The 144,179-nt window shown below is 35.9% G+C and overlaps 2 protein-coding genes, 3 long non-coding RNA genes and 1 pseudogene across 10 annotated transcripts; 4 read left to right on the forward strand and 2 right to left on the reverse strand.

Moving 5' to 3' along the window:
- Positions 1-9,400: 9,400 nt before the first annotated feature.
- LOC149145998 (uncharacterized) lies at positions 9,401-10,208 on the reverse strand. Its single transcript, XR_016264216.1, has 2 exons — positions 10,106-10,208; positions 9,401-9,891 (listed from the first exon to the last, which is right to left on the reverse strand). It is a non-coding gene; the product is annotated as an uncharacterized LOC149145998 (long non-coding RNA).
- LOC149145999 (uncharacterized) lies at positions 9,456-10,183 on the forward strand. Its single transcript, XR_016264215.1, has 3 exons — positions 9,456-9,530; positions 9,735-9,903; positions 10,034-10,183. It is a non-coding gene; the product is annotated as an uncharacterized LOC149145999 (long non-coding RNA).
- A 9,457-nt stretch (positions 10,209-19,665) lies between the features above and the next one.
- On the forward strand, positions 19,666-73,816 carry LOC149146000 (FRIGIDA-like protein 3; annotated as a pseudogene).
- Positions 73,817-76,978: 3,162 nt separating this feature from the next.
- Positions 76,979-87,194, reverse strand: LOC149146001 (uncharacterized). 6 transcript variants are annotated; one of them, XM_089450203.1, is made up of 4 exons: positions 85,806-86,498; positions 85,069-85,423; positions 84,670-84,769; positions 76,979-77,241 (listed from the first exon to the last, which is right to left on the reverse strand). In XM_089450203.1, the coding sequence occupies exons 2-4, from the start codon at positions 85,379-85,381 to the stop codon at positions 77,130-77,132; spliced, it is 525 nt and encodes a 174-aa protein (XP_089306329.1). In that variant the 5' UTR covers positions 85,382-85,423; positions 85,806-86,498; the 3' UTR covers positions 76,979-77,129. The 6 variants fall into 6 exon arrangements, with proteins under 6 accessions (XP_089306329.1, XP_089306328.1, XP_089306331.1 ...); XM_089450202.1 differs by lacking the exon at positions 76,979-77,241 and adding an exon at positions 81,219-81,609; XM_089450205.1 differs by lacking the exon at positions 76,979-77,241 and adding an exon at positions 83,461-83,494.
- LOC149146002 (uncharacterized) lies at positions 78,836-79,823 on the forward strand. Its single transcript, XR_016265031.1, has 2 exons — positions 78,836-79,624; positions 79,729-79,823. It is a non-coding gene; the product is annotated as an uncharacterized LOC149146002 (long non-coding RNA).
- Positions 87,195-87,337: 143 nt separating the features above from the next.
- On the forward strand, positions 87,338-88,039 carry LOC149146003 (pentatricopeptide repeat-containing protein At4g08210-like). The gene has a single exon (XM_089452626.1). It carries the CDS (start codon positions 87,338-87,340, stop codon positions 88,037-88,039), a length of 702 nt encoding a protein of 233 aa, XP_089308752.1.
- Positions 88,040-144,179: the final 56,140 nt, after the last annotated feature.

Consider the following 144,179-nt stretch of genomic DNA (forward strand, 5'->3'; position numbering starts at 1 on the left):
TTGATTCCTGCTCCCTCTACCTCCTCCTCCACCGTTCCTTCCTCGACCCCACTGTTTCCCACGTCCTCTCGCTCATCGGCTTCTTCCACGCCTTCCACCGGCATCCTCGTCAGTACCCTCCTGATCCTCAAGCTTCTCTTCCGAATCCTCCGTTTCATTACTCCGACACCTCCACTTACCTACCTTCCCTCCTGTTGTCCGACGCGGTTCCTCCTCTACCAAATAGTCTCTTATATCAAACTCCTTCTCTGATTCATCCGTAATATCCAGATAAATCCGCGGTAAAGATTCCTCTGCAACACTCTTTCCTTTTATATCTACCTCTGCCAGACCCTTTCCTTTCTGATCTACAGGCCTCCCCTTGCTCCGTGTCCAGCGACCTTCTCCCTGCTCTTGACTCACAGCCATGCTTGGCATTGTAGACTGCTGCATACTCATATCTCGCTTCCTCTGTTTACAGCAATTGACCCCGAATTTCTCCCTTCTCTCCGCTCGATCGCATGCAAAACATAATAACTCCCTAATCCGCCACCCTTTCTTCTTAAAGCTTCGTGTCCGCCTGTCGCCTTCATTAACACTTGCCTCATCTGCTGGGTCATGATGTGAGATGTACCCAATCTCTCTGACGCAGCTACCTCTCGTCCTCGAAAGCGTACCCATATTCGTCCTTGGGATGAACATTCCGCTCGTTTCTTGATTAATCTCGCCGCCCCTAAGGTTAATTCCATCCACGCGCTTCGTAATCCCCTGTCCAGCATTAATTATCCTGTCATATCCCCTCCTATCCATAATAAGGAAGCAATTAATCATTTCCGTGTGATGCAATCGCCTCATCATAATCCTGTCGAAGTATGGTTTGTAGTGCGTTCCACCTTGGGTCATCCTGATATGATACCCAGCTCCCATCAATTACTCTGTTCGACGCTTCGCTGCCCCAATTGGCTAATAAATCCGCTGCCTGGTTGCCATTCCGTAGGACATGATTTATCATTGTATACTCTATCCTACTGAGCAGCCCTTCTATGTCTTGTATGATCACTGCTGTCCGCCAACTCGTCGCCACGTGATCCCACCGTTTGCCATTTCGTAGTTTTCTAAGCATATCAATCGTAATCTTGGAGTCGCCTTCAATTTCAAGAGTCCGGTATCCATTTCGTACTGCAATTCGAAGTCCGTTATACACTCCCCATAATTCTGCTTCATTATTTGTCATGTCTCCTCCCCATTCCGCATATACCCATCGTGTACTCCCTGTATTATCTCGAAAAATGCCTCCCCAACCTGCTTGTCCAGGATTACCCTTTGATGCCCCATCGAAATTCAGTTTGATTCGCATGTCACCTGGAAATCTGAAATGGTTTGGACTTTGCACATGATATCTATTACGCCTGTCAAGATTGGGGAAGATCATTGTATAATCTATATTCAACTTTGAGACTATTCGTTGTTCCTCCGGGGTCAGTTTCCAATCATCCTCATCCCATGCTTCAGACAAAACCGTTTCCTTTATCGACTTACATATTGCTTCCCAAATTCTTGATTCTTGGGAGCTTTTATCCCTAAAGATCCTTCGATTGCGCTCCTTCCAAACTTCCCATATTGCGAAACCAACCACCAAATTCCATAGTCTCCTTACAACTTTACTCTGAAAATTCCCCTTGCCCCAGTGAAATAAGGTATTCCGAAGACTAGTTGGGTCCCTATTCGTTTGACCAAAGAGTACCCGAATTTCTTCCCATATACTCTGAGCGTAGAGACATCGATTGAGTAAGTGCTCCTGATTCTCTGCCTCTTTACTACACAAATAACATCGTGAAGGTCCATGCATACCTCGTTTCTGAATATTTTCCCAAGTCAAGATCCGTCCTCTGCAAACCAACCACGCAAAATATGTTATTTTAGGCCACCATTTTCCTTCCCAAATCTTTTTCCAGTCCATTATATCATCGACCCTTTCCTCTTTCGATTTCCAATAATATGCTTCTTTGACTGTAAACATTCCCTTCATCGTTTTACCCCATCTGAGAATGTCCTTACCATCTCTGATCTTAATTTTCCGCGATTCAATTTCCTGGGAATATCGTTGCCCTGTCTCCAAGCTGATTCGATCTGCCCATTCCTGAGGCCGTTTCCACACTCGCCATATATCATTTACAGCCCCTCTGTGCCAATAATCTCTCACATATTCCATTCCTGCTCTTTGCGCTAACACTTGAACCTCATGAAGAGATTGATTCCCATTGAGCTTATCACGTTGCTGCCACCCCTCTTCCCAAAATCTTGTTGTACTACCCTCACGGATTTCCCAGAATGCTAGGTTCCCAACTATATCTTTATTACTTCTTGCAAAGTCCCATATTTGTGATCCTCGAGGAGTTTCTGCTATTCGTAGGCGTTCTTCAATTGTACCTGGCATGTTATATTTTTGGTTCCAGATTCTTTTCCACAGATCAGTACCCCCCTGCACCCATCGCCACCATAATTTCGCCCCTAAAACCTGATTTATGACTTCCGGATCTCGAACTCCTAAACCTCCTTCCTCTTTCCGTTGGGTTACCTTCTTCCATGAAACTAGAGTCCATTTTTTCTGTTGTTGAGGACCTCCCCAAAGAAATTTTCCAAATAGTTCCCTCAGTTTAGAGAGAACGCCTTTGGGAGCAGCCATAATAGACAATGAATAGATGGGAATAGACAGTAATACCGATTTTAAGAGGACAACACGACTGGCTAAATTCAACAACCTGAACGACCAATTAGCCAATCGTTTTCTAATCCTTTCCAACAAGCTCTGCCAATTCTTTATGCGGTGTGAGTTTATATCCAATTGAATGCCCAGATATTTAGTCGGTAATTCACCCTGTCTAAAGCCTAATACTCTGGTTAAATGAGCTTTGACAATTGCAGGTGTATTAAAAATAAAAGTACAAGACTTATCACTATTTATCGCCATACCTGAAGCATTCATAAAAAATGCTAGAGTATGCTTGAAACTTCTCACCTCTCTAAGCGACGCTTCTCCGAATAGCATCAAATCATCAACAAACTGTTGATGTGTGATGACTAAATTATCCCCCCACAATCTAATACCTTTGATTCTTCTTTCGCGTACTTCCATCAAAATTTAAACTAATCAAAATTTTTAATAATTTTGAAACTTTTAAAATATTAATATTTTAGGACATTTCAAAATTTTGAATATAACCATTTTGGATGAGCTAAAAATCAATGTTTTTGTTTCTTATTCAAATGAAATTTAAACTTTATTTAGGAATATTTTCTTCTCTTTGGAAATAGATGAGTTTCTTTATAACCTAAAAATATTTCTCAATTCCAAATGCTATTTCCACTTTTCTATATAAATTTTAACTTTCAATAAAAAAAAATTACTAACTTTTCTTCAATTTTGAAATATTTCTACTCAGTAGCAAACTATCGCTACACAAAATATTTAGTTTCATCCAATGTCAAAATTAATGTTTAATCTACACGTGCTTTTTTCAAACAAATAATCTCATCCACAACCAATTTTCTTTAAATATAAAGGAATTAAAAATAAAAAGGATAAAAAAAATAAAATATAAAATCAACCCAAAAAGTAGAAAAATGAAAAATATACCAATGAAAAATCATCCAAAATAAGATTTAAATCAACCCAAAAATATAAAAGAGATAAAATATACAAAAGGATATCTGTCACATATGCAATTGAAAAAATTTCAAGTATTTTTTGGATTTAGGAATGATGGACAATAACTTCATTAAATCTTTATGGCATTAAGGAAAATTTTTCACTTGATATGTATCATTACACAAAATTGTTGATTGATTAAAGAAAACAATATTGCATTCTACATGGATTTATAGTTAACTAACATATAAATTTGAAGTCTTATATATGTTCTTAATTAATACTTTGAACTATGTAAATTTCTGAATTGCTCTTGTAAACGCGAATTATTTTTTACTTTTGTTAAGATGAAAATTGAATGTGAATAGGAAAATTGAGTGTGAATATTCTACCAGGATTGAAGTAATCATTTTAGATACAAAGATTAAAGATACTAATGTAAAAATATACCCGGATTGAAGTAATGATTTTAGATACAAAAATTTAAGATTCTAATGTAAAAAAACTAAAAATAAAAGTTTTAAAACTTGTAATAAATATCTCAAATCCCCAACTTATTTTTGGAGATAAAAGAGAACCAATTTTCAAATGACGAAGCTTTACTTAAACAAAGTGAAATATCTAGAAAAATTAAGGAGGAAGATTAACCCGAAATTATTAAGAAGGAAGATTAACTATACATTGTGTCACTATGTAATCTTGATAGAAAATTCTCTTATGACTGAGATTATCCAAACATTAGAAAGTCAGGGTTTCGTTATGTAGCAATGAAGTTACTTCTCTGTCCATGCTTTGAAGCCATTGGTTGGCTTATTTACCATGTTTATAAAGATGGAATGTTTATTAAGAATGAAAAGAGAGAAGTTATAGCCTCATTCAAGGTTGTAGCACTAGAAACATGTCATGAGTTTCTTGAATTTGTGTGAGCTCAAATAAGTATTTTGTATATTTTGTAAATGTTAAGTTAGTGGATTAAAAAAATGTCTATTTATAAGAATGGTGTATTTATATCATGATGAGTGTTAGATAACTATACATATATGTCATGCATTTCATGTGTACATTTTATTAAAGAGGAAATTGTATGCATTTTAAGGATGATTGGATATTAAAGGAACATGGAATGGTTACTAAAGGAACATGGAATGGTTACTAAAGGAGGAGTTATTTTTGCACAAACTTTGAAGAATGTTATTGAAAAAAAATACTCAGTCAAAAAGTAAAGGTTTTACTTTTCAAATGGTTTCATATTTATTAGATAGTTTGTGTGCACATAATACATTTTATAAAATAGGATGTCAATTGAATAGTGAAATTTTTTATCTACCTGAATACTATCAAGAATTATATGAAATAAAGTATTAAAAATTGTATTTTATTATTTATAGTGATTTCTTAGTTTCATCGTTCAAGCTCATCTTACAAATAAAATACCCTACAATTACATATAAGGAAAAATAAGTGTTCAAATATAATGGGAACTAGTATATTTAAGAAAATTGCACCTATTTGGGGATATATGGATGCTTTGAATTTCCTTGTTTATTGCCTATATATGTGCCAAATAAGTTAATTTTGTCTCAAAATTTCATATCAAACCATTTTGTTTGTGATTTAACTCTTCGCTCGTCAAAGAGCTAACAAAAGCTGATAAACCAAAGAAACTCAACTAAATTATATGTACGTGGGCAATGTAAGACTTTGCTGAAGATGGGTTGTAGAGCAAGTCCAAAACGAAACTAAGAAAAAATTTTGGAAAATGATTGTAATCACCACAACACCCTCTTCAAAAAATGTTACAACATATAGAATATTCCACATCATTATCCATCAAATATATAATCATCAAAGTGATGCATATAGCTCACTAGAAATAAATATCAAGAAAGAAACTATATTAAGTATGATAGCCAAAATTCTAATCTCCTAATAATCATCCAAATGGTATACAGTGTCTATTAAAAAAGAAAAAGCTGAGAATGAGTATTAGTTACAGTCCATAACAAAAATAAAGGATAATCTTAGAGCACTTCGGTGTATTTCGTTGTATTATTATAATAAAATAATCATCCAAATGTTATAAAATGTTTATTAAAAAAGCTAAATCTTACTATGAGTATTAGTTATACTTCAGAACCAGAATAAAGGATAATATTAGAGCACTTTGGTGTATTTTGTTGTATTATAATAATATAGAGTATTTTCTTTATTCATCAAAAATAAATATGATATAATTATTTATCAAATTTGTTTTAGTGGTTTAGTTATTTGTGTTAAAAAAGAATTTGGTCTAACTCTTTTTCGGTATAACGATCTTGATCTCAAAAGAAAGAAGTTGGCCGATTTCATAAATATATTCAATGAAAGGGAAACTTTTGAAATCAATGGTAATATAGAGATTAAGATTTTATATAATTAAAGTGATTCGTACATAATTAAAATAAAAGTGTAATTATTAGATTATTATTGAATGTGTTGGTTTAATAGTGATATTAATTGCAATTTTCTACTTCTTGTAATATAATTGGGAATAGTAATAGTGATATTAATTGCAATTTTCTACTTCTTGTAATATAATTGGGAATAGTAAGGATATGATAGACATCTATTTTATTTTGAAGAAGTTAGTATAGTGTTTTTTTTTTGGAACTTGATTAAGAGATTTTGAACTTTGAATTTTATCGTTTAAATAATACTTTATAACCAAGGAAATCACCAATTCAATTGCCCCAAGTGGGCTAACTCAATTGAGTTAATAAATGTGTAAACTCAATTTTTATTTTTATTTTTAAATTTGATAAGTCTTTTGGCCTCTGTTATTATTCAACTTGATTGACAAAGAGTTTTGACAATAAAACTTCACATATAAATGTTTTGATCCAATATAATCATTTTTAATGACTAAACTTAATTATTGTATATTTTTTTTACTAAAAAGATAAATGCATTTCTTAAAACATAAAAGCATTCAAAACCCCAAACAATTATTTTTCAACACTAAATCTATTTAAAAACTCAAATTTACAATTCTAACTATCTTTTTCCAAATTTTAAATAAAACTCATGAAAAATATATATAAAAAATAAAAATTAAAACATTTTAACTACACTATTTTTTATCATTAAAAATAATTAATAAATAAAGCAAGATATAACTATACACTTTCTCTTTTTTTTTTCAAAAAGTATTTTAACCTATTCACTTTTTAAGTTAGTTCGTCTCCTATTACTATACCATAACCTTCAAACACTTCCGCCATTGTTCTGTGCGTTTGCAAAATTCATGACTTGGAAGCTTAACATTCCTTGTTAACCCATAAATATTATATAACATGTCTCTTACTTTTGTAGGCCTTTCATTATTGCGGGAAAGAAAACACACATAAATATTATATAACATGTCTCTTATTTTTGTTGAGTTTTTCATATTGCATGAAAAGAAAACATAAATATGTGTGAGCTAATCAATCTACATAAAACACAGTGTCATTAATCAGTGTCATTAATGGACTTTTATGTCGAACTCCTTCCTTGACATAGACTTTGTTAATAATTAATTCGCACCTTCTCATCACTTGCCTCGCTGGGCGGATGGACAAGTAATTTTTGGAATATTTAGAGACAAGGGGGATTGTTACGCGCAGGGGAACCATGAAATTATTAACAAAATCATGGTAACAGTCTATACCATATAATTAAATTCCATATTTAACAAGGGAGGCTGCGAAGCAGCGAGTCCCTGCACTAAGTTCACCCTGCATAATACTTGATGTGTCGAGTTTGCATAATACTTGACGTGTCGAGTTTGAGTGAGCTTCCCTACTAATGGTAGTAGAATAGTAGAATCTTGTTGGCATTATCTGTAAGAGAGAAACTAATCAATAAAAAAATTAATACATGTCCATGGGTTGCTAAAAGGGAGAAGTTGATGAAACTCGTCATTTCCCATAGCTAAAAAACAAAAACCCTTGGAAGAGCATAAATAAATATGCGAATCTGAAGCAACTTACTAATCATAAAGTAAATTAAAAATTGTATAATAAGATAAGGATCACAGATTAATAATTAAACATTGGTTAATCATTGCGATTTAGCCACTTTGAGATTGCTATAAAGAGTCTCTTTTCCATTACTAGCAGGAGTCTAGTAAATAAATAAATTTGTGCATATGTGGTAATAGGAATGTTGGACGCTACTAGTAGTTTAGAATCACATTTTAAGTAAATCCTTCAGGAAATTACTAGCAAAACAAGGAGCACAACACAAGCATAACGCAGTACCATGAAACTAGAGAGAGAGCGTGAGCAAAAAGAAAGTACATCAATGATATTATCATTTAACTGACAGGCACATATGAAAAATAGGGAATTGTGTATATAATGTTTTTAAAGTAAATATAGAGCCAAAAGAAAACTTGTACGTGTCCTCTTGAGAAAAATTGTTTTACAAAATGAAATAAATTACAGAGTAGATCATAGAGTATAAAAGTTACAGTGCTAAGCTACTATAAAAGGTCGGCCATAAACCACCATTTAAATGGAAAAATAAAAATGTAGATTGGGGTAACTTCCGCCATTTAGGAGGCAGGTTGCGCGTGCTCGTAAGGGTTATCAACAAGAGAGTTGAAGACAACTACAAGAAGCTAACAAAACAAAAATATAATTCATAGTTATCCTCAGCATCCATATTCCATTGTAATACAATACAAGATCTGTCCATGTTCATTATATTCAATAAAATAAGTCCGTGCCCTCCTGAGGCAGTGCGAGAACCGTAAACCTCCGGAAATGCGACGACTCTAAAAGTATTAGAGCACGAAGGGTTCGCTCCAACACACAAGTATTACCTTTTGCATGGATTTTACGTGTCAGTAGCAGGCGCACAGTTTTAGGCGATGTCATAAATCTTCATGCTGCTGCTACCGATTGCTTGTCAGCAGCAGGGGGCCAAAAATGGAAGTCCCCCAAGAAGGCCTCGGCCGATTCTTCTTACATAAAGAATTCATCCTCATCAACTACAAAGCATAACGCAAGAAAATCGTCCCTGAGCAGGCGGTGTATGAGCCTTGTGAAGGAACAGCGCGCGAGGCTTTATATCATTCGTCACTGTGTTACTATGCTGCTCTGTTGGCACAAGTATGGAGATGTCTAGGTTCGAATCTCGTCCGCCGCTGATTTCTTTCGGTGTTTTTTACCTCAGAAGACTTGAATGCAGTAGCACCTGGTATCCTGACCCATTTATTGAAGTGTACATGGAGTTTTGAGCTGTTCTATTACTAGAATAGCCACAGATGAATTGCAGCTAAAGCTGGAACTCTTGTATATGGGAAATTTCCCTTTTCACAGAGCTTGATTTTGAGGTTTTCTGTATGTTTCTCTTGCTTATTCTGACGGATAAGTATTAGTAGTTTCTGGGATCTGTTTTTACTGGACAGTGAGAGCCATGGGCTCTTTCAGTTTAGTTTTTTAGTTTTTTTGAGTGGCCACTGTTCTGGAATCGAGTATCTGACAAATGAGATGTAATTTTCTTTTCTATGAGCTTCGACAGAGCTTCAAATTATCTCAAGAATTCCAAACTACATGGCACACTGTACAATTTTTTCTTAGTAGCTGGTTTTTGTATTTTATTTGATAAGTAAATGATATTTTTGAGGATTTAGTGGATTGATTGATGCACAGGTATAGATGGGCATTCCTTTAGTTAGTGTAAAATCAGGATGTGAGCTTTTGCCAGCAGATTATGGGAGATGAGTCTGGGTCATGATTTTCAATCTATGTCTATAGCTTCAAGTACCAGATAGATACAGTATACCGTATGGGCACTAACTGTGAAATGTGGAAGTGCAGCTCAAGCTTCCTCTACATCCCAGTTTTTATGGACTTTTTTTCCTTTCTAAGAATAGGTAGGAAGTTATCATAATAATCTCTTTTGTCTTGAATTTCCTTGCACCATTTGATATTTGATAACAATTCAATTTAGTAGACAAAAATGACAATAGATTCAAGTACATGTGAGAATGGATTAATAGAATTAGCTTTCGCTGGATCTAATTGAGAAAAGAAAAGGGGCATTTGTCGACTGACACTTTTATGGATACTTCTTTCAGTTGAAGAATAGGCCTTCGGCAAATTTCATGGAGACTGTACAGAATGATATCACCCCAAATATGCGAGGAATTGCAATGGAGTTCATTGAAGCAACCATTGACGTCACTTTTGAGGATGCGGAAGTAGCTGATGGAGCCGCATTCAATGCTAATGGAGCTGTAAAATTCAGTAAGTACCAGTAACCCCAAAAAAATTAAGATGTTGTCTTTACGGTTTTGAAATTTTGATTTACAGTTTTGAAATTTTGATGCTTTTAGCAATTATGTAAACTTATAAATGGAAATTGATCATTCTGCAGAAAATTAGAATTCAAAATGTTGCGAATTAATATTCTGAAAAAATGAGAGATATTACATGTAGAAGGTCATACCCTTTTGAAGATGGGGCCGATTCTGGTTAATTCGGCTCCTGAGCAGGTCCAGGTCCAGGTCCAGGTCCAGGGTATGTAGCGTCGAATGATGAGGCTGTAGCGTCGAATGATGAGGCTGGTTTGGTTGAGAACAGTCTCAAATTGATTAAGGGGCCAGACTCAGTGGACAATAAGTATAAGCATAAGCTGATGGAGCTTACCAAGCAGGTCCAGGCATGGCGGAAGAGGGCAGCCATCAACTTCCAGCATCTAGCATCTGGGAAGGTTTATGGGCATAATACTAGTATGCATCTGGGAAGCGGTCTATGGGTGGTCTATGGGTGTAATACTAGTACTTATAGCTGTAGCTCTGCTCGCCGAGTCAATATGTAGGCAGCGCAAAAGCTAGCAGCTGTGCCGCCGCAAATGCTGGCAGCTGTGGCAGCACATGGCAAGTAGTTCAATGCACAACGCAAGTAGTTCAATGCACAAGAACAATTGGAACATGGAAATTTGGTTACGAAGAAGATAACATTAAATGTTGGCAAATTAATGCTAATGCAAACATAGCATTACTTCTGAACTTGTTGTAATTACCTGTACTCCTCCGATTTTTTTCCTAACTTTTGAGTTGTATGCCTCGATTTGAGGCCAAATAAGATGGCAGTCCTTCGGCATCCTGGCGGGGAGGGCAGACAGCCTTGAAACTTTGATCTAACCTTCATCTAACCGCCGTATAACAGAGAAAGAAAGGGGTGAAGTAATGCTAAGTAGGGGTCATATCGATTACTATAGTCCCTGCCGGATGCCAGATGGCAGGGACTAATAATGCACTTTCCAGTGAAGTACATGTCTGGTCTCTCTGTTGAACAATATTCATTTGTCATGGAATATGAAATTAACAAACTAAACCACCACTTAAATACTAACTAAAACTTCTACAAATTTGATCCCTTTCACTACATATAATAACGTTCAATGTCACTCTAAAACGAACGAAAAAACAGAAGTATAATGGAGTTTATGAAATATTTGATTGATCTCGAAAGTGTTCTTTGAGATTCCATATTCTCAATCTCAATATGTGCTTAAATTTAAAGTGTATTTATTTGTATTTCATCTTTTTAACAGTTCTTTATTAAGATTTTATTTATTAATATTTTTAAAATTTATATATTATTAATGATATCTAATTAATTTTTTAAAAGGTGAAGTTAACTAATATTTAAAATTTATTATATATATCTAGTTTATTGAGTTTTTCATAAAGAAATATTTTTTTTTATTTTTCAATAAAATAGTAAGTAGTTTTAATAATAAGTTTAGAGATTTTGATTTTTTACATAGCTAGTTTTGTCTATTAGAGATGTAATGCATTGTTAAGAGTTGAGAATAATTAATATTATTTTGATATTAATGGAGAAAATAGTTACATTGTTATAACTTTCTCCCTAGTTTAGGATTAGTTCCTATAGTTATGGGGTTTGGGTGCAACTTCCTATTTCCTAGTATTGTATTTAATGATGTAATCTTTGATTGATTGAGGAATAGAGTGGACGAGAGTGATTTCTCAAGTTTTGTGAGTGTAGTCCCCAGGTGCAAGCCACACCTGAGAGCTACATGTCTTTCTTTTCAATTTTGTTCACATTTTATCTTGGTATCAGAGCTCAGATTGAGTGAGCCTGATCTTTTATCACCTGAGTGGCGGTATTGCCTGTATGGCTGGAATAGCCTGTGTGGCTTGAAGTGCCTTTGGGGTTGTGTGTACACGAGAGCTCTGTGCTCAATTGAGCAGGTGGACTGCAGAACACCTGGCTCGGACTCGGAATTTTTTTTATTTTTTCTAAGTGGAAAGGCCGATTAGCGCGGATTTTGCGCTGACAGTCGCGCCAGAAGCCCGATTAGCGCTGATTTTAAGGGATAAATCGCGCCAAAGCGCCAGAAAACCTGATTAGCGCGGGATTTTACCAGGAAAATTGTGCCAATTAAAATATTCGCACCGATTTTTTAGCGCGGATTTTTCACTCGGGGTAGCGCCAAGGGGATCTGTGATAGTGTGAACTTCGTTTGGCGGTTTGCAAACAGTGCAGATCGACGGAGTTACAGATCCGTCCGGGAGAGACAGATCGGGAAAGCGCCAGAGGAGATCTGCGGGAAACCTCGACTTCGTTTGGCGATCTGCAGGGAGAGCAGCATTGGCGAAGTGGCAGATCAATCCGGGAGAGGTGGATCGGATCAATTGTGATCAGATCATTGTTTCGGCTGTGTTGAAAACGCCGAATTTGCTCATTGGAGTGGGAGTGCCAGACACTGTAGATCGGTGACAGAGGTGACAAATCCATCTGACAGGTATTGTTTTTTCTTATTGTTAAGTAGATTCACAATGAGTAATACGATGGAATCTTACCTTAACGAATCTGGTAAACTCAACGGGTCTAACTTCACGAATTGGAAGTTTAAGATCTAGACCCTGCTCGAAGGTGCGAATGCTTGGACTATAGTGACAGGTGATGAGGAGAAGTCGACTGCAACCACACAGAAGGAAGACAGGGAAAAACGAGAAAACAAGGCCAAAGTCTTGTTGAAGATGTCTGTGAAAGACAATGTCATTGCACACATCAGAGACTGTAAAACGTCCGCAGAGATTTGGACGAAAATGAAAAGTCTGTATGAGACCCAGAATGCAAACAGAGTTTTGGCTCTGAAAAACAAGCTATTTTCAATGAGGATGGACGAAAGGGAGTCTGCTACTGCATTTGTCGCATGAATTAAGGATGTTAAAGACAGATTGGGGGCCATTGGAGTGGCGGTGGCTGATGAAGATCTTGTTGCAATTACAATGAATTGGATGTGTGATGATTTCCAAACCTTCATCACTGGAGTCTCAGCAAGGGAGAAAACACCCACGTTTGATGATCTCACTGCGATCTTGCAGCAAGAGGAAGAGCGACGACAGAACCTGAATCTGAACCCCCAAAGTGACGATCTCGCGCTGATGGCAAATGACGACTATCTAAAGGGAAGCAGTCACAACAGCAATCAGTCCAGAAAGGAGGAACAACACATAAACATCATTTTCATAAAGGTATGCTTGCAAATCATTCTGAAAAGAAATGCTTTTATTGTGGAAAGAAGGGTCATATACAGAGAGATTGTTATTATAAGAAGTAGGCTGATGAGGAAAGGAGGAGACAGGTAAATCCAAAACACAGAGGATATTTTGTTGAAGAAGAAGACTTCAGTCATGAATTTCGACTTTTCACAGTCGACTGTGCCCTTTCAGCAGCGAATGAAGATGACATCTGGTATGTCGATTCCGGAGCATCCTCTCACATGACAGGTAATAAGGAATTTTTTTATAGTCTTGAAGAAATTATAAATGGATCAAAAATATATCTAGGGGATGATAATGGATATCAGATTAAAGGTCATGGGGTGATTTCAGTCACGTTACCAAATGGAAAGATTAGTCACCTTTCAAATGTTTTATATGTACCTAGACTAAAGAAAAACTTGATATCTATATCCATGATGGTTGATCAAGATATGCATGTCAAATTCTTCAAGACTCACTGTGTGATAAAGGATTGCAGGAATGAAATTGTTGCAACATGCATGCGAGTTGGAAGCCTATACAGATTGGATGCAAAAAGTATATCAAAGCAAGCCATGGTTGCAGGAGAGTCGACAGCTGAACAACTCTGGCATCAGAGGTTTGGTCATCTGAATCTGCAGGATCTCATGTTATTACAAAAGAAAGGTATGGTCGAAGGTCTCCCCATCTTTCATAACATTCAATTAAACTGTGATGGTTGTGCCTTAGGAAAGATGCACAGAGAACAGTTCCCTGTGCATGATAGGAGGAGGCAAACAAAAATCTTAGAGCTAGTGCACACTGATGTATGTGGTCCCATGCAGACAAGGTCGCTAGGGGGAGCATACTATTTCTTGTTGTTTACTGATGACTGCACTAGGTACTCATGGGTTTATTTTTTAAACAAGAAAAGTCAGACTTTCCAATGTTTTATAAATTTCAAAACCCTGGTGGAAAAACAGTTTGGAAAAAGTATTAAAATTCTCCGATCTGATCAAGGAGGAGAATACAAATAAAAGGAATTCATGAAATACTGAAAATCTCATGAGATTGTTCAGCAGTATACAGTACCGCACACGCCACAACAAAACGGAGTTGCAGAGCGTAAAAATAGAACCTTGGTAGAGTGCGCAAGGAGCATGCTGCAAGGTAAAGGCCTATCTAATATTTTTTGGGCAGAAGCGATAAATACTGCTGTATATTTGAAAAATAGAAGTCCTACTAGGTTTCTTGGCTTCAAAACCCCTTTTGAAGCCTTATATGGATTTAAACCAGCAGTAAACCACTTAAGAGTCTTTGGGTCAAAGGCATTTGCACATGTACCCAAAGCTGATAGAAAGAAACTAGACCCTAAGGCAATGAAATGCATCTTTGTTGGTTATGGTACAAAGTTTAAAGTATACAAACTGTTCGATCCTGAGTCTCGTAAGACATTTGCAAGTAGAGATGTAGTCTTTCATGAACAGGTACAAGAAAGGAAAGCTGATGTTGGAGATGATTGGCACATTCCGTTGATGTTGGAGGAAAGCAGCGAGGATGAAAGGGAGCAGGAACAGGAGCAGAAAGAAGAGAATGAAGAAGAACAGCAAGAAGCTGAAAAAGCAGGCTTAGTTATTTCAGAGGAAAACAAATTTGAGGTAAGTCCCCTACCAAGGAGGTCAGGTAGGAAGACTCAATTACCATTGAAGTTGAGAAACTATGCGATGTCAAAGTTTTTGAACATTATAGAGCCCTCTAATTATAAAGAAGCTAGTCAATTTGAGGTAGGGAGAGCTGCAATGAATGAGGAGATGGAATCAATTCATAGAAATAATACTTGGGAATTAGTAGAGCTGCCTAAAAACAAAACACCTATAGGAAGTAAATGGCTGTTTAAACCCAAAATTAATGCAGATGGAAGTATAGATAAGTTAAAAGCTAGGTTGGTTGAAAAAGGATATTCACAGCAGGAAGGTATTGATTTTGATGATACTTTGCACCTGTAGCAAAGCTAAATACAATCAGATTACTTATTTCTTTAGCTACTAAATGTAATTGGGAATTACACCAACTAGATGTTAAATCTGCATTTTTAAATGGTGATTTAAAAGAAGAAATTTACTTAGTACAGCCAGAAGGATTTGTAAAGCAGGGGCAGGAATAGCTTGTTTGTAGGTTGAAAAAGGCTTTATATGGTTTAAAGCAAGCTCCCAGGTCTTGGTATGAAAAGGTTGATTCTTTCTTTATAGAGCATGGTTTCCATAGAAGCTTAAATGACCCAAATTTGTATACCAAGTACAATGATCAGGGGCAGATTATTTTGATTTCTCTATATGTGGATGATATGATTCTAACAGGAAATGCAGATGACTTAATCAGAGGAATCAAAAGGCTCATGACACAAGTCTTTGAGATGAAAAATCTCGGAAGCCTTAACTATTGTCTGGGATTAGAAGTATTCAGAGATATTGGGCAAACTTTTCTTACCCAAGGGAGGTATGCTAGAAATCTATTGGAAAAGTTTGGGATGGAGCGGTGTAGATCAGCAGCGACACCTTTGCAACAAAATCTGAAATTGAGTAGTGACGATGGCACTAAGGAGGTAGATGCCACAATGTACAGACAGCTAGTTGGCAGCCTGATATATCTTACAACAACTAGACCTGACTTGGCATACTCAGTTAGTGTGTTGAGCCAATTCATGTCGAAATCGCGTGAAAGTCACTGGATAACAGCAAAAAGCGTGTTGAGGTAACTTGTGGTACTGTTCATTTTGGTATTTTATACACTGATGCATCTGATGTTACTCTAGCAGGTTTTTCAGACTCAGACTGGGCAGGTAACCTGGATGATCGGAGGTCCATCACAGGTTATGCATTCAACATAGGTTCTGGGGTCATATCATGGAGCAGCAAGAAACATAGTATTGTAGCTTTGTCGTCATGTGAAGCTGAGTATCAAGCATTGTGTGCAGCAACATGTGAAGCGATCTGGTTGAGGAGACTTCTCAAAGATGCAGGAAAAGAACAGAAGCAACCCACTTCTATCAAAAGCGACAACCAGAGCACCATCAAATTAGCATACAATCCAGTGTTTCACAAAAACACCAAACATATAGACACTCAGTTCCATTTTGTTAGAGAGAAAATACAGTCAAAAGAAATTGCTGTTGAATATTGTAAAACTTGTGACAATGTGGCTGATATTTTTACAAAGCCTCTTGCACGAGTGAAATTTGAATTGTTTAGAAAGATGCTAGGAGTCCAGGAGAATCCTTTCTCCATTAAGGGGGGGAGTTGAGAATAATTAATATTATTTTGATATTAATGGAGAAAATAGTTACATTGTTGTAACTTTCTCCCTAGTTTAGGATTAGTTCCTATAGTTATGGGGTTTGGGTGCAACTTCCTATTTCCTAGTATTGTATTTAATGATGTAATCTTTGATTGATTGAGGAATAGAGTGGACGAGAGTGATCTCTCAAGTTTTGTGAGTGTAATCCCCAGGTGCAGGCCACACCTGAGAGCTACATCTCTTTCTTTTCAATTCTGTTCACATTTTATCTTTAAGTTATGTTATGTAAACATTTTTTTTTGTAAGCTCCGGTAGTGCCTTTCTTTTTCTAATTATATAAAAAAAAGTTGAACCATATACATCGTTTTGGTGGCCTCAACCTGGCCAGATGGGAAACCAAATCTGTTGGCCACTTCAAGTTATTATAGGCCATCCAGTAGCAAAAATTAATAAGTTTATCGATCCACGCTAAATAAACCTCGCAACAACAAATACTAAACATGTTCCAAACTGTCATGAAACTATTGAAAAGAAAAAAAAATACTATCCTCAAAAATGAACAAATTAGGCAACTACACGAACTAATCTTTTCGGTCTTCCACGTTCTCAGGTGTTGTTGCCACGTCCCCCGTTGCTGGAGTTAACTTCTTCAGCTATTGTTGGATTTCCTCCAGCTTGTTGTCCTGCATAATCATTATGATTTGCATGTTTTTCATATCTTTCTTAATATTTGGCATGCCCTAGGCAAGTTTTACCATTTCGCCTGCTACTTGTTCGAGCGCGTTCGCAAGTAAACATTTCAACACCTAGTATATGTGCAAGGCTTGCTTGTAGAGAATCATTCTTGCCTTGGTGTTTCCCAGGTCAAGGATGAGATCTCCCCATTCCTCCATCTCAAGCTCTGAGTCTCCTTCCATGACACTGTCTTCCATTTCCTAAATAAGCTGACGAATGTCAGCATCAGTTCCTTCTCTGTATGCCTGTGCAACCTCTTGCACTGTTTTCCTCATGGTTTTCCTGCTATGCCTCTGATATGCAGGCGTGGAGGTCATTGGGTCGTTTCGGCCTGGCTGGCTTTGCCGTCCTCTTCCTCCACGACCCCTTCCTCGACCTGGGTGTGCCATCTTTCTCTCTACAGCCGCCTGTTTACCATGACCAACAACAAAAGTTAGATTATCAGAAGTTATTCTTATCCCCATCACTTGTATATCCCTTTCCCTGATTTTTCCCTCCCCACTCCAGGTTCTCTCGATGGTCTGGCTGCTCCCAGGTCTCCCTCCCCTTGGGCAAGACATGTGTATGCCCTCAATTGTCCTATTTGCCTCCCAGACTGCTTGTTTAACTTCCTCAGGCTGCCCCTATGCCCAACACCTACAGAACCCCGGCAGGCCATTATGTTGGTCCTCGCAATTCTTTACCATGCTAAACTCTTCCTCTGCATTCCTCATCTTGCTGCCTTCCGTTTTCTTACTGTGTGCTGCAGGGAGGATTGCGGACTCATGCAGACTTCTCCTTCCCTCAACAATTCCTAGCTTCCCCCCCGCCCTCCTCCATCATATTACAAAATGTCGAAAGGGATGCAAGAATTCGCACTGAGAAAACATACCCGGACCTTCGCTCAGTCGCTGAAGTATCCAATTCTCACTCATCTTCGGTCTTCTCCTTCCTTCGCTGCGTACTGGTCTCTCTTCCACCCTTAGCCACCTTCATTAACACTCTCCCACATCTCCTGCATCCCATCACCCTTCCGTCATCATTTCCTACTACCTCTTCCCCCACTCCCCTATCACCTTGATGCCTTGGTATTCCCTCAGGCCTGCATGATGCCCCCCGCGTCCCATTGAATTATTATGAAAATGATTGGTGGCCGGCCTTGCCAACCTCTCCCCTCCGTTGTTCTATTGAACATACTTTCCCCTTCTCTCACCCTGATCACGGGATGTTATGTAAACATTTTCACTAAAATAAAATAACAAATTAAGAATTTAACATTCATTGTGGTATTTCGTATTAATAACAAAATAAAATTAATAATTTAATATTGATTGTGGTATTTGTTATGATTAAGCCTATTTAAAAGCTTGATTAAATTTATTATGGAATGTAAGAGCAATGTAATCCATTCTTATATATCAATCTAGTCATGCACAACACACCCACTTGATGCAAAATATGTAATTCTTAATCTTTTTTAATAGTTTAAAGTTTTAGAATTACTATAAGACAATTTTGTTTTCTTAAGGATTCATTTATTTTGATTTGAATTGATAATCATGAACTTTATTTAATGAATGCAGGCTGTTCATGATTATGAAGTTACAAATTTGTTGAATGACAAAGTTGTAGCCCAAGGAGAGGAGGGGTGTGAAGAAAAGCACTATAAATCATACTTTTGAGTTAATTTGAATTTATTTATTTCTAAAGTCACGTTTATAGTTGTGTAAGAAGAAAGTATATTTTAAAATGATAGTAAATAAGGTAATAAGATAAACATTATTATTCAATAATCAAATATTTTTCTTGAATATAGTGAAGAAATTTTTCTTGCCTTGAGGAAAAAAACAATAGAAGTGAATCCCTGACAATTCATAAAATTAAATACAGTAAAAAACAACTTTCTATAATAAAAATTAACCTTTTTGATATTTTTAAAATAATATAAATCATAAACATATCATCAAATAACTAAAAAATTTACTAAAACAAAATTTATAATAACAAAAAATTATTTTTATAATCAACCAAAAAAAATTAAAAAAAACTTGTAATACATGATAATTAAATAATAAGTAAAATTAAAAATCAAACCTAAAGAATTAAAAAGAAAACCATTATTAAAAAAAAAATAAAAAATTATTACGTTCAAATTTATCACATGTTCTCAATGATCTTCTTTTTTCGAAGTATATATAGATTGCAGATTCCATAAATGTCTCAAAATCTGATAGTGAAGACACGTCAAACAATTAATCCTTCCCCTGAAATTTTAGATTCAGGGTATATCCGAAACCTACAGTAGAACTCACGCCCTCACGACGATGGAGATTGCTTATTTTTTAATTAGATTCAGAGTATTCCCAAAACCTACAACCTAACAAAAATGGAGATTGTTTATTTATTTATTAGTGTCACTGTATAATGTTGGTCGACACACGTGAGCAATCTACGTAGCGTAAGTAGTGGGCAACTATATTTTGACGAAATTGTTATAATAATGGCCGCGAAGGTGATGAGTTTGTTGAAACAAGGGGCAAAATAATACAAATTATATCTTGATCGACGTATGTTGACTTTCTTATGTTTGTATTCATTAAATTAAACTATAATAATGGCCACGAAGGTGATGAGTTTGTTGAAACAATGGGCAAAATAATGCATATTATATCTTGATCGACGTATGATGACTTTCTTACGTTTTTATTCTTTAAATTAAACTATAATCTCAGAGCTCATTCTAGAGTTTATAATTGTTTGGAGAGCATTCCCACCAAAGTTTATAATTCTCTAGTTGAAAATTTGAGGTAGGTAGTCCTCCTAAAAAATTTACTTGGTGGCGGATTCGAGATAGGCTTGGTGCGCTACAAAATTTAACCCCAAAATGAAAGAATTGAAGATCTAGATCGATACGCACGCATGAGTCATCCAATCGAAGGCCTCTCTCATCTTAGATCCTGAACCCAACCCTAGATACTTTGTTCTGAAAATCATAATATTTTGTAAGTAGATGGGGAGCTTTAAAGCTTGTCCACGAAAAACATGCGTCCAGATTTCACTGCAATATTTTATAAGTAGATTGAGAGTTTTAAAGCTTACCCACGACAAACATGTGTCTAGATTTCTGTATTGAAGATTTTAAGGTTATTGTGAAGATTGATTTTTTTCAGTATAGGAAACTGAAAAATGCCACTGAAATTAAGAAGCAAGCCAAAATAGAAACAATGGTTAAAAACTAAGCAAAAATGGAATTCATACTCTCTTTTTTTATATGGTTTGTTTTTCAAATATTATTTTTATTTTTATTTATTTGTTTATTTATTTATTTATTTTTGAAAAATTATAATAAATTTTATATATGCTATTTTAAACCTATTAATAATATTTCTTTTAATAGGATGCGAACGTGGCCTATCAATGTTCGCATCTTGATAGACCACCTTTCTGTACTTCATTTACCATCTGGATAGGTCCGATAGGTCTTGCCCTTCATAGGCCACTGTGAAGTATGGAAATGACCAGTTTCAAGCCTCTCTTCAACTCTTCAATTGAAAAAGAGTAAGTCAGTAGTCAAAATAATAATTATTATTAATTATTTTAATAATTTCAGATAATTAAATTATAGTAGTTCAAAACTTAATCCATTAATGTTAATTTTGATTGAATATAACTTAATATTAATAATTTAATACGTTTTTATTAAATAATATTGTTGGCTTAACTCCTAATTCTCGCCTGAACATGAATCTCATTGGGAGGTTAAAAACTTTTAGTAGAAAATATTTCATGTGATCAATCTTAAAAATAGTCTCCAAAAAAATTAATCTCTCATATATATAGAGTTATTGATATATTTACTTTATATGTTAAGTAGATTTTAAAGTTGTTAGTCTTTGTCACAAGGAAAAAAGTTTGCCCTTAATTAAGAATGTGATGTTTTTATTGAGAAGAGAAGGGAAATTTTGACATGCTTTGATAAAATTTGGTTGAATTTTTTGGAAATATGACTTTTAGTTGTGGAGTTTAGGATTTTGAGTGTTGAGAGGTTTTTGATGGTGCTAAATCTATTTCCACCATAAGAAAAAAAAAAAAACCAACAACAATACAAAATTGTCACCTCAATAAAGAAAGCCAGCAATTTGTATCGCTATTATTATTTTTATTTGAATACTTATAAATTTAACATCTACCTTCTTGCAAATAGAATCAGTAGCATCATTTAATTACTTCTTTTTATTAGAATATCTATTACACATTATGATCAATATTAGAGCTGGGTAAGGCACCGAGTTTGAGAAGTATTTGCATACATTGTTTAAATGCATTAACGTAATTATTCATTAGTTGCTAAATAGGTTAAATAGAGTAGTTTTAAATAGAAAGATATAGTAATTTTATTTCAATTATTGAGCCATGAGGCTCATTCTACCCGAGTGATGTTTGGAGTAGACAACTACCCCTTTAAAATAAAAACTAATTATGATATAAATAGAAAATAATGTTAGCTATAATAGAAAAAAATGAAAATGTTGTAATGTAATTAGAAGTAAAAACAAATGTTTCATTAAGATGTTTAAACCTTATACTACTCAAAATTATTTCAACAAATGATTTAAATAAAATATTTGCAAATATTTGAAAATCTATGTTAACTAATTTATGTTGATGTCAACTTCATATATATCTATCTATTGGAAAAAACTTGTTAAAATAAAATATTAATAATAAAAAACCATTTTAATTTGCATAATGTCTCCATGTATAAAATATTTTAAGGCGGAATATATATATATATATATATATATATATATATATATATATATATATAATAAAAAAAAATATGTCATCTTTATGGTCAAAACCTTTGTTTGGTCCTATATATACTCTGTGTAACATTCAAAAATGCAATTCAAACAATGAAAAAATACACATTGTATTTTGTATTCTAAAGAAATTTGCATGTTAAATAATTTGATGCCTTTGTGCTCTGTTAGATCCTTACTGAAGATAGATTTATAATAGTTATTTAAATGTCTGTGTTTCTTCTAGCTTTATATTCAAGCCAAAACCACCTAAGGCTCAAACAACCATGGTATAAAGACACGAGGGCTTGGTTAAACTATTGAGAGATCAACAAGAATGATGCATTGCAAAACATTAATAACATTCAAAGATATTGTTACTTCTAAGTTCAAAGAAAAAAATTGGTGTGAGAAAGATTTAGGGGCTAAAAGAAAATTAAGTTATTATAAGAAGGTCATCAACCCCACCCTAGAAGATCAAAAGTATCTCTCTATTTTAGCTAGATCAAAGAAGAAAATTAATATAGCAAAGATTAGAACGAATTCTCATGAACTCCATAGTGAAAGAGGTTGTTGGGCAGTTCGTGAAACATCATGGATGGAAAGGATCTACCATCTATGTGAAAATAGGAACATCGAGGATGAAAACCACTTCCTCTTAGAGTGTGGTACAACCACATTAGATCTCATTTTCATAATCTTTGTTGCAACACTAATCTTCCTAGCCCTTTACAATGTCAAAATTAGCTTCTCTCCAAGCTTTTTGAGCATAGGAATAAAATCTTAAATCAAATTAAATAATTTGTTTCTTTAGGTCCCATAGACCAGTCTTAGCTGACGTTAAACACCATCCTCATCATCATCATAAAATTAATATTAATACATTTGTTTATTAGATAATCATTTTTTTTATATAGATATTTTTTTATTATTAATTTTTTTTAAATATTATTTAATCTAATTTAATTAATTTTATTGATTTTATTTTTTACTTATTTAATGATTTTTAATATACTAAAAATATTATTAAACCAACAATATTTTAATTTAATTAGATCAAAGAAAGCCTATTCTCATCAAAATAATAGTGGATAAAGGATTGAAAGCCATTGTTATTGTATACAATATGATAATATAGGACATGAAGAAGTCGAGGCTTTTGGTAATTGAGAAGACCTTGGAGTGGCCATTGGATTTATATCCAATGAACTTTTTGCAAGGTATGTGCTCATTTTAGCTTGGGATGAAAACGGTTGTTTACATTCTCTACGCTTGGGGAAGTGCTTTCAAAGTTGCAAAATTATAAAGTGAGGGTTTTTCATTACCAATAAAGTTAGTGATTATCCCATCGTAACTCTAACACCTCAATTTTAACTTTTGGCATGTACTATATTAAATTATGTGTAAAACGTAAATTTATGTTTATAATAATGGTATTCAAGCTATGAGAGTTTAATTTTATTTTTTCCTTGGAAATGTAAGTTTGTTTGATTTTATTTTTATAAAAACATATTTTTGAAAATTTACGTTAATTATGGCTTTCAATAATTTTGAAATTTCTATTCAAATGAAATTTAGACTTTATTTGGGAGTATTTTCTTCTTTCACGATAAAGGATTTTTCAATTTCAAATGCTATTTCCAACTTTTCAGATAAATTTTAAATTCAATAAAAAAAATTACAACGTTTCTTCACTTTTAATGTTTTTTTAATATTTCTAGTCGCTAATAAAACTTTCACTACTAGAAAGCTTTCACTACACAAAAGAATTAGTTTGATCCCAAATCGGAGTTAATGTTTAATCCACATGTGCTTTTTTCAAACCAATAATCTCATCCAAACCAATTTTATCTAAAGGGAAAAGAAATAAAGATGAGAAATCATCCCAAACAAGATTTGAATCAACCCTAGGAAAAATAAAAGAGATAAAATATACAAAAGCATACCCGTCAAATATGCAATTAAAATTTTTTCAAACGTTTGTTGGATGTAGGAATGATGGATAATAAGTTCATTAAATCTTTATGGCATTAAACAAAATCCTCAGCGTCATATATATCAATAGCCAAAATTGTTGTGGGTGGATTAAAGAAAACAATGTTGCAATTTATATGGAGTTATAGTTAACTAACATATAAATCTGAAGTCTTATATATGTTTTTAATCGATGCTTTGAACCGGTTAAATTTTTAAATTAATTTTGTAAACGTGAATTTTATTTTTATTTTTTATTTTTAATGAAAAATCAATAAAAAATAATCCATAAATTGTTGTGGATATTTAAGTAGATAGTTCGTTATAACAGATCTCGTGATATTATATGAAAAATATGAGATTCTACACTATCAAAATTTTATTTAATTTCTAGATCTGTAAAATTAACTGTAATTAATGCATGCTTGTAAAAGTAAATGAAGCAAAAAAATAAAAATTGATAAAATAAGATCACACACACATAATATACAATATATTCTCTCTAGGAAACCCTTTTGGGAGAAAACCTCGCTGGAAGATGAGGCCACTTTGCTCTCTTTCTCTCTTTGGAAATATGGCTACAGATACAAAGAAGTAATGTCTACGGCCCGTGGGCTCCTACAGTGCACATATCCTCTTTGTGTGCTCTACCTCCTATCTCTCCTTGTTATCTTTGCTCAACTATGGAACAAAATGTTGTCGAAAGAATGGAATGTCTATTCCTCCTAGTGGCCCAGTTATAACACAACCCAATAGTCTACTAGTGGTTAAGTTTGACTACATCAAGTCTTAAATAGAGTTAGAAAATATACTCTTCTAGAGTATTTAACATCATAAACATGTGGCTAGCCCATTTTCCATGAATAATGGGGCTGACGCGACTTCCTCTCGAATTGTAGGTGTGAAAACAAGAAGGTAAACTTTTGAGTGGCATAACTTTTGCACACAGACTCTGATTGATGATTCTTGTGCCGTTGAAAAGCCCTCTGTGTGTAGAATAGCAAGAAATGTTGACACACTTAAGGGGAAAATTTTTACCCCCAAAAAATGTTGTTTGATGCCTCAAAATGTACCCAAAAGGTTTTAGATCCCATTTTAACAAATTGTGTCCCGTCGGCAAAAACGTTCCAGTGAGCTAATTCCTACACTTTGTCCACTCTAAATGCATTGATATTGATGTCAAACAATATAAAGATCCAATTCAGATCAATAAAGATAGAATCCTTTACATAGTATTGCTTATAAGTGGTTTTCATTAAATTATTAACCATGCCTGCAAAGAAAACTTCCCCAATAACATGTATAACTTCTTATAGAAAGCTTAAGAGGAAAATTAAATGTGAATCTTCTAAAAGGTTTGACGTAATCATTTTAGATACAAAGATTTAAGATATTAATGTAAAAATAAAGATTCTAAAAATAAAGGTTTTAGAACAAGTGATAAATATCTCAAACTCCCAATCTATTTTGAGGGATAAAAGAAAACCAATTCTCAAATGATGGACCTTTATCTAAATAGAGAGAAATATCTAGAAAAATTGAGGAAGATTAACTGGACATTATTAAGGAGGAAGACTAAGCAGACATTTTGTCACTATGTAATCTTGATAGAACAAATTTGTGTGACTTATTTTATCCAAACGTTAGAAAGTTAGGGTTTGATTATGTAGCAATCAGGTTACCACTCTTTTCATGCTTTGAATCCATTGGTTGGCTTACTGACCATGTTTATAAAGATGAAAAGTTTATTAAGAATGAACAGAGAGAATTTATAGCCTCATTCAAGTTTGTAGTACTAGAAAAATGTCATGAGTTTCTTGAACTTGTGCAAAGCCTAAATGTATATTTTGTAAATACCTATTTTTTATATTTGTAAATGTCAAGCTAGTGGATGAAAAAAATGTCCATTTATAAGAATGGGGTATTTATAACATGATGAGTCTTAGAGAACCATACATATATGTCATGTATTTCATGTGTAGCCTTTATCAAAGAGTAAATTGTATACATTTTGAGGAAGATTGGATACTAATGGAACATGGAATGGTTATCAAAGGAATTTTGTTTAATGAGGGGTCATTTTCACACAAGCTTTGACGAAGGATATTGAAAATGAATGTTGTTTGTCAAAAAGAAAAGGTATTACTTTTCAAATGGTCCTATACTTATTAGATAGTTTTTGTGCACATAATACATTTTAGAAAATGGGATATCAATTGAGTAGTGCAATGTTTCCTGTAATTGAATATTATCAAGACTTATGGGAAATAAATTATTGAAAATTGTATTCTACTATTTATGGTGATTTTTTAGTTCCACTGTTCAAACTGATCTTTCAGATAAAATGCCCTACGATTACAGATAAGGAAAAGTAGGTGTTCAAATATAATGGGAACTAGTATATTTTTGAAAATTGCACCTATTTGGGGATATGTATCGATCCTTTGAGTTCCCTTTTTTATTCCCTATATATGTGAAAAATAAGTTAATTTTGTCTGAAATTTCATACCAAATCATGTTTTTTTGGGATTTAAATCTTCTATTGTCAAATATGTCTTTCTTTTAAACCAAAACAAGTATGATTTTTCATTAAAACTGTGCCTATTCACACAAAACCGATGAGGTTTATATATTTGTCCATTTGATCATATAACGTGTCCCATTGTACAATAACTCCTAATAAATAGCAAGGACTAAGTGGTGTTACAAAATTCTCTACATGTTTGCAGGAGTACATCCTACAAATTTTTCGAGCAGGAGGAACTCATCAAAAAATGTCAAGTAGCCATTGATGAAGTGAAACAATTGCTTAAATATAAACCAAGTGAGGCTACTGATATGATCAAAGTTCTTTATTCAAAGAGCAGGACAAAATTGGAGAAAATACAGATTTTAGACAGAACATAAACCATTTTGGAGATCAAGAAGGTTCTCCAGAAGAAGAACTTCATGACACAACTAGAAACAAAATGTCAAGAATGAAGGACCTCTATTGAAAGGTTTCACTTTAAGTTTAACGTACTTAAGCAGAGAGGATTGTGAGGATTAGTAGCTCCAAATGATAGGCCTATCAATTTCGAGGAATATTGTCAGAAACTTTATAGCATATCAACTGATATATCATGTTTTGCAGGCATAAAAGGGCACATTATAGGGAAGAAAGCATTGGAAGCTTTAGAGTTTGATTTGACCATTAAGCATGAAATAAAACATATTTTTATAAATAAGCCCATTTTTTAGAAATACGCAGAAGTAGATGAAGTTGTCAGGAAGTTGGTAAATCTCAGCATACCAAGGGAACAAAAATGGAATCACTTCTACGAAGTAATTGAGTAACTTTCATGTTCAACTCACAGATAATTGGGCAACACTATTTGCGGATGAGTCATCAACGGATTCCTAAAGAATAGTGCCACTGATTAGTAATTTTCCATTTTTTATTATTTTATACTATTTTTGTAAGATTTTGTTGGAAATATCTCTAGCAGATATTTAGTTTTGTATAAATAACTCCTCATTCGAGTTATTATGTCTTGAACCCTTGTATGAACTTTGGAGCAGAATTGTAATCAAGCTGGAGATTTGCTTAAATTAATAAAAGGATTTTGAATTTGCCTTCTATAGCTTGTTCTTCCTGTGAGTTTTTCTTTGTGACATTTCATAATTTTTTCTTCATATATTTAATTCTTTATGCAAATACCTTTGTAAGATCAAACTCAGTTGCAGCTAGTCTTATATCCCCTGTGGAGTTATAAATCAGGGACTAGTTTATGAAGCTATCTGTTATTGTAAACTCCCATTTATCTATTAGTTGCCATACCCTTTGCCTTTGCTTAAATACATTTTGTTGTGTAAGTAAACATTCGCTACTTATATTCATCTTATGGCCAATTAAATATTTTGTCTGAATATTTAACAAGTTATGCTTCAATAAATTCTACTAATCATACACTTTAAATCAAATTGCTATTTTGGACAAATAAACAACCCTTTTAATTAATTGTGGAAGTGAATAGGTTCAAGCATCTATTTCCAAATCATTCATAACTAAGTTCATCAAAAAACTTTTGGAAACAATCAAAATATTTTAGATGCTCTGGCATGACTAATTCACCTAGAGCTATGTCATAGGTTGTTGGGTCCCTATAATACTAGTGATTACCCCATTACTATTGTAGTTGTACCCCTTATTAATATTGTTGTGCCCCTATTATCCCCATATTATTATTACTGTGCCCCATATAATCCCTCTATTGTTATTTTTGTGGCTTTATATTATTATTGTTAGGTCGGCTGGGTTATATTGTGACTCCTTAGACTCCTATATATAGAAAGGAGGTTTTGTCATTTGAATCATTCAAGAATTGTTCATTTATGTAATGTAAAGGAGGTTTCCTCCCGAAGAGGCTGAATTATAAGGTGTTGATCTATCTTTTCTATCTTTTTCTTGAGTTGGTTTCATAACATTTGGTATCAGAGCTTTGGATTCTAGGGTTTTGCTGCTCCAAATAGGTCATCGTGGAATTTTCGCTATAACTTTTTTTCTACGACGTTTCAGAAGTTGCAAAAAAAACCCATTTGAGAAGAAATCACTTTGAACCTCGGGTCCGAATTTCAGAGTTTCTCGCGCCATATTTGTGGAGATATGATCTGAGGAAGTTGGTCTTTTTGTAGACTCCTGAATTACATTCCAAACAGGTGACCTGGGGAAAAGCATCTTAACTTTCTCTCTGGGGATGGAATTGAAATTTCATAAGAAGGTATAGAAATAGGACGGACCGTAGTTTCTTTTATGCATTTTCAGATTCAGAGGTCGAAACAGTGACTTGTGGCACGTCGTACAAGTTCGCTCTACGAAACTAGTCTATAATCAAGTCACTATGGGAGATTTCGCATAACTCTTCCTTGGAGAATCCAATTTTTGACAGACTTGTGGCATTGGAAGGAGGACACAGAGGGTTACTACAGGTCAAAAATTCAGATCTAGATGATTGGAAAGTACATAGATACATCAGAGGCAATATCGAGCTCCTACAAAGTGAAAAATGGTGTGTAGATTTTCTTAAATTTTTGCTTAAGCTTGGTTTGAAAATTTATTTTGAAGGAATTCAAAGGGAATAGTAGAGCATTATTATCGGTAACGGATGCCCTGAGGAAAGAAAATGCAAACACCTAGTAAAGAACCTGAAAGCTCTAGCATGACTCATGAAGAAGAGGAAGAAATCCAACATGATATATCAAAATTACAAGACCAAGTGCAACAATTGTCCCTTGCACAAAAAGGAATAGAATCTAAGATGGATGGTTTAAAGAAAGGCATAGAAGTTGCTTCAATAGCCCCTGAACAACTGGATCACTCTCATGTTGACCACCTTTGTTTGGCCATCTCTTTGTGGATGAAATGTTGTCCTCTTTTTCAATCTGGTGTCCATCAAATCCCATAGACTTGACCAAAACTTCGCAACAAATCGGGAATCTCGATCAGATACAATAGAAGTGGGTAACCCAAAATGAACCCATACATGGTGAAAGGACAACTTCATTGCTTGTTCAGTTGTAATATGCTTGTTACAAGGTATTAAAATACACATTTTGCTGAACCTGTCCACAATAACATATAAATAATCATTCCCTTTTCTTGATTTTCGCAATACCCCAACAAAGTCCATGGAAACACTTTCCCAAGGATTACAAGGAACAGGAAGTGGAGTGTACAAGCCTAATTTTCTATTACTAGGCTTGCTTGTAGCACACATGGTACACCCTTTAATATATATAGACATTGTTTCATGCATTCTTGGCCAATAACATAACCTTTGCAACTGTGCAACTGTTTTACTTACACAAAAATGACCTGATATTAGAAGTATGTGCTTCTTGGATTATGTTAACTCTTTTAGTTTGAGGAATGTGTAACTTTCCAAAATGATATAAGAGTTGGTCCTTAACATGATAATCCAATTCTTCTACTTGTTTGCCCTGACTTAAAGTTGCATATACATATTTAAAATCTACATCTTGAGAATATTGTTCAATGCAGCTTTCATGCAATACTAAGTTATGTTTAAGTATAGTGGATGCATTTGTAATTGGTATTGATAACATATCTGCAACTTTATTGTGTATGCCCTTCTTATATTTGATGACAAGATGAAGCTGTTGTAGAAAACCCATCCCCCTATAGTGTCTTGATTGCTGCAATTTACTTTATGAGTGTAAATATTGAAGTGGTTCATGATCTGTATGTATAATTGTTTCTATGCCCATTAGGTAATGTTTCAACTTTTCCACACTCTGTACTAATGCATACAATTCTTTATCATATGTGGGATAATTAACTATTGTAGAAGTAAATGTCCCAGAATGATAACATATGGGTTTACTGTGTTGCATAAACACTACTCCCATGGCATAGTAACTGGCATTTGTTTCAATCTCAAATTGTCTTTGAAGATCTGGCAATGCTAGTACTGGTGTTGTACTGATTTTTTTTTTGAAGGTTTCAAAGGCTTTCTACTGTTTGCCTCCCCACTGAAACACCTTGTCCAATCTTATCAAAGCATGTAAGGGAGCTGCAATCAAGGAAAAGTTAGCAATAAAATTTCTCCAATATTGTGTTGCTCCTAGGAAATTCCTAACTTCTGTAGTAGATTTGGGTTTAGACTAGTTCACAATGAATTCAACCTTAGAGGGGTCTATCTTCAATTCACCACCCCGTACAATATGACCCAAATAATTTAAAGATGTTTTGCGAAATTCACATTTTGATAACTTTACATAGATATTTTCTCTTTTCAAAAGATCTAAAGTTTGCTTTACATGCTTCAAATGTTCTTCCCATGTTTTACTGAAAACAAGAATTTCATCTAAATATACAATTACAAAATCATCAATAAAAGGTCTAAGTACATCATTCATAACTCTCGTGAAATTGGTAGGAGCATTATTTAAGCCAAAAGGCATAACTAGCCATTCATACAGCCCTGGCTTTGTTTTGAAAGTAGTGTTTCATGCATCTTGTTATGTAACTCTGACATGATGATAGCGACTACAGAATTTCAACTTGGAAAAGTAAGCTGCTTCTTTCAACTGATCTAATAGATCATCTATGTGAGGAAGAGGATAATGATTCTTGATCTTTATTTTATTCATTACTCTGTAATCAATGCACATCCTCCACGAACCATCTTTCTTTCTCACCAACACAATTGGAGATCCACATGGTGATGTGCTTGGTCTTATGTACCCTTTATCGAGCAACTCTTGTACTTGCTTCTTGATCTCCGCATTCTCTAAAGAGGATAACCTTTTATACCTGTGGTTGTGACTATTGTTTCATCACCTGAGTCTGAACCTAAATATTTCTTAATAGCAGCAATAGTCTTCTTCTTTTCACCACCGAACTTCTTGGGTTTTAGCTCCAGATGCAAAGACCAATAGTGCTCATGATTGTGTCCATTCTTCTTGCAGTGAGTGCATGAAGGTTTGTCTTTCTGTAGATTGTTTGCCTTCCTCTCCTTCCATTTCTACTTCTTCTTTTCCTTATTGTTTCTTGCATATGGTTTTGATGATCCCCCAATATTTGGGTTCACATTCTTGCCTCTGTCCTCTAGATGTGTAGCCTGAACTGATACATCATCTAGGCTAGTGGGATTAAACATGACAATGGTGTGCCTCAAATAGATATGCAGACCACCTATATACTCAACAAATTTTCAAATGAGTCTAGAGAAATGCCTAAATTTAAAGCTCTTTTTCTAAATTCCTAGGTATAGCTTTGTACACTTTTCCCCTTTAATTGGCGAAGAGATTGCCAACTCATCATTGCTTGCTGCATATAAGCTAGTGGATAGAATTGTTTTTTAATGGCAGAAACAAATTCATTCTAGGTAGAAAGAATTCTACCAGGCTTCTTTAAATTAGCTTGTGTCCTATCTTCCCACCACACTAGGGCAGTTCCTCCAAGGTGAAGGCTAGCTAGCTGAATCTTTCTCCTCTCTGAATCAATGTTATGCACCCCACAATATACATCAATCTGTCTAATCCAGTTATCTAGCTTTTCTGCATTTAATTTTCCATCATAGATTGGCAAATCAAATTTCACATCTAATTTAATCACAAATGTTTTCTTCTTCTTCTTTTAAGGGCTAGGAGATGAGGATGATGGAGGTCATGGTGGAGGAGATGATGGAGAAAGATTTTCCTATTTCCCTTTGCCCTCTGGGGCATCTAGAGAAGGTTCCTCTGCTCCTTTGTCTTGTTTGGAGGTTGAAGTACTTTCACCTCTACCTTTCTTAAATTCTCGATACATCTCTTCCACCATGGCTCTCATGGTCATGAAACTGTCCATGAATTGAGATTATTATTCCAATGGGGCTTGTTCTACCATTCTCCTCCTAGGATAGACTCTTCCAATTTATGGATTAACCTTGACAAGTTCTCCTTCTCCTAGTTTGAGCTTTGAGCTAGTTAGCATTCAACAATCCAGTGCAAGCTTGTCTAACCTTAGCAAACCTAAAGCTCTGATACCACTTGATCTAAGAATGAGATCTTAGACTAATATTAAGGTGTTATAGACTCATGTGCATGGATTTTCCTACATTACATAGTGCAATGGATCGATAATATTGCGAAGAATATAGGCAATGAAGCAGTTAAAGAAAGATAATAGACAAACACACATAACACAACAAATTTAGTATGGATTTCACCCAAAACTCTTGGGCTACGTCTCTAGGTCCAGCCTTCAGTCGTGACCTCTCTATTATGTCTTCAAGAGCAGAGTTTGCAAAATGTCAGCTCAAATTGAGTCTCAACACAACCGAGACAAAACAATAGGAGTTTTGATTGAATCCCTCAAGCCCCTTTGAGTTCACAGACTCTTTCTCTACATCGTTGGCTGTGTTTTCTCTCTGTCTCAGCACTGCTTGTCTCTGTCTTTTGTCTTCTGTGGCTTTTAAGTCAATCGACAATATCTATTCATTTCCTCTTCTAGGCTCTCTAGCTAGCAATCGTTGCTAAACGTCTTTAGGGATGTGGCCACCTATTTTGTAATGGAAGGACCATCAATGCATTCAAAATCCCCGGAATAGTAATTGTCTATTTACATAGAGAAATACACTAAAACACTAGAAAGTCCACCAATCTATCATTTATCAGACCTGAAATATCATTAAATCCACCGTAGACTCCTATTGGGTCTGCCTTTATATCGCTATCACATATCCACCGTTGATCTGAGTGATCTTGATCTAACGGTTGAGATTCATTTCGGGCAGCGTATGAGTACGAGGATTAATTGCCCAAAAATGGTGGTTTTCTCTCTCCGGCGCTTGGCAATGTGGCGGCCAGTGTATGGTATCGAGCGGAACCCCTCCAATAACACTTACCGCCTAAGGCCCGCCTGGAATCACGCTCATTGTGGAACTCAAAATATATATATCTACATGCATAATCCATTTTGGGTCCGTTTTATTGCTTTATTCGTATTTCCTTTGTTTTCTGTTTATTAAATGAAAATGCGATTTTGCATAGAAAAAGCCTTGTTTCCAGATCTCAAAATATATCAAATATCATCCATAATATTATCGGGTCTATCTATCACAGTCGTATTTGTTATCAGCCCCACTCTCTTACATTGGTACGATGTGATATTGCAATATCCCAATTGCACATCGCATAGTCCCTGTGCCTTTGTATAAGTGATCCTCTCTGTTATGCCGATGTGCTATTACGAGTTAACTTGGGTTGTCAATCTGCGCGCTTGATCGATGGTCCTCGTTGGCTCGCACTGATCGCTGTCGCAACAGTCATATGATAGCCTCCACCTGCCTTCATCAATCGCGATACACCGATCGGATCTAGACCATTGATTGGCCAGATCCGACAACTCCTATTCATTGCTGTCCAAGCATTCGATAACTCTGTTTTTGGCCATTTCTTCATGTTTCTCGCTCCAAATAGTGTTTTCCACCTTTTGTAAGGTTTTCCTTTATGCGATATTTTTTTTTATTTTGAAGACTTAGAGGGTGTTTTGGATCCATTTTGGATCATCTCTGGCTCAGACAAAACCCCATTATGCTTCAACTCACTAATAGGTAAACAATTAAACCAAAATTACTTATTAAGGATAGTGATATTTGTAAACTAATGGGAATATTTGATGGCATTCAGTATTGCAAGAATAATGTTGCAACTCCCAAGGATCTCAAATTTAAACATCAACTTGGTGCTTGTATATACTTAAGAGGGGTTAGCATTGTATGTGCAGTAAGCACTATCTCTTATGAGTCTGGTCCAATTTCCATCAACATATCGACCTTTTCTTATGTAGTGGTTTCAATTGATTTCTATTAGGTCCTAGTGGCTTGATATTCCACTGGAAATATTCTACTAGCTGGGGTTCTGACCCAAGCCACCAAACCTCCTTCGTTGCAATTTGTTAGTTCTATTCTATGCTCGATATGCCATTATGGGTGGGATAGATTGGGACTAGAAATCAGTCTTCACCATACTATTTTATAACATATTTTCTACCTAGTCCAATTAGACTAGAGTCTAGGTGTCAGTTTCTTGGGACTGAACTCACTCATATGCAATGCAAAAATCCACCATACTCAATTGGTTTTGCGATTGATGGGATATTCCCTAAATCTTTGATTTTTCTCAATATGACCCAAAAACTAAATATGTGATCCTTAGTCTTTGTCTTGGTAATCAATGTAGGGAACTAGGCATCCATATTTTCTGAGTTAATAGCTATTGACATAAAAACAGGGGGAGAAATCCCAAAGCCAAATTTCACGTAACATATCCATGTTTCTTATGGAAATGTTGCACTATCCAACCCAATTTTACTAGTTTTAATACAAGCCATTTAAACCCATCTAAGGAGATGTACACCACCAATTGGTCTAAACAAGAAACTCACAAATAACATGGCTTCTAAAAGGTTAACTACAACCTAACAATCAACCATCCCACAATAATCTTGAGTAAGATAAGTTATGGTTTATAAGTTATGATTCTTAGATATATATATATATATATAGATATATATATATATATATATATATATATATATATATATATAGAGAGAGAGAGAGAGAGAGAGAGAGAGAGAGAGAGAGAGAGAGAGAGAGAGTATATGGTTCATTATTTTCATCATATCATTAACTAGTACAACCATAATCCATAAATCTATAAAGTAGCTTTTCACTTCTTGAAATAAAATAAAATTTAGTCAATGAAGTGTGATATCTGGGATATCCTACAATTCATGAATAGGACACAAGCTTTGTAATTCAAAGTACAAAATATGTACAATAGAACCTAGTCATTTATTTATCATTCAGCTTATGACATAATCTGTAGGTCTTGAATTCCATAGTTGGATTAATAATACTAGTCACTGAAATAGACAGGAACATCCCAAGGAATTGCCCATCATGAATATGTAAAGATTCAAGCATCTATTCATGAATCACACATAAATATATAAAATATTTCCGTCACAATTAAGAATAATTCAATATTCATAAATGAAATGAGCATAGTCTTGTCTGCTTATCTAAATGAGCTGAATTCATCTAGAAACTTGAGAAGGGACTCCCACTCTCCACCCAATTGTAGGCCAACTACACTTAAATATGTGTTGTGGTTTGCCACCCCTCAGAAAAATCCATAGTTGTAGGAGTTGATTACACAAGGGTAGCACACCAATGGATTTTCAGGCTCTTAAGAGCTTCAAAACAAGGGGCTTCACCCAAATTTTAAAGGAGTGTGCTTTAATTAGGTTTATGTGATTGATTTCACTTTGCAAGTGGAGTAAAAGTAAATTAAAAAGCATAAGAGGTTTCATAGCCAATAGTAAGAACCTGGTATCAAGTGGTTTAATAGAAAGTTAACAAGCTTCATTGTTTTCACAGCCAATAGCAAGCACCCGTAATTCGTTGTATGGGTCAGTTAACAACAAATAGGAAAGAACTAGTGGTTGTACAACCTGTAGTAAGCACACAACAATCTATTGGTTTAAAAATAATGTATAAGCACCAGTTGTTTCATAGACAATAAAAAGATCCTAATGGTTCACTGTATGGGTGGTTTAATAAAATTTAGGCAAGCACGAGTGTTTTCAAAGCCAACAACAAGAACCTTATAATTTGAGTTCGATCTCTACTTCCATGTTGCTAACATTGGTTCAAGTGAAAGTGAAAATTAGTGGTTCTAACATAGGCAAATAAATCCAACGAATTCAATTTCACTAATAAAAAAACTTTAACAGGAAATTCCCAATGATGGTAGAACCAAAAATTCATTGATGGGTTTTGTATATTTGGGTCACCCTTCTACATCCCATGGCACAGCTGAGAGGACACCACTTGGCTCCATGCTTAGTCACCGTGTTTACCAAAAAAATATTCTAGGTTCAAAGTTTGTCAAACTTAACTCATACAGATTTGTGCAAGAATGAAATTAAATATGCATTCAAACAAAAACTAACTGTTATAGTGAAAATTGAACTTCAATTACTTGATAACAGATACTTAAAATTGTTTATATGCAGGACGAAAACAAACTAGCTCGAGCGGTGGTAGCTTATCTTTGAGAAGACATCAAAAAGATACATGACTTCTAAACTATGTTACAATGAGCATCAAAGGTCTTTCCATTATTGAGAACCAATGGAAATCCTAAAAATCCAAAAACCTAACCTTAGGAAATGAAAGCCAAATTTTTGTGGGACCCATTGGGATTATTTGGAATGCCAACTAACCCTCGTCATAATTTGGGCATATGATCTTCACTTGGCACTCATGATACCTCATTATAAATATTTATTCAAGAAAAAAAAAATCATGGAAATCCCCTACCATATAGGCTATGGACTTGACTCATTTTCCAAAAAACATCATTTAGAGCTTAAAAAAAGCTCAGGAATTTCAGAACCCAAAAAGATGCCGAAAATAGAATGTTGTGCTAGAATTAAGGAAGTTGAAAGGAAACATCGTTGGCGATCCAAGTGGAATATGCATGTGGCCACCAATATCCACTTGGGTCAATCTTCTTCCATTAGGAAGCAATGGTCCCCACAGTGTTGAGTGCCTCCATGACATTAGAAAAGTTTTGAATTCTAAAATGGGCCTCCTAAGAAATAATATAAAATAATAATGGAAATATTAAAATAGGATTAGATTACATCGTCGTATTTTAGAGGGAAAAAAAGAAATACTACTTTTTCAACTCATATTTTCAACTTATATCCCTATAATTTTACTCAAATTTTGAGTAGGAGCACACATAAGAGGCATAATTTAATTCCTTATCCAAGGAGTACCCATGTTGCATACGTTCGATGGACCCTACTAAATGAGAAATTCATGAAAAAATGTGATTGCAATCATGTTTTTCATTTATTTCTCATTTTTCCAATAACAGGATCCGTTGAAAGTATGAAAGATTAGTACTCCTTGGATGAGGAATTAAATTTTTCATCTAATGAATGCTCGCACTCAAAATTTGAGTAAAACCATAGGGAGATAACACGAAAAAGTAGTCTTTTTTATTTTTTTTTATCTTTTTACTCCAAAAATGGTGAATCATTCCCCATGGTTGACATCATCATCTTGAATCCTATTGGTTCTTATAAACTTGATTTTGGTTGTACGTTTTTGTTTTCAGCCACATTTTAGAGGTCAAAATTTCTCTAATGGATGGGTAAACTTTTGTTGAACTTGATCCCTGATGAGCCACTTCCATTGGTGTAGGAGCTTGATAGCTTTGAAAACCCTATATAGTTGGATCCTCTATTGGTGAGTGTTCTTGATTTGTGTTTCCATGAACCAATCAGTTGTGGCTTGTTCAATGCAATATGATTTGAGATTTATTGGTGTCAGCTACTTAGTGATGTATGATGTGTCCAACAGTGTTGGAAAGTATGGTCGAAGTTGGTCCACATTGAATACTAGGTGCAAGCCAAGGAATGGGGATATACTGAGCTTGAAAGAATTATCTCCCATAAGTTTGGTGATGGTGTAAGGCCCACATCAAAGTGGTTGAAGATTTTTATGGGCTCTTACAAGGACTTCTTTCTACAGATGCAAGCAAACTTTGTCGCCCACCTAAAACTTATGTGGAACACAATATTGATCATGTCATTCTTTGTACTTGTAATTAAGTTTATCCAATATGTCATGAATCTGCCAGTACATGTATTGAATCTGCTCAATAAATGTGGCGGCTTTATTAGCTTCCAACTGAACATGTGTAGAGTCTTCTTGTGTAGTGGCAAGAGAAAATGCAACATCAATGGTACATAATGGTTGAAATCCGAGGCCCACTTGAAAAGGGTTATGGCGAGTCGAGCTATTGAGAGCTTTGTTATAGTTATGTTGCACATAGGGAAGACTCTCATTCCATGATTATGGATTCTTATAGTTGTGCATTTGTAGTATGTGCACTAGAATCCTATTGAAAACCTTTATCTGGCAATAAGTCTGGGGCTAGAATTCAGTCGACTTGGTGAGCTTGGTGTCCAACAATGACCACAAGATCGACCAAAATGCACTTAGGAAATTGTTATCATAATTAAATATAATGTTCTGTGGGATTCTGAGATGTACCCACATTTGTTCAAAGAAGATTTTGGCAGTGGAATATGTTGTGATACTCTTCTTGTTGGCAACCAATATGGTCATCTTAGAAAATCTATCAACGACCACAAATACACAATTGTCGTGACGCTGGGTAGAAGGAAGGAAAAACATATATTCCATTGAAATAGATTCCCAAGGGTAGCTAGGAGTAGTAAGAGGAGTATACAGGCCTAGCTTCTTAATTTTTGGCATGGAAATGGTAAAGGAAGTGTAGGATATGATTTAGTTTCCAACATCCATTTTGAGATTTGACCAGTAAAAATACTTTTGAAGGACTGCAACTATCTTCTCTACCCGAAAGTGTAATGTGACCTGACCGTAGTGTGAATCCAAAATCATCTTGGAACACTCTCTTAAAGGAAGACAGAGGTGTCTTAGGTGGCCTAATACCACGTCCTGGAGGAGGAATTCTGGAAATTTCTTGTCATCCATTAACATCTATTATGTGGTGGTGAATTTTGGATCATTTTTGTAAAATTACGGCCGTCGAAAAGTATGGTGGCCAAAAGAGTTGAGCATAGTCGAAAACACCACAACTGGTGGCTGACTAATTCAATCTGCAATATTCTTGGTGTTTCACTTCTTGTACTTAATGTTCAGATGAAACTATTGGATATATGTCAACCATTTCTGATGGTGATCATTTTGCAACTTCCCTTGTGTTTGTATGAATTAAAGAGGTTGGTGATTTGTGTGTATCACCATCTCCTTCTACAGAATGGAATTTCCCCACTGTTGGAAATCCTACATGATGGAATATATGTCTTTATCATAGGTGGGGTATTTCCAAATTTTATTACAGATTGTCTCCCTATGATAGACCACTAGATTACCTTTTTGGGTGATAATTGCACCAATAGCATAGTCGAAGGCATTTGTCCTCAAATGGTTGTTGTAAGTGTAGCAATGTGAGTACTGGTGTAGAGAAAAGGTAGTGATTCAACTCAATGGACTCCCTTTATTGGGAATTAGACCATAATTTCTTTTAATTTTTCTCCACCCTTGTTAACTTGACTTAAAGGCCAAGTGATATGACAGAATCCCAACACAAACCTTCAATAGAAATTGCCAAGTCCCAAATAGTTGTAAGCTCTATTAGAGAGGTCGAGGCTAGCCAATCCCAAATGACTCAGATCTTAATTGAATCCATATGCATTCCTTTCTCATCAATTATGTAACCCATATATTTGACCTCGCACATGCCAAAGGTGCATTTATCCAAGTTCGAACATAGTTTCTATTGTTGTAGGGTTTTAAGGACCTATCGAATATGTTGCAAGTGCTCTTCCAAAGTCTTGCTACAGATGAATTTCATATAGATATACAACATGAATGAGTTGGTTAATGGATGCAATATTTCATTCATCAGCCTCATAAAAATTGCAGGGGATATTTTCTATGTGAAGGACATGACCAACCACTCAAAAAGGCCCTCCTTAGATTTGAAGGTGGTCTTCTTGATATTTGTGGGTTCTATTGGATCCTAGTGATAACTAGACTCCAAATCAGTGTTACTAAAGTACTTGGCCTAATCCAAGTGGATATTGGTGGCCAGTTGTCTATTCCACTGCAACCCCTACCATTGTTTTTTCTGGTTCCCTTAATTATCACACAATTTACTATTTTTGATAGTTTTTTGGGTCTTGAACTTATGGAGTTCTTTTGATGTCCTAAACAACATTTTTTTTCAGAAAACTAGCAAACAAAATACCTACGGTAGGGAGTTGTAGTAAAACAATTGTAGTCTTTGAAAATAAATATCTAACAAGGTATCATACAGATCAAACAGAGATTGTATTCCAAATATACAACCCCGGGAAGATGATGTACCAATGTACCCCAACAGGGCCCACAAAATTTTGGCGCTTCATCTCCTAGGCTTAGGGTTCTAGATGTTTATGGATTTCCACTTTTTATTATTAATAAATAGGCCTCTAAGCCTCATTATAACATAGTTTAGAAGCCATGTAGCCACCAAATTGCTTCTTAGAGGTAAGCTATTATTGCGTGAGCTAGTTTATTTCCATTCTGCATGTAAAAAAATTTCACGACTTTGTTATTAATGAATTGAAGCTATGTTTTTGTCGTATCTTTGTGTTTCTATTTATATATTTATTTCATTTTGTCCCTTCAGAAATCTGGATCAGTAGTATCGCAGTGGTATGATCTTTCTCTATTTTTATGTGCCTGTCCCCAACGAGGTCGAGGTTCAAGGAGTTAGGACTTGAACTCATTTGGCCTTTGCAAGACCATCCCCATAGACATCCACAACCTTCCATGGTAGATGAAAATAAAGATGAGGAAGCAGGACCAGAGCATATCAAATTATTGCTCGAACAAGTCCTTGAGCAACGAAGGAACAAGATAATGGAAAATGTTTCTTGGACTCTTTGGCAGATGCCCATCGATGACACATATTCATCCCACAGTCAATTCAGAGGCACCACCCCATTCAAGGTACAGGTTAACTTCGATATCCCTAAATTCAAAGGTCATATATATATGTAGATGTTGTAGACAATTGCTTGAATCTATTAAAAGATTATTTTTTTATCCATAGTTTCTCCGATAGGGAAAAGATTACTTTTTCACTACTTAAGGCCACCCTCCATGTCAAGTACTTGTGGGAAAGTTACTGTGAGAAGATACTTGAGGAACCATCTCTATTATAGCCAACCCCTCTTGGAACTCTTTTTGACAAGTTGTCAACAACTAGTACTAGCTTGTGGGGAGCTATGAGGATAAGTACATATAGTAGACCACGCTACAACAACAAAGGGACTATGAAGTGCATGAGTTCACAAATATTTTTCTTACTCTATGCATAAAGTTAGGTATCAAAGCCTCTAAGTGACATCTAGTGCTTATGTACTGTAAACGTCTACAAAAATATATTCAGGAAGTAATGGAGTTCCTGGACATCTCCTCATTTGGTGCAACATACCAATATGTTGCCAAGATTGAATAAAAATTTAAAGAAAAGAAGCAAGACTTTGGAGCAACCCAGGACAACCCATAGAAGTTGTTATCAAATAATGGCACCACAAAGATGAAGGTCACAGGAAAGTGTTGTGAGTTCCACAAGAGCCCCACTCACAACAAAAATGAATGTAGTGCAAATCAATCATTAGTGGCTAAGATGAAAGCTTAAAAGTCTTATGCATGTTTTGATTATGATCTAGAACATGTCAAGGGTACTCGTAAGGGGAAGTATTTTATTTATGTAGAACCCACCACCATTGTTATCACCACAAAGCCCAAAGGTCCATAGGAGGGGTTTAGCGTCTCCTTTATTAATAGATGTGGGTGAAGGGTTCTCTACTGTAGTTCATTGTCAACAACAAGAGCCAAAATAACCTCATTTCAGCGGATGTTTTCAAGTGACTGGGTCTACTGACCAGACCACACCTGTAGTTGTACAACATCAGGTGGGTTCACCAAGGAAAAGATCTCTGCATCAACCAACACTGTCATCTTCCCTACAATAGCAATCCCTTCATGGATGAGGTATTGTGTCATGCTTCTCCTCTTGAAGTTTGTAATGTGTTATTAGGCCAAACATATTTTTCGAAGTATTGTGCTGCGTATGAGTCCAAGGCTTGCACTATTATTATTACTTTGTGAAATAAGTTATACATGATGCCTACCACCATCTCTTTGATCTTTTTCTAAGAAATGCAGTAAGATCATCTCCCATACTAGGAAATTTGTTTTCTTTTTTATTCACTCTCAAAGCAAGAGGAAGATGGTGGCCACATCCATGGTCCCCAAGAAGGGTTCCCCCACATGGAAAAAGAAGGTGGATAAGGTCATGGAAGAATACAAGGAGATATTTTCCTTACCCACAATGGTACCTTTTCATTGTCAGGTCAAGCATTCAATTAATCTAACTCCTAGAGAACCTCTACCTAATGGGCTAATATACCACCACTCTGTTATGGAAAATGAAGAAATAAAGAGGCAGATCCAGGAGGTGTTGAAAAAAGGGAAAATCTAACCAATTTTATCACTTTGTGGTATCTTGATTGTACTTTTACATAAGAAAGATGGAACTTGGAGGCTCTGCATTGATTCTTGGGCACAAAATCACTGTTAAGAACAGGTATCCAATCCCACGAATTGATGACCTTCTTGACTAGAGCTCAAGGGAGAAAAGTATTTCAACAATGTCAATTTGAAGTCTCACTATCACTAGGTGCCAATAAAAGCCATATATGTATGGAAGACCACAATCAAATCCAAGGAGGGCCTTCTACGAGTGGTAGATCATGCCTTTCAGGTTGAAAAATGCCCCTACAACGTTTTTGAGGTTGATGGATGACATATAGCATCCCTTCATAAACTTATTCATGGTTGTATACCTAGAGGACATCCTCATCTTCAAAAAGGGTTGAGAAGAGCACTTGCAAAACATTCGACAAATCCTTCAAACCCTGCAACAACACAAAATATGTGCTAAGTTAGTTAAATGCACCTTTGACATGAGTCGAGTCAAATATCTTGGCTAAATAATTGATCAGAAAGGTGTGTATGTGGATCCAACTAAGATTCAAACCATTTTGGATTGGCCAACTCAAACCACTCTAAAAAAGCTTCATAGATTGTTGGGCCTTGTAATTTTTATCGGAGGTTCGTCTTTGGAATCTCTCATATCAATTGGAATTTACGTTAGGTTATGAAGGGTGGAGCGAAAGAAACGTTTTTCTGGTCCAAGTCTGAATAGAAGGAGTTCGTTGAGATGAAGCACCACCTATACTCACATTTCCAGACCTACAATGACCATTTGAAATTGAGATATATGCCTCTGACTATGTTATTGGTGCATTTCTCACCTAATAGGGGCATTCAGTGGCCTATCCCAGTGAGACACTTTCTGATACAATTTAGAAATACCCCCTATGATAAAGAGATATATTCTATCGTGTAGGTGTGACAATAACGAAAAAGTTACATTCTAGGGAAGGGGATAGTCATCCACACATATCAGTGACATCTTTAGTTTATCTAGACACAATGGAAGTTGTAGAACGATTGACATTAGAAATGGTCTACTTATCTGAAACAATTTCACTTAAACATTAAATAAGACAATGGTAGCACCAATCATGTTGTGTATTGCCTCAGTTGACCCCTATATGTTGCACTAACTACTGTTCTAAACTCTTGTGGCCACGAGACCTTTGGATGGATGAAACTATACAAAAAATAATTGAGAGTTCACCATCACATACCAAATGCTAGTGGATGACAATAAAGTTCCATATTTCCATAGTGGATATTGGTTTCCACCCACATATTTCACTTGGAACCCCACCATTTTTCCTTACAATTTCCTTAATTGTAGGATAATTTACAATTTTTAGTAGTTTCTCAGGTCCTGAACTTCTGGAGCCTTTTTGAGGCCCTAAACTATGTTTTTTTGAAAAACAGGCAAACACCTATGTTTTTGTAAGGGTTTTTAGTTGAAAGTTGTAGTCCTAGAATAAATATCTCTAACAAGGTATTTTATGTGTCAAACAAAGTTTGTATGCCAAATTTACAACCACGAGAAGTTGATGTATCAATTACCCCCAAAGGGGCACATACTTTTGTTGCTTCATCTCCAAGGGTTAGGTTTTAGATGTTTACGGTTTTCCATTGTTCCTCAAAAATAAATATTCCTTTGAGCCTCATTGTAATCCAACTCAGAACGCATGTAGCCACCACATCTCTTCTTAGAGATAAGTTACCATCACCCGAGCTAGTTTATTTCAACTTTGCACGTAAACAATTTTCAACATTTTGTTATTATTGAATTGAAGTTTTTTTTCATTGTATCTCTATATTTGTGCTTATATTTGTATTTCATTTTGTTCCTTCATAAACCCAGATCATGGACCCTTTGAGTTGGTAAAGAAGGTTATCAATTCATTGAATTGGATACTTGTTCTTGAAATTTTTTTTGTTCAGTGCTCCATAATCAATGTAGACTCTCCAGGTCCCGTCCTTCTTATCTATCAGTATAACTAGCCTCACACAAGGTGAGGAACTTGTTTGGATGTTCCATTTTTGTAGAAACCTCTATATCTACCACTTTTTTTGTTCATTTTATAAAAAATAGTGGAGGTATATTAGCCCATTTGGTAGAGTTTCTCCGAGAGTTAGATCGATTGAATGTTTGACCTAATAGTGCAAAGGTACCCCCGTGGGTGAGGAGAATATCTTCTTGTATTATTTCATGACCTTATCTAACTACTTTTTTTGCATGGAGAAACCCTTCCGAGGGCCCATGTATGTGGCCACAATATTCCCCCCCCTTTGCGGGTGAATTAGAAAGAAAACAAGGTTCCTTGTCTCTAAGATGATCTTACAACATTGTTTAGGAGAGATCATAGAAATTGCAGCAGGAAAGGCTACCTCTGGTATCCTATATAGCTTACTTAGCAAAGTAATGATAATAGTGTTAGTCCTAGACTCATACAAAACATGATGCTTCCAAAAGTATGGTTGTTCTAATTGTACATCACAAAATTCAAGGGGAGCAACATCATATAGTACCTAATCCCTAAAGGGCTTGATACTCTAGGGAAGTTGAAATTGTTGGCTTATGCAGAGATCTCTCCCTTGGTGGAACCATTTGATGGTGTATGGTTATGGGTGTGATATTTTCAGTAGGCCCAATCGCTTCACGACCTCATCTATTAGAGGTTATTTTGAATTTCTATGTTGACAATGAACTACAGTGGTGAACCCTTCACCCGCATCTATGAGTGGAAGATATTCTCACACTCCTATGGATCTTCAGGCTTGATCTTCTTGACCTTAGTGGTGGAAATTGTGGCACTGGGTTCTGCATCCATAATTCTTTTCCACTTGTTGATTTCTGGCTCTGATTGAGAACATGAATTTGATTTAGAAGCTTTTAAGTCTGCCACCAGTGACTACTTTGTGCAACATTCATTTGCGTTGTAAGTAGGGATATTATGGAACTCACACCACTTTCTTGTTTCTTTCTTCGTCTTCCCACTACTATTCTTTGATTATGGCTTCAATGGGTTATATTAGATCATTCCTTCTTGGCTTGGACCTTTATTCTATGGCTTGGAGGTGTTTTTTCGCTGCTTTAGATTTGCAGATCGAAAGTTTTGTTTCTTTCGTTTAAATTTTTTCTCAATCTTGACAACATATCAATACACCACTCCAAGTGAGGAGATGTCCAGAAACTCCATTTCCACATAGGTGTATCTGTACATACACCCATGCTACTTGAGTACCAGAGGTTTGTCATAGTCCTTGATAACTAACTTCAGGTGTAGGGTATGCAAAATATTTGTGAACTATGGCATGTATTAGCACCTTTCATGTCGTGGTTTTGTCCATTTTATATACCTATCTTTATAGCTCCTGATAGGGTAATATTGTTCCTTGACGACATCTCAGAAAGAATTATAAGTTGGTGTTGGTGAAAATAGTTAGGGTTCCTTCTCATCCCTTTGCTCACAGTATGTTTCCCACCAATCCTTGACATGGGAGGTGACTCTAAGGAGCACAAAATTAATATTTTTACTATTCGAAAAATTATGGATTGAAAAATATCCTTCAAGTAGATTTAACCATCTACCTATGGAATTTGCATCTTTGTGGCCTTCAAATATGCAATATCAATGTTCACATGTACCTTAAAGGGGGAAGCACCTCTGAAGCGACTGTTAGATGAATATGCTTCACCCACTATTAACCACCAAAGGATCTCAAAAAAATTATCTATCATCTCGGTGCTTTGTTGCTAGAGGGCATATTCAAGCAATAGTTTGATAGTATCTCCTGCTCCTTTGTCTTTCTATACTTTCGCCATGGGAGGTTTTTATGGTTGGCAAGGTTGGTCTTACATGGAAACATCCAATTCAAGTTCTAAACCCTTATACTCCAACCTCATTAAGGACATGCACAAAAAAGTCGATAGAGAGAATACCGCTCTAATACCACTGATCCCGATTTATGCAAGAAGGAAATGAAATAAAAATTTAAAAATAAACATAAAGCTACAATGAAAAATGAACTTCAATTAATTAATAACAGATATTGAAAATTGTTTACATGCAAGATGGAAACAAACTGGCTCAGGCGATGGTAGCTTATCTCTAAGAAGATATGTGACAGTTACATGGCTTATAAAGTATGTTAAAATGAGGCTCAGATCCCTTTTTATTATTGAGAAATGATGGAAACCCTAAACATCCAAAAACATAACCCTAGGAGATGAAGCTCCAAAATTTTGTGGGGCCCGTTGGCATTAGTTAGAATGGAAACTTCCCGATGTCATATCTTGGGCATATGATATTTTTTTGGCACGCACAATACCTTGTTAAAAATGTCTATCTGAGGAATTTTTTTTTCATGAAAAGCACTTACTTCATGGGCTACAAGCTTGGCACATTTTCCAAAAAATGTTGTTTAAGGCCTCAAAATAGCTCCAGAAGTTTGGGACTTGAAAAGCTACCAAAAATAGAAAGTTATGCTAGAATTAAATAGATTGAAAGGAAGTAATGTTGAGGATCCAAGTGGAATAGGTGGGTGGCCACCAATATCCACCTGGATCCTAAAATCACTTCAAATTTGTTCATTTTTGTTCGTTTACCATAAAGGTGAACTGAAACACAAATTGAATTTGAAGAGAAAGATGGTTAATAAAAAAATAAAAAATAAAAAATCCTTGCATTCGATTAAATTTGACTTTGGGTTTGGGTTGTTTTGGAAATTAATAAATAAAAAATATATAAATTAAGACCCTAAAGTTACATGGGCACCTCAATATCGCACTCCACTCATGACTCTTGTCATAGTGTCACCTACATCCATACCTGACCATTGATGTCGATGTGACATTTCCACACGAGTCTCAAGACTCGACTCTCAACCCCTGCATGTTGAATCCTAATTCCAACATTTCTTTTGTTTGTATCTTATATCCCCCATTGCATGTTTGTTTCCTAAGGCTTGGTCCAACGAAACGACACAACGATGCTACAGTACCTATTGTCCTAGATTTGTTTTATTGAATGACTTCGCTCTTCAAGGAAAACCTCTAAAACAAACTAAATATCATGATACCATTCAATATGTTCTACCCATAATAATCCAATTAGTATGTAAAATCCTTTCTTTTTTTCTAGTACAATATTGTATTTTCGATTTCAAATCTCTCGTTAAGAAGTTTTAGAAAACTGTAGATTTATTTTCAATAATAGGAAAAATTAATATATGTGGTGTATATGTTATTAGAATGAAAAAAAAAATATTCACATCTTTATATTTAATTAACAAAATATCTTTGTGGGTGTGTGTGAAATTTGTAATATGTTGAATTTATTGCTGAATTTCATCACCAAACATTTAACTGTCAAATTTTATCCGAATTTTGAAACCTTTCAACTCAAACACAAACATGAACATGATTAATTATTCTCCAGAGTGCCTTCTCTTCCATCTCATTTATTTTTAGGGAAAAAGAGGGTGAAATCAATATGGTCATCACCCAACTGATCTATGTCTTCATGACATAATCGTCGACAGGGTCCATTAACTTCAAATCGTCCCAATCATGTCTCATTAAAAAATTAGTCAGGAAAAAATGATTTTCCAGTTGCAAAGGTTCCAACATTAAATTCACAGTATATGGGTATAGCCTTTTCATTTTAAGAAATGGAAAGCAACAATATTCCCTAACCATCTGATCTGTTAATCATTTATTTTCTCTGACAAGTTAAATTTTACTAAATTAATAAATTCCAACTACTAAAATCGTGTTCTTGTGTAGCAATTACTTGTGTTGGATTCATAGTTACATAAAATGTTTAAAAATGCAATATTCAACACATGGGTTGTTACACACTAGAAAATAATGGAACCCTCTTCCTCCTAGTGGCCCACATTTAATATAGCTCGATAATGTACCATTGGTTGGGTTTGACTCCTTTAACTCTTAACTAGAGTTAAAATATTCAAGCTACTAGAGTCCTCTTCATCATTATCATGTGGAGAACCGATTTTCCATGAATAATGGGGGCTAACATGGAATCCTATGGAATTATGGTGGTCAAAATAGGAAGGTTAACTTTTGAGTGGCATATATTTTGCATCTAGACTCTGATTAAAGTGATTCTTCTGTCGTTGGAACAATATATCTGTGTATAATAGGCAAAAAAAGGCATTTCATTAAAGAAAAATCCCCCCTCCTCCAAGAAAAGCATGGTTTGATACATCAAAATTCTCTTGAAAGGTTTCGGACACCATTATGCCGAATGGGGTCCCACTAGTAAAAAAATTTCCTATGAGTTTATTCCTCCACTTTTTCCACTCTAAAACAATTGATATGAATGGAAAAAAAAATCTCAAATTCATATCACATAGACATCCTCACATAAAAATGTGTGAACATGGGTATCGAAACTATACATTGTGAATTCATGACATGAAATGATAGTACATGACTAAAAAGAAATACACAGTCGATCCATCTAATAAACTAAAATATATTAGCCACTAGAAAATACAATGTGGATATATGTCATAGTATGCATTAGTAGGACTATTGACACATAGAAAATAGGTTCCCCAAATTAGTCCTCAAAGCAAATAAGATGATATAAACTCCAACACATCTTGCGAGGAGTGCCATCTAAGAGTGAGAGGTTCCAAAGTCCAAGGTCATCCTCTGAACCCCGATAATATGGATCTACATCGTGCAAATAGATGGTATTATTTCGAGCATGGTATAAATCGTTTTACTATTCTTCATTAAGGTATACCATTAATATACATGAGCGGACCCACCAATGATGAACATGGACCCCAAGGTACCTAGAATAATCCACTAAGTGTGAATAGACGTGTTGACATTGAACACTCATTGATCCAACCAATCATGAGTCAATGAGGTAAACCCACTATTGATCACAAGGAAGCCTTCCCTTGATTACTTCAAGCTCTAAGGTACTACTTGGTCCTAGACCTAAGTCATGGACAAGGAGATGATATTGATAGGAGACGATCCATCAAAGGAGGGCCTTAATGTTACCCCTAGTCAATCAAGATGGTACACAATTCGAGATGTTGTAAATAGATCAAGTAACCAAATATAATTGACATAGCAATGGTTGATTGAAAGCGTCAGCAAGGATTACAGATGGCCAACTTAGGTATAGACTTCCTTTGAACATATAGTAGCATGACACAAAATTTACTCAGACACATGACTAAAGAGCACCATATGATATCATGCAACAATGTAGGTGGAATTGAATATCATTCCACTTTGACAAGAAGAGTAATCAGTCGAAGGAGTAAAAATATTCATATGTACGGTATAGCTCCTATGCAACATAAAACCCATTTGCAAGATACTAATGCAACAAGTGTCATGTTCAAAGGTAATGTGATCGACACTTCCATTTTAAATGATATACTACCAAAACAATTTCCCTACATCTATTTTTCTTTTATCTTTGGTATCCCCATAGTTTAATGAGCATGAAAGAGAAGACAAGTGAGAAGAGAAGACAAGTGAGATGAATAGCTTCTTTGTTTAGTTTTTAAAAGCTTTAAAAAGAGGTAAAAGGACACTCGATAGGGTGCCATGTTTTTAGTATTATGCTCGATACAAGTTTCCCTTTTCACGAGCCTTTAATGAGTCCAAGGAATAGATAAAAGGATGTTAAGTACCCATGTATAATGGGCATGAGAAGAATACTAAAGAATTTCATCCTAGATAAACTAGTGGTATAGATGGTAGCAACTTGTTATAAGATAAACAAAACCACCCTAATCAAAGTGAATCAAAGCAGCTAGAAAAAGAAATCCACTCATTCTAGTAGTCTCTTTAGGAAGGGTAAGAACATCAAGTGAAAATTAGTAATGGGGCCAAGATAAATGGGAGTACAGTGACAAAAAATGAGGCCAAGAGATATCAACCTGTATAAGTGAACAAGGAAATGCATAACAATAATCGCAAGGTAAAAAAAAATTCATAATCATCCCAGGGTATGGCCAAAATATGAGACAAAAGAGAGAATGAGGGTCAAATCCAAATTCATAGTTTTTCTGTCTCAGAATGACATCCATTGGGTCTCATATGGATGCACTCAAAAATGAGGGTTAGAATGGGAGAAAAAAATACTTGGAAACCATCTCAAAAATATTTTTCCTCTCTAATTCTACTAGTACAATAGTAGGGAGAGGGAGCATTGCAACTATCCCTAATTCTTTTATGCTCCGTTTCCACTCCTGAGAGGGTGTTATTATATGGGCCATTTTTATATCTGGACGGATATATATGGGAACTTAGGGCCATGAGAAATTATGATACATCCTTAATTATTGACCTCAATCTAACTCAAGATATCCTAGGTCAAGTTGATCCTCTTCAGAAGGCCAATCCCTAACAACTCTGAGCTTCATCGCTCCATGAAAGAGGGAAAGCCATTAGGGGAATTTTGAGGTATAAAATGGGCCTCCTAGGAAAATTATAAAATAATAGTGGAAATAATAAAATAATATTAGATTACATCATCAAAATTTAGAGGGAGAAAAAGAAAAAACTACCTTTTCAACTCGTATTTTCAACTTATCTCCCTATGGGTTTACTCAAATTTCAAGCGAAAACACTCAGTGGATGCATAATTTGGTTCCTCATCCAAGGAGTACCCATGTTGCATACTTTTGATCAACCCTGCTACATGAAAAATGGGAAATACATGAAAAACGTGATTACAATAATGCTTTTTCATGTATTTCTCATTTTTTGTGTAGTAGCGTCCATCGAAAGTATGCAACACGGGTACTCCTTGGATGAGGAATTAAATTTTTCATCCAACTAATACTCTGGCTCGAAATTTGAGTAAAACCTTAAGGATATAAGTTGAAAAAATAGTTTTACTATTTTATTATAATCTTTTTACATTTTTTACCCCAAAAATGGTCAATCATTCACCATGGTTGAAATCATCATCTTGAATCATATTGGTTCTTATAAAGTTTATTTTGGTTGTACCTTTTTCTTAGGAGGGCCATTTTAGACCTTAAAAGTTCTCTAATGTGTATACTAAATGACAAGTTATATACTAGCATGGGAGAAGTGATATACATGAAGATAGTGTTGTGGAAGTGATGAACTACCCAAGTATTCACATTCAAGGGTAAACAGGGATGAATTTAAGGCAAAAGCTAAAGAGAGTTGAGTTATGGTTCCTCCTACTAAAATGCAGTGGTGAATAGAGTTATAACACTTATAATTCTCAGTATAGAAGTTATGAGGGATGAAAATATGATTCTTAACATATGTGAGAACCAAAAGGGGTGGTATGAGAGGGAGGGGTATTATATAACCACAAAGGAAAACTCATCAAAACATATGCCTAGAGGTTAATAATTCAATAAGACTAATAATCATGCAAAAATATATGGATTACTGCAAGGAGTCCCTTTAGCCAAAATCTTACAGGTCACCAACATAAAAATCTTATGTCATTCTCTTATAATCATTTAGCACCTATGCAAAGGAACATTCCCTAAGGAAAAATATCTAGAAAATTTAATGAAAAGAATAAGAAATATTCTGGAAGACATCCTTAGGGAACAATACATCCATGTCTTTCGAAGTAAAAATAATGAACCAGATCAATGTGAAAATAAAGCATGTCAGCTACAGGATAGACAATTATATCTAAACAAAGAGTTAAGATGATGGACTCTCCCGTAATCCTAATAAATTATTTAATGCGAATGAATGAGCCTAGATAACTTATAATCATATATACAAATTCATATGAAAACACCAATCGATTTAGATAGAAAGGGAAGAATAAATTTCCTGACACGAGAATACCTCAAAAAGGAGGAGGGAGTGCGATAGTTCTCATGGCCACCTATGATATTTGGATGCATGCATAAAGCCTCCTATATTAACCTCACTAGAATCACACATTACATAAGAAATAGAGTAACATCATCTGAAGCCTCACACACATGGTGTTAATCACATATTAGACACAATCATTAATGAAGAAGTATGACCAGCCCTAGTGAGGTGCATGTGGGACAAGGGTGAAATTATGTGTGCTAGAAAATCAGTTTCCTTGTGCCTATATTTATCTTTCCATTATGGAGCCTCACCACAGTTGGAAACATAGAGTACTATGCAAGAGAGTTTGGTAAGTTGTAACAACCATGGGAAAAATTCCATGTAATAAAGTTAATAAAGGGAAAAGAATAACCAAGATTATGGGACAATTCTTTGGAAAGGCATGAGGCATTAATTGACATTTTATTTATGAAAAAAATGGAAATTAGGAGAAAACGAAGGTGAAAGGTCGCTGGTTGCATGTGACGAGGAAAATGATGGAAACTAAAGAAAATAGACACCTTGTTAATAAAAAGGCTTATGAGGGTCAGTTGGTACCTTTGTCAGTTCAATTCTGGAGCTCTCTCTTTCTATTCTCTCTCTCATACTCTTGGAAACAGAGAGAATTATTAGAGCATTGTAGCATTGGATCAAGAAAAGCAAAGGAAGGAAGAATAATGCAAAGGGAGCAAGAGCTCAAGTATGGAAGAGAAAGATCAAGCAGATACAGTGGGATTACTTGCAAGCATTCATTTTCATGTGTGATTCCCTTACTATATTTGACATGCATGGTACATGCATGTCTGTTACTAGTTCTATTTTTGTCATGGGCATGGGTTTTTCTATGTGTGACAGTGTTCTTCAACCTTTCCTTGACATTTCTGGCTAGCCATGGTGTGGTGGGTTCTCTTGTATTTGGTTGATTTGGATTGTCCGATGGATTTGAAGTTGAATGGGGTGGTCTCAAGATTATTAACAAAGAATAGGAATCTTGGGGTGAGATACACAGTAAAGGCTAGATGTGAACACATTGATTGAGCCTAAGAATCCCTTGACTGATGAATGGTGGGACACATGGTAAATATTAGTAGTGAATACCCTTGATTGGACCTAGGAACCCTGACACTGGTAATGGGAGGATACAAGTAAATCCCATAGGGTGGGGACATCGAAGTGCTAGGAAGCCCTTGACCAGCAATGGCAAGATATGTGGTAAAGTGAAGAGGTTGAGATAGACAAATTCTTCACGGTTTAGGTGGAGAGATATGAAGGAATCCATGCTTGTTTAGAGCCTAGTGATCCGGTGAGGATTGCAGTAAATATCGGTTCTATTGATGAGGGTTGAGGTGGTTTGGCCTTGGGAAGCCCTAGTTGGTTTTTTGTGAGTCCCAAATTCATGCTTGGAATATGACACGAGGGTGATTGACTCAAAGAAATATTTGGTTCAACCAATCTATGGTCGAGTGGTTCATGGAAGTCCCAAACATGGTTGGATTTTGCATTCATTAATAAGAGATACTTCTCCTTAGTAATTGATGTGTAAATATGTTGGTTCATATTTGATTCTTATGGTTGTTATATACTTGTTATTTTTGTTGGTTATATGATGGTTATGAGTATTTTTTATGACAAACTTGATGTATGACTCTTACCATGTTTTGATTTGTAAGTGAATGTATAATGAATTTATGACTTAATAGATGATAATGAAACTATTTTGATAAGGTGACAATGTTGGGTGTGTGTTATATTCTTTCCACGACTACTCACACATGTATGAGGGTGATAGCCCCCCCTGTTCATTACATTGTAGGGTTTTAGGGGAGCGACAACTGCCCTGTACATGGTCTGGGGCAGTGCCCTATGAATTGTTTTTTGGACCCTATATTAGGTGGGTGGACCTACCTATGGTTTTGATCATGATGGTTTTCTCGATATGGTATTTTTTAGATCTGGTCAAGGGAACTATGGTTATGTTCTAATCCATGATTAATGGATTGGGGTTTATGAATGCTTCAGCATGTATATATATGTATTGTAACATTGAAAGGAATATAATGACAAGTCAATTTGGTAATCTCAATTTTGGGATCCTGTGGAAAATATCTGTGTATTTTTTTTTGTTTCTCACCATTGTGTATTTTCTATTTTTCAAGAATTCGTTTCTAGGTCATTTTTGTACAGGGTTAATACACACACACACATATGGGGACTTGGCTTCACCAGAAGAAAAGAGGATCACTATGTGTATTTTAAATTAATTGGTGACCATGTTATTTATCTAGTCTTCTATGTGGATGATATGTTTGTGATTGGAAATGACAAAGAAATTATCCACGATTTGAAGACCCAATTGTCCTCCAAATTCAACATGAAGTATCTCGGTGCTGCAAACTATATTTTGGTCATTGAAATTAAATGATATTGCGCAAAGAGGAAGCTCTGGTTAAACTAGAGGAAGTATGTCAAGACAATATTATAGAGGTGTAACATGTAGGATGGTAAACTGGTGAAGGTTCCTATTCTTGTAGGTGTAAAGTTATCTGTTTAACAATGTCCCAAGACATAAGAAGAGGAAGAGAACATTTGTCGTGTTCCATACGCAAGTGTAGTGGGTAGACTGATTTATGCAATGGTTTGTACTAGATTAGACATCTCACATCTAGTGGGAGTATTGAGCATGTTTATGTCAAAACTAGGGAAGGAGCATTGAAAAACAGTGAAGTGGGTCTTGATGTATTTGCGTGGCACTAGTGATTATGGTTTGTGCTACCAATGAAGACCAGGATTGGATAGAGTTTTAGAAATCTGTGGATTTTTTGATGCATACTAGGTTGGATATCTTAATCAGAGAAGATCTACAAGTAGGTATCATGTGTTTAACCTATTTAGAGGTGTAGTCAGTTGGATGAGCAAGAGATAGGTTGTAGTGGCACTTTCAACTACAAAGGCAGAATACAGGGAACCCACTCATGCAAGTAGGTAAGCAACTTGGTTCCAGAGATTGTGTTCAAGTATGGGGTTAGTACAATAAGCTATAAGGATATATTGTGATAACCAAAGTGCAATTTTCTTGGCAAGGAACCCTGCTTTTCATTCAATGACAAAGCACATTGATGTTTAGTATCACTTTGTGAGGGATATGGTTGAGGACAAAAAGGTGTTGCTGGTAAACACGAACACCTTAAACAATGTTGTAGATGCATTGATGAAGTGTGTGAGCACTAAGAATTTTTATTCATGTAGAGAAATAATGGGCATTGTAGGGATAGATCAATGACCAACGTCTCATGTGACCCCCTATGTGGAAAATAAAACAAAAAGTGGTAGAATGTTGAGTGTGTGTTGTATTCTTTCCATGACTAGTTGCACGAGCGAGGGGTCACAGGGGTGGCGAAGTCCCCCCTGTTCGTTGCGTCAGGCATAACATCGGGCTCATGGGGGGTGTAGCCCCCCTTGTCAAGGGGTTTCAAGGGGGCATTATCCCCCATATAGGGATCTGGGCTAGTGCCGCGAGAAATTTTTTTGGACCCTATATTAGGTGCCGGACCTACCTATGGTTTCATGCATGGGTTTCGCACATGTTTTCGGGTATGATGGTTTTCTTTCCATGTTTTTTTGTAGATCTGTTCAAGGGAACTACGGCTATGTTCTATTCCATGGTTAATGGATTGAGGTGTATGAATTCTTTAGCATGGATATATGTTTATTGTAACATTGAAAGGAATATATTGAAAAATCAATCTAGTAGCCCCGATTTTGGGATCGAGGGGAAAATATATGTGTATTTGTTTTGTGTTTCTCACCATTGTATATTTTCAGCTTTTGAAGAATTAATTTGCAGGTAACTTATGTACACGGTAAAACACTACAAATAAAGCTTCTTTAAGAATATCAAATAAGTATAAGACCCCTATGCTCATATCTCTTGTTATGACCTGTAGATTACATATTGGTGACATGTTTTACGAAATGCATGTCATCACTAGTAGGGGTCATATCAAGTATTTGTACTAATGATTGCATTAGTAGTCTTATTTCATTGTCATTTATCATTTTTGAAATCTTCATGAAGTTTTGGGAAGTGGCCTGAGTCCTGACCCTGGAAAACTGGCATAGAATCTAGCGTCGCTAGCTCCAAACTAGTTGAAAAAGCCCATAGTTGTTGGCATGCCTTCGGGTGGGAGTGACTGGAAGGCCTCATTTGCATGCATGTCTTGTCATGGGAGTGGCGAGGGGTGTAAAATAGTAAAATGTCAAGTTACCTTAGGGGTTGGTCACCTGGCAGGGTTGGTTGTCTCCTTAAGGTTATGTAGCATATGTAGAAGATAATATTGGTTGTTCTTGTTTTGTTCCACTTTCTTAATTGTACATGGGAGTTGAATCAAATCATAATAGCCTCTCGTCGCATGTTTAATACACCGAACGAGTTAACTTGGGTAAATGTGGGAGGAGGGTGTTACACAAGTGCTATGGTATGTCACTAGATTGTTAGGTGACTTCTTCACCATAGTCAATTTCCTTAATCTTTTTTCAGAATAATACAAATAGAATGGAGAGACTCGTCTGGAGGTAGAATGGTGGATGACAAAAAATGAAGAAGGGAGACCAATGACCATAAATAATCTCTCTATTCTCTGAATTGGACTTCAAAAGTTAGTTGTGGGGGTCATCACATAGAAGGGAAAGTGTCCATGATGGTGAAAAATGTGCAAGGACAATCCTCGTTGAGATTATGTTAGAACACATTATTAACTAGTCCTTCAGTTTGTTTTCCAACGCGAGAAAAGCACTGCGTCGTGGGAGACTTTGTCATCCCAAAGGTGCCTGCCAATCATGATTGAAAGGTAGGGAACATTTCAAGAACAAAAGAGCAAGAAAACCCCATGGGTTACAATAATCCAACAACGCCCTCTTAGACAAGCAAGGAGAATCATATGGTCAAGTAAAGACAACAATTATAATTCCACCTATAAAGCCAAGTGCACAAACTACAATTGTTAGGGGAAAGGAACACAATTACTAAAACAATTATGTGTTGTGAAATTAGACATGATGATCCTCAATATGAAGCAAGGTGAGAAAATATCAACAATGATTAATCTCATGGAGGAGATGTAATATTCGAAATGAATATTAGCTTTGCAGATGGATGAAACTGATGCCACACATCAGTCAATTGTCGCTCTTTAGGAGAAAACTAATTCTTTGCAACTCAGTCAACAAGAGACTAGTTCTACTAGCCAAAAGGTTGCGGGATTAATCCATAACCTCAACCAATTGTTGGAAGAGGAAATTACTAATTATAATATAAGTATACATGTTGTAAGTTTCTTTTTGTTAGAAAAATTTAGTAAGTTGCATTCCTGCAAACATGTAGACCATTTTGAAACATCACATAGTTCCTTTAATGTATTGGGACTTATTTTACAATGGGACAACATGTTAGATGATTAGATGAGAAAATTTATAAATCTCCTCTATATTTTTTATGACAGACACAACTTTAATACAAAATCATACTCATTTAGTTATAAAGAAACATAGTTCATGAGAGAAGAGTTAAATCCCAAACAAAATGGTTTGATATGAAATTTCAAATAAAATTAGCTTGTTTGAAACATGTATGAGTAATATAAAAGGAAATTCCAAGGCTCCATATATTCCCAAGTAGGTGCAATCTTCTTATATATATTGGCTCCCTTTATATTTCAACACTTATTTTTAATTCTATGTAATTGTGGGGTATTCTATTTGAAAGATCAGTTTGAGAATTAAAACTAATAACTCATCAAAAATATCATAATATAAGTATTTATAATGTGTTTCCCATAAGCCTTAACTGTATTCAAGTACATGAAACATTACACTATTCCATTTCCATCCTATATCTTGAAATGTATTATGTGCACACACAAAACCCAATATGTATGAGATCACATGAAAAGAAAGACCTTTTTATGTGTACACACAATACCTAATATGTATAAGATCACATGAAAAGAAAGACCCTTATTTTTTTACTGAACATTTTTTTCAATAGTTCTCTTCGCATCTTGTGTGAAAATGACCCCAGTTAAATAGAAATCCTTGGTAACCACTCCATGTTTCATTAGTATCGAGACATCCTTAAAATGTATACAATTTTACCTTTAATAAAGCCTACACATGAAAGGAATGGCATATTTTTACCGTTCTCTAAGACGGGTCCTGTTATAGATACACCATTCTTTTCAATGAACATTTTATCTTTAATCCACTAGCCTGACATAAATTTTTTGAAACCATTTCATCATGAAAGCTATTTTACAAAATCTTCATTTACGCCTTGCACAAGTTCAAGAAAGTCATAATATTTTTTTGTATGTACAGCCTTCAATTAGGCTATAACTTATCTATTTTCATTCTTAATAACCCTTTCATCTTGATAATCATGGTCAATAATCCATCCAATGGATTCAAAGCATGGAAATAGAGGTACCGTGATTGCTACATAATGAAACCTTAACGTCCTGATGTTTGGATAAACTAAGTCATCAAAATTTCTTCTATCATGATTACGTAGTGACACAATTTCTTGGTAATCTTCCTCAAAATTTGTAGATATTTCAGTCGGTTTACGTAAAACTTCGTCATTTGAAAAAAAATTCTCTTTTATCGCCCATAGGTCGAGATTTTGAGATAGTTATCACTGTTTTGAAACCTTTATCTTTATATTAGTATCTTCAATCTTTTTATCTAAAATGATTACTTCAATTCTTTTAGAAGATTCAGTCTCAATTTTCCTCTTAAGTTTTCTATGAGAAGTTATGATGTTCTCAGGGAAGTTTTCTGGGGAGGAATATTTACTAATTTTATGAAAATCACTTCTAAGCAAGAAAGTACTAATGAAAAACACACATAAGACTTGAAACTGATATGTTAGTTGACAATAACTCCAAGTAAAATGCAACATTGTTTTCTTTAATCAATGAAGAACAATTTTAGGTAATCATACCTAACATGGTGAAAATTTTGTTTAATGTCATAAAGTTTTAATGAGCTTATTGTCCATCATTCTTAAATCTCACAAATGTTTAAAAATATCTCAATTGCATAATCTCATACGTGACTGACATCCTCTTTATATTTTTTTGGGTTTATTGAAATTTTATTTTGCATGATTTTCCATGTTTGTTTTTTACGTGTTCGATTTTTTTAATGAGATTAGTGCTTTGAAAACAACACGTGTGGATTAAATATTAGATTTCACTTTGGATGACACCAATCTTTTGTGTAGTGAAAGTTTCTAAGTGACTTGAACTAGAAACATAAGTTTGGGGAAAAATTGTAATTTTATTGATTGAAAGTTAAAATTTATCTAGAAAAGTGGAAATAACATTTGAAATTGAAAAATATTTTCAGATTAGAAAAAACCTATCTTTGTCATGAAAGTAGAAAATACTCCCAAATAAAATTAAAACATCGTTTGCATAATAGACAAAAACAATGATGTTTAGCTCATCGAAAATGGAATTAGAGTACAAATTTTGAAATTTTTTAATATCTTAAAATTTCAAAAATTTAAAATTATTGATATAATTTTACAGAAATAAGATAAAACACAATTATATTTATAAATAAAAAATAAAGTGACATTGAATATATTTCAAAATTTTAGAGTGTTATTAAAATGTGAATAGATTCTACATAAATATTTACATCATTTACATACAGACTTAAGCTCTTATAATTTAAACCCATTATTATGAACATGAGTTTACATTTTACACCTAATTTAATATTAATATATTTAAAAAGTCAAAATTCAAATATTATAATTATGATCATCACTAAATTTATTTAAAATTAAAGACCCCACCTTTGCAACTTTCATAACACTTATCAAATTTAAAAGGAATATAAAAAACTACTTTCACCCAAAACTAAAATGACAACATAGCTTGCAATAGGCCAGAAAATAGTCCTATTCAATTGTTGGAATTCAGAGGCACAGCCAGTCAATAAAACACACAGCAAAATTAAGCAAGCACATAAGACACAGCTTTTAACGTGGTTCACCCAACCAATCTGGGCTACGTCCACCAAACATAGGCATCAGGAGTTTATTAATAAAATCAGGAGATTACATCAAGAAATCCTCACACTCTCTTAGCAAATCATCCGAATGATTGCCTGTTATATAGCATAGAGAATCTAACAGCCTCATAACTCCCTCACATCAAATATAGGAGGCATTAACTCCCTCCCAACAACCTGGAGCTAATCTAGGAACTGAATCCCTATTGTTGTCATCAGCTGAGATTTTTCCTATTTTTCTTAAACAGAAAATCTCAACAATCTCCACCTTGACAACAATTCGTCTGATGCCCTGTTATTATTATTTTATCTTTTCTGCAAGCCAAGAGAAGCCAAACACCAGCGTAGCTTCTCCAACAAAACTGGTTTCGTGAACATGTCTGCACAGTTCTCCTTTGTATGCACCTTTTCAAGAGAAACTCCCCTTTCAGTGATAACCTGTCTTACAAAATGATACTTGATTGGAATATGCTTTGATTTACTATGATAGGCCGGATTCTTAGCCAAATGTATTGCACTTTGACTGTCACAAAGTAACCTGATGTTATCCTGTAAGCTACCAAACTCACCAAGCAAACCTTTCAACCAAACCGCCTCTTTGCAAGCATGAGAAGAAACAATGTATTCTACTTCAGTAGTAGACAAAGCAACAATGTTCTGTAGCTTTGACATCCATCTTATAGCTCCACCTGCAAGAGTAAAGACGTACCCTGAAGTTGATCTTCTCTTATCCAAGTCACCTGCAAAATCGGAATCAACATATCCACAAACAAATTCACTACTCTTATTGTAAGAAATACAATAACTACTTGTGCCTCTCAAGTATCGAAGCACCCATTTCACTGCTGAGCAGTGTTCTTTACCCAGATTTGCCATGTACCTACTGACAACCCCAACTGCATGAGAAATATCTGGTCGCGTACACACCATCGCATACATCAAACATCCTACTACATTGGCATAAGGAATTCGAGACATATAATCCTTTTCTTCATCTGTATTAGGACATAAAATCGAAGAAAGCTTAAAATGGGAAGCTAAAGGGATCGACACAGGCTTCACATTATTCATACCAAACCTCAAAAGTATTTTTTCAACATACTTCTGTTGTGATAGCCACAACTTACCATTACTCCTGTCTCTGAAAATCTCCATGCCCAAAATCTGTCTTGCCACTCCTAGATCTTTCATATCAAACGTCCTTGCCATTTGAGTCTTCAACCTGTTGATTTCTTCAATGCTTTTGCTTGCTAAAAGCATATCATCAACATATAACACTAAGATAATGAACATGCCATTATTTAACTGCTTAAAATAAACACAATGATCATATTCACTTCTTACATATTTCTGACTCAACATGAAAGAATCAAACTTCTTATACCACTGCCGAGGCGACTGCTTCAGGCCATATAATGACTTCTTGAGCCTGCAGACAAATTTCGCATTGCGATGCTGAACAAACCCTTCCGGTTGTTCCATATATATTTCCTCATCTAAATCACCATGTAGAAATGCAATCTTAACATCTAACTGCTGCAACTCCGAATCAAACAAAGCCACTAATGCTAACACAGTTCTAATTGAAACAATTTTAACCACTGGTGAAAATATCTCATGAAAGTCTATGCCAGCTTTCTGAGAAAACCCTTTTGCAACCAGCCGAGCTTTGTACCTGTCTTCCGTATCATTCACACCCCGTTTCAGCTTGAACACCCACTTGCATCCCACAGTTTTCCTGCCTTTGGGAAGTTCAACCAGATCCCACGTACCATTCTTACCTAAGGCCATCGTTTCTTCCTTCATGGCTGCTTTCCATTTGTCACTATTTGAACCTTCTACAGCTTCCTGATAGCACAAAGGTTCATCATCATTAGCGATCAAAGCAACTGAAGTAACATGATCATCATACCTTCTCAGACGGCGTTTGATCCTTGTAGACCTCCTTAAGAACGTTTCTGGTGCTTCCACAGTTGGTTGTCTATCAACTGTAGGAATTTCTTCATGATCGCCATCTGAGACCTGTTCATGTCCTCCATCTGAACCCTGTTCTGAATCTAAAACCTGTTCATGACTAGAATCTGAACTATGGTCGTTATGACTATCATTAGAAATGCTGTCAAACTGAATATGCTCGAAATCAGATACATCATCCTGTTTCAATCTTCTATCTACATCTAACTGTACAAGAGAGGATTCATTAAACTTTACATCTCTATTGATGATGATTTTGCGGGTAGTAGGATCCCACAATCTAAATCCCTTTGTTCCATCACCATACCCAACAAAGACATACCTTTTCGATTTTGGATCTAATTTAGTTCGCTGATGTTTAGGCACTAGAGCATATGCATCACAACCAAACACTCTGAGTTTAGAATAGTCACAAGGGTGTCCTGTCCATACCTCTTGCGGAACCTTGCAGTCTATTGCCGTTGATGGATATCGGTTTATCACATAACAAGCGGTTGCCACTGCTTCCGTCCACAATTCCTTCGGCAACCGGCGTTACTCAGCATATGCCTTTCTCTCTCTAGAAGAGTCCTGTTCATGCGTTCAACAACTTCATTCTGCTGAGGAGTATAAACCGTGGTCTTATGTCTCTCGATCCCTGCATCCTTGCAATAGCTGTCAAACTCCTTGGAGGAAAACTCACCACTATTGTTAGTTCTTAAACATTTTATAGTTCTACCAGTGCTGTTTTCTACCAATGCTCTAAACTGCTTGAAAACTGTAAAAACATCAGACTTCTTTTTCAACATGTAGACCCAAAATTTCCGAGAAAAGTCATCAATGAATGATACAAAATAAGACGAACCACCATATGAAGCTATAGGAGCTGGACCCCACACATCTGAATGGATATAATCAAGTATGCCTTTACTAGTATGTTTGCCTATTTTAAAATTTTGTTTACTTTGTTTACCAAACAGACAATGTTTACAGAAATCCAATTTTCCAGATCTTAGATTAGGAAGTAACTTTCGGTCAGCCAAAATTTTCAATCCTCTTTCACTCATATGCCCCAATCTTTGATGCCATAAGTGAATGGAACTATTGTCATGTTCAGACACAGACACATGATCTGACCCAGTTCTACCTTCTAACTGAAATAGATTTCCTACTTTCTTAGCCTTCATCACTAGTAAGATACCTTTATATATTTTCATAACTCCACCTTGAATTACAGTTTTATATCCATTTGAATCAAGTGCTCCTAATGAAATCAAATTTTTCCTTAAATCTAGTACATGCCTCACATCAGTTAATATTTTGGTTGTGCCATCAAACATTTGTAGTTGTATGCTTCCAATCCCAACAATATTACATGTTACATCATTACCCATGTACACAACACCATCATCAATTGATCTATATGTTTTAAAACAATCTTTATGTATACACATGTGGTTAGATGCCCCGGAATCTAACAACCAATGTTGATCATGTTTTGAAATATTAACTGACAATACCTCATCACTCATACCTGAACCAGATACTGAACCTGTATCTGTGGTGTTGGCTTCCTTTCTGTCGAAGAGCCTTCTTTAACAGCCTGCTTTCGCTTCCAGCAATCCTTTTTTAGATGTCCAGCCTTGCCACAATGCCAGCACTTCACCTTGGGCTTCTTTCCTTTGGATTTTGAACGAGAGTCGCTATGCTTTCCCCCGGAGTGTCTCTCTCGTGAGCGACCTCTGGCCATCATTACCTCTGATGTAGAGGTGTCTGCATTCGACCTCTTCCTCGTCTCCTCAGCCAACAAGGCTCCAACAACATCGTCAAACTCAAGAATTTCTGATGTACTAAAACTTATGGAAGTAACAAAGTGATCCCAGGATTCAGGCAAAGAACATAATAGTGTTATTGCCTTATCCTCTGAATCAAATTTCACATCTAGACTGTTTAATTGCACCAACAAGGTATTAAAAACATTCAGGTGATCAACAATTGAGGTACCTTCTTTCATCCGCAAACTGTGAAGCTGTCGTTTCAGGAGAATCTGATTTGTCAAAGATTTCGTCATATAGAGCTTCTCAAGCTTCGTCCACAGGCCTGCGGCGGTTTTCTCTGACACAATGTTGAATAGAACATCGTCCGCCAGACATAACCGAATTGCGCTCAGAGCTCTATCGTCCATCTCATCCCATTCATCCTCCGTCATGGAAGCAGGTCTTTTGTTTTTCCCCAACAGTTCTTTTGCCACACATTGTTGAACCAGCAGATCGTGCATCTTCACCTTCCAGATCTCAAAATTATTCTTGCCATTAAACTTCTCAATTTCAAAACGGGCACTTTGAGTTTTCGCCATTAGATATAAGCAAAAAACACAGTAATCTCCAAATATCCAACCAGCAATAAAAAAAAATTGCCTTTGCCTTTGATTTTACACAAACAATCTGCCTATGCCTTTGATTTTACACAACAAAAATCTGCCTTTTTTGCACTTCACAAAATTTTTTTCTTGTTTGCTCTTCACAATTTTTTTTTCTTGTTTACACTTGTTGTTTTTTTTATTTGGACCAATTAACCAATCTTATGAATGCTGTCACTGCCATTTTTTTAAAAATTGAATCAACTGGTTTTACGCTGCCATAAAAAACAATAATACCTCCGCGCAACGAGATTGTGATAAAGACCAACCCAAAATGTTTAGCAGAAATGATACGACTATTTTATGAATATCTATTAGTGCTAAATTATTCTGCAGGCATTAACTTAGTATCACGTTCACCTCTGCCTACCAAAAGTTCTTAAGTGCCTTGCGTTTTCATTTGGCTTTCTCTGCCAACGAAATCTGCAACTCTTATTATGAACCCGCAATCAAAAAAAAAAAAAAGGCAGCGCAGGAGCAACCAATATCATCGGTATACGCAACGGGTTTACCATATGGGAATGGGGCAATTGCTAACAGAATACGCACCAGCGATTTAAAGAACAGGCTCCATGCTGCAATCATGTGCAAGTTGTAACCAAACAGTGAATCTAATGTGCAAACCATTCATACCTCCACTGTTCTGATCTGCTCCACGCACCAACAGTTTAAAAAACCGGCTCCACGCAGCCTTTCTTGAGGTCTCTTCCGCGTAGCAGTAACAAATACGCACCCGCTCCAGCGGCAGCACACACGCGGGTTCTTCCCTCAGTGCAACAACACGCTTGAACCTCTGCTGCAGTCTCAGAACACTAGCCACTCCAGCAATATACAACTCCTTCAGTGCTCCAGCACAGCCAGCGCTCCAGGCAGCACCTCCAACATGCTCTAATACCAATTGTTGGAATTCAGAGGCATAGCCAGTCAATAAAACACACAGCAAAATTAAGCAAGCACATAAGACACAGCTTTTAACATGGTTCACCAAACCAATCTGGGCTACGTCCACCAAACATAGGCATCAGGAGTTTATTAATAAAATCAGGAGATTACATCAAGAAATCCTCACACTCTCTTAGCAAATCATTCGAATGATTGCCTGTTATATAGCATAGAGAATCTAACAGCCTCATAACTCCCTCACATCAAATATAGGAGGCATTAACTCCCTCCCAACAACCTGGAGCTAATCTAGGAACAGAATCCCTATTGTTGTCATCAGCTGAGATTTTTCCTATTTTGCTTAAACAGAAAATCTCAACATCAATTACCAAATTCTCAAATTCTATATGTCCTATACTATCATCATCTCGACCTCTCTATGTTGTATACTATCGTCTTGTCTACGACCTCTCCATGTCCTATACTATCATCTTGTCTACGATAACATTGGCTTCCAATCCTTCATCCATTATTATTTTGAAGAGCATTTGCTTTTTTTTAATTAAAGTATTAGTATTTAATAAAAAAGTGATAATAATAATTTATTATGTTTTAAAAAAAAACTTTAAGTAAAAATTATATAAGAGATATTTTTGGTTGATGTTTTTCAAACTAAGTAGTGTGGTTTATTATCAAAACCAGATAAAATTATTAATAAATTATTATGTATTAAAAAATTTTAAATATATAGAAAATAACATCAATGAAAATGGATAGAATAAAATTAAAAAAACTAAAAAAGTGATAATAATATTTTATTATGTTTTAGAAAAAACTTTTAGTAGAAATTATATAAGAGATATTTTTGGTTGATGTTTTTTGAACTAACTAGTGTGGTTCATTATCAAAACTAGATAAAATTATTAATAATTTATTATGTATTAAAAACTTTTAAATATATAGAAAATAAAATCAATAAAAATGGATAGAATAAAATTAAAAAAACTTTGATAAATAAATTTATATTAAAATGATATATATAAGAAAAATGATTATCTAGTAAACAAATGCATTAACATCAATTTCATATAAAATTATATAACAAAATATATAAACATAAAGTTAGACTAGAAAAATGCATTTAAAATAATAACTATCAAGTCACTCTTTGATGTGAAGGTTGATAGTTCAAAACTTTATAGACAAAAATCCAATCATGTTAAGGCTGGTGTCACGTAAACCTTTTGAATATTATAGATAAAACAAAGACTAACAACTTTAAAATCTACTGGTTAATATATAAATTAAATATATTAATGACATAGATATAATTACTATTTTTATATATTTTATACCCCATATGCAGTGAAATATGGACACATGTTTTTCATGAGCCCCACCCAACTGAAAAAAAAAATATTATGTTTTCGAGTAGAACAAAATGTCTAAGATTTGGTTCAGGGTCCAAGATGAGAGAGGCCTTCGATTGTATGACTCATGCGTGCCTGTGGAACTAAATCTTCAATTATCTCATTTTGGGGTTAAATTTTGAGTGCTCCGGTGCATCAACCACCAAGTAATTTCTTACCAGGACTTCTCGCCTAAAATTTTCAAATGGGTAATTATAATCTTTCGGGAGCGTGCACTCCAAGGAATTATATGGGGAATTATAAGCTATGGGAGGGATGCAATTTAATGAATTAAAAAATTGATTTGTTTTAAGTAAGAATTTTTTGAATTTTTGATAAATTTTGGATTTGAATTTGGCTAAATTTTTTGTGATTAGTTGTTAGATTTTGATTTGTGTTGTTTAAATTAAATTTTTAATTGTATATAGATTTATTTTGGAGAAATTTTGAACACTTTAATTGTACAAAGTTGACTTGTCAAACTTATAATTTCATTAAATCCGTATAAATAAACTAGATCAAAAAATAAACTTTGAATTTTTCAAAATATAACATCTAAAACAAATAAATTATAAACCATATAATTAATAAATTATAAACACTATCATTAATTAAATTTGCGATTATAATTCTATTTAAAGAATAAAGATATAAAGAAGTCAACAACATGCATTCATCAACATAGAAGTTGTATTATTCTCATTCATTATTATTTCAAGAAACTCATCAGCCTGGTGGCCATTACTATGACCATTTCATCAAAATATAGTTGCCCACCACATCCGCGACGTAGATTGCTCACGTGTGTCGACCAACATTACAGACTCACACTAATTAATAAATAAATAATCCCGTCTCTAAATCTCCGTCATCGTTTAATGGACGTCCTCTAACGGCAATCATTGAGAACGCAGAATCTAAAAGAACTCTTTACAACTAATCAAAATTTTCATCAACTTGTGACGTGAGCTTCTATGTCACATCCATTATACTTGAATTTTTTTCGTATGTTTCCGGTAACGTTAAATGTATCATATGCGATGAGAGGGATAGTCGATTATTAAAGTCGTAGGAGTTTTGGTTGTACATAAGTGGCGGTTTCGATTGTTAATTTCATATTCCAGGACATTTGAATGTTGTTCAATAGAGGGACAAGGGATATACTTCCAAAAGGGATTTGTAGCGAAGTGCATTATGAAGTAAGTGAGTATGGAATTTAATTATATTCTAGGCACTATTACCATCTTTTTGTCAATAATTTCAGGGTTCCCCTACGTGTCATGAGGTCCGGCCTTATGACTAAATATTCCAAAAATGAGCTGTTGAGGCCTTATGACTAAATATTCGAAAAATGAGTTGTCCACCCATCGAGAGGAGGGAGGAGGTGAAAGGTGGGGATTAAGTATTAACAAAGTTTATGTCAGGAAAAAGTTAAACATAAAATTCCACGCATGAAAGTTCATGTAGATTGATTACATCCAAGTGAGATTTGTGTTTGTTTTTCATGCGATCTTGAAGCCCCACCCAAAATACGACATTTTATATAATATTTATGGAAATGTGACATGCTATATAATATTTATGAGTTGATAAGAAGTGTTGAGATACCCAACTTTGAATCCCTCATACCCACAAATGGAAGAAAATAATGGTGAAAGTAAGAGGTAAACGAGATAGTTTGGAAGGTTTGGCTATATATAGTTTTGAGATATAGTTTAGTCCCATGAAGTTTTGGGCAATATATTATTAGGTATAGGTTCAATCCTCTTTGGGTTTAGTAAGTAACGGGCATGTGGTTTTTTTTACTAGCCATATATTATTTTCATGATTCTAATCTTTTTGTGAGAATTTGTTGGAATGAAAATTTGAATTATTAAATTTGTAGAGATTAAATATTATGAGATTTTTCAAAGCTTTTCATTTATGTATTTAAAAATTTCATTTTGAATAATAAAAATAACAATCTCACCAAATATTGCATCATTTAAATCTGATTTAAAAAAACATAAAATAATTATACTGTGCTAATAAAATTATCTTAAAATGAAATCAAAACTTTTTTAATATAAAACACTATGGTCAAAATTCCTCTTCATAAAATTAAAAAATGACACTCATTAAAATAAAAAATATATATCGTATTAAAAAAAAAAACACAATATTAACTCATTAACAAAGAAATTAAAAATAAATATATCAATCATCTTTTTATCATCTCCAATTACATAATAACCATTATAAAGTTCCAATATAATTAATACCACTACCAACCAAACACATTTTATAAAAATTCAATAATTCTATATTTTTATTTTTAATGCTCTACTATTCTTAATGCTCTGCAACCATTATAAAGTTCCAATATAATTAATACCACTACCAACCAAACACATTTTATAAAATTTCAATAATTCTATATTTTTATTTTTAATGCTCTACTATTCTTAATGCTCTGCTCTTCACTTTGGTTATGTAAAACCTTACTCCAAATTCTCACTATGAGGACCTCTCAATCAATACCTTTCCAAGGTCAACAAAAATGGATCTTTCAATCAAGACCATTTCTAACGTAACCATTATCTTTGTTCAGATACCAAGAGAAGTATTTAACAAAAGTAACTAAACCACTTAAATAATTTTCACAAATAATTATATCATGTTTAGTTTTTGTTAAAATATTATAGTTTTTGATAAATAAGAGAAAATTTTATATTATTATAATATGACAACAAAATACATGGAAGCGAACCATGTAGTGGGTATCCTTTAATGTTCTTCTTGAAAGGTATCCTTTAATCTTGTTCTTGAATGTAACATAGTTGGGTGTATGGTGGTTAAAATGCGTGATTTTGGTTTTTATCGTTTGTGATAAGACTATTATATTTTTTTATAGTTTATATTTATTTATTTAAAATGGAAAATGATAAAATTATTTTTCTGTGATATACTTGTATTATTACGCAAACGTTATTGATAAGACTTTCGTATTTTTTGTAACTAGCATTTGCACCAAATGTTGCAAAGGAAACGCCGTAAGGCATAAATTGAGGAACAATTCCGACATGGGAATGGGAAAATGTACATAAGATGCAGATATGTAGCATAAATGAGATTCTAAAGATGTATAAATTGAAGTTTATTTAGGGTGCTTAAGTCTATATTTTTTTTTAATTATTGAATTAATATTGCATATAAATCTCATAAAATTCAACCAACTTATAATTGAGGGCTCTGAGCTCTAAGTTTGTCTTTGGGTCATTAACATGGTAATGCACTGTCTCAACCACTAAACCACATAACAACAAACAAAAGACTACAAAATGTTACGATCATTACTATAGTAAACCCAATGACTCTACACACAATAATTTATTCTTTACTCGAAGAGAATATTGCTTAACCATATCCACAAAAAGATTGCAAGGTGGAAAGCATTATGCAGAACAGAATCTCTGTTATTATAACTTGTAAGTTGTAGCATTGTTCCAACCAATAAAACTATCTTCACATTTTGGAAGATCAAATGGAAATAAGTTTTGAAGAATTCAATAAAAAACGTCCAAGATCATTGGATCACATGATTAATGGTACCCTGTCCTATGAATCTAATATTTTTATGCACTTACAATTAAGGGAAAAAACAAGGTCCAAACAATGTATACCACAGGGACCAATAAATAGTATATTTGCTAATCCTTGCTAGGATCAGAAAAAACAACATTAATTCTCCTTAAATCCTTCACAATCAAATTATACAATTGTTGTACAACACAAGGCCCATGCTGTTGTCAATAGTTCTGATTGAGAATGTGACCAGATTCCTTCAATCTCATACAGTGATTAATGCACCAATTATACAATTGTTGTACAACACAAGACTCATGTTGTTGTCAATCAAGCAATAGTTCTGATCGAGAATGCGCCAGATTCCTTCAATCTCATATAGTGATTAATGCACCAAACACAGATGTACTAGTTGCAACGACTTTTATATCATTTTGCCGATGTTGTCATGTCAAAATCAATGTGATACAATTAAGTCACCTTTAAGAAGAACCTCATTGCAATTTCTATACAAGGATGTCTGTCTTATCATTACTCATTCTAATTTCACCTCTTTTATTGTCAGACTTCACGAATTAGCCTCCAAATGCTTGCTTCATCCACAGACCAGTGAATTACCTTTTATAAATATTTTGTTTGAGCATTGGAACTCAATAACATTTACAAAATTATAAAAAGTTTATCTCCAATCAATTTCTTTTCTTTTATGTTTCTTTTTCTGATTTCCACTTATTATTGTTATATAAATATCTAAACTCATTTTATAATACTTTAAAAATAGAAATTTTCAGATATTATAATCCCTAAATCCTTTCTTCCCATTCTTAATGACTTTTGCAATTGGAAATAGGGCTTTGCAATTAGGTTCCCTCTGCATTAAACTCTGCAACTGACCCACCACGGTTAGTGTTGGAGTCCTTGGAGGGGTTTTATTCTCTTGAACAAAAGTCAAGTGACAAGAAAGAGTTTGGGCTCCCGGCTCTACGTCGGACCTGTACATTATTACTGGAATCTCTTGTACCTGTTTTGGCAGATCCTATTTTGGGTGTTGAACATCCAGTTCTGCCCTTAAATATAAAGGAGCAAGCCAAAAGTATTGCACATGAATGGAAGTCGAAGATAAACCTTGAAGGAGATGTTGCCAATGGCAATTCGTTGGAGGCCCAGGCCTTCTTGCAACTTCTAGCTACTTTTGGAATTGCGTCAGAGTTTGATAAAGATGACTTATGCAAGCTTGTTCTTGCATTTGCACGGTGCAGGTAGACACCTGAACTCTGTCGTTCCCTTGGACTTGAATCAAAAATGCCAGGTTGGTTGGCTGGTGTTCTGTAATGTTAGCCTCAGTGGCTAGGCTGGCAAAATTTCCATCCATTTTGGTAGATAGGTTTTTTGTTGTTTTTCTGGCATTCATGGCTAGCTTGGTTTTTTTGAGGGACTGGTGGATTTTATCAGTATACTTGGTTGTCGCTAATTGAGTTGAAGATAAATTTTGGTAATCCTGGCTGTAGTAAACCTTCCCAACGTTTTTTGTTTAGTCCAGTGAACGGGTTTCTAAGTTGGCGGGGTTGGTAGTCTTTTCTTTAGATCTCAACATTTCATATGCAAGGCAGATACTGAGTGGCCTCTACTAGGTAGACATCTTTTTATGAGGTAGAAAGTTGTATGTAAGTTATTTTGTTGATATTAATAAAGGCACCTGAAGATGATCAGCTATGGTAAAGTGTCATAAGGCCTTTCATGAGTGGGGAACTGTTTACTTACGAAAATGGTCTCAAGCTGGCATAGCTGTTATCTTTATTGACAAATCCGTTGAAGTTGTCTGTATTGTTTTTTCTTTCACAGTAAACTGTCTTCTGGTATTTCAAATGTTTGTGACATATTCAGATTAACTGAAAATTTTGTGACAATTTCATGCAGATGTTGTAGAAACCCTGGTCAATAGTGGAAAACAAATTGAGGCAGTCAACTTTGCTCATGCATTTGGGCTGACAGAGAAGTTTGCACCTGTTCCTTTGTTGAAAACAAATTGAGGCAGTCAACTTTGCTCATGCATTTGGGCTGACAGAGAAGTTTGCACCTGTTCCTTTGTTGAAGGAATATCTGAAAGATGCTAAGAAAGCTTCTCAGGCAAGTTTAAAAAGCGGGAATAACTCTATTGTTGCACAAGTACGATTGTATTACTGTTATACAAAATGTCTTGTTATGTGATGATCATTTTGGCTTAGTATTGTTGGTTATATCGGAAGTTCCTTTTTTGACCGATATTTTTATTTGCTGCTACATAATGAAGTAAATACAAAAGAGCTTTCTGCTTACAGAGCTGTTATAAAGTGCATTGAGGAGCACAAACTTGAATCGCAGTTCTCACCAGATCCTCTTCAAAAGCGTGTAGCTCAGCTAGAGAAAGCTAAGGCTGACAGAAAAAGGGCTGCAGGTGCTGTTAAGTCTCAACCTAAGCGTCCTCGTGCTAATGGAGGAAATGCTGGTGTATATATGCCTCCGTTAAGTGCAGATGAAAGAACTCTGACTCTTTATGCTTCTTCCAATGGTGCAGACAGAAGCTTTTATAGGTCTTTGGATAGAGTACAATATTCTGGTGCAGCTCCAGGTGTTACATCCTACAACCTACAGGGCCAAAATGCATATGACAGATCAAACCAAGGATTATATGGAGCAGGCTATGGTGTTGGAAATAGGACTCCAGTCTCGCTCTCAAGGCCATATATGTATCCATCAGATAACATGGGGCCTTCGTTGTTGGGTTCCGATTCTTACAATTCCTCTACTAATTACAGCAACCATCACTTTGGCAGTAGACTGCCTGCCCCTCCTCCAGCTTATCAGTCTTCTTTTATACATTAGGTAGGTACGGTGCTTATCTTACCGTGGTCAAGCAAGTTCTGATCTTATCAAGCCCCATAAAACCTTTTCTATTGGATGTGGCTGGTAGTAAGCACTTAGCTTTGAAGAGGTTTTTTGACTTTGTTTCTGTAAATCTAAAAGATTGGCAAAGTTCATTTGGCAGCTTTTCACAATTGTCAGTGGTGTTTTCTTCTATTAAGGAATTTTATTTTTGTATGGTATTGAGTGCTTCATCACTTTCCCAGGTTACTATATATTGTAGTGTTTACAGTTCAAAGATGATTCTATGCATAATTTTGGTATTTTTTTATTTGTTTGACAAATCAGAGAGGATCAATCTGTCTCTTTGTGGAAGATTAAAATTTGGTGAATAATATATCATTTGTGATCTTGTTCGGAGCTCATAACACAAGACTTTCAATTGCATTGTATGCCGAGGGCTGGTCTTGTGCTGAATATGATTTAATTGTCCACTTGCATGTTACCTCATTGGTACCTGTTTACTCTACGCCTATGAAGCGAATCAGATTTTATTTTGATTAGTCCAATTGTAAGGCTATTTTTGAAACTGGACCCTGCCCCTCTTAAGCTAGACCCTACCCCTCTTAAGCTGCTGCATGATTTAAATCCCCCTTTTTGAGCAGAAATGATTTGTAGTGCTAGTGGTATAGTTGTTATACCCTGCATTAATATTTTTGTGTTCTCTGTAACGAGGACAACGCACATTGGAGTTATATGTCCCATCTAGAACTAGCAATTGTCTCAAAAGGTACAAAGAGAGGCCGATAGGATTATTAAATTAGAATTGTTGAATTTCTCTAGAAGAGATGTTGGTTCAAGCCTACAAGGAGCAAAGAGATTTGATGTTTGGAGTTCTATGCTTTTTAGACACCATATTTCTTTAAATACAACTTAATTTTAGAAAAAGTTCAACTGCAATGCAGTTCTGCCATGCAGACATACACTTAAATCGCTATTGGGCTTATGATATTGACAAATTCAAAGTAAACTGGTATACAAGAGAATGTACCAAGCTAAACCACAAGTTACACATCTTCAAACCCAAAAAAGTACATAACAATGGTTTGGCATATCAATAGCGATATCATAATTGCTTTTCCTTCCACATACATACAATTGCTCCAAAGGCAAGGACAAGAAAAATTTTCAGCTCTAGTGAGCACCAGTGGGTCACCAAAACGAGTGACCACTAATGGCTTTCACATTTATACAAGGAATTGGCAAGGGACTTTACATGGACTCCACTCAACTTCAGACGCAGCTTCAACCAATATGGAGAGTGATTGAAATTGAACATAGCTAAGTAGTGGCATTGGCTCACAGTAATACACTAAGTATAAAATATTTAAGCTTTTACAGAAGCAAGGAGTAAGAAACATTATGAAGCTCAGAGAAGTAGATTTAAATCAATCAAAGCTTGTTGAACGGCTATAATGTCCATAGAAATAATCTTCCAATGTTCTACTCTCATGTGCAAGATTTACACTTTGATCTAGACAACTGTTTGATACCAAATCATCATCAACTCCAAGCATTGCAAGTGATAGATGAGTTTGGATGTCACAACTCCCACAGTTTTCTCCAGACTCATCCTCAATCAATTCATCTAATTCCATGGACATTGTCAATTACCTCTTGGTCCAATAAGGTAGGTCATCTCCTTCTCCTCGTAGTAATTTCAAAGTCTGCAATAATAAGTTACAGACAAACAATGAGGAAGAATAAGTTCACGTTCTTACATTAACATTTATCCATTGTTTGAAATTTCACAAAGTCAGTTTAATGCAAAGGTAAGCCACTTTATTTGGGGAAACCAAAGCTGATTTGAATCCAGATTTCAGCTAGGATAGTGATTCTTAGGAAAGCTATATACTCTCTTGATATTGGAGCGAAAGCAGATATGCTGGCTCTTAGGCATATGTTTTCGGGTATACAATGGTTAATTTCAGCCACCGTGAGGATGTATGCAGACCATTTGAATTTATGCTTCAACAAAATGGTCACATCCATTTACATAAATGAGTATGTATGCACACTGTTTGAACTTACACGTCAACCAAATAAATGCGAAAATCGATTTATGAAAACAAATCGATGCACATATTGGTTTTGTATTGCTTGAATTGTTATTGTAAATTGGGAAATGAATTATTTTATGTGGAAGATTAATTTGACTGGAGAAATAGCAAAACAAATTGCCTGTATGAATTATTAAATTCTGTTTTCGAAGTGTTTTGCGGAGTTCAGTGAATTTTCTGTCATGCAAATCCATTTGGTATGGGTTGTGTGAGTGCCTGTGTAGTTACATTCTTCATTTACTTTCTATATATTTGGCAGCTGGAAAATATATTTTGAAGCAAAATGAATTGGCTTGAGCTTGCTAGTTAATATGAATATTTCAGCCATATTAAACGCGTTAGAAGTGAGGAACGCGTTTTAGTCAAGCTATTTGGCATGCTCAAAAGAAACCAACAATGGCGACTGACCTCATTTTCAGTTGATTTGAAAATTAGTTGACTGGTAATGCTAGCTAAATATAGTTTCTCATTAATGGAGTGTTCTACCAAAAAAATCGTCCTCATTATTTTGTTGTCGCGTACTGAATTAATGATGGAATTGAATGGAACCGTTTTGATGGCCGTTAAATGAACCTTTTCTTGTATTCATTCTACTGCATTACCCCGTGTTCGTATAAATTTCTCAGCCTAGATTTTTGGAGAAATTCCTGAAACAAGTTTGTTTCTGTTTGCTTTGTCGGTGTTAAGTTTTTGCTGATTAACTCTAGTTTTGCCTAAGGTACAATGTATGCTCATTATGTTGATTGTGAACTTTAAAATGGTACCCATAATGGGTTCAATGGCGGTGTGAAAACCCTTGTGAAGCACACGCTTAAACGAAGCAATTTGCCTTTGTTTGAGGTTGTGCACAAAGTGTTTGACGAAATACCTATACTATAATTTGGGCTAAGGCACTGCAATGCATCAAATATCGCTTTTCCCGTTTGAAATCACCACTGTACACAACAGAATTTTGTGTTGCATCTGCCGCGCATACATTTCTATAATACCCAATCCCAGATGGGTAAACAATTACCTATTTTCACAAAAGAAAAAACAGGCTGTCTTTCATTATAATAAGAAAAAATAGTTACAATATTCACCCTTCTGAAATCCAAAATGACACAGTACTACAACTGCTGCTCTATGCATAGAGCTCTAATCTGCTTAAGGCTGGGCTTACATGATAAATTTGGGTTTACATTAGCAAAATCTCAATTTTGATAAAAGAAAGACAGAATTACAAAACCTCTCAACTCAATAAAAAACCCGATGAACATCTTTCCTTGTTTATTTCAGCGATGATGATACTCTGTCTCTGCTTTAGAAGGGCAGACAGACAATGCAGTGTATACCATTATATTTGAAACATCCAGAGCTACAAATGGATCCATTAACAAAATAATTGTAGCTTATTTCGCCAGCATGATAGATCTGCCACGTTTCGATAGTAGATCAGCCACCATATTCTGCTCTCTGTAAATGTGGGAGAATGTGATGTGCTTGAAGGACTTCGCCAGATCTCTAATATAGCACATCCAATGGGTAAAAAATCACTTACTCTTTCCCAATGGAAGTATAGTTAGACTTCAAATATTGGCTTAATGAATTCTCATGGTTTTATCCTTTCATTCCGCCATGCAAAAATAAAATTCCTGTAAACTTCTTGGCATGGGGTTGTTTCTTGCATGTGAAAATGCACTGTTTATTGAAAATACAACTGGAATACATTAATGGAAGTAACGAGACCAATGGGAATTTTTAAAGAGATGATACAATACAAAAATCTTGGGTGAAAATGCAATTGCCTTTACATCTACTTGTTCACATTGCTGTACAAAAGGTAAATAGTTCAAATTTGACGATACACAGGGAATGGATTAGTTGCTCTTTTCCTATAAAAGTAGAAGCTTTGTTTTTGAAATATTGGCTTAAAGAATTCTCATTATTTTATTCTTTGATTCCGCCTTGCAAAAAAACTCTTTCCTGTAAATTTCTTGCGACAATAGGCAATTTCTTGTGTGTGATAATAGACTGTTTCTTGTAGATCCTGCTGTGTTGCAGTAATTGAGTATCAAGACCGAAGGAAAATTTTGAAAAGATAGTACAATATAGAATGGTGAAAATGCAATTGCCTTTCAATGGATTTGTTTATATATTGCTTTGCAAAATAGGAATGGTTCAATATGTGACTTATAGGTAGATGGTTTAATGGATGAATCTAACTTAGGTTAGGATTCAGAACAATAGAGAGAAGTAAATATAATAATTAAGCAACAAATATTCAAACTATGTGTACCATGATTTATCTTAGAAAATCTTAATTGCAGAAAAACCAGTCAATAATAGATCTATTATTGTCTTTGGCTAAAACACAGCCATGCTGGGAAACACTCTGAGCTTTCACCGCTCAACCATAACTCACTATAATGAAGAATCCTCTAGCCTTTTAATGACTTCAACTACATATAATACCATGACCTTATTACCATGGGTCAACGATACCTATACCCAAAATCCACAACCGTTAACACAATCTCAATTCCATTCCATCACATAATCAAGTTTATCTAAGAACATATAACTCTTGGAACTAATGTTGGTTCAACCGATAATAAGTTTATCTAACAACATAACTCTGGGAACTAATGTTGGTTCAACTGATAATAAGTTTATCTAACAACATAACTCTGGGAACTAATGTTGGTTCAACCGATAATTTTACTAAACCCTTGGAAATGTCACTTTTAAGTGTTTTTCAAACACATGAAAATGTAATTATATTACAACATTTCCCATGCTCAACGGTAGAAGTGCATCTAAACTTGATGAATGAAAACTGTGATAGATATAAGGAAAATAGAAAGTTACTACCAGGTATGTGGATGCAGGTAAGGAACCAGAAACCGTGACAGAGTTGAGTATGACATACAAAACAAGATCTATAGACATAACGAATTATTCAGACAATCTGAATATAACATATAATAGATGACACATATAATAGATGCATATAATTTCTAGATGGAAATGAAGAGAGAATATAAAAAGGATGAAAATTCTGCCAGCGCTCGAAACAACACTACCCAAATGTACCTACAACATCACTACCTATTGTTGTTTCTCACCCCCTCGAGAATAGATTCACTAATGGATTCCCACAGTCTGAAATAGAATCCAAGGCATCAAAAGGTAAACCTAGGATACCCACTTATTCAAGACATGTTCTCTAGAGACTGTCACTTTGCATTTAAGTAATTTCATTCATCCTCTTATGCAGATCTCAACAAGTTTCCTTCAACCGATCATCTTGGGTACCTGCTTGAGGTACTGGAGAATAACGAAGATGAGCCTAAGCGGGACAATGATGATCAAGAAAAGTAGAGACCATCATCCACAGTCTGCAGTTCTGTAAAATAAAGAACATGACAAAGATTTACTTAGAAAACAAGCTGTCAATAATGGGTTCCTGGAAGTAGTTGAATAGAAGCTACTTTGTTTTGTTTTGGTGATTATTATAAAAAGGTAATGATTAGTGAGTTTCTTTCCTTGCAACAGCTATGGACATAACCTTCCAGAGAGTCCATTTTCAAATCTTAATGGATCCAATGGTATTAAAACAGTATTATATACTACAGAGTAAACAATGGGGAACATGCCCACTATTTCCAAAGTTTTAACACAAGCATCATCAAAATCTGCTATCGATAAGGAACTTACTTGTTCTATATGCCTGGGTACTTAGAATATTCGTTTTTTTTACATTGTTATTTCAATGATTTATCTGTATTCTAACAACAGACAACAAAATCTGAAACTTCTACCCATAAATCTATGTGCAGATGCCGTTGTGGAGCCGAAGCAATTAGCATGTAGCCACTTATTTTGTTTCAAATGTGTGCCAAAGGTGAGATAAACCAAGCACTCATTTGCATTATTAAATCCATATATTTTTGAAAGAACATATATAACTGATTCAGGCTGCCATTTCTGTGAATTCTGTTGGTGCAGGTAATTAAATTGTCTGAGGAGTGCCCTATCTGTGTGCAACACAAGGGCAACCAGGGCTTTAAACTTTCTGCAATGAGAGATTTACAATTTGATTATTACCCTTGGGAAAGAGAGCCAGTCCCACACCAAATGTGTCGTAGTTATACAAAATATACATCATGATACTCAGCTTGGTCCATTTCTCAGATGGCACCGGGTCTAAAATATAAAACAATTTGAAAATGGTGCAAATGCAATCCTTTGTACCTATATGAAGATACAGATAATGTACACAGTGCCCCGAGATACATCAAGGATTTTATCAGTATACTTGGTTGTGGCATCTGTCACCTTTAATACCCTTCCAAGGCCCTATTACCGATTACAGTATGGTGCCCATTCTCAAGCTGTCAAATGAATGAAATAGTAAAAACCTACTGGTTGAAATTGTTCCATGCTTGCAGGCTGACTATTTTGTCAGTCTACTCTTCATTCTTAGCACTTGTGCTAAAACAAATTGCCTGTATGAATTATTAAATTCTGTTTTCGAAGTGTTTTGCGGAGTTCAGTGAATTTTCTGTCATGCAAATCCATTTGGTATGGGTTGTGTGAGTGCCTGTGTAGTTACATTCTTCATTTACTTTCTATATATTTGGCAGCTGGAAAATATATTTTGAAGCAAAATGAATTGGCTTGAGCTTGCTAGTTAATATGAATATTTCAGCCATATTAAACGCGTTAGAAGTGAGGAACGCGTTTTAGTCAAGCTATTTGGCATGCTCAAAAGAAACCAACAATGGCGACTGACCTCATTTTCAGTTGATTTGAAAATTAGTTGACTGGTAATGCTAGCTAAATATAGTTTCTCATTAATGGAGTGTTCTACCAAAAAAATCGTCCTCATTATTTTGTTGTCGCGTACTGAATTAATGATGGAATTGAATGGAACCGTTTTGATGGCCGTTAAATGAACCTTTTCTTGTATTCATTCTACTGCATTACCCCGTGTTCGTATAAATTTCTCAGCCTAGATTTTTGGAGAAATTCCTGAAACAAGTTTGTTTCTGTTTGCTTTGTCGGTGTTAAGTTTTTGCTGATTAACTCTAGTTTTGCCTAAGGTACAATGTATGCTCATTATGTTGATTGTGAACTTTAAAATGGTACCCATAATGGGTTCAATGGCGGTGTGAAAACCCTTGTGAAGCACACGCTTAAACGAAGCAATTTGCCTTTGTTTGAGGTTGTGCACAAAGTGTTTGACGAAATACCTATACTATAATTTGGGCTAAGGCACTGCAATGCATCAAATATCGTTTTTCCCGTTTGAAATCACCACTGTACACAACAGAATTTTGTGTTTCATCTGCCGCGCATACATTTCTATAATACCCAATCCCAGATGGGAAACAATTACCTATTTTCACAAAAGAAAAAACAGGTTGTCTTTCATTATAATAAGAAAAAATAGTTACAATATTCACCCTTCTGAAATCCAAAATGACACAGTAATACAACTGCTGCTCTATGCATAGAGCTCTAATCTGCTTAAGGCTGGGCTTACATGATAAATTTGGGTTTACATTAGCAAAATCTCAATTTTGATAAAAGAAAGACAGAATTACAAAACCTCTCAACTCAATAAAAAACCCGATGAACATCTTTCCTTGTTTATTTCAGCGATGATGATACTCTGTCTCTGCTTTAGAAGGGCAGACAGACAATGCAGTGTATACCATTATATTTGAAACATCCAGAGTTACAAATGGATCCATTAACAAAATAATTGTAGCTTATTTCGCCAGCATGATAGATCTGCCACGTTTCGATAGTAGATCAGCCACCATATCCTGTTCTCTGTAAATGTGGGAGAATGTGATGTGCTTGAAGGACTTCGCCAGATCTCTAATATAGCACATCCAATGGGTAAACAATCACTTACTCTTTCCCAATGGAAGTATAGTTAGACTTCAAATATTGGCTTAATGAATTCTCATGGTTTTATCCTTTCATTCCGCCATGCAAAAATAAAATTCCTGTAAACTTCTTGGCATGGGGTTGTTTCTTGCATGTGAAAATGCACTGTTTATTGAAAATACAACTGGAATACATTAATGGAAGTAATGAGACCAATGGGAATTTTTAAAGAGATGATACAATACAAAAATCTTGGGTGAAAATGCAATTGCCTTTACATCTACTTGTTCACATTGCTGTACAAAAGGTAAATAGTTCAAATTTGACGATACACAGGGAATGGATTAGTTACTCTTTTCCTATAAAAGTAGAAGCTTTGTTTTTGAAATATTGGCTTAAAGAATTCTCATTATTTTATTCTTTGATTCCACCCTGCAAAAAAACTCTTTCTTGTAAATTTCTTGCGACAATAGGCAATTTCTTGTGTGTGATAATAGACTGTTTCTTGTAGATCCTGCTGTGTTGCAGTAATTGAGTATCAAGACCGAAGGAAAATTTTGAAAAGATAGTACAATATAGAATGGTGAAAATGCAATTGCCTTTCAATGGATTTGTTTATATATTGCTTTGCAAAATAGGAATGGTTCAATATGTGACTTATAGGTAGATGGTTTAATGGATGAATCTAACTTAGGTTAGGATTCAGAACAATAGAGAGAAGTAAATATAATAATTAAGCAACAAATATTCAAACTATGTGTACCATGATTTATCTTAGAAAATCTTAATTGCAGAAAAACCAGTCAATAATAGATCTATTATTGTCTTTGGCTAAAACACAGCCATGCTGGGAAACACTCTGAGCTTTCACCGCTCAACCATAACTCACTATAATGAAGAATCCTCTAGCCTTTTAATGACTTCAACTACATATAATACCATGAGCTTATTACCATGGGTCAGCGATACCTATACCCAAAATCCACAACCGTTAACACAATCTCAATTCCATTCCATCACATAATCAAGTTTATCTAAGAACATATAACTCTTGGAACTAATGTTGGTTCAACCGATAATAAGTTTATCTAACAACATAACTCTGGGAACTAATGTTGGTTCAACCGATAATAAGTTTATCTAACAACATAACTCTGGGAACTAATGTTGGTTCAACCGATAATTTTACTAAACCCTTGGAAATGTCACTTTTAAGTGTTTTTCAAACACATGAAAATGTAATTATATTACAACATTTCCCATGCTCAACGGTAGAAGTGCATCTAAACTTGATGAATGAAAACTGTGATAGATATAAGGAAAATAGAAAGTTACTACCAGGTATGTGGATGCAGGTAAGGAACCAGAAACCGTGACAGAGTTGAGTATGACATACAAAACAAGATCTATAGACATAACGAATTATTCAGACAATCTGAATATAACATATAATAGATGACACATATAATAGATGCATATAATTTCTAGATGGAAATGAAGAGAGAATATAAAAAGGATGAAAATTCTGCCAGCGCTCGAAACAACACTACCCAAATGTACCTACAACATCACTACCTATTGTTGTTTCTCACCCCCTCGAGAATAGATTCACTAATGGATTCCCACAGTCTGAAATAGAATCCAAGGCATCAAAAGGTAAACCTAGGATACCCACTTATTCAAGACATGTTCTCTAGAGACTGTCACTTTGCATTTAAGTAATTTCATTCATCCTCTTATGCAGATCTCAACAAGTTTCCTTCAACCGATCATCTTGGGTACCTGCTTGAGGTACTGGAGAATAACGAAGATGAGCCTAAGCGGGACAATGATGATCAAGAAAAGTAGAGACCATCATCCACAGTCTGCAGTTCTGTAAAATAAAGAACATGACAAAGATTTACTTAGAAAACAAGCTGTCAATAATGGGTTCCTAGAAGTAGTTGAATAGAAGCTACTTTGTTTTGTTTTGGTGATTATTATAAAAAGGTAATGATCAGTGAGTTTCTTTCCTTGCAACAGCTATGGACATAACCTTCCAGAGAGTCCATTTTCAAATCTTAATGGATCCAATGGTATTAAAACAGTATTATATACTACAGAGTAAACAATGGGGAACATGCCCACTATTTCCAAAGTTTTAACACAAGCATCATCAAAATCTGCTATCGATAAGGAACTTACTTGTTCTATATGCCTGGGTACTTAGAATATTCGTTTTTTTTACATTGTTATTTCAATGATTTATCTGTATTCTAACAACAGACAACAAAATCTGAAACTTCTACCCATAAATCTATGTGCAGATGCTGTTGTGGAGCCGAAGCAATTAGCATGTAGCCACTTATTTTGTTTCAAATGTGTGCCAAAGGTGAGATAAACCAAGCACTCATTTGCATTATTAAATCCATATATTTTTGAAAGAACATATATAACTGATTCAGGCTGCCATTTCTGTGAATTCTGTTGGTGCAGGTAATTAAATTGTCTGAGGAGTGCCCTATCTGTGTGCAACACAAGGGCAACCAGGGCTTTAAACTTTCTGCAATGAGAGATTTACAATTTGATTATTACCCTTGGGAAAGAGAGCCAGTCCCACACCAAATGTGTCGTAGTTATACAAAATATACATCATGATACTCAGCTTGGTCCATTTCTCAGATGGCACCGGGTCTAAAATATAAAACAATTTGAAAATGGTGCAAATGCAATCCTTTGTACCTATATGAAGATACAGATAATGTACATAGTGCCCCGAGATACATCAAGGATTTTATCAGTATACTTGGTTGTGGCATCTGTCACCTTTAATACCCTTCCAAGGCCCTATTACCGATTACAGTATGGTGCCCATTCTCAAGCTGTCAAATGAATGAAATAGTAAAAACCTACTGGTTGAAATTGTTCCATGCTTGCAGGCTGACTATTTTGTCAGTCTACTCTTCATTCTTAGCACTTGTGCTAATGCATAACAGATTTCACTCAGATAGGAATCCAAAGTTGACAAACAATTTCTCGTGGCTCTCAATTAAGAGTGGAGATACTCACAGGGAACAGTAATCCGGGAGCCTATAAACATGGCGCTGAAGCATTATACTCAATAAGCACTCTGTTTCGTCTGGGAAGCAATCGTACAGGAGAAGGCGCCCTGGAAATATTATGAACACTATCAATTTCATCAAAATTATAACTAAATGAAATTCACCAAAATTCTAACGTGAGGGAAAAGATAAGATTTGATAATTTTATTAATCTGAAACTAATGAACATAAAAGCAGGTAAATCGGACTTTAAAAGCACATCAGTATAAAAACAAGTAGGATGCCAAAGCAGATCCTATACCTAGGCTATCAAACCCAAAAAAACTAAATAAGTATGTAGAAGAAAGAGGCACAAAAATGTGGCATCAAAACAAATGTATTCTAGACACATATGAACAGAACTTACCGCAACCAATAACAGCCGCAAGCTGAAGGGTAGGTGTTGGAGCATACAGGAAGGGGGAAATAAAATGGAAGACAGTTTGTAAACGAATAGTTGAATGGTGGATAAAGATCAAATCCATCAGACATGCCAGCACGTATTCACGCATGGAACAATCCTCATGATAGAGTGCCGTCTCAAATATAGGTAGAAGCCTGAAAAAAATGAGTCTGGAATTGAAGCAGCAGGAGCATGCCAATTTAAGTGCCAACAACCTGGTCTCTGAATCTTTAGATTGCAATCCATTTCCAAGATAAATTGCTAGTCTAGACTTCATCAAAGCTTCCTCCTCCTCCTTTGCCTCTTTCTCCAGCACATACTAAAATTCACCAAAATGAAATAACCATTAACTTCTGAACATAAACGTTAAACGCTAAACCCTAAACCCCCATTTTTAATAATAAATCCTAAACGTTAACACTCGGCTACCTTCGAATTATAAAATCTAAAACCTGCACTCTAGAACGGAGCCGTTTGTTGTTGACGTTCTCAAGTCTAAACCCTAGACTCCTAAGTCAGATATGCATTTTAAAATACATCATTTATACTCTAAACACAATGTTAATGGATCCTTAAAACCGAAATCATGAACCCCAACCTATCGTTGCAGTTTAAATTCTAAGATATGAATCACCAACCTGGTCGATCTCTACTGAACTTTAAAATTCAATCCTGAACCTTAAATGAGGTAAATTAAATACCTATAAAAGACGATCTTGATCGAAAATGGAGCTGCAAATCTTCTCCTCCACAACATAAAGCATCTTCTCATTCGAGGATTTGCCAAACCCTAATTCGAACATTGCTTAGGGCATGAAAACTGAAATCTACAATGCATTTGGCGTAATCCACCAAACTCTGGGCCTCGACAACGGAATTGGCATTAAGGGCTCGGCGGAGCAGCTGAGAGCAAAGTTGTTTGCGGGTACTGAATGGCAAAACAAAACCCTCAGATTTGAGGGAATCCAAAATTCCGCTCAGGGCACGCAGATGGCCCGCAGATCTTTGCACTCGGACAAAAAATTTAATAATAAAACAGTATGTCAAATTCAAAGATCCATTTCATCCCAACCTCATAACTTAAAAGCATCCATCTGGCAATCTGGCGTAAACTGGATCTGTGGCAATCTGGCGTAAAATGGATCTGTGACAGTGCGGGCGAAGAAGCAATCACAATTATTCGTTTGCTTAAAATAATGGTACTGGAGAACAACTTCGGATCAAAAATATAATATATATATTTTAGTTTATCTGGAAACCGTGTACAGTCGCATGAACGGTGAGGAACAACGCAAGAAATCTCAGAAGATGTCCCTTGCCCCATCCTACATCCGCTCTGTCTTCGGCAAGGGAATCCCTGATGTTAATACTAAACTATTCTTCTATTTTCTTATTTTCTGGAGGAGAGCAGCTTCTGCCTCAGCTCTGCAGTGTCGGTCTCACCGAAGTGATCCTCCAGAATCCAGTTCCCCGTGGCCGGATCCCTCCTCCAGAACACCGTTCCCTTGTTATTCCCTCCACCTCTGCCTGCCTTGCTAACCTCTGGAAATTCCCGCCCCGCCGCTCCGCTCGATCTCATCGCTTCGGCCGCCGCTGCCGTGTATTGCCTGCAAAACACAAAGAACAAACAACATCTAAGGCTCATTTTTCTGTGGCGGTGTAGAATACAAAACCCTAGTGCTACTGGCCCTAATTTCACCCAACAAAATTTTAACGGAAAAATAATGCAATATAGACTTCATTTTGGTTACTCCCGGAAAGAATATGGAAAAGTGCATACCGAGCATGAGAAATTCTGATGTTAGAGAGCAGAGAAGATAATGTGCTCGCAGATAGAAACCGCCTCGCCATGATGAAAACGGGACACAAGACAATGAATCTCTGAAGAAAATGGAGAGACAAAACAGAAAGTGTAGGCAGTGGGAAATGCCAAGGAAATCGAAACTCAGCGAAGCCATCACTACTGACTGCGAAGGGTTTCGAGCGGGTAATCTCTCCAGCATGAGATAAACAGGGAGTTCAACCAGTGCTGATTAAAATTCCAACTGATCCAACGGCACAATCTCTTTTAATCGTCTAACACATCAGATCAATGGTCGAAAATAAGACACGGTTGCATATAAGGGAGTTCTTCCTAGAGGGGAACGCCTTACGGCGTAATTATGGATTATTATATTTTTATTGATAATTGCAAATAACGCTTATTCAACATTTTAATGAATTCTAAGTGCTAATGGGAGGATCGCTACAGGAGCAGGACTTTTCAATGGACCACGGCACCTGCGCTTCTCTCTTACAGGACTGTGCCAATACCAGAACTCTGGCAGATGGCAAGAAATCGCATACCCGAATACTCATAACTGGAATGAAGCAGACACTCATTTTAGGCACGAAGCTCGTAAATTTGTATGCCATATGGGGTTCTTTCAGGGATGCCGAGATTGCGTACCAGAGGATACCGAAGCTGAATGTTTATGCCTGCAATGCCCTGATCAAAGGATATGTTAAGCATGGATATTGTGGCGAGGCCCTGGAGCTTTATGATAAGATGCAACAGGAAGGCGTGACTCCAGATATTTTCACATTTCCCTTCGTTCTGAAAGTGTGCACGGAGCTCTTCGCTCTACAGCAAGGGATTGAAGTGCACGATTGTATTGCCAGATCAGGGTTTGAGTCCAATGTTGTTGTGGCAAATGGCCTATTAGACATGAATGGTAAATGTGGCCTCATCGAGGATGCACGCCAAGTGTTTGAAAAAATGCCTGAAAAAGATGTTGCCTCATGGACAGCGTTAATTACAGGGTATATTCAGAGTGGGCAGATTGATGAGGCCTGGAAGCTTTTTTATGGAATACAGAAGGAATGTGTCGAACCCAATTCGGTGATCATGGCAACCGTTATTTCAGCGTGCGCAGTCCAAGGGGCTCTGCAATAGGGTAAGGAGATTCATGACTTTTTGCTTAAAAGGGGGTTTGAATGTGATATATTTGTAGGGAATGCTTTGGTAGACATTTATGCAAAAGGACCTCCCAGACGGCCAGATCCAACAAAGCAAGGGTTCAACAAGATCCATCCACTTCACATGGACGCTGATCTGGTACAGCGAGCGCTCCACAAGACCAATCTACCCAGCACGGAAGCAAATCTGATTCAGATTTTTATCAAAGTGGTTGAGGGAAAACACTTTTGTATGCGGCTCAGTAAGGCAATGAGCATCCATGCATTAAAAAAGGAAATCCAGGATCGCCTTCGAACCCCTGCACGCTTTCAAAATCTCATTTACTCAGGGTACAGTATGCAGGACAACAAAACCCTCCAGCACTATGGCATAGCAAAAGATTCAACCATTATCCTAACTCTCCGACTACGTGGAGGAAGCACTGGAACTAGCTCTAAAAATACAGGTTCCTTTCGGGACGCAGTAAAAGGGAAGGAGAAAATGAAAAATAAAGCAACTCTGCCATCAGAGTTACCAGGACCCTACATTGTTGATCAAAAGTCAGAATCACCATCTCTACAAGTATCTATGCAAGAGGTAACTAGTTTAGACACCGATTTAACTAAGAACGCAGTTATTTCTAGATTTAATGGTTTCTACCCAAAATCAGATGCCCTACATCAATGGATCTTTTCGACATGGACATCTAACTGTGAAATTTACCTATGCCCCAAAGGGTTTTTCATAGTTAGATTTAACACAGAACAAGAGAGAGACAACATTATCAATCAGGGGCCTTGGTTTTGGGGCAGTGTTGGCCTCTTTATCACCCCCTGGTTTTCTGATTTCGACGCCAATACAATGATAGTCTCAACAATGCCTGTTTGGGTAAGGCTACATGGGCTCCCACTACATTTTTGGCATCACAAAGTATTAATGGCCATTGGAAATTCCCTTGGGAAATTCCTAAAAATGGATCAAGACAGAGCTATTAGGGGAATATTTACATTTTCCAGAATATGTGTAGAAGTGGACTTGAGTCAGGGACTACCTGACCACATCACACTGAACTTCAATAATACCCAATGGATACAGCAGCTTGACTATGAGAACACAGTGTTTTGGTGCAGAAGCTGCATGCAAATAGGTCACCTTCAATATGATTGCCCATTTGCACTAAAGGACCTCAGGAGAACCAAGAAACAACAAAAAAATCCCAAAGGCTGGCACCACATCGACCCATTGGAAGAAGAAGACATCAATGTGGAACATACAGAGAACCAGACAGAACCAGACTCCCAAATGAGCCAGAAACAACCTCAGGAAGTTAATACCCCAGCTACTCATTTGGGGTCGCACATTCCAGATCTGCATCAAGACTTACAAATGGAATTAAGTGGCATCAAACAAACTCATGGCTCAGAAGGCTCGGAATCTGACAAAGAACTTCAACTGATCCCAATGGAAAACTAGCTAGCTAATATTACACCCACACCTGACTCTGGAGGATGGCGGCGGGTGGAGAAGAAGAAGGGAAGGAAAGTTTAGGCTTGTTGGAACTCTTTTTTTTCTGATATTCTATTTTTGTTGTTTCCTGTCATTACAGGAACAGTCATCTGCTATTTTGTGTTATTTCTCTGTTTTTGCTGCCTAACATTATAGGAACAGCCATCTGCATATGCCTATGGCATCTACAAAATGTAATTTTATCAATATGAATAAAATTACGACTTTTTTCTTACGGGAAAAAAACATTTTAATGAATTCTTTAGAATATCATCCCTTAACGAATAATGGTTGAGTGTTTCTTAATTACCAGCGAAATTTGGTGATTGGCTATGATGAATTATATATTGATGACACGTGACAGGTTCCCCATATTTACATCGTGATAGTTCCATATTTTGAAAGTAATGACATTTGGCTTCTTTTTAGATATTATGTTCCATTTAGATAATAGTTAGGAGTTGGGGTTTTTGACTCCTGATCCCTAATATAGTTTATTTCTTGATATTTACTTGTAGTTAGACATATGCATGACTTTCTTAATAAATGCTTGATGGTTGATGATGCGAAATACTCGATATATTGTTAAAATTCTTAACGAGGGCTTACACACATAGTGAAGATCATACCCATTCTTTATTTTCAATGATGTTTGTATGGTTAATGTGTTATACAATGTTTATATTTTAATTTAAATACTAAGATATAATATTTGTAATTCATTCTCTAATTTCTTACTTTTACTAATGGTTGATTATGGTAGAAAAATACTCTATGTGATTACCTTTAAAGGAGTATTCCAATCCCTTTAAAAAATTTATTACATCAAAATCTAAAGGCACAAAGCCATAGGATACCAATACCATGGGCTACAAAAACTACGATTATTGACAGTAACATAATGTCTCATTACCGAGTGAAGGTTGACCTAACATTCCTTCGTTTAAACTATTATCTAGGCAATCTCTTCTGTGGATAGAAGAGATCCCTCTAGTTCGATCAGTGGATCTAGTAACAATCAAAACACATACATGAAAAACTCTCGTAGTTTAAATTAGAATTACATGAGAGAGGAAAAATTCCCTATTGCGTTGCTATGCGGTTGCTTTTCAATGTTAATCTCAATCTCCTCACTTCCAAGCTCGATCCTCGCTATTTTGTTGTGAATGAATACCTGCAAGAGAGATCAAACAAATACAACAAAGGAAAACATAACATATTGCATTCTAATTTAAACCATATGATAGATGAAGGAGCATCATACTAAGAAAGTAGTCATTTACACACTTATGGAAAGTAAACATGCATTGTATTAATAATAAACACAAGAGGGAAGCATATAACCACTACCTTGATATTTGAAGCCTCCTTTGGGAGGGTTTCCAAGTCCAAACCAGGACTTTTAAAGCTCTCCTTTCTCCTTCATAAACTAGTAGCAATTAGGCACAATTTAGCAGCAGCATGACCAATCTAGTCTAACCCACCATTTGAGGGTGTAAGGGAATGAATTTATAGGGATGGAGAGGGATTTAGGGTTCCACAAAAGGGGGAAGAAGGTCCATATCTTAAGGGGAAGATCCCTAAAGGTAGGATCAAGGAATCAAAACGGGAGAACTTGACCATATCCTTATTCAACAATAACCAACTTGTCGTTCTCGAGGCTTCTAGTAAGATAAGCTTTTGCTTCATTTTTGGAGAAACTTCCTAAAGAGAATGAGTGCAAATTTTCCTATCCAAAGTAATGCTACCAACGCTAGTCACTAGTTAGAATAAAGGGTACCAACATGGTTTTTCCTACTAGAAGTAGTGTTGAGCTTGCAAATAGGGTTTTTCGACAAGCTCTTCCATAATTACTTCAAGGTATTTCTTCTTCTCTTCTTCAGGGAAGTTGTGATCAATGTTTTTCATGGTAAATTCATTAATACCTTTTGTTGCTTTGCGCCATTTTGGACAAAGTTCAATAGCTTAGGGTATGAGATAGGGAGTGCGAAAAGATACTGTATAACAGATGTCCCTTAAAGCATGAAGTCAAAGCAAGAAGTGATGGCTGAAGTGCTTTACAAGTCAAGGCAAGGGCTTTCGAAAACTACCCTGAGGAGACCTACAAATCAAACATAATACAACATATATGACATGTCTCAGTAGGCATTTAAAAATACACAAACCAATGCCATGGGTGCAACCATCTGACTAGAAAGGATCATGTGTATGGATCCACAGCATGGACATAACCATCTGACTAGAAAGGATCATATGTATGGATCCATGACATGGATGTAGCCATCCTACTAGAAAGGATCATATGTATGGATCCACGACATTGACGTAGCCATCCCACTAGAAACGATCATGTACACAATCATGAATACTAAAGAACACCACACATCCTGGATTTATTAGATGAAATCCATAGTCTTCATCTCTGTCCCAATCCAAGCAAAGTACGAATCTAACCATGTGAATCAACGTGTCAGAGTCGAACATGGTGGAAACCACCTAATTACTTGTCAATGATGTAAACCATTAATAGGTACAAGAGAAACTACCAATAGTGACAATGGATCTCAAGGTACAACATCATAATCCATGAGTGTGAATAAGGAAGCTGACATCAAGCACTCACATAATCATCCGATCGAGGGCCAATGATGTGATCCTATCATTGAATATGAAGAACCTGCTTTTAAGGCATGCGAGATCCGAGGTACTGAAAGGGAGTTTCGATATCATCTTCCTAGAAAATGAGTTGGAGTCGACAGGAAGTGATCTGTCGAAGGAGGGCCATAATGATTCCCATATCATTGACACGAAACAAAGGACTTTGTAAATTTGATGAGACTGATTCAGGATTGTAGTAAAGAAGGTAAAATGGGATATAAGAGATTTGAATTTGTAGATGAAGCTTCTCTTCAACATATTGGTGACATGACTCCAGAGTTTGATAGCATTTGTCTCAAAATAGGATCAGAGGTCATGGTGACAATATAATCAAATGAGACGCAAACAAATTTCGCAAAAACCAGGAAGGTAAGTGACGATGTGAGGATAAACCAAACCTGACACAAGATACAAATAAGTGTCATGGTCAGGAGCGACATGTTGCCTTTCATACATGATACAAGATATATGTTTACTTCCATTTTCCCACCGCTTTTTCTAGCTAGCACCTCTTTATTTTTAATCACAAGCTTGAAGAGGATATCATATGCTTTTCATATAAGTTCATTCTTCAAATGAATCCATCCTAGTAAGTTTAGCAATCCATAGGAACGAGTAGCTCAGTCTCGTCATGGTGACAAGTCCTTCGTCATTTCATTTTTACGAGTCTGAAAGAGGGGTAACTCGACATCTTTCTCATGTTTAGAAAGTTTGAAAAGGAGGCAAAAAGAAAAATCGAGAGGTCCCTTTTTGTAGATAGCCTCTCAAATTCCAAGAGGTAGAAAAAAATATTCAAGAGAACCTCTTAGTCATGTTCTACTAAGGTATTCCTTTTTCGTAGATAGTCTATCTTAGTCCGGAAAAGGGTTAAACTTATACTAAGTAAACATCTTTTCATTTTCTTTTACGAGTTCAAAACGACAGGTGCTCGAAAATATTTTCATATTTTTGGAGTTTGAAAAGCGCTGAAAGAGGACTCCACATGGAGGAACATGTGGTATAAAAGGAGAAAAACCCATTCTGGTCATGATGGAACCTCTCAAAACAGGTAAAGGTGAAGAGGCTGGCTAATAAGACCACTCATTGTAGATGTTCCTCAGGCAAGGGTAAAACAACCAACTGAAAGTGTATGATATACCAAAGAGATGGTGACAATGGAATGTAGGTTGATAAAAATGACATTCACGAGAGGTAAAATGGGAATGGTTTCATTTTTACACAAGCTTGAAACATGGGAAACTATGTTTGGGTATACCTAAAGATGGTTTCATTTTTTCACAAGCTTGAAACATGAGAAAAAACTATGCTTGGATTTGGTTTCATTTTTACACAAGATTGAAATAGAAACAAACTATGCTTCGATTTGGTTTCATTTTTACACAAGCTTGAAATGGAAACAAACTATGCTAGGATTTTCTTTCATTTTTACACAAGATTGAAATGGAAATAAACTATTCTTGGGTTTGGTTTCACTTTTAAACAAGCTTGAAACAATGATAAATTATGTTTGAGATGAGTTTGCATTCCCCCAACATAATGAATCGATTTGAGGTACATGACCCCCAAGATTCATATCATTCATTGAAGCAGACTACTGGTTACTAACAAGTGGATGGAATGAAGGTTAACTAACGATATCAAGTGAAAGACTCCACTGGGATATTATGAGATCTAATCAAAGACTCAAATTGAAAGGGGATTTGTTTCAGTTTTTAATGAGCTTGACAGAAGAAAAGAACCATGCTCATGACACCTTGTTTCATTTTTTTATCGAGCTTGACACAGGTAAAGGAACTCTTCTCATGACACCTTGCTTCATTTTTTACTGAGCTTGACACAAGTAAAGGAACTATTCTCATAGGGACCTATTTAATTTTTTAAGGAGGTTGAAAAAGTAAAAGAACTATCCTAATGGGAACCTATTTCATTTTTTAACGAGGTTGACATGCTAAAAGAGCTATCCTCATGGGAACCTATTTCATTTTTTAACGAGGTCGACATAGTAAAAGAAAAATCATGATGGGGACCAATTTCCTTTTTTAACGAGGATGACATATAAAAGAACTATCCTCATTGGGACCTATTTCATTTTTTAACAAGGTTGACACAGTAAAAGAACTATCCTCATGGGAACCTATTTGATTTTTTAATGAGGTTGACAGAGTAAAAGAATTATCCTCATGGGGACCTATTTCATTTTTTAATGAGGTTGACATAGTAAAATAAATATCTGCATGACCTTAATTATGTACTATAAGAGACCATGGCTTCTTAGAGGTTCCCATCAGATGGGAGAACAACATTCTAGAAGGGATACCTATTAAGGGATCTAATGGAAAGATCAGTTTCCAATGTCCCGAGTACAAGATGCACTATATCAATGACTATATCATAATTAGATGCGAGAACAGAAAAGGTGGCCACATAATTAACATGTGGCGTGGGTGATACTACTTGCATTCAAGGACCATTTACGGAAGATGGTTGATTGGGAGATGAATTAGGACCAACGAATCATAATTGATCAATGGTAAAAATTATTCCTTGATGCGGGAAACATATGACACGAAAGAGAGAAGAGACAAGAGCTCTCATGACATAAACATATTCATGACCGAGGATTAAATTAAAATCAAATGGACCTCGGACAACCATCATGTCGAGATAGACAATTTTTCCTCCCAAAGTAATAGGAAACTTAGGAAGAATCCCTAATGGTTGATTGGTTCTTCTATTAAAAGCCAACAGATTCTGGCTAATGGGCACAAGTTGTGGAGAACCGGAAGCTTTCCATGTAGTTGAAGACAAAATACTAACAAGTGTGCCTTCATCTATGATTGTTCCAGAAGGAAGATCATATCCTGCGAGTCAAATCTAATCAAAGAAAGTGACTAAATTACTTGGAGGGGTGCCATCGGAATGGGAGGAATTCCTCGTTGCATTACAGGAATGGGAGGATCACCCCCTTGGACTATGGGAAGAGGAAGATCACCCCCATGTACCATGGGAAGAGGAGGATCACCCCATAATTCTTTCGAATATGAAGAAACCAGAAGAACTTGAGCAGTAGGAGGTTCACTCTCTATAAGAAAGGTGTAATCAGCTGAAGATGGAATCGGGTCAACCATTTCCTCAACCAATGGTTGGTCAGAAATGGACTCATGAGATTCATTTTCAGAGAGAGTGGGATTAATCGAAGATGAATTTTGATCAATCACTTGCTCAACTAGTGGAAGATCAAGAGAAAGATTCAGATAACTAGTCGGAAGACAAGATTGAGAAGTGGTAAGGTTATCCAACACTTTTGAGGCTTTGCCCATATAGGGACAAAGTTGAATAGGATGATACCCTTGATGTAACCTATATGAAAATTTGACTTTTCCCTTTTTTCGATGGGCTTTACTGTCACTAGTTTAAGGGTTATCACCAGCATGATCTCTAGAGGTTGATGACGAAGGTCGATGTGAACCTATGGACCACACTTCTAATATCTTGGGAATACTAGGGCATTCTCGACGAAGGTGGTCACCCTTACAAAGCTTGTAAGGAAATTTCAGTTTACGGAGTTGATTGGAAGACTTTTCAACATCAGTTTGATGTGTCACAATGGTCGATTGGTTGGCCCTTTGGTTATTTTTATTCTTCTTATTATCCACCTAATTACTGCCTTGCAGGATTTCATGAGACAAAGAGGAAGAAGAGGAAGAAGACCGAACAGGCAGAGAAGGCAAAGTTTCAACTTTAGGCTCAACTGGAGGTTGATACTATTCAGGTGGAGGAGAGTCTAGTTGAGGAGTAGTTTTGACATTCAGAACTGTAGGGGTCAAAAATAACCAAACTAGAAAACCAATGGTAAACCCGGGAAGTGACAATGTTTCCATATAGGGAGCACCAACATTTCAAAAAGAAGGAAAATGATTAGGGTTCACGTTAGAGGGGTTTCCTTGGTGGGTGAGCTTGAGAACTGTCACCATTAGTCTCAACCTAAGATATACCAAGGAGTATTTCCACATGTAGGATATTATTTTGTGGTTAATTAATTTTAGAAATTAACAACAAATAATTAAAAAAGGGGTAACTAGGCATAAGGTTTTACCAAGAAGTTGTGAACTACAATATACACCTTGGCTAACCTTGGACTTAACAGATGACAACCAATCTCCCCGAATGATGTGTTTGGTGTATCATGGTATACAAGGCGATAAACTTGGTTACCTATGCATGGATAACAACCTGTAGGGAACTCCCAAAATATACACGATGGTACGTGGGAGTGCAGTCCATAGTAGTGCTATCTAATTCATAATTGTTTGATGAAAGCATTACCACACACTTATCCTGCATGGAGCACCTCTGATAGACCCGAAAGTATTGGAGAATGATCCTATCCACTTTTGTACATGGAACGAGATTTCATCCCTGGTGTACAACAATGGAAAATAACGACAACACCTGTGTTTATCAATGCCAGAACACTTCTCTAGCCTGGAGCTCTCAATGTTTGTGTTAAGTTCGAAATGCTCCTTAGGTTAATTTAGGTAAACTTTGATTTTGTCTTGAATTAAGTTTTGGTTTTAAGGCTCAAAATGATGTCACTTGAACACCTATGATGCAACTATCATGAGAAAAGGATTCTTTCCATTTCGATGAAGGCTAATATAGTAAGGGAAGAGATTCAAACAATGATGCAACAACGAAGAATGGAGCAAACAAATATTTCTTAACTAGATCTTTCATTTCCATTTTCCAAATGCAACCACCAAAAGCGAAATGATTTCAAATTTTATCTCAATGAATGATAATTCACTCGATGCATGTTTAGCTTTCAATCACTAAATAATGTAATCTATGCCCAATGATAAATCTAAGCAAAATTCTTGTCAATGCAATGTGATCTAACGCACTTTACGAAAAGTAAATTATATATAAAAACCAAATGAATGAAAAATCAATTACTTTATAACTGCTAAAGAACTACTACTGCTCAATCAAGAGAAAATTAGTATTTTCCACTCATACAAGTAGCAAACAAATATTTTAATTGAATCAAAGTATGAAAGACTCAATAAAAATGAAATTTTTACCACTTCAAGCATGGGATAAATGTTTGCACACCTAAAAGAAACTAAAGGCAAACATAAAAGGTCTGATGCAGGCCCGCGGGGCTTTGGATTGACGGTGAATGAGTGCGCTGTTAAGGCACTCCTTGTGATAGGTCACCGGTTCAAATCCCCCGTGGGTACTTAGGTTAGTCTTAACTAGAAAAAAAAAAAAAAAAAAGGTCTGATGCAGACAGAGCATGGAAATGATCTCAGACATCATGACACACTAGAATTTTTAGCAAAAACACTAAAAATTCTGAATTTTAAGGATCATCACTACTTTTCATAGTAAAAATCGCACTAACAGGGTCAACAACACTACTTTACATAGCACAACCCATGCTAGCAACACTACTTTACACAAAATAAATTGTGTTGGATGAGAAACCAGACCAGCGGGGGAAGAAAATGGAGGATAGGGTTTCTAGTGTGACTGTACTGGGAAAAATCAGTGATGTCAGTGCAACTATGTCAGAGAAAAAGGGCACTAGGTGAGAAACACTAAGGAGAAAAAACAGATCTTGAGCAAAACCCTAGACGTGATACCTTAAATGACCAACTACTCAGAGTACAGACTCAAAGGCAATCAAAACTAAGGATCATTGAAAGGTTGTCCAAACTAATAAAAAATGCCAAATGCAAAAGGAGGGTTGAAAGGGATATAGGCTCCCCGATGGAGTCGACAATTTGTTATCTAGGAAATCCATTCTATGGATATAAGTGATCCCTCTAGTCTGATGAGTGGATCTATTAACAACTGAAACAAATACATTCAAGACTCTCCTAGTTTAAATCAGAATGACGTGAGAGAGGGAAAATGGCCCACCTCTCTCCTATGTGGTTTCTTTTCGATGTCGATATCGATATCCTCACTTCCAAGCTCGATCCTCTCTATCATGTTGTGAACGAATACCTACAAGAGAGATCAAACAAAGACAACAAAGGAAAGCATATATAGTGCATTGTAATATAAACCATATGACATATCAAGATGCATCATACTAAGGAAGTAGTCATTTACACTCTTATGGAAAGTAAACATGCATTGTATTAATAATAAACACAAGATGGAAGCATGCAACCATTTCCCTAATGTTGGAAGCCTCCTTCAGGATGGGTTTCCAAGTCCAAGTCAAGAATTCTCAAGCTTTCCTTTCTCCTTCACAAATTGGAAACATTTAGGCACAAACACAAATTAGCAACAACATGACCAATCTAGTCTGACTCACTATTTGAGGTTGTAAGGGAATTCATTTATAGGGAAGGAGAGGGATTTAGGGATACCAAAAAGGGGGAAGAAGGTTCACATCTTAAGGGGAAGATCCCTAAAGTTAGGATCAAGGACTCGAAATGGAATAACTTGAACATATCCTTATTCAAGAATAACTAGCTCGTCGTTCTTGAGGCTTCAAGTAAGAGAAGTTATTGCTCCATTTTTGGAGAAGCTTCATGAAAAGGATCAACGCTTATTTTCCTATCCAAAGTCATGCTTCCATCATTAGTCATGAGTTAGACCAAAGGGTACTAGCATAGGTTTTTCTACTAAAAGTAGCATTGGGCTTGCAAATAGGGTTTTTTGAGAAGCTCTTCCAGAATTACTTCAAGGAATTTCTTCCTCTTTTCTTCAGGGATGCTCTAATCAATGTTTTTCATGGTGAATTCATTGACATATTTTGTCGCTTTGCAACATTTTGGGAAAAGTTTAATAGGTTAGTGTATGAGACAAGCAGTGGGACAAATTACTGTATAACATAAACTTCACTTGGGGTAATTATCTAGGTCCTACCCCCCTTAAAATTTATAATAGGCTATCTAACAGATTATCATGCTATGCCATCACCTAGGTCTTCATTTAGACTTTACTAATAATTTACCATAGGTAAACAAGCCTAACCAAGTCTTATAGTGGTATGCCCATTTACATAATTAAGAAAAAAATTTAACTCCATTGTATAAAAAATATATTTTATTTTACATTTTTTATGTTTCCATTGTGTTTATCACTCCACGGGAATGATCTCATCATATAAAATGTTTAATTGACATTTATAGATGTCACCTCTAACCTCTTCGTTGCTTTGAACCTACCTCCATCTCCCAAAAATAAGTGAATGCTCATTATATTTGGGTGTCCTCTTCATAAAATTTTCTAATACTCCATATTATTTTTTAAAATGCATTTTCAACTTGTATTCTCAACATATATAGATTGAATTTCCATTTCCTTCAAAAACAACTTGTTGATGCTCATTAATGGTGCATTATCCTTTCTACAAAACCCTTCCCTATTCCAAAATCCTAGCCCTTAATAGTACAACTACTATTGGTGCCATTCATGTCTTTGTCTACAATTCTGACATAACTTCCACATAAATAAATATGCTCCAATGTGAATTAAACAAACCTTAAGAATTATAATCCTTTGCCAAAACCCCTTGTGATAATATCTAGGTGCTTGGTCAATGCCATTGTGGAAATGATAAATAGATCAACATCCACCTTCTTATTATTCATACAAACCTTAAATAATCGAATAAATATAGTTTCATCACTATTTCTATGAAAAACCATATCATAAAATAGATAGTTTTCTCCAAAGCTTCCATGAAACTTGGTTGAAATCAGGCCATCGAGAATATTACAATGTTGTGGAGTCATTGGAGAGTGGATTCATGTTTCATATTAGGGACTTAGTTGATATATTTTCTCAATTCCACTACGAAGTTTTGTAGTATATCCATCCACCCATCTTGTAGAACATTAGTGTCACATGAAATTCATTTCAATGCTTTAACTGGGCTTAATTTGGTTTAAAGTGGCTATGATCATGGTTGAGATATTCAACAGTATTTAGGGTGCACTATTTTATTGTCCATAGATCCAATGACCTAATTTTTCATCTAGAATGCACACAACTCTCTTACCTAATGCATGTAAACTACATTATACTGCACTAGGTGTGATCAAACAACTAACAACTAGTGGGTTATTATGTTCGGAAATGGAAATATGGACTTCACTTGGCTCCACTATCTTTCCAATCTCTCGAAAACTTACCTTATAGTTGATGCTAATATTGACACCAATTTTGAAAACTTTGATTGCATGCAACTCGCCTTGTTATGAAACTACAATACTAGGTTTTAGGAATTAAGATAACGTGAGAGAAGTAGTTAATTACAGATTAAAAAATGCAAACATCATTGACCCATGATTTTCCCTAGAAACCCAAGGAGGAAAAACTAACCAAATATATCTTTGTTCCCTTGAACAAATTTCTCCAAGAAAACCAAGTGATATCTCACCACTCACCTCTAAGCCCATTATAATGTAGTGTCCTAAGCCATTTTAAATGACTCATTACATCAAAATACATGGGCACAAAAACCACCACTATTGACCTTAACACAATGACCTTAACATCTATTTGAGATTAAATACACGCACTAATGAATTAACATAGAATTGTATTGGGGTAATAAATTCCTTCCATTTGTCATGTAGTTAATGATGATATCATTAATTAAGAATAAAATTCATTACATAATTTTAACTTGTTGGAATTCCATATAAATTTTAAATTTAATGGAGCGAATGTAGCTAAGTGAGGTCGATATGCCTAAGGTTTTTCCTTTTCTTCTTATGCAATATGAACCCCCGAAATTCTTAGTGGCCCATCCTCGTATGGATTCCTTCCCTTCCTTAATATTATTCTCTAGATCCTTAGCAATAGTGATATTAGTGGTCTCCTTATCCCTAATTATATTTCCTCCATAGGATTTCTGGCATTTGTATGAAAACAACCTATTCAAGTATGGTTTTAATCTCCTCCCTTAGCAACCTAGAATGGGTATGAAAACTATGCTTTAATAATGTGTAGGAGACAACATGGACTATGGGGTAGATATGCCTCTCTCCCATTTAATGGTGATCTATGTATGGCATCATTCAAAGATATTATGAAGTGCATCTTCTCCTCCCTTAAAACAAATTTCGGCTTAGGAGGTTTCTAAGGCTTATCTAATACCATGGAGTTGTTGTAGAAAAGGTAGTATGTTATAGAACCAATGAATTTGTTTTCTATTTTAACAATATTTATGCTTATCTAGTGAATATAAATAAATTTATTTGAAACTACTAGAAAATTGAGATAAACTTCAACAAATTTTGGCTTAGGAGGTTTCTAAGGCTTATCTAATACCATGGAGTTGTTGTAGAACAGGTAGTATGTTATAGAACCAATGAATTTGTTTTCTATTTTAACAATATTTATGCTTATCTAGTGAATATAAATAAATTTATTTTAAACTACTAGAAAATTGAGATAAAATAGGAAGTTTATATTTACCCTTGTTTAAAAGTATTCTTCATTATTGAGTTTGATCTAGTAGGAGGTAAGGATTCAATTTTAATATTAAGCCTCTAGTTCTAGGGAAAATATGGATTATAAATGAAACCTTCTACCCCATCCTTTGATCAAATGGTAGATACTCTATCGCCAACATTTGTGTAGGTTAGACTTCGAAATATGATTTTGTATTTTTGGGGTCCAACCGTTCTTTGAGCAATTGGTAAAGCCTTCGGAATATTATGTTGCGATTGTTATGAAATATAGAGTCAATATATGCTTCAATATATGTGGAAATATATTTCAACAAATGGTTTCTAGTAAAAATAAAACTAACAAATGAAAACTACTTTATACACAAAATTTGGACTATGAACATGTATCCTTTTTCTAGAGTGTTTGTTTAGAAATAGGAGATTTAGTAGCACACCTCCCAAATTGACCAAGAAAATTAGGAAGCATTAGCATAAATAAACTTGGTGGGTTTGAGATATGGATTAACATATGTTGGCTTGATGGGCCCTGACCCAGGTTCTGAGTTAATTAGCCAAACAAATCCATACACTACCGGCCCTTTCGGCAATAGCTCGCGGAGCGCTGACTGAGGTCTCACCTGAAGAAGTATGGGGGGATGCTGGAACCAAGTTTTTGCACCCTTGAGATGTTTGAGGGGTTGATTTAGTCCAAATGTGAATGGCTTCGTGCATTGTCCTAACCTGCAAGGCCTCTGTGATCTGTTATAATCGCCTTCGTGTAGCCCTAACCAGGGGCCAAGGTGATTTCGCATTGCTAAGGCAACGATTTGTGCTATTTCCCCAAGTTACACCACGGATCTTACTTATCATCTTATAATTGTTAGTCAACTTCGCGTAAACAGATACTTTATCTTATATTCACTTAATCAACACAATAATATAAGTTCGCACATCATATAAACAGTCAAATTGGAATTTATACCCAATACATTCAATGCATAAAATAGGAAAAAGACACACAAAAATTATATGAAACTTCTCTTTATTACTTCTCCACTAGTTACAGACTCGACTTACCCTGCACACTCAGCTACAGGGGTCCGCGCACTCAGTTGCGGACTACTAGGCCTCTACGCACTCATCTCCAGAGTCTTCTCCTACTCTACGACCCAAAGACTCGACTCTACACTTAGATCTTCTGCTACGTTTCTATTCCATCATCATTCCTTCGGTGATTTACAACATAGAGCCTCACTCTATTTATAAAATCCCATGGTCTGTGGACCATGGGTAGATCTCTAAAACCGACATTACATTACAAAAATGAGGGCAGACAACCCTATTACTCATTTATAGGGTTGCGCTCAACGCCCACAAAACGTAGAGTCTTTACATCGGATTTAGTCAAAATCTGGGTTTTAAGCCCCAAAACTTCCCTTCAGAGATCCCGCGCCCAACAGGCCCCCAACACAAACATCGTGACTCGCCCTCGAGTCACATTGTCGATGTGGAGATATTTGCATGGAGGCCACCCAAATCTTCTCGGACTGCTGCAAGATCAACAACGCACTGAGCAGTTGCCTACTATACCTCTTGGATGCGATGTTTAGAGACCACAGTACCTGTACTGATTCCATGCATCTACTCCTGCATCGCCTGCATCTGTGCAAGCTTGGCTTTGACGTGCACCTTCAAAACCGCTTCCTTATGTCGCGCCGCGTCTACCTACTCCTTGAGCGCTTTTTCCTGTTGCATCCGGCGTAGCCTTTGTGTAAGGGCCACTATCTGCATGGTCCCTTTTATGTCACCAGACTTTTGTTGTAGCTCACGCGGCTCTATTTCGAAGCATTTTATCTTCGGGTCCTCTTGCAGAGTGGTGAGGACCTCAAACGACTCTTGAAATAATTTGGTGTAGTCCTTCACTGCACTGTTGATATCCTCTATTCCCATTGTAATGGTGCTGGTGCTCTATTCCCTCACCTCTGGTGGAGTTAAAGGATGTGCCTTCAATTGCAGCTCAACTATCTAAAGGTTTAGCTCCAGCAGAACCTTAGCCACAAGGATAATTTTAGCGGCGAATGTTCGCCCTTTGGCGAAATTAAGGGGTTTTAAATTTTTAGTGGGCAAATATTTTGTATCATAGTACATTTTTACAAATCACCTCAAATAGCCCACCTTATTTTAAGGGAGAGGGTAAAAAAGGTAAATTTAGCCCTTGAAATTAGGACTTACAACCTCCTATTCGCCCATTTTCAAGAATAGGTTTTATTTAAGTGAATCCTATGGGCCAAATACCATATTTATAAAAGATGTATGGTAAATTAATAAAAATATAAATAAATGAGAGGTATGGTAAATAAATTAAACATTTTTTATATTTACTCCATAAGTCACCTTATATACATGTAAGGGTGTAAACAAATAAAAATACAAGTAAAGTGGAGGTATGGTAAATAAATAAAACGTCTTTTTATACTTACTCAAAAGGTATGGTAAATAAATAAAAATATAAATAAACTAGACGTATCGTAAATAAATAAAACCTCTTTTTATATTTAGTCCATAACCCTCGTTCTATTTATGAAGGCTCAAGAAAGAGGTTTTATTTAAGTGAATCCTATGGGCCAAATACCATATTTGTAAAAAGAGGTATGGTAAATTAATAAAAATACAAATAAACGAGAGGTATGGTAAACAAATAAAACTTTTTTTTATATTTACTCCATAGGTCACCTTATATTTACGAACACTCAAAAAATGGGTTATATTTATGTGAAACCTATGGCCAAAATACTATGGGACAAATACCATGGACTAGATTGTTATTAATACCATGCAAAAGACCATTATTAACCCTAATATTAGAATTAATAAAAATAAAAATGGCACATGGTATTGACCCATGGTATTCACCTGGATTTAAATGGGGGAATTAAACCAGCATGTAGCCTATGCTAAGATTCACTAGGACTTTACAAAGTTTTATTATTTAGTGAAAGACTCGCCAAGATCTTACAAGATTTTATAATTGAGTAAAATATTCGCCATGCCCGGTGAGAGATTCGCCAAAAAATTATATATACATATTATATTATTGATAAAATCGCCTTCCATTTTTCCTATATACCATGGAGATTCACCCATTTATTATATTTATAAATTTAGCGGGGGTTCTTAAAATTTTCCCTGCTTAGCCATCTCTTCCTTTGCCTCGCTCACCCCTGCTGCTAGCCTCCGGATGCGCGCCTTTGTTGGTGCGTCTATTGGGATGGCCAATTCAGGGACCATATGGCAGGCTTTTTCAACCACCCACATAATCTTCAGGTTTTGCGCCACTACCTCGCCGCGCTACAAGCTCAGTTGTTCCATGTTAATTCATTGTTTGCTCATCACTGGGAGTGCGCAACCCTTTCTAGCCCGCAGTTCTGCAGTCGCTTCGTCCTGTAGAGGATAGAGCGGCTCTGGAGGGAGCGTAACCATGTTGATCCCCACTCCATTCAGCGAAATGACCGTAGGCTTGTCGGCCTCATTTTCTACAACGAGTGCCCCCTCTAGGAGCACTATAGTGTTGGTCATGCGAGCTCACAACATTTCCTCGGTTGCGGTCGTACCTACTACGAGGTTGGTCAACAGAGTACTAACCTAAGGATTGTGCACCTGTAACTCCTATATATTTGTCCAAAAGGCCCCCAATACCACCTGATTTTCCTCCGCGAACTATTGGGGGGCCTCCGCGGTGACGTCACACACCATCACCCCTATATCATGTAGATCCCCCTCAGTGAGGTTCATCAGGTCAAAAGAAGTCTTGGAGGCTTTTGACTTGTTTTGTTGCCCCACCTTCTCTCTCAGGCACTGCTGCTTTAGCTGTGTGGATGATCTGTGTGGGTCCGCGCCACCTTCCTCTCTTTCGAGCACCTGTTCAAGAGAGGCTGACTTATGGCCCTCACGCTCCTTCTCTACTACTTGTTGTTATTCCGCTGCTACCTTTGCAGCATCCTCATGCACCTTCCTTGTTGCTACCTCATTTCTTCTCTTCTCAGCCAACTGCACCATTCGTAGTTTTGCCTCCTCCTTCCTTTGTTCAGTAGACTTCTTCAGTTCCAATGCAGAGCTGGCTGGACCACGCCACTCTGGCGACCACGACTCTAGCACAATGAATATGACATCGTCTGTGGCCAGGTAAGGGAGCTCATTCCATTTCTTCACAAGGTCCTTGTGTGCCCTAATATATATGTGATGGAATTCCGCCTTCAACTCTGTGAAGCTTTGTAGACTATTATAGACATTGGGTGATAATCGTGGCTTGCAGTTAATCCCCATTCTGATGTTCATCTCCATGGACACCCAGAATATCTTACTGTCTCAAATTCTCTGTGCATCTTTGGTTGCCCACAGCGAAGCATACATCGCTGCCTTTGGAAGGTCCTTCGTAATCCTGGGGAACTGGTTGTTCTCAGGAAATTCCTAAGCCACCAGCACTGTGGATAGAAAAAGACATGCATAGTGGAAAGTCTTCCCCTATTCTTGTGCGTCGCGGAAATTCTCTACGAACTCCTTGCACAAGTGCTTTGACCAGTTAAATTGGACCCCCTCTGTGTACTACGCCACAAGTGCTACCAATGGCATGGGCACCTCATTCACGTGGCACTTCTGCATAACCTTGCCATCTAGTATCTGGGTCGCAACTCTAACTGCATTATTGTTGATACTGGAGATTGTGTACCCTCTCTTCTTCTTCTCGAGCTTGAATTTTTCTTCATGTCCTTCATAATGGCCAAATCGTTGCTCTTACCCTCCGAAATATCTGCTGGGTCCTCCCCTTTGTAATGGAGTCGGGTAATTCTATGAATTAGGTCGTTCGTAATGGGAATGGCCTCCTCCAGCCAAAAACACCCATCATGCACTAGGAAGAGCAGCTGTCTGATGACAAATATAGTTACTGGTGCGCAATGGTAATGCAACACCCAAAGTATGTTTAAGAACCCTGCTTTCTCTACTCTGCACAACCACTTGTGCGGCTCAATCTCTATGACTCCCACCGAAGTGTTTTTCTTTGGTTGCATGAGCTATGCGGTTCCCAAGTGTGGGAATTTCTCATTGTCAGTGAGATCCGAGTCTTCAAACTTTAGACTTGGCACCCGTCCCAAGTTCGCTCCTTCAAAAACGATATCATCATGTAGCGACAGAGTCTATAGAGAGCTCTTGCTCTCATCTAGGTCCTTGGGAACCCTTTCCTTCCCCTTCCATGGAGGAACATACGTGGGAAACCTTGTTAGAGGGTCCACGCCCTCTGTTTCCACCTCCATGTCTTCATCTTCCTCCTCTTCTATTAGGGAGTCGTCAAGGTATTCCTCCTCCTCATCAGTTTCTAGATTAACCACTTCCCCTTTTCTTCCATGGTCAGTTTAGTTTGCGCTGGGTTTCTAGGGCACACGTGCACCGGAACCATGGGCTGCTTATCTTTCTTGGGTCTCGTCGTGCATGGTGATTTAGGGATTTCTGCGACTATCCTAGCACTCTCAGGGGCATCTCCTACTATCATGGCATGTGTAGCCTCCTCAGCGGTCATCTGTCCAATATCCCTGGATTCTTCAAATGGTGCCATCTTGTTGTTCCATGAATCTCTCAACTGCTCAGGTAGGTGCTCAAACAATGCCTTCAACTTCAATAGGTCTAGGTTTAGAAATCTCTGGGCGCACGACAGCTCAATTCTAAAATCGCCAAGTGTTTCTTGCTGGTAGCCCTTTGAAATTTATAGCCCCTTTTGAATTCAAATTCGACCATTCCCCTGAAATTTGGTTCATTAATGCCCCCTTAGTGGTAGATTTTCCCAAATCTAGCCCATAAATCTTACCTTAAATGCCTGCCTCCCACTCCATTTGGTCTCAAACCAATCATCACATTGTCAATAGTGACTATAATGGTCACTTTCCAGCCAACCTTCATGGCAATGAAACTACCCTTTCGCTGTCGCAGACCTTGTGATACTTTTCTCTTGTGCGCAGTCCTGTCATCGCACAACTCTTGAGTAGAGTAGTTTATAGTCCCGCACATCCTTTCAACTTCCTGGGGTGCTAAGACTATGCTTCGCGTGGTTCTTCAGGTGGCCGAGCCACCTATATACGGCTCCAACCGACTACTGTTTACTTCTCCTAAGAAGAGTTTGCCATTTAGTTTGCCTAACTACACCGTGCCACCATCTGTAATTTCCTTAATAACATATGGTCCCATCCAATGCATTAAACCAATAAACTCTTGGAGGTATTCCCCAATTTTGTCAATGTAATCTCGCTCATCCTATTCTATCACCACAATTTTTTATCAGGAAATTCCCTCTTTATTTCTTCCTCAAGCTTCTGGACTTCTACTTCTGCCAGGACACCTTTTTCCCTCGACCGAGCTCTTTGATTCATGAGTTCTTGGAGCCTAAGATCACCCTATTGGATCTCTTCATCAAGTACCAAGCATTCTTCTTCGAGCTCTTCCAACTGTGCGATCCCTTCTTACAAGGCTCCGCGATTCGTCATATCCATGGTGCTACTATGCATGGACTAGGCATGATAATATCCATCGGCATTACAACATTCACTCCATAGGCCATCCTAGAAGGCATCTATTCTGTTAGTTTCTTACACGTTGTCCTATAAGCCCATAAAAGTGCTAGTACACGTAGGTCCCAATCACTTCACTAGGCACTACTTACCTTGTTCAACGCTTTGCACACTTCATTAAATGGTTCCGCATGGATAACCTTTTGCGTGATTGTTCTCTCCACACTCTATCGTTGCAACTCGAGGAGACATTTACGCATTTGCCCCCCCAACACATGCTTATTGACTGTATTTCCCAACATGAAGTTCATGTTGCGTTCGCGCAGGTTGTTTCCTACCTTCCTGTACCCACCTGGACAGATGCGCGTGCAAACAATCCCTTCCATTGTATTTATTGGCCAATCACACCCTAGGCTTTCTAAACTGTGTGCGCATTATCCTCCTACATGTGCAGCAGTCTTCAAAGCTTCCTTTGTGCGTACCCCACCACCTCGCAAGTGTAGCCCGCAATACCCAATTCAAGGCCTATAAATGTTGTTTTTTGGGCATCTCCCTTTCAAATCTGTCCAAGAAGGCATCTACCTCACTTAACCCATCATAAGTAGGAAGATCTCTCACTTTTTTCGATACACAACGCAATGATATTATCATGAGATTGCAATTAAGTGTGATTACCTCATGTAATCGGTTCTTCCAACGCTCTATCTTCTCATTTGAATCCGGCGTACAAGAGCTTTCGCGCTCCGATGAGATCCGTCTATCTGCAGTGGGATTTACCTAGTTTTGCTCCCGCGTGGTTATCTTGTCGATGCAATCCAAATCGTCGTCACTTTCATAGTTGCGCACTGGCTCTATGTAGTGCAATCCCTTAGGAGGGTCTAAGGGTATAACTATGTGTAGGGACTTCTTCTCCAAAATCATTTTGTGCTTCTTCAGATTTATCACCCCGTTCATGTTAGTGGCCCAATCAATTCCTAAGAGTGTGGGGTAGGTATTGCTATCATCAACAATCTCTATCACATCAAAGTCTGCTACCACGCTCACTTAATGAAGATCCACGGTGATTCCCTGCAATTGCCCCAGGGGTGTTATCTTCTGTTGGTTCGCCATTCGCGGCTGAATAGGAGGCCACTGCAGCATAGGCCTCTCCATGCGCTCCCATGTCTACGTTAGCAAAATGTTCACGTCTAATCCTAAGTCCAAAATTACTTGGTCCATATTATATTCTCCAATCTGTGTGGTTAGCCTCATTTCTCTCCTCGTCCTCGTCTTATGCTTTCAAATCTTCCGGAATACACGTGGTTCTCTGGGCGTGGTCCAAGCACATCTGTTAATGAGTTCCTGCAATCCTTTTACAGCCTTATGGTCACACAATAGCTTCATGCATGTTTCCAAGAATGTCATAAGCATAGATGGGTCAATCTTTGGCTTCGTTCTATCTTTGCATCCTAAAGTGGAGGCATCAGTGAATCTCTTCTTAGCTTCCATAAAGGTTTCTCAAGTACGCTCCAAATCAAACTTCGCTTATTTCATCAGAGATTTGCGAACCCAAGTACTATCTTCAGGTTTTTTACCCTTATCACCTCCTGTTGCGATCCCACTTCCAAGCAAAATGTTCACATTAGGGTCTTCCTCACATGGCTCAGACCTCATCATCTGCAGGTTCTGAGTCGGGGGTGGTGGTAGTGCTCCCTTTTCGCATATCCTAGCTATCAGCGTAGGACAATATTCTGTCTCACGATCAAACAAGGTGCAGTACAAACATGATGGACACGTTGGATTTGTACAATCGCAGGCATAATGTGATGGCGCTATGCAATTGTAGCATATCAATTGTCTGTGACCTCTTCCAGGTCCTCCTCCGCCTTAACCTCATCCGCGCCCCTGAAATTTGGTTCACGACATCCCTGCACTATGGTCTAGGGGCCGCATTTCGACCTAAACTCTGTAGGTAGGAGTTCTATCCAGCATCATCTCGTAGCTTCTGCAAGTGTGCTAATTGTGCCCAACCGACCTATAGAAATTACAGAACAACTGTTCCATATTCTACGTGTACTTCTGTAGCAAATGGAAATTGTCTGTAGCATGCTTTCCATTTATTTGACAAATCACACGCCACAAATCAGGTGTTGCGCTAGGTCCTGCTTGTGCTTTCGGTCTTAATGACATTGGTCCCCCTCCCGAGAGGTAATTTGTGAACACCAGGCCGTCGTCCTTATCATGACCCTCACCATTGCATTTTATGCACCACACCTCTTCCACACTTCTAGTCGAGCTGTCCTATCCTGTTTCAGACTCTCCATCTCAAGGCATAAGTTTTTCAATTACGTGTGGATCTGCTGAACTCCCAAGTTAGGATCTTGCATTTGGGTCTCATGCAGTCTCATCGCAATCTCTAAGGCCTCTTCCAAAGTCGTTAACTTCTGTTGTGATAGCGCGCTCCTCAAATGTGGCGTTACTGACGCTACAAACCATTCGCGGTGTTTTCCATCCATCATATTCATATTAGCTTCGCGAATCATGCACTTCAGCATCTAATCTAGCACCTAAGGAGTCTCGCGTGGTAGCATTGTCATCTCCGTGAACCCAATGATCGACTGCGCTTCTTACTTTGGCCTGCTAACTTCATTATTTATTATAATTTGGATATCCCCAATTCCCGCATTTGGATTGTCATCAGAATGCTTAATACACCAGGTCAGTGCGCGATCCTGCAGGGTGCTAACTAGTGTTTCTTTCTTGATATTATCATCTATAACTCCCTGTGCTTCCCGTACGACTTTCAAAACGAACCAAAACTAGTCCATATCTTCATTTCCCAATCCCTTGAACACATGAAACTTTATTGTGCTTTCCATATTGAATCGCGGTGGTGGCAGAGGTCGTATGGGTGAAGATGGAGGTGATGGTGGTGAAACTGGTGGTGGTGTGTGTGGGGGTGGTATACGCAGAATCCTCTACCTTATCAAATGGATAGCGCTTCGTGGAGAGAGGTTCGTGAGCTCTTCCTTGTCGCCTTGCAGAGGTGAGATCAAAGGGCTATTCTCTGGTCCCTTACTTCCTTCATTCCTGTAGGTTTTTCTATTTCTCGTAGCCCCATACATCAATGTAACTGCATAATCTTAGTTTCACAGAGTAACATTTTAATCAAAGTATTAAGAGACTTTACGTACTTACCTCGCAGTCCTTTAAGAAGGTGTCGCTCTGCCTCGCTATAGCTGATTGAAGTGTCTACTGTGAATTCAGTGATGAACCTTGCTATAATCAGATTGAGCCAGTGATCAACTGCGCGTGTTATCTTATCTTCTGATGCTTCTAGTCTGCTCACCAATTCTGGGGTCCACACAATAGGACCGTCGAGTTTCCACCTTCCTTGTCTATCTACTAGCTTTGCGATCCACTCATACAACTCAGTAGGGAAAGATGCGGAGAAGATCTCATGGATCTCTCTGTACAGGTAGCAGTCTAACTACTATTCGTTTGTCAATCACAAGTTCTTGTTCTCTTGTATCATGAACTCATGAATCCTCCTGTCCAATCGACCTTCAATTTCCTTCTTAGGTGTGGAGTTAATTAGCCAAACAAATCCCTACACTACTGGCCCTTTCAGCAACAACCTGCGAAACGTGGACTAAAGTCTCACCCGAAGCAGTATGGGGGGATGTTGGAACCAAGTTTCCACACCCTTGAGATGTTTGAGGGGTCGATTTAGTCCAGCTGGGAATGGCTTCATGCAGGTTACTTTGTGCACTATCCTGACTTGCGAGGTCTTCGTGATCTGTTATAATCGCCTTCGTGCAGCCCTAACCAGGGGTTGAGGTGATTTCGCGCTGCTAAGGCAATGATCTACGTTATTTCCCCAAGTTACACCACAGATCTTACTTATCTTCTTATAACTGTTAGTTAACTTTGCGTAAACGTATAATTTATCTTATATTCACTTAATAAACACAATCATATATGTTCGCACATCATATAAATAGTGAAATTGCAATTTATACCCAATACATTCAATGCATAAAACAAAAGAAATACACACAAAAATGATATGAAACTTCTCTTTATTACTTCTCCAACGGTTACAGACTCAACTTTCCCTACGCACTCAGCTGTAAAGCCTTCTCCTAAGACTTGCCTCTACACTTAGATACTCTGTTATGCTTCTATTCCATCATCATTCCTTCGGTGATTTACAACTTAAAGCCTCGCTTTATTTATACAATCCCATGGTCCGCAAATAATGGGGAGATCTCTAAATCTGACGTTACATTACAAAAATGAGGACAGACAACCCGATGACTCATTTATAAGCTCACGCTCCGCACCCACAAAACGCAGAGTCTTTACATCAGATTTAGTCAAAATGTGGGCTTTAAGCACCAAAAATTCCCTTGGGGGATCTCACACCCAACAACATAATTTAATTAGCATGGAATATCCACCTAACTTGCATACAACCATGGAAGACCTAAAGTGGATTTATAGGACGTTAAGGACACACCATCAAAAGAAGATCTCCCATTACAATAATGTTTGGCATCATAGGGTTTAGTGGAACATGAAACTTGAATAACCTCAAAATGAGACACAAATTAGAACACATCTAGCATTTCTTAGCAACATAAAGGATATATTAAATATCTCCTTATACACATAATGATTTTTGTTTTGCTTCAATATTTGCTTAAGAAGGCTTAGAGATAATTGCATATTATGTGCCTAATATTATTTATTTTTGTATAATATTGGGAGAATATTGAGTATCTTTTGAATGAGATAATATAGGCACTTTCTCCTTACTACAACATGGACCAATATTGGATAATAAATGAACTAGATATCATGAAATTGTTGACAAATTTTGCAGATCCACTGATTGACAAAATCTAGGAATGTGTTCCTTGTCACCAAATGAATATTCCTCCTATTGGAAACTAAATCCACTTTTTGAGGGATTTTGGAGGGAAAATTTTCCTTATTTCAATGAGGATGCTTCCCCATAAATATGTATAAGTACCAATTCTAATTTTCCTCTAATGGAATGTATTTCGTAGTCTTTTTGAGGAAAAAACTTGTTATTTAGTAGTTTTATTTTAATTTCTAGCAGGGATGTACTTGGATTGATTCTAATAATGAAGTTTGGTGCCATTTTTAGCTTTTAAAGCTTGGTTTCCTTCATAGGAATGTGAATATATTTGGGATTTTCCATTCTAGGAGCCTCAAAAACCTATTGTACAATTTCTTTATTTTCTTTGAATCTCCTTTTCACTTACATCTCTTATTTCTACATTTAGTATTCATTCTTCCTTTGTTGTATGTTATATTGGTTAAATGATTGAAGTGATTTGTTTTTTAGGTTATTTATATAATCACAAGGATTATTCATCTTTATAACAACTTCAAAAATTTATATTCATCATTGGGCTACTTGGATTGGTGTACTAGTTCACAATTCTGAAATTTCTGGAAGTCTCTTGTAGTAAAATAGTAGTAATTTTCTTCTAAATTTTAGCATGTCTTAACGAATCTATTTTGAGATGTTCCTACTTAGATATATTCCTAAAAAATTCAAGTTAATAAAAAATATTACCACATAGATTTTTCCCTTCATCATGTTACGCATTTTGTAGGTTAACTAGCTCACTAATACATGAATTTCTAGTTTTTGGAGCGGCAATTTTGTGCTATTTCTTAGCAGATGTTAAAAACCATATTTTGAGTCATTCAAGTTGTATTGGAGTCTTAGGAAATCCTAATTGATAACAAAATTCACCCCATATCATTTGGATTCGATTTTTTTGGTCATTTAGTGAGATAAATTGGAGGACAAACTAGCTAGCAGACTAGGTATTTTAGTCTTTGCAAGCATAAAAATAATAATCTTTTTGTGGTTTGGAAGTACTAATGTTTATTTTCATGGCTATAATTTCCATAATACATCGCTCCAACCATCATCAGCCTCATTCTCCTCACTACACAACACCCTCAAAACTTTTCAACCGAAAGTAAATTTTTAGGTCCTTGAAGGACACTGTGTGCATTTGTTTTTAGGCAAGATGGGCCTATGATAGGTGTTGACCTTCAAAAAAACCTCATATAATCGTCATATACCTGAATATACCATTTCGCACCTTTAGATACCCTTTTCCACCCTCATAATGATCATGGATCCAATCTTGTAGGAAAACATGGGAAATCATGTAGCATTGTGTACCAATCTTGTAGCATCTTGGAACACTATGTAAACTTCGCCAAATTTTCCCCAAATGCTTGACTTTTTCCTATTATCCTTGAATAATATCCCCTAGTATCTGAAACCATGATTGAGTGAGGCTAGATACCTCTTAATCCTTGCCTCTTCTCCATTGCAATTCATGTTTGTAGTTATGGTTAGTGGAAAGATTCACGACTTAACGATTATAATGATGATTTTCAGGATTACTTTATGAATCACATTATGAACTATGTCACTGAAGCTAATATTCTTAAACAAAATTATTAAATGTTTATTTATCCATGCAAGGTAGACTAGGAATGTTACTCTTGAATTCATGCTTCTTTTAGGGTTTCAAATGAAAGCACTATTATTTCATAAAATTGGCTTCTTTTTCAATGTAACTTTTACATTCAGCAATTAGATTAGTGTTTACATTCCTACAAGTAGCATAGAATTTACATTCTACAAATATACTAATGTTTCCAATTCTGCAAATAGTACATCCTTTACAGTCCTGCAACTAGTGTTAGCACTTACATTTGAGCAAGAATCATTTCCATTTCTTGCAAATAGAGTAACATTTCCATTTTCGCAATTAGCTTAGGCTTTGATTTCATGATATTCACTTCATTGCATCAAATCAATGAAAGAAATAAACATTGCATGTTGCACATATAGTGTTGGCACCTCTTAAGTTTGTACAAACTATGGGTTGATAATATAAGTTGTTATCCTTGGAATTTGCAACATTGTTGTTGTAATAGTGGGGCTCATCACTTTCTGGTGTCATTGTCGGGAAGGTGTCAAAGGATACATTTTTTTCTTCCCTTGTTGATTAATTTCTCACCTTTTTCAAAAAATAAATAAATAAGATAAATAAAATTAGGCATATTTCATTGCATTAGCATTCTTATTCAAAACAAATTATTAAACCAAAAAAAAACTTCTCCAATAGCAACCCCCCCCACTTGATCACATGGGACATTAGGAAATACATCACCATCCATTTTTGCAGTTAGAAGAAGAAGAGGTGGAAGAAGAAATGGATGGAGATGATGACAATGAGAAAGATCCTCTTGGATTTCCCATTCAAGATATTGATATCAATTTTCATATGAAGAACATCGCTCCATATTTCCTTCCCAACTTCCATGATATGAGGTCATAGCATTTGGAAGCCTTTCTCTTTGAATTTGAAATACTTTTTAGATATGATGGTTACTTATTAAACAGTAAAAATTTGAGATTGTTTTTAGCAACATTGAATGATAGAGCTCTTAAATGGTTCACGAGTTTAGGGACTAATTCAATAATATAATGGAATGACACGCAAAATATAATTCTAGAAAATTATAAAGATCTCAATCTTAAAAGGGAAATGTTTAGAATGCCTTAAAAAGAATATGAGAACCTTCATTATTTAATAGAGAGGTTCATTTATAATGTTAATAGGGAAGAATTAAATCATTTAACATTTGACACACTAAAAACCCTCTTAATTATAACAATTAGGAATAAGTGGATTGATCTCCTTGATCTCATGAGTAGAGGTGATGTATACCAATTATCATTTGAATAAATTTGTGAAATATGCAAGCACATATAAAAAGGAAGGGCAAGAGTAAGTAAATCAACATTAGGGTTGGTACGTCTAGATGAAGTTGGATATTTTATTGATTACTTTAAAATAGAAATTCTTAGCAATCTAAGTGAATAAGTATATGTGTTAAGAATGAAAAATGAGAAAAACGAGGATTCTGAAATTTGTTTTATATGTGCATAATCACATGCTACTAAATATTTCCCATCATTACTAGGGTTGAAGGAAGTTCACCAGGAGGACAATGGAGAAAATGAAATACCAAAGAAATTTTTTTATGTAGCTCCAAGAAGACCATGAAAACCTAGTCAACTTGGTAGTCAGCAAGATCCTAATTCACAATTTCAAGGTTGTGTACAAGAATCTCAAAGTAATTTGAACATACCATTTCTTTAGCAACCTTGGCCATCTCAACCCCAAAACTAATCTTGGAAACAAGGTTGGAAAGAACTTTATGGGAGGAATCTATAATATCCTCAATATTGTCTTCAATATTATCCACACCCAATTCCATGCTATCCATAACAGCCACCTCCACCAGAACCCCAAGCTCAACCACATCCATCACAAAGATTCACTCCCACTCAACTACCTATACAACCATTTTTTAACCCAAATAATAAAGTAACTCAACACACTTACAATGTTTAGGTACAACACTTCCAACAACTCCTCTTAATCTAATTGGTATTCATCATAGATCAAGAAGAGTGATGCGAAAAAGAGATTATATTGATTTCATTCAAGGAAAATATTCAGAAAAATAAGATTTAAATGAGGAGACCAAAGAACCATGGACTGCATCCGATGAAAACTCGATATTAGAATTAGAGATTGAGAAAGTTCTATTACGATTACCATTAAATCCTCTATATATTCAAGAGAATAATTAGAAAAAAGAAGAATATATTAATTTCATGGGAGGAGAAGACATAGAAGATAATTAAGGTAAGTAATAGAACCATGGGCATCACAACAATATTGAGCTTTGGTTCTAGAAAATCAACAAGATGGAGCACAAAATTGTTCTTCAAGAATGATTGATATCAGCAAAGTCAATGTAGTTTGTCTCTCATATTTAGGTACATTCCAAATCACATATTTTGACCCTAAACATGATTTTATTTGTAATATTGTTATAAACATGGCTCAATTGGAAGTATCTGTATACTTAAAATAGTTTTTCTTTTATTCAAGTAGAGTAGGATAGAGGAATAAAAGAAAAAAAGGAAAAATATGAAAAGAAAATAAGACGAAAAAATAAAATCTCACGTCAAAACCTCCCTAAAGGCCATTGAGATTGGTTGGATGATTGAAAACCTCCATGAGGTAGTTAGTGGGTTGGAAAGAAAAAAGCGAAAAAAAAAAAGGAAAAAGGATCCAAGGTAAAAGTCTCCTTTCAGGTGCCTAGGTAGACCTGATTGTTGAAATCCTCATTGAGGAAGCTATTAGAACTATGAAAAAAAAGGAAAAGAAAAAATACGAAATGAAAAAATAAAAAATTATTCATTTCTTAAGGTTTCTCTATCTGATGAATGCAGGCTCTCCCCAAACTCTGCAAGCAATAAGATCAAGTTAGCACCATAAGAAAAAGTTGATCAAAAAATCTAGTTAAAGGAAGTCAAAGTTAGTCCTTCACCCCCCTTACCCAGATGCTCCAATAGGACCAAGGCTATGTCATTCCAACACTTTGATCCATTTCCGACATTCACCCATTATTCCCAAGCCTTTCACATTCATTTTCCTTGTTGTCTTATAGTTGTTACAGGAAAGTTTTGTGTTACTACAAGATTGAAAAAAACACAAGCCATAAATTGTTTTTACCACATCTCGAAAATTGTGCATCCATTGGAAAAAATGTTTCATGGAGAGATGCATAGGGATGATGGTAACATGCTTAAGAAATTTCAGAGAATTCTAGTGCATAATTTGTGAGAAATCAATCGTCATCGTCTACAACCATTTGTAAGGTTTTTAACATTTTTGCATTCATTGGAGAATATTTTTTATGGGGAGATGAATATTGATGATGGAAACATGCTAAAAACATTTCAAGTGAATCCAATCTAATGATTGTGATATATGGATTTAACAAGTCTACTACATGATTGTCCTGTAATATTATAGGATTGTCCCAAATTTGTTATAGGATTGTGATCGACATAGAAAACGAGTTGAGATCTTAATTTTTCCATAGGGGAACGAAAGGAGAGGTCTGCCACACCACCATCACCCATCCTCTACACCATTTATCCACTTCTACACCCAAATAATCATCTTTGTCCATAACAAACCCCATTTTCCCCTCTCCTTTAATTATTTTCATCACAACAAAAGCTTATAATGCTCACGCATGTGTATAACATGAATTATCTGAGTTTTTGGATGCATTGTATGAAGGTTATTGTCATTATAGGGGGGTCTATGTGAAAAATATAGGAAAGAACCCAATCATATAGAAGTTTACACAAACCCTCTAAAAGCATAGTCAAAAGCACTTGGAAGCACCATAATGAATAATTGACCACCATAAAGCATTCAGGGATCATCTCCTTTGTCTTGGGAAGCCAAAAAATATTTGCAGGGCCACTAAAGGGTCATTGCTCATCTCCAACAATAGGAACATTCGATCCACCTCCTGAAGAACCTGTATTATCAAATTTCAAGCAGTCAAGCACATTTCAAGAGAGAAAACAAAAAAATTACAAGCCAATTCATGGAGAAATGATCATAAGAAGACCACACATCAAGAAGCCATCATATCCACCATTAGCTTTGTTCAGAAACAACATGAAAATGAAAGTGATCAACACATCAACCTTAGAACCACCAAACGGAGCTTCAATAATCATATCAGCAACCTCAACATCACCTGCAAAAACACATCAATGGTAAATCTCATGGATGCAATCCTCAAAACCTCTCCTACAAACTTATTTTAGCTAAAACAATGTTGCAAGCGTATAAAGGAAAATATTTTTTATAGCTAAAATTAGTAGCAGAGCAACCTTGGCCTTATCTAGCAGTTAGGTTCACTTTTCCACCAAGACACCCACATGTGTATGAGAGGAACAAGAAAAAAGTGAAAAATACTTGAGAAACTAGGTTGTTATCATTTAGTCATGATAGAGGACAAGAAGTGTGAAGGGGAAGGTGGGGCCAACTCAGTTAACTCAAAGCACTTTGAGTTTATTTTGCATGCAATGAAAAAAAAAGGAAAAAATTTGAAAGAAAAAAAATAACTAATAAATTAATGAAAATGAAAAATAAAAAGGAGAAACAACCACCTCTTTTCATGCAAACTTGTTGCTATAGGATCCTACAAGCACCGCTACAATATACATACATGAAACTACAAGATCCTACAAGTTGTTATAGGAAGCTGATAAAGTGCTACAAGATGCTCATTTTTTGCTAGAATTGCCATCAAACCCTGATAAACAAAGGAAAACTACCAGGAAGGGTGTAAGTAAAAATCTTCCTCACCATTATTTGATACAATAACTTAAGGAATTACTTTGGTTCTAAGAAAAACACTCTGTAATTCTCACAGTTTTAAATTCTAGAAAGGATAATCATTGAATTAATTCAGTGTTTATGTCATAAACATGGTGGGATGAAAGAATAAGGTGTATTTAGAAATAAGAACTGCATTTTGAATCACTCCTTCCCCTCAGCCTTATAGGACAAATTTTCCAATTTTCCTCTATTTCGACAACTACCATTGCACAGGAAACCATAGGTTCCTGTAGCAGGCGAAGGCAAATATTTTGTTTCACTCTAATTAAAAATTTATTAATTCATGAGAGGAGGATTTAGGATAAGAACAAGATGGGGTTGAAGGGGAAAAACAAAAGAAAGTATTAGATGAAAGGAAAAAGAAAAGTGAGTAGAAATAAAGGTTGAGCCAAAGCCAAAGGAAGAAATCCAAGAGCATGCAAGGTTCCACTCAATAGAGGAAGCTACATCCACATCATTGTGGGGCATCATAAAAGTTATATGAGGCATAAGATAAGAGAAATAGGGAAAGAAGATGGGTAGGTTGCTCAGAGGGTGAACAACAATTTCAGTAGGTGGTATCATGGGCCTCCAAATTAGACACAAATTAAGACCCATATAACCTTTATTAAGCACATAAGGGTTGTATTAAATATCTTCTTATACAATTAATAATGTCTTTTTAGCTTCAATATTTTATTAGGAAGATTTACAAATAATTGCATATTAAGTGCCTAATATTATTTACTTTTGCAAAATATTGAGAGAATATTGAGTAAATTATTAATGAGATACTATAGGGAATTTCTCCCTACTAAAAAATGGAAAAATATTGGATAAAAAATGAACTGGATATCAAGAACTTATTGATAGATTTTGGCACCCCACTCATTGATAAAATCTAGGAATGTGTTCCCTGTCATTAAATGTAGATTCCTCCCATTGGGAACCAAATCTACTTTTTGTGGAATTTCGGAGAGGAAATTTGTATTATTTAAAAGAGGATGCTTCCCCATCATTTAATATAAGTAACAATTCAAATTTTCCTCGAGGGGCATGTACTTCTTAGTCTTCTTGAGGAAAAACTTGTTATTTGGTAGTTCTATTTTTATTTCTAGCAAGCATGTACTTGGATTAACTCTAATAATAATTTTTTGTGCCATTTTTAACTTCTAAAGCTTGGTTTCTTTCATAGAAATCTGAGTATCCTTGGGCTTGGCCATCCCAGGTGTCTCATATACCTATTTTACATTTTCTTTATTTCCTTGGAATGCCTTTTTCACTTACATCTCTTATTTATTGCATTTAGTATTCATTTTTCCTTTCTTGTAGGTTATATTGGTTAAATGGTTGAAATGAATTCTTTAAAGTTTATTTCCAGAGTCAAAATCATGATTCATATTTAGAACAACTTTGAAAATTCATATTCATCATTGAGCTACTTGGATTGATTTGCTAGTTCACAATTCTCAAACTTCTGGAAGTCTCTTGTAGCAAAATAGTAGTAATTTTCTTCTAAATGTTAGCATGTGTTAACGAATCTATTTTCAGTTTTTCCACTTGGATAAATTCCTAGAAAAATTTAAGTTATTAAAAAAAATTACCACATAGTATTTTCACCTGATCAGGTTAGGCATTTGGTAGTTTACCTAGCCCACATATTCTTGAATTTCTATTTTTTGGAGTAGTAATTTTTTGCTATTTTGTAGTACATGTTAAAAAGTTTATTTTTTATTTATTCCACTTGGATTGGAATTAGGATAACCTAATTAATAACGAAATTTACCCCATCGCATTCACATTCGGTTTTCTTGGTTATTCAGTGATATAAATTGGAGTACCCATTAGCTGGTAGACTAGGTATTTTAGTCTTTTCAAGTATAAAAATCATAATCCTTTTGTGGTTTTAATGTACTACTATTGATTTTCATGCTTACCATTGTCATACTAAATTCATTCTACCATCATCAACCTCTTTGGCCTATCTACAGAATACCGTCAAAACATGGACACCGAAAGTACATTTCTGGGTCATTGAAGGAAATCGTGTGCCTTTGTTTTATGCAAAATGGGCCTATGATAGGTGTTAAGCTTGGAAAAAGCATCATACAACCTTCATATACCTACATATACCCTTTTCTACCTTTATATCAACTTTTCCACCCTCAGAATTATCACGGATCTAATCTTGTAGCAAAATAGGGCAATCTTGTATCATCTTGTAGCATCCTATAACACTGTGTAAACTTGGCCATATTTCCTCCAAAAGATTTCTTTTTTCCTATTATCCTTGAATAACGTCCCCTAATCTCTGGAACCATGATTGAGGTGTATAAATTCCTTGTATATTCAAACTACAAATTGTAATATGCTAAAACAATTGACTTGAATCTATTCTAATCATCAGCGGAACCAATAAATGATCGATGAAATCACGAAGCATAAATGAGAAAGAATTCAATCACACATAACACAATAATTTTCTAGGGAAATCCACATTTAAAAATCCCCTCTATCTATATATTTTATTAATAAGAAAATATGAGAAGATTACAATGCTTTGCTCAAGCCCGAGCAAGCTCTGTAGTATCTCTATTTATCTCACTGGTTCACAGATAGGCTAAAGCCAATACTTAGCCCATTCTATTGCCTTCCACGATCCTATTTCCTTGCATAGTTTCCTTGAGAATTGGCCCATATTTAATTGGGAAATTACACAATTATGAATTGTGCAATCCTCATAGGCCTTCCTCTAATCGTATGCACCACCTGTACAATTCAGATGGTTATACAACTGATAGTACATCGTCCCTAAACTCCAATATCAAGTAGATATTTCTCTAATATGAAATGCACGAGTTAATTATGAGTGAATATTTAGTTTAAATGGTTTATCACCATTAGTTACACCCCACTACTTCAAGTTACACCCCACTGCTGGAGATCCCACTAATTCCTCCATTAGTTGTAACTAGTTTAACTGACTTTAACTCAGTTAAACTGAATTAAATAATTACAACTCAAAATAAACTCAACCAGGGCTACATGACTCAAGTTAGACCCTCAAATTTCACTAATTGAGCCAACTAAGTCAAACTAAATTAGTTAACTATTACAAGCTGTCATGAGATGTGGAATTAAAATTTAATTCCTAATTTAAGTCAAGGACACAATTAAATTAGGATTTTTTTGTTGCATTTTCAAGGAGACCAAAGAGCTCTTAAGCCTTTCCTCTTCTCCATTGAAATTCACCTATGAAGTTATGTTTAGAGGAAAAATTGATGACTTGAAGAGCACAATGATGACTTTCATGATCACTTTAGGAAGCACCTTATGAAATCTATCACTAAATATTATCTTCTTGGACACAATGATTAAAGGTTGGTTTATCCATGCAAGGTAGACTAGGACCGTTACTCTTGAATCCATGATTATTTTAGGGTTTGAATTGCATGCATTGTTATTGCATAAGGTTAGTTTCCTTTTCAATGCAACTTTTACATTCTACAATTAGATTAGTGTTTACATTCTTGCAAGTAGCATTTAATTCTTATTTTGCAGGTAAACCATCTTTTCCCAATTCTGCAAATAGTATAGCGTTTACATTCCTGCAACTAGGGTTAGCACTTACATGTGAGCAAGTATCATTTCCATTTCTTGAAAATAGAGTAACACTTTCATTTCTAGGATTACTTTAGTATTTGATTTCATGATATTCACTTAATTTCATCATATCAATGAAACAAGGACACATCGCATGTTGCACTATAGTGTCAACACCTCTTAAGTCTGTACAAACCGGAGGTTTATAATTTAATTTGGTAGCCTTGGGAGCTGCAACATTCTTGTTGAAATAGTGGGGCTCATCAAAACTGATTATCATTCTTCTTTGGAGGAGGAAGAAAAACTTCAATTTATCCCTTGGGCTAAGGTGACCTAGGTGAATCAAGTTGAAGAAGATAAGGCTCTAGAATAATTAGAAGCTTTAGATAAACACAAATCAAGTTTGGAAGGAAAAGGAATGACCTATTTGAATGTATAATAAGCCTAGATAATAGTAATAAGGAACGTAAAATGTCCTTCAATATCATTTCCAGTGGTGATGAGAAGCTAGACACATAATCTAGTTTGGTCATCTTCCATTTCTATCTGTTGTTATGTATATGATTTGTTAAAATGTACTCAGGTAAGAAATTTTTAGATGTAACTTTTTTGGACATAATAATTTTCTATATTTTTCAAAAAAGTAGCTAGAACATTTTCTCAAAACCTAAGGCTAACAATTATAATGCCAGACTTAGCTAACACAATTTTATAATACAATTTATTTGTTACAATTAAAAAAATGAGTTTTAAATTTATCTTGTTATGGAAATTCCATTGAGAATTTTTTTTCTTAATTGCCACTACTTTAGAGTTGAATATCAAAAATTGCAAAAATGTTAAATTTTTGAGCTACATTTGTGTTGGGATGGGGCCCCGTCGTTCTGTTTTGGGGCTATTATCACTCATTATTTTCTCAAGGTTAAAGAAAGGAATCATCGAGGTAACTACAAACCACTTTTGGAGATCAGGACCTAGCCTTCCTAATGCTCAGAGAGGGCTCTCTCATTAAAATTTAATGTTGTTTTAGTTAAGAAGCTTTTAGGCTAGTTATGATTGTTCAAGGATTTTTGATTTGTATTTGAGATTGGGTGGTGTGATCACTTAGATAGATGGGTATAATGATGTCTTTTAGACCATTGGGCTATGGAGTCAAACAATAATGAAGGAAAACTGGATTAAATCACTAAAGTGAATGTTCCAAGGGCAAGATAGTAGAGTGTTTTTTAGATCTTTGAGATAGGGGTGAAAGGGTTTCACTCGGGGTGAGAGAGCAGTTAAGGGTTCTGAGACCCAGATAATGAATGAGTAATGAAGGGATAAACATGATTAAAAGGAAATTAAAAATCCTTTAACCTGGGTATTCAAGAAATCAATCTTAACCAAAGAGAAATTAAGAATTTTTTAATTTAAATATCAGAAGAACACATTAAATGCATAACTGTTAAGACATAGTGTAATTAGACAAGTTATAAAATATTATTAACACATTAAATATTATGAATAGCTTGAGAAAAATAAAAATAATACAAGAGAATACTTCTCTGAAGTTCGCTCAACACATGAATCCCTAGAAATATCTGATCTTTATTCATCAATCTAGCTTGTTGGCTCAGCAAATGATACAATAATAACCCTCTGGGTCTTCCCATCAAAAAGTCTATAGAAATGTCTAGTAGAATTGCCCCAAAATACTTCAAATGAAGAAGTATTTATGTAAATTATAAACTGAAATATCTTGAAAAAATATCAAGATTGGTTTTACAAATATCTCAAATTGTCTTACATTAATAAAACTTAAATAAAGGACACTCAAAAATTTTGAATCTATTCGGAACTATATTTATGTACTAATGGTGACAAAGAAGAGAAATTTGAATTTGATACCTACTCTTAATTGATGATGAGGCTTCCAAGTCACTAACTGCCACCTTCCTTTATGCAATCTGCCCCAGAAAGTCTGCAAACTTAAGGTCCAGTGATACCTTTGTATATCTCAATCCGAGATAGATATATAAAATGTGAAAGAAGTTGTTGTAGATAAGTATGTTATTGCAATAAACCTCTCTCAGTTTCCCAAACATAGTCTCCAATTGTTCACAATATTCTCTGCAAAAAGATATCAAAAATAGGACTTTGCATAGTCCGATAAATAGGCTGTCAAGATGTGAATTTATGCCCCTTTTTGTAATACCTATGTAAACAGTGAGATAGGTTTTTGTATATTGGAATTTTAGGAAGAAAAACCTCCTCCAGTTTCTCAACATGAATCTTGTATTGGCCAAAATAGTTTCTGCACAATTATGGCTTAAACATGAAATTTATAGAAAATGTACCATTCCTACTCTGACTTCATCTTTCTTCACTTTGATTTTTCAATCTAATACACTTTTACTAATACTCTTTCATCTGATACACTTTTACTTTGATGACCTATCAATATCTTTTACTGTGTTTTTACTTTTAATGTACATTTTAACTTTTCACTGTGTATTTCAAGAGTAAATTATTTAGTTTTTTTATATGTATTAGCATATGGTAATGGATATTGGTCAAATTTCTGTATGTTTTATATGTTTGTCTTTTGACTGTATGCTCTGTCTGGTTCCTCTGTTTTAACAATCGATGTCTCTATGTGAATGATATCTTTCTCTATTTTGTGTATAATTGTTTTCTTCTTTTGAATGAAGGTTTTAAAATAGATTTCCTTTTGCGTCTTGGAGTAAACAAGTTTTCTGACTAGTATCGAAACTGTTTATCCAAGATCTGGTCTTCTGCTAATTGCTTGCAAAATACAATAATTTGTTAATAGAACATAGGTTTGTGAGGAGGTGACCGGAGGCCGTACTGAAACTGGGAAGAACTATAGACAGAGTCGGGAAGGTGTCCAGGAGGGAATTGTTGAGCCTCAACCTTGCACTTACTTAGCCACCTTCCCAACAGCCTTTTTCCATTCACTTCTTCCTTTTGCCATCTTTTCCTCCATTAACTTGTTCAAATTATTGCATTACATGTCTTTTTATCATGGTTTGTTAACTATGCTAATGTTTGACTGTTTGATTAGAATTTTGGAACATATACAGCAATTCCGCAGCTGTTCAGCCATTCCGCAGCTATTCAGCAATTCCGCAGCTACTCAGAGATTCCGCAGCCTTTTTGTTGTTTGATATGCTCCACATGTCTTCTCAAGGAACGGGCCACATGGGCATGTTGGGTTAGATGTACACATGGATCGTATGCTATTGCTTGAGCCAAACCAGTCACGTAAGCCCTTGGTCAACGCAGGTGTTCCATCGGTCAAACGGTCAAGTTCTAAACAGTGGCATGGGAGCCGTGAGCAGCTGGGACACGGAACTATAGCTGGCACCTCCTCCACGCCACGAAGACAGCTAAAGACAGGATCCAAACATAGATTTATCTCCCATGATGACCGTTTCCCTCAAAAGTGCACGGAGTTGCCTGCGTGTTGCTGCATAAGTGAATTAGTTAAGACTGCGTGTTGCTGCGTAGTTAATAAGTTAGGCTGTAGTTGCTTAGTTCACGCAGAGGGTAGTTTGCCTCTGTGCTTATAAATAAAGCGTGTGCCAACGCTTATAGATTAGCTTTTTGAATATTGTAATTGCTGCGCTGATTTTGTTATCAAAACTCTGTTTTAGAAGGCTGTTTCTACAGCACTTTTTAACTGTATTTTGACATGCTGGTTTTATAAAAGAAGACTGTTTCTGTTCACCTTTTCGTAGCTGATCTTTTAGCTGGTTGCGTGGATGGAGGGCCCCCATCTATGACAGCCCGTGTACATAGTGTTTGATTTCATTTTCCTGCCTTCAGCAATTTTTATTTCTTTCATCATGTATAATAGTTTACCATTTGATTTCATGTCATTTCATTTCCAGCTTTTATTTTAAACTGATCAGTGTTGTTTTTTGCAGGTTTTTAACCCGGGATTGTTTTGTCTTTGTGTATTTGCTTTATATCTGATGGTATTTTCAGTTGACATATTCATAGTTGCTGCCTTTACTTTGATTTTCTAGCTTACTTCTAGCTTAGTTCCTCAAGCTGTCTGCTAACACATTGATGGTCTCCTTATCATAAATTGTTCATCTTTAAGAGATCAGATTACTAATAAATTACAGCTTGCTTTGAGTATCTTTTGGCTTATATCACTAACTCTTTCTTCACTTGTTACACATAACAATGTATGTTGGAAGCAGAATGCTGGAGAAAGGCACAGTGGTGTTATAATTTGTCATTTAGAGCTTTATCACTTTTTAAACTTATCTCTAACTACTTCCTAATTGTGTTTTACATAGTACTATATGTTGGAAGCAGAGAGTTAGGAAGAGATGAACATTATCATTGGTTTTTAAAGTGGTTTTCTTACCTTTTTATTTGCAGCAGCATGAATAGTGTCTAGTGCCATTAGAAAGTGGTTCTTTGCTTTCAGTTCATTTCAAGTTATTTATTTCAAGCTCTTTCTTTGCAAAGTTTAGAAGGTAGTTAGAAATCACCAGCAACACACACTCACTCATTTAGAAATCACCTTACACACACTATCACTCATCTGTTTATAAAATCATCACTCCATCTTAGGAAGTTAAATTGACCACAAACAACACCCCCAAACGACAAAAAGATCTAAGAGGTTGCTTAAGTACATATAGTACACCTTCACTTCATCAGCTTACGAGCTCCTGGTTGACAATTTATGATAGCAATTTAGATGACACTAAATTGACTAAACATTTTGGCGCCGTTGCCGGGGAAGTGAAATTAAGTAGCCATATTCTTAGAGAAAAAAAAAACATAAAATTTCAAGGAAAGAAGTTGATAACCTATCAAAGTATGCTCTCCTCTTGCACTTCAAAGTGATCTGGAGGATCAGAAAAGAGAAAGTTATTGATTTAGTAGTATCTTGAGTATGCTCTCTTCTTGCACCTAGAGTGACCTGGAAGATCAGAAAAAGAACTATTAACTTGACTTGAAGAAAAATAAAAAAAATGACATGCATAGAGCTAGAGATTCTAGGGGAAGGTTTTTATCTAGAGCTCGAAGTTCAATTTTTACAAGTCCATCTGCTTCAAGGGATAGACAAGAGACACCTCCCTTATCTCCAACCGACACTCCTAGTCCTAGAATTCCTGGAATTCAAGAGCCAAGAGTTGACTCTCCCACACCTTCTATTGAATTTGAACCAGGAAGAGACTCTTCTCTTTCTCCTACAGAAAGACCAATTGTAATTGAGGAAGTAGAGTCATCTGAAGAAGAAGGAGAAATCTCTTCTCATTCACCTTTTGTAGAGGAACCAGAAGATTTTGAAATCCCTAGGAGAACCATCATGGCAGAGGAAGAAGGAGGTGGTAGAGGTAGAGGTAGAGGAGGAGGAGGAAACAACAACAATAATGGAGGAGGTAGAGGTCCCCTTGGAGGAGGAAATAGAGATGGGGATAATTCATTTGGCTTTCCCATTGTTAATGAGGATTCCCGAGCCACTATGAAAAACATATCGCCATCTGTCCTCCCAAATTTCCATGGGTTAAGAACTGAGGACCCTGAAACATTTTTATTTGAGTTTGAAGTTGTGTGTCGAACTTATGACTATCTGGGTGATTCTCAGAAACTCAAATTGTTCCCTTCAACACTAAAAGATCAAGCCTTGAAATGGTTCATGGGGTTACTTACTCAATCCATTAGGACTTGGGATGAAATGAAACAGACATTTTTGGATAGGTATTTGGACTATTGTATGCCTACTAATCACAAGGACGAGGTATTTAAAATGATACAAAGAGAAGATGAGAGCTTAGGAGATTTACTTGAAAGATTTCAATATAACTTGAAAAGAGCAAAAATGAGTAGCTTGGATGAAGAGACCTTAAAAGCCCTCTTATTAAAAGCCATTAGGGATGAATGGATAGATATCTTAAACATGATGGGGAAAGGGGATATTTCTCAACTTTCACTCAATGATATAGCAGAACTATGTATCCATCTCTCAAGAGGCAAATCAAAAACTCAAAAAGGGCCTAGAGATCCTTCTCTCCTTAGAGAAAATAAATCTGCAACAGGATCAGTAAGTAGGGCTGAAATCGGCAATATGCTTGACGAATTCAAAACTGACATCTTAGGGAGTCTTAGTGAACAACTAGATACCCTTAAGATTCACAACAAACAAAAAGCCGAAGCCGAGGCTTTGGCCATTTTTTGCCCGAAATGTAGAAAGAAACATGCTTTAAGGGAATGTCCCTTGGATGCACACGTTGTAGAAACATGTGTAATTTGCTCAGAAACTCATGAGACTAAGGATTGTCCTTCAATACCTGGCCTCAAAGCAGTCTTTCAAGAGGATCCAAATACTCTTGAATCTCTCTATTTTATTGCAAGGAGACCTTGGCAAGGGCAACAGAATCAAGGGTTTAACAACTCTATGAATTCTCAATCCCAACCAAATTGGAATTCTTGGCAACAACCTTGGCCTCAACCTCAAAATGCTTTTCAAGCATGGATGCAAAGCATGCAAAATCCTTATGGGAGATTTGCTCAATTCTATCAATATCCTCCATCATTTCATAATCAGCAAGCTCCACAACTTCCAAATCAAGGTCAACAACTATCATTGCCATACCCTCAACAACAACAACCTCCTCCACAAAATCAAAATTCTCAACTCTCGCTTCAATCCCAGCAGAAGTCAAATCAACTTCCCTCTCAGCCATTACCAAATCCAAATAATAGGAACCCTCAAAATGCTTACATGATGGAAGGTCAACCATTCCCTACCTATATGGTTGTTCCTCTCAATGAAGTACAACTCTGATCAGGTAGGATCTTAGATCAACCTTCTACGAGTGTTCAACAACCAAGCATTTCTGAGGAAGAATCTCTCAAAGTCAATAAGGGTTCTGAAGTATCACTTCAAAACCAAAATATCCAAAAAGAAAAAGAAAAAGAATCAACCTCTACAACTCCCATAGTTGAGCAACCTACACCTTTAGCTACACCTCCTTTTCCTGAAAGATTACAAATTGACAAAGGAGTGGAAAAGCAAATATGGGTGCCTGACTATAGTTTTCTAGATGAATTGAAGAATGTCTGTATCAAGATCCCCTTGTTACAAGCCATTAAGGAAATTCCCATTCTAGCAAAGACAATAAAGGAGTTGAGTTTGAAGAAAACAGGAAAGAGAACCAGAGATACCAAAAGGATACATCTAGTTGGAAAAATTGCAGACATTATGATGGGTAAGATTACCATGCAAAAATATGTGGATCCCGGTAGTCCTATTGTCAAGACTCATATTAATGGGGTTGAAATCCCAAATACTTTGATTGACTTAGGAGCCGCTATCAACATCATGAGTAGACAGACCATGGATCAGTTAAAGCTTCCTAACCTTCTCTTTACACCTACTTTACTGCAACTTGCAGATAGATCAATCATTAAACCTGATGGTGTATTGGAAGACATTGCAGTCTCCCTAGACTCTTGGGAATATCCAGTTGATTTTATGATTCTAACTCCCAAGAACAATCTAGGAGGACATCCTCTTATCTTAGGAAGACCTTGGCTAGCAACAGCTGATGCTTTTATCAGTTGTAGGTCTGGGGACATGTATATATTAGATGGTAATTCCACCAAGAAATTCAACTTGTATCCTCCAGCAAAGGCAATAACAGAAATAGGAGAAGATGAGTGGGTTGATGATGAGGATACTATTCAACCTGTTCTAACCATCTCTGAAATCAGTGAAGATAGTCAAATTCTAAATACATTAGAAAATTTTGAAATACCTTTAGAATATGACTCTACACAGTTTCAGTTAGATGCGGACATTGAATATCTCTCCTCTAGACAGATGTCTCTCTTCTCAATGGAAGAGTTTGGTAGTTCTACAGTTGAAATCCTTCCAGGAAAAACATTGAACATTAATAGAAACTTGGAAAGACCACAACAAGAAGAATTAACCAAACTTTTGCAAAAACATTCCACTGCATTTGCATGGGAATACACTGACATGAAAGGAATCGATCCTAAGACTTGTATTCATCACATCTATATTGAAGAAAATAGCAGACCTATTAGGCAACCACAAAGAAGGATGAATCCAAACCTTAGGGAAATCGTGAAAGAAGAACTCCAGAAATTGCTCAAGGTAAACTTCATTTACCCCATTTCAGATAGACAATGGGTTTCTCCCTTGGTTATAGTGCTGAAAAAGAATGGTAAATGGAGAGTTTGCATTGATTATCGAGAATTGAACAAGGCAACCTTAAAGGATCATTTCCCTCTACCTTTTATTGATCAGGTACTAGATACTTTACCAGGTAAAAAGTATTTCTCATTCCTGGATGGTTTTAGTGGGTATAATCAAATTCAGGTAGCACCTGAAGATCAAGACAAAACCACATTTACTTGTCCTTGGGGAACTTTTGCCTACCGAGTACTCCCTTTTGGATTGTGCAATGCACCCGCTACATTTCAAAGGGTTGTACTAGGAATCTTTTCAGATCTGATTCATGATTGTGTAGAGGTATACATGGACGATTTCACAGTTTATGGTAATACATTTGAAGAAGCTTTGGAAAATTTGGAAAAAGTACTGATAAGATGTAAGGAAACAAATCTTTCTTTAAGTCATGAAAAGTGTTTTATGATGTTTACTGAAGGGATTGTTTTAGGACATCATATTTCAGGAGATGGGATTAAAGTTGATAGATCCAAAGTTGAAGTCATCTCTAAGTTACCTGTTCCAAATTGCCAGAAAGATGTTAGAAGTTTTCTTGGGTTTACTGGATATTACAGAAGATTTATTGAAAACTTCACTAAGATAGCATCTCCTCTTTTCAAATTGCTTACCAAAGACTGTGAGTTCAAGTGGGATCCTGAGTGTCAATCTGCCTTTGAAGCTTTAAAGACTAGAATATCTGAAGCACCCATCTTAAGGGGGCCAAATTGGAAACTCCCTTTCCACATTTCTACTGATGCTTCAGATACAGCTCTAGGAGCTGTTTTGGGACAAAAGGATTTGATCCCTTATGCCATTTATTACACCAGTAAAAATTTGACTCCCACTGAGTTAAATTATACTGTTACAGAAAAAGAGTTCTTAGCTGTGGTACATGCGATCAATAAGTTTAGACACTACATAACCGGATATGAAACCTTTGTCCATACTGATCACTCTGCCATAAGATATTTAATGAAAAAACCTGTTACTAATGGTAGAGTTACAAGATGGCTTTTACTTTTACAAGAATTCAACATTACTGTGTTAGACAGACCTGGAAAACAAAACACAGTAGCTGATTTCTTGTCTAGAATCCAAAACACTAATGAAGATTCTCCAGTAGAAGATAAGTTTCCAGATGAATACTTGTTTGCAGTAACTACCAAGACTCCTTGGTATGCAGATATGGCTAATTATCTAGTTACAAGGAAGCTACCTCTACACTTATTTCCTAATGAGAAAAGGAAAATCATTCAGGAGTGTTCACATTATTCTTGGATTTCTAATGAATTGTTCAAAACAGGGCCAGATTGTATAATCAGAAGGTGCATTCGGGAAGATGAAATGCCTGACATCCTTAAGGCATGTCATGCTGAACCATGCGGCGGGCACTTTGCTGACAAGAGGACAGCCTATAAAATCCTTTCTTTAGGATATTATTGGCCTTCTCTCTTTAAAGATGCAAAGCAGTATGTTAGAAGGTGTGACATCTGCCAAAGAGTTGGGAGACCAACTCCTTCAAATGAAATGCCACTACAACCTCAGGTATGCATCGAACCCTTTGAGAAATGGGCTCTAGATTTCATTGGACTAATTAATCCTCCATCAAAGCAAAAGAAGTATATACTGGTTTGTACTGATTATGTTACTAAGTGGGTAGAAGCCAAGGCATTGCCTTCTGCCACTGAAAATTCAGTTGTTCAATTTCTTTTTGAGGATATTTTCACTCGTTTTGGTGTCCCAAGGGAAATTGTGACAGATCAGGGCAGCCAATTTACATCTAAATTGATGGAGAAGCTGATGGAGGAATATAAGATCAAGCACAGAACATCTACTCCATACCATCCGCAATCAAATGGCCAAGTGGAATCTACCAATAAAGTTCTTGAAGGCATTATCACCAAGAATGTTCATCTTCATAAAAGAGATTGGGCGGAAAGGCTTCCTGAAGCCTTATGGGCCTATAGAACTACATGGAGGAACACAACAGGACATTCTCCCTATGAACTTGTTTATGGGAAGAAAGTCCTGCTCCCCATTGAGTTCCAAATCAAGACCTTCAAGATGGCAGTCCAATTGGGAATGAGCCTCTCAGAAGCCCAAAAACACAGAATGGACCAGCTAAATGAGCTAGATGAAATAAGACAAGTGCAATTCTAAGGACTGATCTAGTTCAGCACCAAAGATCTAAATGGCATGATCGTCATATCAAAGAAAGAAAGTTTCAGAAAGGAGATTGGGCTCTATTGTTTGATTCAAAGTTTAAAGACTTCAAAGGAAAATTTCAAACTCATTGGCTTGGGCCATATGAGGTTGATGAAGTCTTTAGTAATGGAGCAGTTCGAGTGAAAACTCTTTATGAATTTCATACTCTTATTGTGAATGGCCATCGCTTGAAAATCTACCAGAAGCCACTCTCAAAAGAGGAATTTGTCAAGTTGTTCAAAGAAGATTCTGCAATGAGGCTGGTGGAGAAGAATTCTTCTCCTCCATCAGCCTAATCTCTGTTTCTTTTAGTTAAAAAAAAAAAAAAAAAAAGAAAAAAAAAAAAAAAGAAAAAAAAAAAAAAAGAAAAAAAAGAAGAAGAAAAAAAAAATCTCTCGTATAAGCCTGAAAACCAATCTTGGATTGGCAGTCTTATGCAGAAAATGTAAGGTGAAAATCAGGGTCACCTGACACCTTATATTTTCCAAAAAAAAAAAAAAATCCCTCTTCTGCCATCTCATCCATCTCATTCATTTCATCCACCTCATCATCTTAATTCCATTCCATTTTTTTCAGTCCATTCACTCCATCTCATTCTCATCAATAAAGTCCTTATCAGGAATATTTCATGTAGTCAAGTTATTTTTATTCTCTTGGTGCAGGAAGAAAAATTGTTGCTGCAAATTCTACAGCTAGGAGCCAATTCCGCAGCTGATATCCGAATTCCGCAGCTAATACACTCTGTCCCTGCAACAAAAATAAACTCTGTTTCAAAAAGAAAAAAATCTGCAGTCAGAAGTACCAGCATCATTAAAGGGTGAAGACACACAGCATATACAAAGGCAGCAATAAATCAAAGGTTGGCATCATGATTAGCAAAGGAATCAAAATACACAAAATGTTCTAAACCTCTAACTCACAGTTATATCATTACTTATGGTTTGCGGATTATGGTATTAGGCACCTAGTGTAATGATTGAACAAGATCTCCGCTCACTCCCTGTCCATTATGCTGCGTAGTCCACCTCACCTCCGTTTTAACGGTCCATAATCACTGTGATTCAAACCTGATACGGCCTGCTCCCTTGCATTAATTCTCCGTACCAGAATGACGTGTCCTGTTACACCACGACTCTTCAACTGATCATTCCGCAGCCAGGTGTATACCGTTACCTGACGTCGGTGGGATTCGGCCGTTCTACCCTTTAATACCTTTCTACGCATGCATAACTTCATTCCTATCGTTGTTCACTCCCTCGATTTCATCGATTTCACTCTCGGTTCATTCACCACTCTGTCTCACCGTAAATCTACGCTACTCCATTCTCCTCATCTCTCCGCTTAAAAACCCTGACCAACAGGCTCGCAATTGCATCACGGCCATTCTACTGTAGCCGTAACACCCACTACTGAACACTGTTTTCCTAATTCCATTACGGCCATTCTTCTGTAGCCGTGTAGTTCTCTGTTCCAGCCGTAATTTACGCTGAGGAGCATTGTTTTCAGGTGAAGTCTCTTTCCTTTAGCATCCAAACAGTATTGTCAGAGCAGCAAGAGAAGTTGGTAACCGAAATGGGCAAGCTATTAAGAGCAGAGCTGGAAGGTTCTAAATTTCTAGCCGGTTACCCACAAACAAGGAATGCCCTGCAGAAGGCCAAGTGGTTAAAATTTATTCAGAAATTTAAAGGATACCACAAAGAGGTTACCAAGGCCTTTGCTCGGTCGTTTGATGGGAAAACAAACGCTGTGGAGATTGGGGACTTGCAATTCACTATCACAGAAAGCAGCTTGGCTGAAGCAACTGCTTTGCCTCGTACTGGAGAACGATGGTTCAAGAATCGAACTGTTGAAAGCCAAGAGTGGAAGAACATATTGAAAAATCCAGGTATGGATACTACTATCTTCACCAAAGGAATACCTGTAAGTAACATTAAAAAGGAATGGACTGCCTTACTTTTGCTAGTGCAGAAATTTTTGACATGTGAAGGCAGATTTGGTACAATGTATGTTTATCACACAAAGATAATGATGCATTTTATGGGTGAACATACCATCAATCTCCCTTATTTCCTGCTGTCTAGTTTAAAGAAAATGAGTGCTACTGTGCAAAAACATGTGGGTAACATTGAGCCACATCTATACCACCATGGCCTCATCAAAATACTAATTGAAGAGCAGTTAAAAATTAGAAAGGACACATGGAAGAAATTCCTTATCAGGAACCATTTTCAGGAGGTGGCTGAAGCCTCCATTAGCTCTCCTAAAGTGCCCCGGAGAAGTAGAAGAAAAGAAAAAGAAACTGCTGCCCAAGATACTGATGTAGAAGAAACTGCTGCCCAAGATATTGATGTAGAAGAAACTGTCCAAGAAATCATTGCCGAAACTCTTCAAGAAATTGCCCAAGAAACCGTCTTGGAAACTGGTCAAAAAGAGAAGGAAAAGGGTAGCAAAACAAAAAGACAGAAAAGGGATAAGGGAAAAGCTATTTTGCAAACACCATCCCCTTCACCTGAGCCTTCAACCGAAGAAGATACCCAAACATTGGCTCATAGGCTTGCTCAGCTTCAGGAAACTGCCATCTCCAAGAAGAAAAGCACTAGCATACAGGTAAGAAGAAGTAGAAGGCTCACAGAAAGGAAAAGTGTAATAAAAGGAAAACAGTCCCATTTTGTTGACTTGAGCACACCTGAGAAGAGTCAAATTCAGCTAGACATTGACTCAAGTCCTCCTAGAGAGGAAAGCCCTTTTCAACAAGAAAGAGAGAGCAGTTTTCAAGGATTTGAATTCAGACCAAGGCAAACTCCAGATATTGACCCTATTCAGCAAGAAGCATATGACTATTTAGAAACATTGGAGCAATCTGTTGCTGGTCCTAGCACAGTTTTGCCCATTGAACAGCAGGTTCAATCTCTGAAGCAAGAAATATTTGAACTAGAAGTTCTAAATCGCCACATCAAAAATGAAAATGAAAAATTGAAAGAGAAAGGTAACTTGGACAAGATGATCCACGACAACACCATGCTCCATTTGGGCCTTTGGCAAAGAAAGAATAGAAAGTTAAAGAGAAAATGCAAGAAGTTGAGCCGGGCATTGATCAACTTAAAATTCAGGTGCTTGGTAAAGAAACCAAGAACAAGTTTGGCAACAAAGAGGAAGAGAAGAAGGTTGGATGTCTTGGCAGAGGCATCCGAACATATGAATTAAAGGATTATGCAAAGTTTTGGTTGCATGAGGACATGCAACACCCTCAGAGTGGGGGTATGTTGAGCCTCAACCTTGCACTTACTTAGCCACCTTCCCAACAGCCTTTTTCCATTCACTTCTTCCTTTTGCCATCTTTTCCTCCATTAACTTGTTCAAATTATTGCATTACATGTCTTTTTATCATGGTTTGTTAACTATGCTAATGTTTGACTGTTTGATTAGAATTTTGGAACATATACAGCAATTCCGTAGCTGTTCAGCCATTCCGCAGTTGTTCAGCAATTCCACAGCTACTCAGAGATTTCGCAGCCTTTTTGTTGTTTGATATGCTCCACGTGTCTTCTCAAGGAACGGGCCACATGGGCATGTTGGGTTGGATGTACACATGGATCGTATGCTATTGGTTGAGCCAAACCAGTCACGTAAGCCCTTGGTCAACGCAGGTATTCCCTTGGTCAAACGGTCAAGTTCTAAACGGTGGCACGGGAGCCGTGAGCAGCTGGGACACGGAACTATAGCTGGCACCTCCTCCACGCCACGAAGACAGCTAAAGACAGGATCCAAACATAGATTTATCTCCAATGATGACTGTTTCCCTCAAAAGTGCACGGAGTTGCCTGCGTGTTGCTGCATAAGTGAATTAGTTAAGACTGCGTGTTGTTGCGTAGTTAATAAGTTAGGATGTAGTTTCTTAGTTCATGCAGAGGGTAGTTTGCCTCTGTGCTTATAAATAAAGCGTGTGCCAACGCTTATAGATTAGCTTTTTGAATATTGTAATTGCTGCGCTGATTTTGTTATCAAAACTCTGTTTTAGAAGGCTGTTTCTACAACACTTTTTAACTGTATTTTGACATGCTGGTTTTATAAAAGAAGACTGTTTTTGTTCACCTTTTCGTAGCTGATCTTTTAGCTGGTTGCGTGGATGGAGGGCCCCCATCTATGACAGCCCGTGTACATAGTGTTTGATTTCATTTTCCTGCCTTCAGCAATTTTTATTTCTTTCATCATGTATAATAGTTTACCATTTGATTTCATGTCATTTCATTTCCAGCTTTTATTTTAAACTGATCAGTGTTGTTTTTTGCAGGTTTTTAACCCGGGATTGTTTTGTCTTTGTGTATTTGCTTTATATCTGATGGTATTTTCAGTTGACATATTCATAGTTGCTGCCTTTACTTTGATTTTCTAGCTTACTTCTAGCTTAGTTCCTCAAGCTGTATGCTAACACATTGATGGTCTCCTTATCATAAATTGTTCATCTTTAAGAGATCAGATTACTAATAAATTACAGCTTGCTTTGAGTAGCTTTTGGCTTATATCACTAACTCTTTCTTCACTTGTTACACATAACAATGTATGTTGGAAGCAGAATGCTGGAGAAAGGCACAGTGGTGTTATAATTTGTCATTTAGAGCTTTATCACTTTTTAAACTTATCTCTAACTACTTCCTAATCGTGTTTTACATAGTACTATATGTTGGAAGCAGAGAGTTAGGAAGAGATGAACATTATCATTTGTTTTTAAAGTGGTTTTCTTACCTTTTTATTTGCAGCAACATGAATAGTGTCTAGTGCCATTAGAAAGTGGTTCTTTGCTTTCAGTTCATTTCAAGTTATTTATTTCAAGCTCTTTCTTTGCAAAGTTTATAAGGTAGTTAGAAATCACCAGCAACACACACTCACTCATTTAGAAATCACCTTACACACACTATCACTCATCTGTTTATAAAATCATCACTCCATCTTAGGAAGTTAAATTGACCACAAACAACACCCCCAAACGACAAAAAGATCTAAGAGGTTGCTTAAGTACATATAGTACACCTTCACTTCATCAGCTTACGAGCTCCTGGTTGACAATTTATGATAGCAATTTAGATGACACTAAATTGACTAAACAGGAATCCATGGTGAAATCATGTCTCAGAGGCTTAGGGTGGCTCTAGAAGGGTTTGATAGGTTTCACTGTCCAACTAAGTAGAATGCATGAAAATGAGGGTTTTTGGGGTTTTAACTGGTAATGGGTAAATTGGTGTGGAATTTTATATTATGAACAATGAGTGGTTTCAGGTTTAGTGGGGAGGTGGTATCGGAGGCCATTGCATCGATGTTATGGAGGAGGTGGTATTTTGGTGAGGTCACCCAATCTATGTTAGCACTTGACACGTAGCATATGGGCGCCAAGGCAATACCACTTTATCGGGTAGGTAACGTTCAGACATCGGGTGAACCAAATATGGCTATGGACCATTGGATTTGGGTGTTGATGATTGGATGAAAGTCGGGTGACAAATTTTCATGGATGAAATGGGAAGAGGTTTCGGGCGGGCCCAGAGCTTTAATCTGTGGTGCTTTGGGATTATTTATGAGTTAAACATGGGATTAAATGATCGGATAGGGTTTAATGAAGGAATTATCTTAACTTTATCGAGAAGTGGTGAGTTAAGAGGGTTTTGTCGGGGGTATGGGATAAAAGTATAGTTTATAATGAAACTAAGGGTTGGGGTATTATATATTGAATTTATTTATATATGGGAAAAGGTATATTGGGAGCTATATTATTATGTTAAAAATTAATATGAAATGAAATGAACGGAGTGAACATACCACCAAGCATAATGTAATATTTGTACATTTTCTTCACATACACTTATACTTAGGATAAAATCTTTTTGTGGGTATTTTGAATGAAATGGAATCTAACATGGGGTTACTTACTTTTCATAGGCAAATGGAGTTTAACCTTAGGAAAAGGGGTTTTATTAGGGTAATGAAGGAAAATGACTTTTATGAACGGAATTCTAACACTTGATGTCCATAAGTCATTAAGCCGAGGGTTCGGCCCCACCAAAAGTTAGAGAAATGCTCTGAGCCTTTATGACTTGAAGGATTTTTAGTACTAGAACATATTGATGGATGGGGAATTAATAAGTATAGGGATGAAATGAATGAGGGGAAGTCAATTAAATCAACTTGTAAACCTCTTATTTTTCTTTCTTAATCGCTCATGTGCATTGAAACATATGATTACGCATGATAAATGTGCTTTTGTCCAATCAAATTTATACTTCAACAACCTTTCTTCTACTTACCCATTACTTGCCCTAACATTTTTTCTTCACTTATTTGGGTGTATTTAAGCTAGAAGACCCTTTTCATTCCTTTTCTTTTATAAAACAAACTATCTACTTCTAACCTTATATCTACCAAGGGCTCAGATTAAACTGACAAGTTCCTTTTATTTTCTCTACCTGTCTAATGATCTGCCAAGATTAAGTTGTTTGTTCAGATTTTATTCTCTAACTATAAACATAAAATTCAAAGCATGAAATAGTCAAGATTAAGCAGTTTGAATACCATGGGTTGGGGCATGTATGATAAGCTGCACACAACCATTATTTGAGATAGTAAAGTAGTAAAATAGTAGTGCCATTTAGACTTGCACACTTTCATGATCTGTTTTTGATTTTGGGGTTCATATACTTTCATTTTTTGATCTTTTCTTATTCTTTCTGTACTTTGATATTTCTTTTAGGACACACCCTCTTTACATTTTTTAATTTTTAATTTGGAAAACATTTACAAAAAGCAATGGTATGTACAATTTTACAAGGCTTAACATTAGCCAATTGAAAATTATGAATCCTATCAGTATAGGACTCTAACAGTGGCTCTACATGGGGATGGAATTTCCTAGAAAAATTTCAAGAAGTTTAAGATCAGTTGCCTTTGAATTGTGACTAAAGTTACATTGAAAATTGTTCTTCTGTGATTTTTGCCTTATTGTATAATCTCCGTGACTGAAAATCTTGAACTGAAATCATAGGCTTTTCTGCAAACTGAAATCTGATCTGATACGAACTTGCTGCTTAAAAACTGAATTTATTCAAACTAAAATCCTACCTACTTACTCTAGTAAGTTGTCCAACTGCTGGTTAGGTAAAATGAAACAACCAATGCAACCATTCAATCATCATATACATTGGTGAATTTTGCTTCTTGTGCATGTTTGTGATTAAAACTGAGATTCTAAAGCTAATTATAACCTTGTCAACAAATGAGAAGATAACGAAATACTTGATTTCCTTTGTTGATTATAGAAACTGTACAAAAGGATATTCCAAAATATATACACTAATGTTTAACCGATCCAGGAAACTGTACAATTTTCTGGATGGCCTCCATGCCATGAAAGTGAAATGTCATTTTCATCTTTATCACCCTGCAGATTTTCAGATAAGCTTTGTGATGATATTTCTACTGATTGAAATGTCTGTCTAGTGAAACCTTTATCATCTTGATTTTGAATCTCATAGTTAATTAATGGAGAAAAATTATGATTGCATTAATCATCTAACATATCAACTATTCAATCATAAAAGACGTGGAAGGATAGTTGCAACCTATTACATATGGGTTTTAATGGGACTTCATGGATTTCTGCATTCTGTTCATCCTTTTCTTTGGAGATATTATGCCATATTTCCTTTAAAAACTGAAATGATTCAAAACATAGTGGTAAAGAACTTTCCTGTGTCATCTGATCAGATGTCTCAATAGAATTGGATAACTGCACTAGTGAAATTGAAGAATCTTGATTAAGATTTTCATTGTCTTCTTTGTTGTCAATATCAATACCTAAACACTGTTGATTTTTGATTGCTTTAAAGTTTTCTTTGATGAACTGAAATGAAGCAAAACAAAGAGGCAAAGAAGCTTCACTTATTTCCAATTTTTTTGCTCTTTCTTCCTCACTTTCATAGCTGACATGAATAAGATGATCACTATTTTCAAGCTGTTGAAACTAAATTTCTTTACTTCCCAAAGTAGTTTATGATTGCTCTGTGAAGTTAGTTTGGATTTGAAGAACATAATTATCATCATACAGATCATATTTATGAAAATCATTAAAAGAAGTAATTTCATCAAACATACACATTATATTAGCAGATTTCCTCTCCACATATTGCTCTATAAATCTATCTTCTAATCTATGGTAGTTGAAATTAGCAGGAATTTGTTCATGGCTATCAACCTCTTCCTTCTGTGAAATAAATGTGTCATGGTATTTCGAACAAAAAAATTATCTTTCATGGTGATCTTTTGTATCCTTTCCTCTATTTTTCTTACCAAAATGTTGAGTTTTACCTCAACAATGTTGAGTTTTACCTCAACAATGTTGAGTTTTACCATCTGTCAAGGAAAAATTTGACAAACTGTTGGAAATTTGAGATGCTTGCCATAGGTAGATTCTTGAACCAACTCTTTACTTACCTTTGCAACGAAGGAGAAAAAATCCTGATAATAACATCATCTTCATCAATCTCAAATATGTCCAGATAATTCTCAAAACCTTGAATATGTTTTTGGGCAGTAATACCATTCTCTCCATCAAAACGGGGTAGATATTTGTGATAGTTTCAGGGAAACCATGGAGTATAGGAGGTAAAATGAGGGGCTTATATCTATGAGGAACTTTACAAGGTATAGGAATATGTACAGGGATTGTATGATTAGTCTTGATTGCTTGAGATTTCTTGATTGGAAAATGATCATCGTAAGATTCAGAAGAATGGTGCTCAAATGTGTAAGGATATTTTATATTTACAATTTTCAAAGGAAAATAATTAAAAATCAATCTAAGATCTTCTCTAAAATACAATATACGTTGAAAAACGTTATTGATGAGAAAAAACATGATGTCTTGGATAACAATCCAAGTTAGAAACCTAATCTTCCCATGTTGTTCTTTCAGGTTCATTCCTCCAGTGGAGTCTTGATTGTGAAATTGATTTGGAGTTGCCAGGTGGATGATTTTAACCTTTGCGTGTCTGATCATTATTCACCATCATAGATTAGATATGAACCTATAAAATATTTCTGAAGAAAAGGTCAGTCATCCCCAGTATTGTCACCATTATGTTATCACTCAGTATTTTCTGAAGGTTAAAGAAAGAAATCACCAAGGTAACTACCAACCATTTTGGAGATCAGGAACTAGCCTTTCTGATGCTCAAAGAGGGCTCTCTCTTTAGAATTTAACTTTGTTTTAGTTAAGAATCTTTTAGTCTAGTTATGATTGTTCAAGGGGTTTTTTGTTTGTCTTTGAGATTAAGTGGTGGGATCACTTAGACAAATGGATAGAATGATGTATTTTACACCATTGGGCTATGGAGTCAAGCAATAAGGAAGTAAAACTAGATTAATTCACTAAAGGGAATGTTCCAAGGGCAAGATAGTAAACTGTTTTTTAGATCCTTGAGATAGAGGGGTGAAAGGGTTTCACTCGGGGTGAGAGAGAAGTTAAGGGTTCTCAGACCCAGATAATGAATGAGGAATGAAGGGATAAACAATATCAAAGAGAAATTAAGAATCCTTTAACCTGGATATTCAAGAAATCAATCTAAACCAAAGAGAAATTGAGAATTCTTTAATTTAAATATCAGAAGAAAACATTTAAATGCATAACTATTAAGACAAAGTGCAATTAAACAAGTTCTAAAATATTATTCCAGTTATAACATTTAGATTCAGAAACACATTAAATATTATGAATAACTTGAGAAAAATAACAATAACAAAAGAGAATACTTCTCTGAAGTTCACTCAACACATGAATCCCTAGAAATATCTGATCTTTATTCATCGATCCAGCTTGTTGGATCAACAAATGATACAATAACCCTATGGGTCTTCTGATCAAAAAGTCCATAGAAATGTCTAGTACAATCCCCCCAAAATACTTCAAATGAAGAAGTATTTATACAAATTCTATACTGAAATATCTTGATAAAATATCAAGATTGGTTTTACAAATATCTTAAATTGTCTTACATTCATAAAACTTAAATAAAGGACACTCAAAACTAATGAATCTATTTGGCACTATATTTATGTATTGATGGTGGCAAAGAAGAGAAATTCAAATTTCATAGCAACTCTTAATTGATGATGAGGCTTCCAAGTCACTCACTGCCTCCTTCCTTTATGCATTTTTCCCCAGAAAGTCTGCAAACTTAGGGTCTAGTGATACCTTTGTATATCTCAATTCAAGATAGATATGTAAAAACTGAAAAAGGTTATTGTATATAAGTATGTTATTGAGATAATATTCGCTCAGTTTCCCCAAATTCATCTCCATTTGTGCACAATATTCTCTCAAAAAAGATATCAAAATAGGACTTTGCACAGTCCAAAAAATATGTTGTGAAGATATTCATTTATCCCCATTATTTTAATACCTGTGTAAAACATGAGATAGGCTTTTGTATATTGGCCTTTTAGGAACACAAACCTCCTCCATTTCTCAAAAGGTATCTTGGATTGGCCACAATAGTTTCTGCAAATTATGACATAAACAAGAAATTTCTGGAAAATGTACCATTCTTGCTCTCATTTCATCTTTCTTCACTTTGATTTTTCAATCTGATACACTTTTACTAA

Source organism: Pinus tabuliformis, chromosome X, assembly GCF_031772625.1.
Source record: "Pinus tabuliformis cultivar Carrire ecotype Pingquan chromosome X, CPIR1, whole genome shotgun sequence".
NCBI classification, from domain to species: Eukaryota; Viridiplantae; Streptophyta; class Pinopsida; order Pinales; family Pinaceae; genus Pinus; species Pinus tabuliformis.

Excerpts from the sequence above, each read along its gene's own strand:
- LOC149146001 (XM_089450203.1), bottom strand. The coding sequence starts at position 85,381 with ATGAAGTCTAGACTAGCAATTTATCTTGGAAATGGATTGCAATCTAAA. Across the intron at positions 84,770-85,068 it reads TGCGGCTGTTATTGGTTGCG|GGCGCCTTCTCCTGTACGAT; the intron begins GTAAGTTCTGTT and ends TAATATTTCCAG. Across the intron at positions 77,242-84,669 it reads CTCCCGGATTACTGTTCCCT|AGATCTGGCGAAGTCCTTCA; the intron begins GTGAGTATCTCC and ends GTGCTATATTAG.
- LOC149146003 (XM_089452626.1), top strand. The coding sequence starts at position 87,338 with ATGGGAGGATCGCTACAGGAGCAGGACTTTTCAATGGACCACGGCACC.